Below are 144,179 nucleotides of genomic sequence, written 5' to 3'. Positions count from 1 at the left end.
TGCTCAGTCATGTCAGACTTTTTACAACCCCATGGATTATAGCCTGCCAGGCTCCTGTATTCATAGGATTCTCCAGGTAAGAATACTGGAGTGGGTTGCCATTTCCTTCTCCAGGGGATCTTCCCAACCCAGGGGTCGACCCAGGTCTCCTGCTTGGCAGGCGATTCTTTACCGCTGAGCCACTTGTGCTCAGTGGGATACACAGTAACCACTATGGAAGCAGTATAGACTCCCCAGAAGTTGGCAGTGAAAGAAGGATGGGGAGGAGTCACCAAAAGAGGGATGGAGAGGTAATTAGGGGAAACAAAAGGTAGACACAACTGCCAAAAGGGTGGGCCCTAGAGCCAGTAACTTGGCAATTTCTTCTCATACCCAGCAGGCCAGATCCATCCAATTACTCCCCAGTCTACACAAAGCAAGAATTAGACATCTGAAGCGGGGCTTCAGTGGAGATCTAGGAGACCATGGGTGATTAGTTAATGAACATGGGCAACATTTCTTTCCCCAAAGTGCAACTTGTCAAGCCATCAGGGAGACTCATCAAGGAACTCACTACGGGAGGCAAGCCCTTTATAACTGGTTAGTTGAGGTCATGGTAACTCCTGGAATGAAAAGTATTATCAGTCAAATAGTTGAGATTTGTCTCACCTGTGCAATGAACAACCTCAAAACCAGACTCCTCAGAGGCCTCTAGATAAGGTCCATTCAGACCAGGGGAACATATCCTGGAAAAGACTGGTAGATTGATTTCACTGTCATGCCAAGACATGTCACTGCCATTACCAAGTACCAGAAAATGCCAGATTTCTCTTGGTACTGTGTGCATGTGCTAAGTCGCTTCAGTTGTGTCTGACTCTTTGCGACACCATGGACTGTAGCCCACCAGGCTCTTCTGTCCAAGGGATTCTCCAGGCAAGAATACTGGAGTGGGTTGCCACGCGCTCCTCCAGAGGATCTTCCTGACCCAGGGGTCAAACCTGTGTTTCTTATGTCTCCAGCATTGGTAGGTGGGTTCTTTACCACTAGTGCCATCTGGGGTGCTAGTAGACACATTTTCTGGCTGGATACAAGTATTCTGTGCTAGAACCAAAATGGCAGCTGAAATGGCTAAGGCATTACTAAAAGAAATAATCCCCAGGCTTGGGTTCCCAATATCCCTCCAAAGCAGTAATGGTCTAGCATTTGTGTCTCAAGTGATGAAGGGGATTATGAGTGCCCTGGGCATAAAAATGGACCTTGCCCTCAGTCTGGAGACCCCAATTGTCAGGTAAAGTAAGATTCAATCAGACTTTGACAAGAGCCTCAGCCAGACTAGGTCAGGAGACTCAAGAAAATTGCATTAAGTTGCTTCTGATAGCCCTGTTCTGCATGTGGTTAGCACCAGGGAATAAGTTAAAGTGAAGTCCATGTGAACTCATGTATGGTAGACCCATTTCCCAAGCCTGAAAGAAGGGACACCTTAACCTTCTTATCCCCTTAACCTCCTTAGTTGAAACAGAGCAACTGAAGTGTGCCCTCCAGGTAGGAGAAACCATGAAAGCCCTCATGGTATATGGTAACCAGGTGCTGCCCGCATCTGACCAGGAAACTGGGTTTATCTAAAAACCTGAAAAACCAGCAGCTCACAAGATCAGCTCAGTCCTATGTGGAACAGATCCTGCTTGGTGATCCTAACCACCCATTCTGCCCTGCAGTTGCAGGGATCACTCTGTGGATACATCACACTCAGGTGAGGAGGGCCCGCAAACCCAAACCTCCAGAGACACAACCTGGGGCAATGAACCTCCTTGACTACTCATGGAACTTCTCTCTGACATGCAGAACTTTCCTCTTCTGGAAAACAAGAAAAGTTTTGACTTGGGGAGATTTGGGCCATGGCAGTGAGCTTTGTCATCAGAGCACACTTTTGCCTATGGGTAACAAAGTTAGTGGAGGTGATGGAGTTCCAGTTGAGCTATTCCAAATCCTGAAAGATGATGCTGTGAAAGTGCTGCACTCAATATGCCAGCAAATTTGGAAAACTCAGCAGTGGCCACAGGACTGGAAAAGGTCAGTTTTCATTCCAATCCCAAAGAAAGGCAATGCCAAAGAATGCTCAAACTACTGCACAACTGCACTCATCTCACACGCTAGTAAAGTAATGCTCAAAATTCTCCAAGCCAGGCTTCAGCAATACGTGAACCGTAAACTTCCAGATGTTCAAGCTGGTTTTAGAAAAGGCTCTCAGAGATCAAACTGCCAACATCCGCTGGATCATGGAAAAAGCAAGAGAGTTCCAGAAAAACATCTATTTCTGCTTTATTGACTATGCCAAAGCCTTTGACTGTGTGGATCACAATAAACTGTGGAAAATTCTTCAAGAGATGGGAATACCAGACCACCTGACCTGCCTCTTGAGAAACCTATATGCAGGTCAGGAAGCAACAGTTAGAACTGGACATGGAACAATGGACTGGTTCCAAATAGGAAAAGGAGTACGTGAAGGCTGTATATTGTCACCCTGCTTATTTAACTTCCATGCAGAGTACATCATGAGAAATGTTGGGCTGGAAGAAGCACAAGCTGGAATCAAGATTGCCAGGAGAAATATCAATAACCTCAGATATGCAGATGACACCAGCCTTATGGCAGAGAGTGAAGAGGAGCTAAAAAGCCTCTTGATGAAACTGAAACAGGAGAGTGAAAAAGTTGGCTTACAGTTCAACATTTAGAAAACTAAGATTATGGCATCTGGTCCCATCACTTCATGGGAAATAGATGGGGAAACAGTGGAAACAGTGACAGACTTTATTTTTTGGGCTCCAAAATCACTGCAGATGGTGACCACAGCCATGAAATTAAAAGACGCTTACTCCTTGGAAGAAAAGTTATGAGCAACCTAGATAGCATATTGAAAAGCAGAGACATTACTTTGCCAACAAAGGTCCGTCTAGTCAAGGCTATGGTTTTTCCAGTGGTCATGTATGGATGTGAGAGTTGGACTGTGAAGACGGCTGAGCGCCGAAGAATTGATGCTTTTGATCTGTGGTGTTGGAGAAGACTCTTGAGAGTCCCTTGGACTGCAAGGAGATCCAACCAGTCTATTCTGAAGGAGATCAACCCTGGGATTTCTTTGGAGGGAATGATGCTAAAGTTGAAACTCCAATACTTTGGCCACCTCATGCAAAGAGTTGACTCATTGGAAAAGACTCTGATGCTGGGAGGGATTGGGGGCAAGAGGAGAAGGGGATGACAGAGGATGAGATGGCTGGATGGCATCACTGACTCGATGGACGTGAGTCTGAGTGAACTCCGGGAGTTGGTGATGGACAGGGAGGCCTGGCATGCTGCAATTCATGGGGTCGCAAAGAGTCGGACACAACTGAGCGACTGAACTGAACTGAACTGAAATGAAAAGACCTAGACACCTTCACTTTCAGGAAAAAAACTGACATGTGACCATTATTCTTAATGTGTCTTAAATTGTCTGGTGCCCTTTGTCTCTAAAAGATTAGACAACTGGTGACTGTTCAGCGATATGAACATCAGGACTGAGGTCTGGTGACAGTAAAGTAGCTGGGGAGAAGTTCTGCTCCTCCAGCTGGGTTCATGATGCCCAAAGCAGCAGAAAGTGGTTACAGAAGATGGACCTGCCTCTCAGCACCCCTCGCAAATGAGGAGCAGGACAAACGGCAGAGACGGGACTTGTCACGGCAAAATCCATTAACAATTTTCAGGAAATAAAAATAGAACCTGGGTAATAAAGTCTAACCTTTTGTTTTCTCTTTGTGCTCCGTCTACTTTCACTTGCTTATCGGGTACTGCATGCAGAGTCCCGCCTCAGGCCAGTGTTCCAAGTACAAAATGGCTGTGTCAGACACAGCTCTAAAGGTGTGTGCACGTGACACCTCAATTCAAGATGGCGGTGGCCGCTGCCGGCCGGCTGCCGAGACCCTGGGCCTGGCACTGCGAGGGTCTGGCGTGAGTGCCGTGAGCAACACGCCTGCGCCGGACCAGCAGGAACTCCCACCGGTCCCCCTCTGCCTGGCGCCACCATCACTCCCCCGCTGCGGAAAGCCGTATAAAGCAGCAGTGCCAACGGTCTTTCTGGAAAGCGTATACACTAGACTGAGACCTTGCACCTCTCCAGTCTTTGATAAAAGCTTGGGACTTCACTGGTGGTCCTGGCTAGGACACTAGGCTTCCAACACAGGGGGTGAAGTTTGATCCCTGGTCAGGGAACTAGATTCCACATGCTCCAAGAGTTTGTGTGCCACAACTGAAAAAGATCCCGCACACTGCAACTGAAGTTCCCACTTGCGGCAAGAAAGAAATGGCATGCCATACGTAAGGCATGACACAACCACCATAGCCAAATAAATCAATATTTTTAAAAAGAAGAAGGAGAACAAAGCTTTCCTTTGCTTCCAAACTGAACTGGTCTCCTTCTATTGGTATGAGTGACACAGGGCAGGAAGACCCTTGTTGGGACCTGACTCAAAAGGGTTTGTATCATAAGCAGTTTTTGAGGGTTGTCTATGGGTCAGTTATGCTGGGTGCAATGGATGGAATTAGGCATAATATTAAAAAGAGTGCCTCCCAACTCTTACCTGTGTGTCAGAATTACCTATAATACTTTTAAAAAATACTGAAGTATGGGGCCCACCCAACATCTACTGATTCATCAGGAGCAATACCCTTGTGACAGAATGTATAAACCTCCCAGGTGATCTTAATGAAGAGCCAAGGTTCAAAGCTGTGGTGTTAAAAATCCTACTATCCAAGAATTTTAGTCTACAATAGGTAATATTGATGTAAATACATCTGTTATAGGACAAGTAGTAAGGATACTTATCAGACAAAAGACAATAGCAGTAGATAGCATCAAGTCCAACGTAGAAACAGATGTATAGATGGAAGGATAAATGCAATATTGTCAGAGGTTAGAGAAAGCACAGAGATTTCTCTGGGCAGGTTCTGTTACATCTGGTTGACGGGAGGAATAATACACTGCTGTTGTTACTGCTTTTTGTGTGTGTGAATTTCAAATTAAAGGTTTATAGTCAGAAAAAGTGCTTCTAGTTTAAAAGGCAATGCTTTAAAATCTTCAGACGTATTTGAAGTTGTATTAAAATTACATAAAAGGTATACTGAGACTGTATACAATTTGTATTAAAATTATATTATTTTTATATTTTAAGGTAGAACAGCAAATAACTAATTTCTGCATAAGACTACATATTTTGTCCACAAAAAAGTGGAAGATTAGACCAATATGCTGTGAACATATGTGAACATATATGAACATATATTACATCCATGTTTAAGTGAATTCTAGGCAGTTGTATATCAAGTGAAAAGAAATCAAAGGTTTGCAGTCTGGCTAATGAGAGGTTCTCTGAAGGGCATTCTGTGGAATGCATTTCTCTTGGCAGTTGCTCTAGTGGATCCAATTCAGTTCTAAGCAGATTTCTTTAATCCTTAGCTCTAACTGGGTCAGCATCATCTGATTTTAAGTATTATTAAAGCGGACATATGCACAATGATTATTGAAATAGCTGCAACAACCTTGCCTGGAAAGTTGCTTTTTCTTTGAGAATGCTCAAAAGATCCTATTCACATAAATTGAAAAGTTTCAGGTAGGACCACTATTATTATAGGGGAGGGAACAAAGCCAAGGTAGTCCTCACATGATAAAAATACCAAAAATTCCACTGAGATTTTTTAATAGGCTGCTGAGAAAAAATTGCTTAATTAGCTTATCATAGTCTGTTTTGGTTTAGGAAGATTTCGTTGGATGATTTGAGGACAACTGCTTGAGGATTTTTCAGAAAATCCAAACAAAACAGTCAGTTTTGTGTTTATTCCTCAGTAGGAACCATTATTAACAGCTGTGTCAGTGATACTAGCTCAATATAGATGTTAGGTGTTCTTCATTAAGTTAGGATTTTATTACACTCAACAGTTTTACCAAAGTCTCTTATTATTTCCAGTTTGTCAGTGATTTTCTTTGAGGTTTTAGGTTTACGATAATGTTTCATCTACAGATAGTGATCATTTTATCTTGTCGTTTCCAAGCTTTTTCCTTCTACATTCCTTCTCTTGCTTAATTTTACTAGCCAATATTTCTAGTACAATATTATATAGTAGTTAAATAATAGTAGTGATAGGGATTTTTGCTATGTTTTTCTATATCAGGATGCCTCTGGTATTGTTCATCCACAAAGTATAATGCATGTTGATATTTTAGGCTGCTACCCTACTTCATCCCTAGATAAAGTAATGTTAATAATTTTTAAATTACAGAACCATCCATGCATTCCTGGAGTAAACCCCAGTACTTACAAATATAAGAAGCATTATACCTAATAAAGTCATGGTACCATTTCTCAAGTAAGTGAACTAAGGAAGAAAGAATTTAATTCCATTTGCTTTTGAGATCTCAAAATAGAGAATTCAACACAGGAAACACTCATTATCCATCTCTGTATTCATTGCCCAAATGCACACCATAAGAAACATTTCCAAATGTCTGCCCATCTTTGTAACTGAGTCTTCTAGTCATAAAGCCAGATTAAACTAGAGTTCACCACCTCCTCAGACACTCTCCTTTATGGCATAGCACACTAGCTACCAGGACTCGTGGTAGTCAGTAGGCTTGTAAACACAGCGCTATTATTGTCTTTTTCCATCAGTCAGATATCTCTGCCCATTTGTAATAAATCACTTTCCAAACTAGTGACTTCCACAATAGAAATAGCAACATCTTCTCTTGTTAAATGGCTTCAGAAGCTGGAAAGTGTCTATAAGCTGAGGATTATAAATAGAATGAGATACTTGAGACTCCTGAAGCAGGACTTCCTGACTCACCTCAATGTATGTAGGTTAGTAAGTGTTGGGGAATGGAAAAGGGAGATGAACCAAGAAGGAAGAAATGACAGTAGGAAACGATACTCCCAAGGTTTGCCAGTGAGGGCAAACGAAGATGTCAGTTCACCAGGTAATTCCATTATATTCTCTGACTGGGTTGTTTCAACATGTTAAATGACATGTGAAGGTATTTTGAAGTGCATAAATACTAACACCTATTATTTAATGGTAAGATTAAGAGTCCTGATTTTGTAATCTGACAGTTCAATGTGTGAGTCCTTGCTCTGTTGATTACTGGTTGTGTGGTCCTGGACAAGTGTCTTAATTAAGCCTTCATGCCCTCATATATAAAACAGGCATAATACACGAACATATTTTTTAAGCTTCTGTGGATGAAATGAGGTGATGTGTGTAGAGTACCTAACAGGGCCTGACATGTTGGAGGCTCAATAAGTTGTTACTGTTGTTCAGTCGCTAAATCATGTCCAACTCTTTGTGACCCCATGAACTGCTGCACGCCAGCCTTCCCTGTCCTTCGCTATCTCCCTAAGTTTGCTCAAACTTGTATCCATTGAGTCAGTGATACCATAGTTACCATGATTTCTTTTAGGTTTCCATAAACAATACAATGCTTTTATATTTCAAGCACTAAGGACTAAAAACAAAGCTATTAAGGCAAAGAGAGTGGACTATTTATTTTCCCTCTATTTCTCAATGCCATTCAGTACTATAATACAACTTCCCGTGAAATTTATTTTATCTCATAGCCAAAAGAAGTATGATTCAAAATGTTGAAAACCATGTGAGTGGCTCAGACTTGAATAAAGTCTAAGAGATCACAATTTCAGGGGAGCCATGAGTCCTTGAAATAGGTTACAAATAATGAGTTTACATATATGTGAGATATATACATATATATAAATCAGCTATAACAAGGACATATAAAACATTTGCTATGGGTAGATATAATATGCACGTACTATTATGGACATTTAGGCTATCTTGGCCAGTCTTATATTCTATTTTGGACACATTAGTCAAAACGCAGAAGAGGGAATTCCTGTACGTAAAACACTTATTGTAATAGCAAGTGTAATATTTAGCACACCATCTGACTCATCAAATACAGAGGTCAGCAAATTTTTTTCTATAAAGGGACAGACGGTAAATATTTTTGGTTTTGCAGGCCGTAGGGTCTGTGCTCCAACTACTCAACTCTGAAGGAAAGCAGCCACAGACACTGTGTAAATGAATGGACATGACTGGGTCCCAATAAGATTTTACTAACAAAAATATGTGGCAAGTCAGATGTGGTCTGAACTAAGCCATATATCCTATTCTAAATAGCTTGACTTGCTCAACTAATCGGAAGCAAGCTTAAATTAACCTGATCTCTATACTAGTTAACCATCTGCGTACTGTTCACATATGAAAAAATAAAGTTATACATTGTATATAGCTATATGTATAAATATAAACATAACAAAGTTTTAAATGTCTTATGAAATGGTGAAAAAGCTTAAAACTGTATTTTATTTATTTTTATACCCATATTTCAGTTGTTGACAGTTTTTTTTCATTGAAGTATAGTTAATTTATAATGTGTGAGTTTCAGGTGTATAGCAAAGTGATTCAGTTATATATCTATACTTTCTTTTTCAGATTCTTTTCCACTATAGAGTATTATTAATACAAGATATTGAATATAGTTCCCTGGGCTATACAGTAGGTCCTTGTTGTTTATTTTATACATAATAGTGTGTCTATGTTAGTCATTGACAATTTTATATCGTGTACTTCTACAATGAAAAAATGCAAGTAATCTCGTCTTTGAATTGTGAGGTTCAGCAAATAATAATATTTGTAACATGATTTGATGGCTTTAAAACACTCTTCCCTCTCCCAATATTTCTTCTTTCCTTTATGTACATTCTGTTTTTTAATATGTAACTCAGTCCTGGACTTTTGCACCATTATACAAAATATTTATTGCCACCTTGAATCTAATTGAAAATTTAAAATTTACATATATCAAAGCCCAAGTGCTGAATGGTAAACTATTAACATTTTAAAATCTAAGTAATGGGATATAACTAAACCATGTGATTCAGAAACAGGCCTCTGTGCATCTTTTTTGTACAATCCAGATGCCTGTCACTGGTAGAAACTTCAATCCTGAAATAAAAGTATATAAATATATTTGCTAGCCTTTGACTATTACAGAAAATATTGGAAAGAAGCTGTCTACATTTGGAATACAAAAGCTTATGTTTATTAACAGGACAACTGTTAAGTCTTGTCATCTCTTTTCATAACTTTATAATTTATACCAGTGGAGGTTTTTTATTTTTTTAACCATTGTAGTCAGAAATTCAGTGCTATAAATAAGCGCTTAGTAGCACTCAAGAAAGTGAAACTGCTTCTTACTGAGTGTATCTATCAGCTTGACACCTGTACCTTATTGAAGGTAGATTAATAGTCCATTTTACAGGAGCAAGAAAAAAAAATCAATGAAACTTTACAATTTAAACATCAGTGTGTTCTATTTATATTTCAAAACACAAAATATATTGATGCTGTACTGCTCAGAAGTCACTCAAGAGACTAATAGAACATCATTAGCATATTTGGGCTGCAATGTTCTCAGTGCCCTGAAAGTAGCTCAAGAATTTAAACCTGAGCAAGATCTAGATACTTACTGATGTTTTAAAAATGAGTATCTTGTTTCAAGGCCAAACACCTGATTAAAAAAAAAAAAAGGAATGTCAATTTTTTACAATGCAAATTTGAAGGGCATTTAATTAGTAGCTAAGTTTGACTGAGTTCATAGATGTGTAACCTTATAAATCAATAGAGAACTAGCTAAAGTTTGTTGAGAGATAGATGCAAAATGCTTAGAACAGTACCTGACCTAACAAATTCTCACTACAGTTAGTTATTTTCACGATCAGCGTTTCTTGGAATGAACTCTATATCATGAGGTAACAGAATGACCACAGGCTTGGAAGCCCACCAGCCTAGGTTCCCATATCCAGCAAAACTAAATTGCTTAACTTCTCTTGGATAGTTTCACCATGATGGACAAGATGGTCATATTCCAGATTCTACAGAAGAATACTTGCAAAACTTGTCTTTACATTTCCTATTTCCGCCTTTCTGTCATTAGGAGAACATGCAAGAAGTCTGTGTATAGGCAGAGTTACAAGTATAGTCAGATTTTAAAGGAAATTGATTAGGGATTTTTCATTTTAGAGAGGAATGATGTTTTGAGCACTTCAAGTAGTGTATGATTTCATCTTTTGAAACAAATTTTATTGGAGTATGCTGCTGCTGCTGCTGCTGCTGCTACTAAGTTGCTTCAGTCGTGTCCGACTGTGTGACCCCAAAGACAGCAGCACACCAGGCTCCCCCATCGCTGGGATTCTCCAGGCAAGAACACTGGAGTGGGTTGCCATTTCCTTCTCCATGCATGAAAGTGATGTCGCTTCAGCCATGTCCGACTCTGTGCGACCCCATAGACAGCAGCCTACCAGGTTCCTCCGTCCATGGGATTTGCCAGGCAAGAGTACTGGAGTGGGTTGCCGTTGTCTTTTCCAATAGGACTATCAGTACAGTTCAGTCGCTCAGTCATGTCCGACTCTTTGCAACCCCATGAATTGCAGCACGCCAGGCCTCCCTGTCCATCACCATCTCCTGGAGTTCACTAAGACTCATGTCCATTGAGTCAGTGATGCCATCCAGCCATCTCATCCTCTGTCGTCCCCTTCTCCTCCTGCCCCCAATCCCTCCCAGCATCAGAGTCTTTTCCAATGAGTCAACTTTTCACATGAGGTGGCCAAAGTACTGGAGCTTCAGCTTTAGCATCATTGCTTCCAAAGATATCCCAGGGCTGATCTCCTTCAGAATGGACTGGTTGGATCTCCTTGCAGTCCAAGGGACTCTCAAGAGTCTTCTCCAACACCACAGTTCAAAAGCATCAATTCTTTGGCACTCAGCCTTCTACACAGTCCAACTCTCACATCCATACATGACCACTGGAAAAACCATAGCCTTGACTAGACGGACCTTTGTTGGCAAAGTAATGTCTCTGCTTTTGAATATACTATCTAGGTTGCTCATAACTTTTCTTCCAAGGAGTAAGCGTCTTTTAATTTCATGGCTGCAATCACCATCTGCAGCGATTTTGGAGCCCAGAAAAATAAAATCTGATACTGTTTCCACTGTTTCCCCATCTATTTCCCATGAAGTGATGGGACTGGATGCCATGATCTTTGTTTTCTGAATGTTGAGCTTTAAACCAACTTTTTCACTCTCCCCTTTCACGTTCATCAAGAGGCTTTTTTGTTCCTCTTCACTTTCTGCCATAAGGGTGGTGTCATCTGCATATCTGAGGTTATTGATATTTCTCCCAGCAATCTTGATTCCAGCTTGTGTTTCTTCCAGCCCAGCGTTTCTCATGATGTACTCTGCATAGAAGTTAAATAAGCAGGGTGACAATATACAACCTTGACGTACTCCTTTTCCTGTTTGGAACCAGTCTGTTGTTCCATGTCCAGTTCTAACTGTTGCTTCCTGACCTGCATACAGATTTCAAAAGAGGCAGGTCAGGTGGTCTGGTATTCCCATCTCTTGAAGAATTTTCCACAGTTTATTGTGATCCACACAGTCAAAGGCTTTGGCATAGTCAATAAAGCAGAAATAGATGCTTCTCTGGAACTCTCTTGCTTTTTCCATGATCCAGCGGATGTTGGCAATTTGATCTCTGGTTCCTCTGCCTTTTCTAAAACCAGCTTGAACATCTAGAAGTTTACGGTTCACGTATTGCTGAAGCCTGGCTTGGAGAATTTTGAGTATTACTTTACTAGCATGTGAGATGAGTGCAGTTGTGTGGTAGTTTGAGCATTCTTTGGCATTGCCTTTCTTTGGGATTGGAATGAAAACAGACCTTTTCCAGTCCTGTGGCCACTGCTGAGTCTTCCAAATTTGCTGGCATATTGAGTGCAAAGCACTTTCACAGCATCATCTTTCAGGATTTGAAATAGCTCAACTGGAATTCCATCTCCTCCACTAGCTTTGTTCGTAGTGATGTTTTCTAAGGCCCACTTGACTTCACATTCCAGGATGTCTAGCTCTAGATGAGTGATCACACCATCGTGATTATCCGGGTTGTGAAGATCTTTTTTGTACAGTTCTTCTGTGTATTCTTGTATTGGAGTATAGTTGCTTTATAATATTGTGTTAGTTTCTGTTATGCAGCAAAGTGAATCAGCTATCAGTTCAGTTCAGTCACTCAGTTGTATCCGACTCTTTGTGACCCCATAGACTACAGCATGCCAGGCCTCTCTGTCCATCACCAATGCCTGGAGTTTCCTCAAACTCAAGTCCATTGAGTTGGTTATGCCATCCAATCATCTCATCCTCTGTTGTCCCCTTCTCCTCTCACCTTTGGTCTTTCCCAGTATCAAGGTCTTTTCAAATGAGTCAGTTCTTTGCATCAGGTGGCAAATCTATTGGAGTTTCAACTTCAGCATCAGTCCTTTCAATGAATATTCAGAACTGATCTCCTTTAGGATGGACTGGTTGGATATCCTTGCAGTATGAGGGACTCTCAAGAGTCTTCTCCAGCACCACAGTTTAAAAGCATCAATTCTTCGGTGATCAGTTTTCTTTATAGTCCAACTCTCACATCCATACATGACCACTGGAAAAATCATAGCTTGACTAGATGGACCTTTGTTGAAAAAATAATGTCTCTGCTTTTTAATATGCATCTGCCACTGCTGCTGCTAAATTGCTTCAGTCGTGTCTGACTCTGTGAAACCCCATAGACGGCAGCCCACCAGGCTCCTCCATCCCTGGGACTCTCCAGGCAAGAACACTGGAGCGGGTTGCCATATCCTTCTCCAATGCATGAAAATGAAGTTGCTCAGTCATTTCCAACTCTTCATGACCCCATGGACTGCAGCCCACCAGGCTCCTCCATCCATGAGATTTTCTAGGCAAGAGTACTGGAGTGGGATGCCATGTGACTAGGTTGGTCATAACTTTTCTTCCAAGGAGCAAGCGTCTTTTAATTTCATGGCTGCAGTCACCATTTGCAGTGATTTTGGACCCCCCCAAAATAAAGTCTCTCACTGTTTCCATTGTTTTCCCATCTATTTGCCATGAAGTGATGGGACCAGATGCCATGATCTTAGTTCTTCGAATGTTGAGTTTTAAGCCAGCTTTTTCACTCTCCTTTCACTTTCATCAAGAGGCTGTTTAGTTCTTCTTTGCTTTCTGGCATAAGGGTGGTGTCATCTGCATATCTGAGGTTATTGATATTTCTCCCAGCAATCTTCATTCCATCTTGTGCTTCATCCAGTCCAGGATTTCTCATGATGTACTCTGCATATAAGTTAAATAAGCAGGGTGACAATATACAGCCTTGATGTACTCCTTTCCTGATTTGGCACCAGTCTGTTGTTCCATGTCCTATTCTAACTGTTGCTTCTTGACCTGCATACAGATTTCTCAGGAGGCAGGAAAGGTGGCCTGGTATTCCTATTTCTTGAATAATTTCCCACAGTTTGTTGCAGTTCACACAGTCAAAGGCTTTGGCATAGTCAATAAAGCAGAAGTAGATGTTTTTCTGGAACTCTCTTGCTTTTTTGATGATCCAGCAGATGTTGGCAATTTGATCTCTGGTTCCTCTGCCTTTTCTAAATCCAGCTTGAACATCTGGAAGTTCTCGGTTCACATACTGTTGAATCCTGGCTTGGAGAATTTTGAGCATTACTTTGCTAGCGTGTGAGATGAGTGCAACTGTGCGATCATCTATACTTATACATATGTCCCCTGTTTTTTGGACTTCCTTCTCATTTAGGTTGCCACAGAACACCGAGGGGGGTTCCTTCTGCTATACAATAGGTTCTCATTAGTTATCCACTCCCTACATGAAAGTGAAAGTCACTCATTTGTATTGGACTCTTTCTGACCCCATGGACTACACAGTCCATGGGATTCTAGGAATTCCAATATACAGTCCTGGAACTCCAGGCCAAAATACTGGAGTGGGTAGCCTTTCCCTTTTCCAGGGGACCTTCCCAACCCAGGGACTGAACCTAGGTCTCCCACAATGCAGGTGGATTCTTTACTAGCTCAGCCTCAAGGGAAGCCTATTCTATACCTAGTAGTGTATATATGTCAGTCTCAATCTCCCCATGTATCTCACCCGCTTCCTTCTCTTAGTATCTGTAAGTTTGTTCTCTACCTCTGGGTTTCTATTTCTGCTTTGCAAATAAGTTCATCTGACAAGAAAAAAAAAAAAGAAAGGATCATCACTTTATGTATCAAAATCAAACATGTGATGCTTAATAAAAAAGTGTGGGTTGACAGATGGACTCATTCTCAGAACAATGGAGAGATAATTTATTAAAACAAGTTGTTCTCAGTTTAAAAAGTACATAGGAATTAGTGAATATTTCTTTCTACTTAGCAGACAGAAACTGTTTCCTACTCAATAGGAATACCTATCCCTAAAGATATATTAAAGGATTAAAAGTACACTTTGAGTGAAATTGTAAAATTATGTATGTGCACTGTAATTAAATTAATGTAACAAATAACTACAAAACATGCTTTTAAAAAAAGAAAAAAATACTTTCCTTCTGAGAAGTTCTAATTATAAAAATTTCAGTAAGAATTTCCACAAGACAAATTCACAGAAGTAAATTTGCTGTTCCAAAGAGTTGTCATGATTTCAATAGGCAGATATTGGTAATTAACCTCAGAAAAGTTACACCAATTCACACACCAACCAAATGCATGTGCCCTGAATCCCAAGGCTTTTGTCAACTCATTTAATCCACTTTTCAGATACATCAAATCCATAGCACAGTGAGAGCTATCATAGTAAATGCTTTAGATGCCCTTCTTAATCTGATCAACTAATACATGGACTGTAACATTCATCCTGTCTGATTAAGACTGAATAGCTTTTTTAAATTTATTTTTTAACTGAAGGATAATTGCTTTACAGAATTTTGTTGTTTTCTGTCAAACCTCAACATGAATCAGTGAATAGTTTTATTTTAGGTAAAAATTGCCATTCTCCCCATTTACAGTTTACTCCCAGACTTAACCCACAGTCCATGTTTTTTCAAACTGGTTCCCTGAGCTTCTTCAAACCCTGACTCTTTTTGCTAAGTCTTCCCTGAAAAATTCCCAGCTGGAAAATTCCAGCTCTTTGCTCACAATCCTTTTTATTGCTGAAAAACATCAAACAACTCTGGCTTTGAACTTCAGCTGGCTCTGAGCACAGCATGCAATCCTTGTCACTGTTGCCAGGTCCTTCTTTCACATGTTGGGGGCAGCAATCTGCAGACAGGAGTCCATCCGAATGACTTAACAGTCATCACCTCATCTGATCTTCCTTCTTACCTGAGACTATGGAGCTTCCCTGGGCTTCCAGTACAATGCTCTCTTATTTTGATTTCCCAGGTCCTTTCCCATGAGTATAGAATACCTTAAGGGACGTGATGCATTTCAGTTGACTGTTGTTCATTGCTAAGTTGTGGCCAGCTCTTTGTGATCCCATGTACTGCAGCACACCAGTCTTCCTTGTTCTTCACTATCTCCCAGAGTTTGCTCAAACTCATGTCCATTGTGTCGATGATGCCCTTAGGCACCAAAGTGCTTTCTTTAGTTCTAAGGAAAAAAAACTACAGTGTAATGGATAAGAGGGCTTCCCTGCTGGCTCAGCTGGTAAAGAATCCACCTGCAGTGCAGGAGACCCCAGATTGATTCCTGGGTCGGGAAGATGCCCTGGAGAAGGGAAAGGCTACTCACTCCAGTATTCTTGGGCTTCCCTGGTGGCTCAGCTGGTAAAAAGTCTCCCCATAATGTGGGAGACCTGGATTCGATCCCTGGCTTGGGAAGATCCCCTAGAGTGGGGCATGGCAACCCACTCCAATATTCTTGCCTGGAGAATCCCCATGGACAGAGAAGCCTGGTGGGCTATATAGTCCATGGGGTTGCAAGGAGTGGGACATGACTAAGCAACTAAGCACAGCACAGCACAATGGATAAGAGTGCAGACTCTGAAGCCCAGTGTTTGGGTTTAGCTCAGTTGTGCCCCTTTGCACAGGGCAAGGTGATCTAGCTGTCCCTCAGTGTCTTCATCTGTCAAAAGGAATCATAATTGTATCTATGGCAATGTGTGGCCTAAATGATCTAATCATGAAAAGTGCTTAGAATTATCTAGTATATTGTAAGTACTTAAAATGTGACATTTCTCTTTCCTTCATGTGAGGGTATATTAAGAAAATGGCATTATGGAAACCAGGAAGAAGGTTCTCACCAGACATCAAATCTGCCAACATTTTGATCTTGAACTTACTAGCTTCTACTATCATGAGATAGAAATGTCTGCCTTTTAAACTAAAAAAAAAAAAAAAAAAAAAAAAAGGCATTTACTATTATTCATAATTGGGAACCCTAGGTAATGGAATAGTGAAATAAACACATATAAAAGAATCAGATTGGGTTTCCACATCCTGACTGAACAGTTTAGTAGGGGCATGATATAGGGAACCTTATGAAACTGATCTTGGCCTGCTGGACTATGAGTTTACTGGGGTTAATTCTACCTTTTTAAAAAAAATATTTCAGAGTTGTTATATGAAATAAAATCAATGGAATTAAGCACTTAGCACAATATGCAGAATAGAGCAAGTAGGAAATTGCTGTTTTTTGTCACCATCCTTTTGGACACTGATTATTGATACTATTTTATCATTGATGCTAGCTTTCATTATTGATGCTAGATTGCAGAACAATATAAAATGGAATTTAGTTCTACTACTGTATAAAACTGCAGTTAACAGTGGAGTCTTTTCTATCAGCATGTGTGAACTCTGAAACTAAATAAATTATAAAGAAAAAGTGAATAAAATGGTATATTTAATGAAATAAAAATATTCATATGTATGCATAATGAGCAGAAATCAGACCACAGGCAAATGCATATTAAAAAATAACATCTAGTGATTTCATAAGTCTAGTTTGACCCTTTTTTTGGAGCAGTGAGACCAATATACATAACTATGAAACTGGATAGGTCCTGGATAATTCTCACTTTACACAACACATCCTTTACTTGGTATTGATTCATGGCAAAATTTCCCATCTGTTATAAAACATATTAGATAAATTAGTTTACTGGTATCCTTGTAGTTGAATTTGTAATATTTGATTAACACATTATCAATGTATATTTGTACAAACCATCAAGATATATTTTACATATACAGAATAAAGTAGTATCTGTTTTCCTGATATCATGTATTGCTGCTGATTCAAGTCATTTAGTGGAAACTAAACTACTTTAATGACATTCTCTATTGATAGTATGCTAAAGTCTTTATCATAAATAAATATTAGAGTTATCAAATGCTTCTGTGTTTTTAAACATCTTCAAATCCAGCTTCTAAATATAATGGTTCTTTAGGTCAGTACCAATAGAACTTTCTGCCATAATAGAAATGTACAAAATCTTCATGGTCAAATATGGTAACCACCAGACACATGTGGCTATTAAGCACTTGAAATGTGGCTATTATAACTGAGGAACTAAATTTTTATCTAATTTTAATGAATTTCAATTTAAGTAGCCATATGTGGCTTCTGGTTACTGTATTGACAACTCAGATCTAGATGGACAGCAGATGGGCAGCTCAGTTAGAGCTCATGATTGTTTTCAACAAGTTTCCTAAAATTGTGGACATGTCTCTCCTAATTATTCACTGCAGAATTTTAGGTATGGGTAATAACAGTATTTTAGGAACAAATCATACTCTTTTAGTTTCAATATAAAATATTCTTTCTATTCTCAGACTGTATACAGAGAAATTTCCTATTCATTCCTGAAAAAAGCCATATTTAACAATTCTGGCTTTTCCAAATGTAAAAAAAGAACCAAGAGCCAACTGCTGATAACATTAGGTGGTAAGATCTGCAAGGACAGGAAGTATTTTTTCGTTTCTGTTTTGTTTCTATGATCTGGTTTAGTGGATAGATGATAAATGGTAAATTGTCATTAAATGATAAAGAAATACAATGTACCCTAAAGCTTTTTATAATAAATGTACAAAAATCTACAAATGGAAATACAACAGCACCATCACATTTATGTTGCCAGTAGGACAGGAACCTGGGAACCAGGAGCAATGATCCTGTCCTATGACAGCTCACAGGACATGAGCTGTCAGCCAAGGTCTCTGCCGGTTGTCTCAAAGCATGTTTGGAAGCAGCCCGACCAGGTAATGAGGTTTATTTGCTCCTTGCTGATCCTGCAAATAGGGCTTTGTCTAAGTGGAAGGTTACACTTAACTCAAGTCCTTAACAATCTTCAGTTCAGAGTTAGAAAGTGCTTTACTAATTATTTAAACCACATCCTCTCTCCCAAGAGATTATTCGCTGGTATGCTTCAAAGGTGGTCATCTATGCTTCAAAGGTGGTCATCTAATTTTTGTTTTGGATGTGTCCCCCACATCTTCATTTTAGATCTATTCCAGCTGTATTACTTCTTTGTAATACTTCCTTGTATCACTTGTATTACTTCCTTGTATTACTGAACAGACACCTGTCACCTATAAATCCCAGCCCTGGTCACATGTCTCCCTACAGGAGTAAACAAGCATTCTGATTGTCATCTCTTTCCCCTTCCAGTGTCTGAGCGTGACTGTCATGTTCCCAGCTCTCCTCTTTTCCAGGCTATGCATCCCCCGGTCTTCAACCATTTATCATGTGACCAGTTTCTAGAAGATTCTCTACCTTATTCTTCTCCGGTCTCACCTTTCCCAACTCCACATTCGTTATAGGTCACTAAAATCAGTTATAGTTCCACAAGTCTTCAGTGCTCCCTCTCCACTGCCAACAGGTATGTCGGTGGTTTTACACATTTATACATTGAATTATGACACATTATACTTCAAATGTTATCTGACTGGCAAGGACTTCAGAGTGAGTCCAAGGAAGTCAGACAACAATGAGGAAACCCTGCGAAGCTCTGGTCACATTTCTTTTATGGGGAGCCTTCTGTCAGATAATAGCTTAGCCCAAATAAGATTACCAGCTTAAAAAAAATTCTGTTTGATGAACTTCCCTGGTGGTCCAGCAGTTAAGAATCCATCTGCCAATGCAGGGGACATGGATTTGATTTCTATTTGGGGAAGATTCCACATGCTGCAGGGCAACTGAACCCATGCACCTCCACTACCTGAGCCCACATGCTACACCTACCGAGCCCGCGCACCCAGAGCCTGCGCCCGGCAACAAGAGAAGCCACTGCAGTGAGAAGCCTGCTCTCCACAACTAGCGAGGAGCTCTCCTTGCTACAGCCAGAGAAAGCTGGAGCACAGCAACAAAGACCCAACACAGCCCCAAATGAATAAATCTTAAAAACTTCCTTCTGAAATTAAACTTAGCTTAAGGAGAGAGACAGTAAGGAAACAAAAGCCTTATTCAATGAATAACCAAAAGAAGATGTGATTAACACCACTCACTCAACTCTCACATGCTAGGAAAATTTTTGTCTTTATTATGAAAAATCTTTACAGGATCCCAAATAATTTAAGGCTTGCTCTAGATTGGGTCTTAATTTCTGGGGGTAGCTAGAACTTTGTTTTTACAAAGATAATTACAAACATTCAGTTAACTATTTAGGCTCACATCTCCAGAATGTCCCTGAACAGCAATAATTTTAAAGTAGGACTCAAAGTATTTATTGACAATCTGCCTGTAAACCCCAGTGCTGCATGGAAGTCATTTCTGACTTTAAATTCAAAGACTATCTACAAGGATAAATTTTCTATAACATGTAGAACTCACGTGGTTCAATGGTAAAGAATCCGCCTGCCAGTGCAGGAGATGTGAGACATGGATTCAATTCCTGGGTCAGGAAGATGCCCTGGAGAAGGAAATGGCAACTCACTCCAGTATTCTTGCCTGGAAAATCCCATAGATAGAGGAGCCTGACATACTGTAGCCTGGCTACAGTCAATGAGGTCACAAAGAGTCGGACGTGACTAAGCACACATTCTTTCAGCTTTCCACATTTTTTTCAATACTTGGAACACACACACACACAAAGCCTGGGATTTTGAGGTAGGTTAAATCCTATAGCATGTCTCTGGCAGTGTCAAGATTCTAGGAGGAAGGACCCTAACCAGGAAGAATAGGACTGGAGCAGTCTTTGGTAGAAGAGTAGAGGAGGAAAAAAAATGTCCCAGTAAGACTCCCACGGGTTCATGTGCCACCTCTTCTCTGCTAGCTGTTTATTCCATGGCAAGTTATCCTCTCTGAAGACACTAAGGGCAAGTTCAAAACACCTGCTCTGCTTTTCTGGGGATCATGACACTATCTTAATTGAAGTATCTTAAGGCATATTTGTCAAAAATTAACACAAATAAAGAAGACTGAGTTGGATGTACAGACTAGTTTGGTGAGAACTCCAAATGAACTCCAATCTTCATAATATTGAATTTTCCAATTCACGAAAATGGCATATCCCCGTTTAATTCTTTAAATTGTATCAAATATATTTGTGTATGTATATGTATCAGTTTATGTATATGTATATACCTATACATACAAATGTATATGTATTGATTATTTCAATGTATAATCATCTCTACATATCCCATGGTAGATTTCCTAGCTCATCAATGTTTTAATTTTAAATTCCATTTTCTATTTGGTGTTTATATATGAATATTAATGACTTTTGAGTACTGACCTGATAAGGTTGTTAAATTTACTTTAGTTCAGTTCAGTTCAGTTGCTCAGTCGTGTCCAACTCTTTGCGACCCCATGAATCGCAGCACGCCAGGCCTCCCTGTCCATCACCAACTCCCAGAGCTCACCCAGACTCACATCCATCGAGTCAGTGATGCCATCCAGCCATCTCATCTTCTGTTGTCCCCTTCTCCTCCTGCCTCCAATCGCTCCCAGCATCAGAGTCTTTTCCAATGAGTCAACTCTTCTCATGAGGTGGCCAAAGTACTGTAGTTTCAGCTTTAGCATCATTCCTTCCAAAGAAATCCCAGGGCTGATCTCCTTCCTAATAGTTGGTAAATTCATTTGGATTTTCTGTGTACATAACTAGATATCATCTGCAAACATAGTTATTTTATTTCTTCCTTTTCTATCTTTATGCCCTTCATTTCTCTTTTCCCCCTTTATTGCATGTCTAGAATCTCTAGAACAGTGTTGAATAGAAGTAGTAACGGCGGGTATTCTATCTCAGGGGTAAAACTTTCAGTGTTTTACCACTAAATAGATCTGTATTTCTATCAGTTTAGGGAAGTTTTAGAAGGTAATGGCAACCCACTCCAGTACTCTTGCTTGGAAAATCCCATGGGCAGAGGAGCCTAATAGGCAACAGTCCATGGGGTCGCGAAGAGTCAGACACGACTAAGCGACTTCACTTTCACTCTTCACTTTCATGCATTGGAGAAGGAAATGGCAACCCGCACGTATTCTTGCCTGGAGAATCCCAGGGGCGGCGGAGCCTGGTGGGCTGCCGTCTACGGGGTCGCACAGAGTCGGACACCACTGAAGCGACTCAGCATCAGCAGCATACACAGTTTAGGGCTTCTGCAGGTGGCTCAGTGAAAAGAATCCGCCTGCAGTGCAGGAGACATGGGTTTGATCCCTGAGTCAGAAAGATCCCCTGGGGAAGGAAATGGCTAACACTCAGTATTTTTACCTAGGAAATCCCATGGACAGAGTAGCCTGGTGGGCTACAGTCCATGGAGTCACAAGAGTTGGACATGACTTAGTGACTCAATAATTCATAGTTTGCTATTAATTTTTATCATAAATGTTGAAATTCATCAAATCCTTTTTTCAGTTTGCATCTGAGATAATCATGTTTTTCTCCCTTTAAGAAACCAAGGTGGAAAATTACATTGATGTTTCAAATGTAAATTATATTTGAATACAGGGAGAGTTAAGGCAATGGCAACCCACTCCAGTACTCTTGCCTGGGAAATCCCATGGATGGAGGAGCCTGGTGGGCGGCAGTCCATGGGGTAGCCAAGAATCAGACATGACTGAGTGATTTCACTTTCACTTTCATGCACTGGAGAAGGAAATGGCAACCCACTTCAGTGTTCTTGCCAGGAGAATCCCAGGGACGGGGGAGCCTGGTGGGCTGCCGTCCATGGGGTTGCACAGAGTGGGACACGACTGAAGCAAATTAGCAGTAGCAGCAGCAGCAGTATAGCTACATCTGTTTTTCCATTAGTAGTTGCATGGTTTATCATTTTCCATCCTTGTACCTTCTGTGCATCTTAAGGTTACGTCTCTTGTAAACAGGATGTATTAATACATTGGTTTTATTTTCTTCCATAGTCTGATAACACTAGCTTATTGCTTGGAGTATTTAGTCTATTTTCATTTGACATAACCACTGATTTAAGTGCTTTCATATCTACCATCGATTTGCTTTCCATTTGATGCACTCTTTCATTTACTTTCTTCTGTCTTCTTCTGGATTACTCAATACTAATACTTCACTTCCCTCTCCCTTTATTTTACCATTCTTTTTAACATTACAACACACATCTGGACTGCATTTATTACAAATTAGTACATTTGCCCCTGATAATGCTGGAAATCCATACTTCCATTTTTTTACTTTTCCATTATTGTTGCCATATATTTTAACTCTATATAAATTTTATACTCCACATTACTATCATTTTTATTAAGTCAATATTCATTTATATTCAACCTTTCTAGCAGTCCTCATTCTTTCCTGCATTTCTGTATTTCCATATGGGATCAGCTTCCTTCTGACTAAAGACCTCTCTATAGAATTTTGATTAACACAGGCATGCTGGTGACCAACTCTCCTTTTTGTTTGCCAAAAACATCTATATTTCATCTTTGTATCTGAAAGATATTTTAAACTCTATATAGAACTTTTAGTTAACATTTTTTCCCCTAGCACTTTAAGGATGTCCTGTAGGTCAGTCAGTTCAGTTCAATTGTGTCCGACTCTTTGTGACCCCATGGACTGCAGCACACCAGGCCTCTCTGTCCATCACCAACTCCCGGAGTTTCTTCAAACTCATATGACCATTGAGTTGGTGATGCTATCCAACCATCTCATCCTCTGTCATCCCCTTCTCCTGCCTTCAATCTTTCCCAGCATCAGGGTCTTTTCAAATGAATCATCTCTTCACATCAGGTGGCCAAAGTATTGGGTTTTCAAGTTCAATATCAGTCCTTCCAATGAATACTCAGGACTGATCTCCTTTAGGATGGACTAGTTGGATCTCCTTGCTATCCAAGGTACTCTCAAGCGTTTTCTCCAACATCACAGTTCAAAAGCATCAATTCTTTGGCGCTCAGCTTTCTTTATAGTCCAACTCTCACATCCATACATGACTACTGGAAAAACCATAGCCTTGACTAGACGGACCTTTGTTGGCAAAATGATGTCTCTGCTTTTTAATACGCTGTCTAGGTTGGTCATAGCTTTTCTTCCAAGGACCAAGTGTCTTTTAATTTCATGGCTGCAGTGATTTTGAAGCCCCCCAAAATAAAGTCTGCCACTTTTCCCCTATCTATTTGCCATGAAGTGATGGGGCCAGATGCCATGATCTTAATTTTCTGAATGTTGAGCTTTAAGCCAACTTTTTCACTCTCCTCTTTCACTTTCATCAGGAGGCTCTTTAGTTCTTCTTCACTTTCTGTCCTGTAGGTAATGTTTAAATGCTTGTTTGCTGACATCAAGAACAGTGGCATACTGAAAATATTGAAATCTCTTAATGCAGTGATTTTAGGATTTTCAGCACCAATAAACATCTCCTTCAGTTTAAATTCAAGGTCACAGAATCATGATCAGAGTTTGAAAAGACTACAGATCATCTAGCCCAATTTCCTCCCTAGTAACAATCCTAGTAGGAGGCTATTTTGTTTTTGCCTTGAACACTTTTCCAGTTTGGGCAAGCTCAGCAAATCACAAATTAATGCATTCCATTCAAAATCTGGAGCCTATTATACAGAGTGAAGTAAGACAGAAAGAAAACACACCAATACAGTATACTAACGCATATATATGGAATTTAGAAAGATGGTAATGATAACCCTGCATGCGAGACAGTAAAAGAGACACAGATGTATAGAACAGTCCTTTGGACTCTGTGGGTGGGGGCAAGGGTGGGATGATATGGGAGAATGGCATTGAAACATGTAAATTATCATATGTGAAATAGATTGCCAGTCTAGGTTCGATGCATGATACAGGGTGATTGGGGCTGGTGCACTGGGATGAACCAGAGGGACGGGATGGGGAAGGAGGTGGAGGGGGGGCGGTTCAGGATGGGGAACACATGTACACCCATGGCAGATTCATGTCAGTGTATGGCAAAGCCAATACAATATTGTAAAGTTAAAGAAAAAAATTCTAATGATAAAATGACTTCCTTGGAGTGTACTGAAATGAAATTTGCTTCTGCTTAACACCCAGTGATGGAAATGTATCCTTCTAAAGGAGCAAGTAAGATATTTAACTTAAATTGTTTTCACTTAGGATAATGAAGAGAGGTATTATGTTCTGGCTTCCAGGTTAAGTACGTCTTTCTCCACCCAGCCCAAGTCCATCCTCAACCTTTACCAACTCCACATTCATGATGGGTCCCTAATCCCTGTCAGTTATGTTCCTAAAAATAAGTTGGAATTTAGGTCATCATCCCCATAGCCAGTGGCTTAATTTAGGGCCCATTTCTCACCTGTACTGCTGACTCCTTCCCCCATTACAAGCAGATGGTAAGAGATCTCAGGCAAACCCTATTCTCTCTATGTAAAGAATGCTCAGCAGCTCTCCATTACAGAATTGTTTTCCAAACTACTCTTTTGAGATGGAGTGTGGAGGGGTAGAACTGTTTTTTGTTATCTGCTCTTTTGTTCTCTCATTATCAGCAAAATTTGCCTACAAAACTCACTATAACCCAGGAAAATTTCAGCAATTTTAGACCCGTTTTAACCAAATAAATAAAACACACACATACATATACACTCACAAATGACCTTGATGTTGGGATATGATAACCCGAAACTTCAATATCCTAGCAATTAGAAACAAAAATATAAAAGCCTGAAAACTTTTATACACAATATGTCACAGCTTTTGGCTGAAAAAATGAAGATGAAATAATTAAGAAATGACAGAATTTGTAATCTGAGCCACCAGGTAAGTCCAAGAATACTGGGGTGGGTAGCCTATCCCTTCTCCAGGGGAACCTCCCTACCCAGGAATTGAACTGGGGTCTCCTGCATCACAGGCAGATTCTTTACCAGCTGAGCTACCCGGGAAGCCTGAAATAAAGACACTTGGGCTCAAGTCTCATTACCTTTTCTTATTAGGTTATAACCAGTAATAAGTTTTTTAATCTCTTTGAAGTTTATTTGTTCATCTGAAAAAAGGCAGTTAAGAATACCTGCTATGGTAATGATTAAATGATATAATGACAAAACAGATTTTTTTTAAGTGAAATAAAAAAAAAAGCAAAGACTAAGTTTTCAGTGCAGCATTGTTGATAGCGATGAAAAATCAGAAGCAAATGAAATATCTATTGGTGGTTAGATGAATACTAAATCATATGTATTTTCCACAGGAACACTTCAGTTTAAAAAAAAAAACAGGAAACATGTTTGCAGCTACGAACATCTACATGAATTAATCCCTAAAACAGGTTGAATGTAAGCAAGCCAGCCACAAAAGAATCAATCATGATTCTACTTTCGTAAAAGCTTCAAAAACAGGCAAAATTACATAATACATGGATTATACAGTAATTTTTTTAAAAAGTCAGAGAATGATTAACAATTCAAGATGGCAGTTACACCTGGGAGGGGAGAGGGAGTGACTGTCACATGATCAGGGAGGGGGCTCTGGTGGCTTCTTAACATTCTATAAAGGGGATTGAGGGTTAATGGGAATTCATTCTACAATTATTCTTTATATGTGACATACACCCATATACATACTTATGCATTTACGAGTCAATTAAAACAGAAAATCATTTGAAACTCTGATTCTGAATTATTAAGTATGTATCTAAACTTGTAGATGGAAGATTCACTGCTTTCTCCTGTGTTTAATCACTACATGTTCTGATTTGACTGGCAATTGACTAGTCACAACTCGGAAGAAAATAGTTGGATATAAGAAAAATTTTATTTCCTTGGATCTCAAAAAGCAGATTTCTGATGTGAAATAAGATATAGAAAATTGATTTAGAAGACAGCAACTATTATACTCTAGGCTCTGTGCCTACTATAGTAAATAAGATCTTACCACACTTAGTCTCTTAAATTTTTAAATTTTAGAGCCATATTCACTTATTAATCAGCACTCCTTAGACAATGAAAAGCTCACTGATCTATTCACAGTGCTATTCCATCCCTTCAATTCTTTCAACACTATAAGGAAGACATGATATTGCATAGTGAGTGGGCAGAACAATTATGCCAGGTTTCCATGTGCTGTGTGAATATTATTTATTTGCTGCTTACTTAAAAGCTGACAAAGAATCCAAATAAAACATATAACTCAGAAACATGGACAATTAGTTGCTTTTACTCTATCTTCTGAAAAGTATGCTAATTTAATGTATGCAGAGTAATTAAACTGGTTGATTTTAAGAAACAGCAAAATATGTGATATGGTTTAGTTATACAGGAAATACTAATACTTTAAAATTATTCCCAAGTATTTTGAGACAAAAAGCAAAATCATAATTTAAAACTTTATATGTAGTTCATAAATAAATCCATGTTTAGACATTTCTGGTAAGTATGTATAATAACTCATTTTTAAACTTTTCCTAGTTAATTCAATAAACAAATATTTAATAGCTGTTGTTCAGCTGCTAAGTCGTGTCTGACTTTGAGATCCCATAGACTATAGCATGCCAGGCTCCTCTATTCTCCACTATCTCCCAGTTTGCTCAAATTCCTGTCCATTGAGTTGGCGATGCCATCTAACCATCTCATCCTCTGCCACTCTCTTCTCCTTTCGCCCTCAATCTTTCCTAGCATTAGAGTCCTTTCCAGTGAGTCGGCTCTTTGCATCAGGTGGCCAAAGTACTGGAACTTCACCTTCAGCATCAGTCCTTTCAGTCCTGAATATTCAAGATTGATTCCCTTTAGGAATGACTGATTTGATCTCCTTGTAGTCCAAGTGACTCTCAAGAGTCTTCAGCACAATTCAAAAGCACCAATTCTTCAGTGCTCAGCCTTTTTTGCTGCTGCTGCTGCTAAGTTGCTTCAGTCATGTCCGACTCTGTGCGACCCCACAGACAGCAGTCCACCAGGCTCCGCTGTCCCTGGGATTCTTCAGGCAAGAACACTGGAGTGGGTTGCCATTTCCTTCTCCAATACATGAAAGTGAAAAGTGAAAGTGAAGTCGCTCAGTCGTGTCTGACTCTTAGCGACCCCTCAAACTGCAGCCTACCAGGCTCCTCCATCCATGGGATTTTCCAGGCAAGAGTACTGGAGTGGGGTGCCACTGCCTTTTTTATGGTCCAGCTTTTACATCCATATATGACTACTGGCTCTCTTTGACTATACACATCTTCGTCAGCAGAATGATGTCTCTGCTTTTTAATATGCTGTCTAGGTTTGTCATAGCTTTCCTTCCAAGCAGCAAGTGTCTTAATTTCATGTCCGCAGTCACTGTACACAGCAATTTTGGAGCCCAAGAAAATAAATTCTGGCACTGTTTCCACTTTTTTCCCATCTATTTGCCATGAAGTGATGGGACTGGATGCCATGATCTTAGTTTTTTGAATGCTGAATTTCAAGCCAGCTTTTCACTCTCCTCTTTCACCCTTATCAAGAGGTTCTTTAGTTCCTCTTCACTTTCTGCCATTAGAGTGATATCATCTGCATATCTGAGGTTGTTGGTGTTTCTCCGAGCAATCTTGATTCCAGCTTGATATTTATGCAGCCCAGTATTTTGCATGATATACTCTGCATATAAGTTAAATAAGTAGAGTGATAGTGTACAGCCTTTAATAGCTGCTTTTTATCAAAAGATCATGAATTTGTCCCTTCCTTCCTTTTAGGTTGGGGTCAATTCAGACAGATGACCAAGATCTGGAATTAAAATGTCATGGTTAGGGTTGACATCACTGGAGTCAAGGATTCAGCTGGCCTGGTCTTCCTTGTAGTTGAAGCTAGGGTTCTGAGTGGCATGTTAGGGAGCAGTGTGGTCAGGACCAGTGCAGCAGTGGCTGAGGACTTACTTGACATATCTGGGGCTAGTGAATCAATGCAGCAGGTAGTGCTGGCAGGGGGCTGGAACATGAAGAGTAGGCAAATAATGTATTTAGGATTATGGAGTCAGGTTTTTCACTATGAGAGAAAGAGTTACAAGTATAGAAAGGAAAAGACTAGATTAAACCCTGACATACTGAATTAGAAATGAAGGTATCAATATGAAGTCAAGGGTTTCAATTTATACGACAGAAATACATATACTGTATACATGCATGTATCTTTTTAATCTGTCCATCAATCATGCTTAAAACCAATGACTTGTGAGTAGCAAGAAGTACTTCTCAGCTCTTGGTTTCCATATACTACTCTCCATTTAAAGGAACCAGAGGTCCTTGGAAGTATGACTAAGGCAGGAGGGGAAAAAAATACTTTAAGCTTGGGACACCTTGATGCGCCAAAAATAAAAGCTTCAAGAGTCAAAAGGACAGAGACGTGAGCTTGAATTTCAAGAGACCAAGTTTAGGGAAAGTTCAGTATCAAAATAAATGACTTACTGTATAAAGCAGGAATCTGAGTCCGCTAATAGAGATGGATAAACAAATGAGCAAACATCAGTCAAAACATAAGAAAGAATGAACTCACCATTTGACAGCCACAATAGTAATAACTGATTCAGGCAAGAAGTGTTATTGGACTCTAACTGGTGACAATCTGATGAGAAAAAGGACACTCACACAGTCTCAAAGTATCTTCTCACAAAGTTCTTTTAAAGTTTACAGTGGAGAAACTTGAAAGACACTATCCTAACCAAGTGATCAAAGTTAGTATTATTAGCAATGGGACAACTTTACATGGTACACTACCTAATATGATATAGTGAAAAGAATACAACACCATTTCTGTGGTATTTCTGGGGGGGAAAAAATGTATATATCCTGAGTTTAATCATGAGGAAACATTAGATAAACTCAAACTGAGAGGCATTTATACAAAGTACTTGGCCTATATTTTTCCAAAGTGTCAAAGTCATGAAAGAAAAGACTGAAAAATTGTTTCATATTGAAGAGGAAAAAAGGACAACTAAAATGCACCATGAGATCCTGGACTAGGTGGGATGCTAGAGCAGAGATGAACATTATTGGGGCAACTGGCAAAATCTGAATGTGGTTTGTTGGTTAGAAGTCATGGTGATTTAGTCGCTAAGTCATGTCCATTATTGTGGCCCCACGGACTGTAGTTGCCAGGCTCCTCTGCCCATGGGGTTTTCCAGGCAAGAATACTGGAGCTGTTTGCCGTTTCCATATGTCAATGTTAATCTGATTTTGATGGTCATATTATGGTTATGCACGAGTATTCTTGTTTTAAGAAAGTATCACTCAAGCAGTGTTAATGGGGCATCATTATACAACCTTGAGATGGTTCAAAAATTATATTGGATGGGATCACAATGAATCTATCAATAAGGTAAATGAATATCTTTACAATATTGTGACTTCCAATCCATATATAAGTTATAAAATGTTATAACATTTAAGACCTCCTTCAATGCCTCTTGATATAGTCTAAAATTTTTTCCACAAAGATCTTCTGTGTATTTTGTCAATTCTTCAAATTTTTAAAATCAAGAATGTATGATTCTATTTGCTTTTGAGACCTCTAGGCAACAAGTCCCTTTCAAGGTTCATATCTTCATCTCTGTTGCCAAAAGTAATTTAAAATGTGCACTCAAAGTAATTTTAAATACACATAAATTCTAATTAAGTTCTCAGCATGTTCAGTTCAGTTTAGTCGTCTCTGACTCTTTGTGACCCCATGGACTGCAGCACACGAGGCCTCCCTGTCCATCACCAACTCCCAGAGTTTACTCAAAATCACGTCCATAGAGTCAGTGATGCCATCCAACCATCTCATCCTCTGTCGCCCCCTTCTCCTCCCGCCTTCAATCTTTCCCAGCATCAGGGTCTTTTCAAATGAGTCAGCTCTTCGCATCAGGTGGCCAAAGTATTGGAGTTTCAGCTTCAGCATCAGTCCTTCCAATCAATATTCAGGATTAATTTCCTTTAGGAATGGCTGGTTTGATCTCGTTGCAGTCCAAGGGACTCTCAAGAGTCTTCTCCAACACCACAGTTCAAAAGCATCAATTCTTTGGCACTCAGCTTTCTTTATAGTCCAATTCTCACATCCATACCTGACTACTGGAAAAACCATAGCCTTAACTAGATGGACCTTTGTTGGCAAAGTAATGTCCCTGCTTTTTAATATGCATCTAGGTTGGTGTCTAGAAGAAGCAAGTGTCTTCTAATTTCACGGCTGCAGTCACCACCTGCAGTGATTTTGGAGCCCCCCAAAATAAAGTCTCTCACTGTTTCCATTGTTTCCCCATCTATTTGCCATGAAGTAATGGAACCAGATGCCACGATCTTAGTTCTCTGAATGTTGAGCTTTAAACCAACTTTTTCACTCTCCTCTTTCACTTTCATCAAGAGACTCTTAAGTTCTTTGCTTTCTGCCATAACGGTGGTGTCATCTGCATATCTGAGGTTATTGATATTTCTCCCAGCAATCTTGATTCCTGCTTGTGTTTCTTCCAGTACAGCGTTTCTCATGATGTACTATGCACATAACTTAAATAGGCAGGGTGACAATATACAGCCTTGTTGGACTCCTTTCCCAATTTGGAATCAGTCTGTTGTTCCATGTCCGGTTCTGTTGCTTCTTGATCTGCTTACAGATTTCTCAGAAGGCAGGGAAGGTGGTCTGGTATTCTCATCTCTTAAGAATCTTCCAGTTTGTTGTGATCCACACAGTCAATGGCTTTGGCATAGTCAATAAAGCAGATGTTTTTTACGGAACTCTCTTGCTTCTTCTATGATCCAACAGATGTTGGCAATTTGATCTCTGGTTCCTCTGCCTTTTCTAAATCCAGCTTGAACATCTGGAAGTTCATGGTTCATGTACTGTTGAAGCCTAGCTTGGAGAATTTTGAGCATTGCTTTGCTAGTGTGTGAGATGAGTGCAACTGTGTGGTCATTTGAACATTCTTTGGCATTGCCTTTCTTTGGGATTGGAATGAAAACTGACCTTTTCCAGTCCTATGGCCACTGTTGAGTTTTCCAGATTTGCTGGCATATTGAGTGCAGCACTTTCACAGCATCATCTTTTAGGATTTGAAATAGCTCCACTGGAATTCCATCACCTTCACTACCTTTGTTTGTAGTGATGCTTCCTAAGGCCCACTTGACTTCACATTCCAGGATGTCTGGCTCTATGTGAGTGCTCACACCATCGTAAAACAAGTCTATCTAGGGAAGTTATGATCAACCCTTCACAAATGACTTCTTAGAATCTTGAACAGTATGCTTTCCACAAGCTTTCTGGTGGTCTGGCAGCTCTTAAAGGACTCCCAACTCTTGCCTTTTCCCTAGGCTCACATTCTTTCCATGTGACATAAAACAAGTTCTAATGAATGACTGCCACCACATTACTGGGTAGCAGAGCATAGTGGATGTTGTAGGTACTCTGGAAACAGCAACATCCCAAGAGATACTTGTTAATGTCCTAGGAAACCACAAAACATCTACAGACTGATAGCTTCAGCTGGACAAGATGCCAGAGAGCCCTCAAGACAGACAGGAGCCAAAAGTGGAACTCTAACTTGTGAGGCTTAAAAATTGAGGGGAAACAAGAGAGCCCACTTGTTGATGAAATACTCTTTGGCTTGTCCCAGCAGATTGAAAGAAAGTTAAGAGTTTATGCAGTAATAAGCCTGCCAACGCAGGAGATGCAACAGACCCGGGTTCGATCCCTGGGCCAGGAAGTTCCCCTGGAGGAGGAAATGGCAACCCACTCCAGTATTCTTGCCTGGAAAATTCCAAGGACAGAGGAGCCGGGTGGACTACAGTCCATGGGGTCTCAAAGAGTCGGACACAACTGAGCAAGAGTTTAAAAGTACATTTTCTACTGAGTGAAAGGTCACCAGCTGGTATTCCTTAAACAAATGTGGCAGAAGGTACAGGTCACTCATGACATTCCATTTCGAGTTGCTGTATCCGCTTTGTGCTCCTTAGGAAAAGAGATAAAAGACTTGAAAACCTGGATGTGATTTCCTAGTAGTTTCTAGTAGGATTAGCCTAAGGGATATCCCACCTGAGGACTTTATCCTGTGGTGGTGTTGTTGCCTAGGCACTAAGTCGTGTCTGACTCTTCTGTGACCCCATGGACTGTATCCCACCAGGCTCCTTTGCCAGTGGGATTTCCCAGGCAAGAATATTGGAGCGGGTTGCCATTTCCTTCTCCAGGGCATCCTCCCAAACCACGGATTGAACCTGCATCTCTTACACTGGCAGGCGGATTCTTTACCACTGAGCCACCAGGGAAGCAACCTGCAGTGTACCCTACTCTTCTTTTTACCTGGTCCACAAAGGAAAAATAAAGAAGATAACTTAGTGTTGAGATGTGAATTAGGGGGGGTTATATGCTAAAGGGAAAAATTTTTAAATAAACATAAAACTCTATGAACATCATGAAAAAATTATGAATAAAAAAATCTAAAAATTTAAAAAGCACATTTTCTGAGTCACAAAATGAAATGATGAGAAAAGTTTAGACATGGATAGTGGTCATGGTTGCAGAACAACGTGAGTGTACTTAACGGCACTGAAATGTACATTTAACATTTGGTAAAATGGTAAATTCTATGTTATGCATATTCTACCACAATTAAAAATTTTCAAAGGTGCATTTTCTATTGTTAAACACTACCTGATATTACTTAGTAATTATGTAGTTAAGAGCACCAATGTTACATCAGGATCTGACTGCCCTGTGTTTGAGACCTGACTTCAACTTTTATGTCTGTGGAACCCAGAGTAGATTTAAACATCAGTTTCAAATCTGTAACATGGGAATAATAAAGTACTTACCTACCCATTGTAAGCTGCTGTAAACGTGAAATAATTTACAAGGAACTCAGCAGAGTTCATAGCATGCAGAAAGAACGCAATTAAATATTGGCCCTTATGTTCTTTTTAGGTTTTCATACCAACACAATTCTACATTTTTTAAACAATTAGGACTACAAACAAGGCTCCAATACAAAAGGGTGGGTAATTCTTTTTCCCTAGTCCTTAATGTTATATAAAAATATAAAACAACTTCCCATAAAATGCACTCCATGCTGCAGTCAAAGTACATATGAGTTTCAAGTGTTTACCACTAAGCCAATGGTTAATAAACCTCAAAGTCTTACACCCTAAGTGGCAACAATTTCACAGAAACCACAAGAACTTGAAATAATTTAACAGGTTAATATATATATTTTTATCAAGTATAACATGGTCATACAAAAGCATTTGTTACAAATATAATTCACACATACAAAAAGAGGCTATTTTATTTTTTGTCCCTTTTATATCCTATTTTATGCAAAATGACAAAACCAAGAAACTAGCAGAACTGAGCTAGTTCTAAAAAACTGGGAAATATAAATGAAATATATCCAATCATCTACACTCCCTCTCTAATTCCAAACATTGAGGCTTATTGAACTATACTCTTAGAATCAACTTTAAATCTCTGTATGATTCACCTGAATCATACATGGTCAATAGTTATAAATCCAGGTAGAAAAAGCACATAAAATTATTCATAAGTGAAAACACTTCAAACAAAAGAAGTGTTTTTTTAAAAATCCAGATAATATTAAAAGGAAATACACTGAATTTTAAAACATTGTTTTGGACTATTATATAAAATATCAAAAGTTTCAGAACTGTTGAACAAAAGTTTATGCAAAACAAAGCCAAAAAGTGAAAAATTATTAAATGTGTACTATCTAAAACCAAATAAGACATGACTAAACTATACAACTTAGAAACATGTTTAAATGTATTTTCTTTGTACAGTTAAGCTGGCTACCACATGCAAAATTTGGCAATTAATTAAAATGGAATTAAATACAGATTTGCAAGCCTTTTGGCCATGATGTAAATATGAAAAAGTTAAGTGAATCACCAATTGCAAAATAAAATGTTACACACTTACCACAAAAGCATAAATGGTCAAAGATACAATATAAAATTGTGTGAAAAAAACAATCATACCAAATAAAGATCTTTCCAGCACTTGCACTCAGAAACATTCCTTTTATAAATAAGCATGTAGTTTCAACTTCAAAAAAATAAAGCTGATTTCCCTCAATTGCACCTATTAGTTGAGAGCTATATCATATATTAGGGATGCACTTAAATGGACCATATTATGGGGAATTAACTGAACTTTAAAAAAATTTTAGAGTCTATTTATTCACAACTTCAAAAATACATATAATTCCAGTGAGGCACAGGTGGGCCCTATCAAAACATTCTGCCATTCAACAAAATTGACACAGGATAACACAATACAATGACAAAAAGCTAACTCCACAATTTAGCAATCCTATACAAGAGAGGCCCTGGCAAAAATTTCTTTCAGAAGACAAACACAATACCACAAAACAAAACAACAAAAAGAGAAAAAACTGAATTCTGACAACCCTACACAAACTGTGGGATTTCATCTTCAAGGTCTTCAAACTGCTGCATTCGTTTTAGCCTTGGTCTCTGACACGCCGTGGGTACATCAGGCTGCTCTTGCTCTTCAGCCTTCTCTTCAGGCCTACTAACTGGGTGCACAGGCTCAGCCGATGCATTTTCAGACCCTGGAATTGATTTCAGCACGTGCTCCTGGGGAGCATGCATTGTGCCAGGGGGCACGGCTATGGAGGGTGTCACCGGTTTCTCCTCATCCCCTCTCCCACTAGCAGCAGGAGCAGGTGGTTTATAAAACGTTGTCCAGTGCTGGGGCTGCAGTGTCCTGGGTGCTCTGACAGAAGCAGGAGGGCAGGAGTCAGAGGACCGTCTCTCTGACACCTGTCTTGCTGACCTGACAGGTTCTGTGTATGGCTTACTGGGCTGGGTGATGCTGACTGGGTGGTCCCCACTGCTCCTGATGTTCACTGTCACACCTCTTTCCTGGAATGCACTGGGCACAATCATTCCAGTCTTTGCAGCGAGGTCATTTTGTTCATACTGTTTCTCCCTAGTTTTTTGTAGAGTCTGCTGATCAAAGCCATCAAATTTAGAACAAACAACAGTTGTGGTGTCTTTTCTATTAACTCCTTCAAAGATAGGATTCTTGCAAAGCTTGTCTGAATTTACATTTCCCATATTTCTGCCATTTCTCTCAGTAGGAGAGCTAGCAAGTAGTAGTAGTTTGTCTATTGGCAAACTTACAGGTCTAATCCTGGTCCTTGGAAGATGCCTCTCAACACCATTTATTTCCCTATCGGACTTCAGAGTAGGCAGCCTGGAGGTTTTACAAGCATCTTCTGTCTTTCTTGATGCTGACTCAAGTTCTTGGTCTACAAGTAAACGCCCTTTGTTGTCTGTAAAGGAAGAGATTCATTTTAAAATCAAACTTTATGGTATACAGTTAACAAGAGTATCAAAATGAGTTAGAGATGAACACCCTCTCAAAACAAGAGTCTTCATGTATTTTCTCGGTGTTATTTTTTAGTTTTCTAGGCAGAGGAGTAAAATACTCATAAAATATTAAAGGTACACTTTGATTTAAAATGTTAGAAGTCTATATTTATTTAAATAAATATAATAAATAGCTACAAGATTCATTGCAGGTTGTGGGGAAAAAACACCCTTACTGATGTACAATAGCTTATATGCTATGTATGAACAAGTGAAGTGAAAGTCACTCAGTTGTGTCCAGCTCTTCATGACTCCATGGACTATACAGTCCGTGGAATTCTCCAGGTCAGAATACTGGAGTGGGGAGCCTTTCCCTTCTCCAGGGGATCTTTCCAACCCAGGACTGAACCCAGGTCTTCTGCATTGCAGGTGAATTCTTTACCAGGTGAGCCACAAGGGAAGCCCATGAATAAAGTAAAGTGAAAGTGAAGTCGCTCAGTCGTGTCCAACTCTTTGCGACCCGTGGACTGTAGCCCACCAAGCTCCTCCGTCCATGGGATTCTCCAGGCAAGAATACTGGAGTGGGTTGCCATTTCCTTCTCCATAAGTGCTGACTAAAAGGGCTGTGACGATTTCAACAGGCTGATATTGGCGTGTTACCCTCAGAAAAGTTACACCAATTTATACACCAACCAAATATAACTATACGCTGAATCCCAAGGCTTTTTCCAACTCCATCTGCTTTTCACAGTTATACTCAACCCACAGTAAGAAGGTATTATATTAAACACCTTAGAGGCCCTTATATGATCAATTAATAAATGGACTATAATATTCATCCTGAGCTGAATAGTTTTAAGTGGAAAATGCCATTCTCCCTATTCACTGTTCACTTCCAGATGTTCTTCCCTCTCTCTTCTATCAAGTCTGGACCCATGGTCCATGTTTTCTCAAATTAGAATCCTGAACTTTTTTAAACCCTGTCCTTTTTTTGCAGCATCTCCCCTAACACATCCCAGTTTCTGGTAAATTCCAGCCCTCTGCTCATGCTCCTCTTCTGAGGAGTGGTTTGGAGACAGGAGCCCATCAGACTGACTTAACAATTATCACCTCATCTGACCTTCCTCCATAGCTCCTTACTATGAACCTCTCTTCCCTGGGCTTCCAGGGCAATGCTCTCTTATTTTGATTTCCCAGGTCCTCCCCCCAGGTATATAGAACATCCTAAAGGACGTTTTGCAAACCACTGCAGGCACCAAAGTGCATTCTTAAGTTCTAAGGGAAAAAACTACAGTGTAATGGATAAGAGTGCAGACTCTGAAGCCCAGCATCTGGATTTAGCTCCACTCTACCCCTTTTGCACTGGGCAAGGCAATCTTGCTGACCCTCAGTGTCTTCACCTGTCAAAAGGAATCCTACTTGTATCTTTGATGATATGTGGCCTAAATGATCTAATCATGAAAAGTGTTCATTTATCTATTATATAAATGAAGTGGTACAGGCACTAGAAAAATGAAATTCCTAACTGGGAGCCCTAGATAATGGAATAGTGAAATTATCATCAACATAGGTTCAAATACTGAACAATCAATTAGGGGCATGACCTCTGGCACTATTTAACCTCTCTCAGATTACTAGGTTATGGGTTGAAAGGGGTTAATACTATCTATATTATAGCACAGAACTGTTTCTGAGATCAAATCAGATAAACAGAATCAAACAATAAGAACAGTGCCTAGCACAGAGCAGGCTCCATTGCTTTTCATATCTTGTCAGGCTGTCATCATTAATATTTAATTACAGATGAAATTTAACATATATGACTACATTTAAAAAAACCTGCAAGTTCGCTTTAGTGATGTACAGAATTACAGTAACAAACGAAAGCCTTTCCACAAATGGATGCCACCAATCGCTGCAACTAAAATTATATACAGTGAATGACTACAGACAAGGAAATAAAAAAATACCATGTGTGCTCAATGTGTTAATGACAGGGGATATGAAAAGGCACTTGAAAAAAATTTTTCTGAGTTTTTTGAATCTAAAATTTTTGAATTTGAGGAGTCTAGGTGACTCCTTACAAGTATTAAGATCAATACAATGTTCTATGGTTACAGAAGATGCTAATGAATCATCATACTACTTAAAACATTTCTGCATTCTTGACATACATTAATTGCAAAACTAAAAAAAATTTTCAGAAAGAGCACAAAACACCCCTATGAACTCCAAGATGTCTTTTTATAAGGATTACTGAAAAGAATGGCATTCATATAAATGCAAGGTACACTAAAAGGCATTCTTAACGTCTGGAAAAGATGCACTTACTAAAGAACTTTCTTCCTCTGACTTCTTTCAACTTCACTCACCTTGGCTTTTAATCATGGTTTACTGGGACAGTTTTAAGTCAGTAAGCATGCATTTTACATGGCCACTCACCAATGAGACATGCATCACATTTTTCTAATGCATTTTGCTTTCGCTCTGATTCCTCAAATGATGGAGTGGATTCAAAACTTTTGCATTCACTTTCTGTAGTTTGGCTATCCTGTTGACAGAAGATAGTTTTTAAACTTGAAGAAGCAAAACACACTTCAAAATAAACAGTTCAAAGATTTTCAACTTACAACATTAAACTTTACAAAGTTCCAACATAATTCCATATGCGCAAAACTCACTTCTTTTGAAGAGAAAAACAGTGACTTCATAGAATGCTCTGGATCTCTTTCTTCTGGTGATAACAGAGACTTCGGAAGATAGCCTTGGTCAACCTGAGATGCGATGCCACCTGCACTACATACAGCTGTATCTTGTGGCTGCAGGGACCCATCGAAGATCTTCTGTGAGTAGGTAATGAGGAACTCTACCAACCGTGCTTGATTTGAATAGTCAGCAATGGAGGAGATAGTGACAGGAGCCGCTGTGGGCCTTGGCCTGAGGAGACTTGGTCCGAATATCACACCCAGGTTTCTTGAGTTCATTTTGTTTTCTTCCGAATGATCTACAACTCTGCGACAAAGAACACATAAAGCTGTATTAGATTTCCTTGATGGCAGTTTATTATGGGTTGGGAAAGGTGGAGGAAAAATGGGTTGAAATCTAGGAAAAGGATCTATTTATTTGCTTAAATGCTGACCACACAGCAAGTTGGGTTTCACGGTATTAGGATTAAATATAAATAAGTAGAAGGAATCAGTAAAGTTTTACCAGCGGAAAAAAAAAATACCCCTAACGCTGCTCCTCCCTGGTACCTATGGTGGAAACTCTGCCTCACTGCCCACAGCTAGTCCTCAAGCCTAGCTGATCCCACAGATCTCTCTGCTGCTCCACTGCCATCCCCACTGCTCTGGCCTTACTTCAAGTTCTCGCCACCTTTTATTTCTCTGTCTATTCAAAGAGACCTGAATTGAAGTAATTAAGTACCTCTCCTCCAAGCCATTCTCGATATAGCTGCTAGAAAGACCTAACAGGCAAACCTGACCATGTTAAATTCCTGGCCCCAAATCCTTTAGTGAGTACAGAAAGAAGACAGTCAATTCATCTGCCAGGCATGTATGACTTTACCAGGACTCCACCTAGCTCACTTTGTGCTACTGCTTGCTAGACTGTGGCCGAACTGAACTTCTTTTATGTCCCCCAAAGCAAAGTGATCTCCTGTGTCTCTGCCTGGACTGCCCCTTTGCACATCAGCAAACCATTCTTCAAATTTGGCTCAGGATTACCGTCTCTGACTCATGACTCCCTCCCCCATGTTCCTCTGCATGCTAAGCAAAGTACCCTCAGAATAAGAATGACACTGCACTGCACTTCTGTGCGGGTCTGCCCCTCAAGCTCACAGCAGAACACATGAAAGAAACCTGACATTTGCATCCTTATTTCCCCAGCCAGAGCCTGGCACAGAACAGGCATCTGACGGAAAGATGTTGGCTCCAAGAACATATACGGAAAGATGTTGGCTCCAAGAACATATACAAAGTGTCTCCCTTTCCCTCATACATATTAGAAATGAAATATTCAGTCTAAAAACAATACCACAAGAATGTGAAATGTACTTAATACTACTGAACTGTACACTTAAAAATGGCTAAAAGGGTAAATTTTTGTTATGTGTATTTTACCACAATTAAAAAAATAAACCATAAAAGCAAAACCAAAAAAACTGACCCATTATCCACCCATTAATCAATGCCTGTCTTATTGAAAGTTCTTACCGCTTAAGATGAACTATGAGGTAATGAAGGCTGTTAAAATTTGATGCTGGCAATTGTCTTAGAAGGTCCTTGCTTTTTAGGAGGATTCGGCTTATTTCTATAGATGTACTGGGCCATTTTTTGTCCTCAGGGTTATCCTTTTTCATCTCCTGTTCTTCATTTACATGTTGGATTTCTATTGCAAGGTCCATAAATTCCTTGTACAATCGAAATAAAATAAATGGTTCTGGGAGCTAAAGAAATAACATTACATTAGAAATATCATTCTTTTCATGTTTTTCACTGTTAATAATTTACTGAATAGCTACTGAGTGGTTTAGCACATCCTTTTTAGAGTAACAGGACTTAAGGTCAATCCACAGTTAGAAATGTATGTAATGTCTCATCACAAGGAAAAATATTTTTTTATTTCTTTAACCTTGTATCTACATATGATGGATTTCACTAAACTTATTGTGATAATCGTCTCATGATGTAAGTCAAACTGTTATGCTGGACACCTTAAACTTCTACAGTGCTGTATGTCAGTTATATCTCAATACAACCAGAAGAGAAAAAATTAAACTCTAGAACAAGAAAAAAAGAAATGCATGTATGTTTGCTAGGCGTGATCTACAAGTATATCCACAGATATACAAGCTACAGTCACCATAAGCATATCCACATTAAAAATGAGTTAACTACTAATCAAGTAATACTCTAAACCTAAAGCTACATGATGGGATTTTAAAACTGATACTCTATACCAATTACATTCAAGACTGCACCAAAGTCAGCATGATCTTCAGCTATCTTATTGAAAAAAATCCAGGATAATGTACAATACATATCAAATTAAATAGAAAATACTTATTTTCTGTTTGTATGGGAGACAGAGAGAACAAAATGCTATAAGGTGCTTGTGTTTTACCTGGACCTGACTGAAGATTAGCAAAAGACAATATGACTTCACAAGAAGACACTGCCAAAATTTTGTTATCTAATTTTTAAATACCACTTTAATTGCCATAAGCAGGTCAAAAGATAAAGTTCCTCTCTCAAACTGTCCACAGGCATACCACCTTGATCTGTCTATTGGCATAACTGATTTCAATGACTGCACTATGTGGTGATAAAATATACACCATCTCTCTTGCTAGCTGATGTCTTACATTATCTGTGGTGAGGTTGGCACCTACTTCTCCAGCTTCCCCTGCTGGTCCCAAAGAGGGCATATCAAGATCAATTTCTACCTCTACCATTTGAGGATCTGAAGAAGGTCATTCTTGGAGCTTCAGACTTTCCACATAGTATTGAGTAAAATAAAGGCTATTCTGTTAACACTGTAAGAACTGAGCATGGCTTTCCACACTAAAGCTTTGGTCCCATAGTATTCCTAGCACAGAACAAGAGCTGGTATGTTGTTGTTGTTTAGCTGCCAAGTCATGTCCAACTCTTTACAACCTCCATGGACTGTAGCCCGCCAGGCTCTTCTGTCCACGGGATTTCCCAGGCAAGAATATTGCAGTGGGTTGCCATTTCCTTCTCTAGGGGATCTTTTTGACTCAGGGATTGAACCCATATCTCTGGCATCTTCTGCACTGGCAAGTAGATTCTTTACCACTGAGCCACCTGGGAAGACTGAAAGCTGGTAGTATTTGACCCCATTTATTTCCTCTCCCTGACTGACTTTAAGAAATAAAGGATGATTCATTGTGAGATTAAAAGTTATTTGGAAATACTGTCTCCATTTCTCAATTGAGAATCATATAAAATGTGGTTAAAGAGATATCAAAAGTTTCCTGGGCTAACATGGTACATCCAATTTGTACCTAATTTCTTTCCTTTCTACAATCCCACTGACATACAGTTAAGAGAACAGGGATGGAGACAAAAAACACTTCGCAAGCTGCAGAGGACATAAACGTGCTGACTTAGCACTCCTAAGAAAGCTAAAATTCTAAACAGAGAATCAATATGATTTACCAGATCCTAAGGAGACTCTTGATGAAAGTGAAAGAGGAGAGTGAAAAAGTTGGCTTAAAGCTCAACATTCAGAAAACGAAGATCATGGCATCTGGTCCCATCACTTCATGGCAAATAGATGGGGAAACAGTGGAAACAGTGTCAGACTTTATTTTGGGGGGGCTCCAAAATCACTGCAGATGGTGACTGCAGCCATGAAATTAAAAGACGCTTACTCCTTGGAAGGAAAGTTATGACCAACCTAGATAGCATATTGAAAAGCAGAGACATTACTTTGGCAACAAAGGTCTGTCTAGTCTAGGCTATGGTTTTTCCAGCGGTCATGTACGGATGTGAGAGTTGGATTGTGAAGAAATCTGCTGCTACTGCTGCTGCTAAGTCGCTTCAGTTGTGTCCGACTCTGTGTGACCCCATAGACGGCAGCCCATGAGGCTCCTGCTGAAGAACTGATGCTTTTGAACTGTGGTGTTGGAGAAGACTCTTGAGAGTCCCTTGGACTGCAAGGAGATCCAACCAGTCCATTCTGAAGGAGATCAGCCCTGGGTGTTCTTTGGAAGGAATGATGTTAAAGCTGAAACTCCAGTGCTTTGGCCACCTCATGCGAAGAGTTAACTCATTGGAAAAGACTCTGATGATGGGAGGGATTGGGGGCAGGAGGAAAAGGGGATGACCGAGGATGAGATGGCTGGATGGCATCACCGACTCGATGGACGTAAGTTTGAGTGAACTCCAGGAGTTGGTGATGGACAGGGAGGCCTGGCGTGTTGCGATTCATGGGGTCGCAAAGAGAGACACGACTGAGCGACTGAGCTGAACTGAAGGAGACTCTGCCTCTTGAGAAATCTGTATGCAGGTCAGAAAGCAACAGTTAGAACTGGACATGGAACAACAGACTGGTTCCAAATCAGGAAAGGAATATGCCAAGGCTATATACTGTCACCCTGCTTACTTAACTTATATGCAGAGTACATCATGAGACACACTGGGCTGGATGAAGCACAAGATGGAATCAAGATTGCTGGGAGAAATATCAATAACCTCAGATATGCAGACGACACCACCCTTATGGCAGAAAGCGAAGAAGAACTAAAGAGCCTCTTGATGAAAGTAAAAGAGAAGAGTGAAAAAGTTGGCTTAAAATTCAGAAAACTAAGATCATGGCATCTGATCTCATCACTTCAATGCAAATAGTTGGGAAAACAGTGGAAACAGTGTCAGACTTTATTTTTTTGGGCTCCAAAATCACTGCAGATGGTACTGCAGCCATAAAATTAAAAGACACTTGCTCCTTGGAAGAAAAGCTATGACCAACGTAGACAGTGTATTAAAAAGCAGGGACATTATGGGGAGGGATGTGAGAGGGGGGTTCATGTTTGGGAACACATGTAAGAATTAAAGATTTTAAAATTTAAAAAAAATTTAAAAAAATCTAAAAAAATAAAATAAAATAAAATAAAAATATTAAAAAATAAAAAATTAAAAAAAATAAATAAAATTAAAAAAATAATAAATATAGAGAAGAAAAAATACAAAAGATGCTATTTGATTTTTTAAAGACAGTAATTGTATCAAACATAAACAGCAATTTTAAACATGTATAGGATCTGAAGAACTCTCAGAGCTGTGAAATGAAATAATCTGTGTGTCTCATTTTATATGTATACAACCAAAACATGCTGATATATTAATGATGCTATTTTGAGTCAAAGGTTGAATATGAGGTATTGTACATTTTTGTAGTTAGGTGTTATTTTTATGATTCTTCTTTATATATTTTTCTGTCCTTTTTTATTAATGAAACCTGTTTCTTCTGAAGGGATTATATAGGTCTTCATCTCTTTTTGTTACGATAGACTATTTTTAGATTTCTTTTTTTTCATTTTTTTATTTGTGCTATTTAGCTTCTGAATATTTTATATATGTTACATTTATAAGCATTTCATCCAATATTCATACAAAAGTTAGGGATTAACAAGGGATTATGATAGGTATTTTGATTCTTGAAGAAGGGAATGAATATGCTGTTTATGGTAGATATTGAAATTTAACTTCCCTTGCAATCTAAGAAATTGTCAAGTTATCAAAAATAGCAAACAAAAAATGCAGTAAATGTGTTAATTTAGGCTTAAAAATCGAATTAAAATTTTTATAAATCTGACACTTTAAATACCTTTGGTAGACTTTATAGAAGAGTGTATTAAGTGAGTACTCAAATAAAATGCCTTAATCATGTAAAAAGAAAAAAAAAAAAAAGGCAGGGACATTACTTTGCCAACAAAAGTCTGTCTAGTTGAAGCTATGGTTTTTCCAATAGTCATGTATGGATGTGAGAGTTGGACTATAAAGAAAGCTGAGCGCCGAAGAACTGATGCTTTTGAACAGTGGTGTTGGAGAAGACTCCTGAGAGTCCCTTGAACTGCAAGGAGATCCAACCAGTCCATCCTAAAAGAAATCAGTCCTGACTATTCATTGGAAGGACTGATGCTGAAGCTGAAACTCCAATACTTTGGCCATGATGTGAAGAGCTGACTCATTTGAAAAGACCCTGATGCTGGGAAAGATTGAAGGTGGGAGAAGAAGGGGACAACAGAGGATGAGATGGTTGGATGGCATCACCGACCCAGTGGACATGATTTTCAGTAAACTTTGGGAGTTGGTGATGGACAGGGAGGCCTGGCATGCTGCAGTCTATGGGGTCGCAAAGAGTCAGACACGACTGAGCTGAACTGAAGGAAACTCAGGGATTGTCAGACTAGGTCCTCTAATTTGGGCAAAGAGTGAGCTATCCAAAAAGCATTAGAATTCTAGATCTTTACCTCTAGTTCATGCTCCTGAGCAACCTCAGAAGACTGGAAATTTCTTCTCTGGGCAGTGTAAAACAGACGGTCTCTGGAAGGGTAATGCCAAGCATAAGGAACAGGTGGGTAACTATCTTAAATGAGGATTTAGTGGCTGCATGCCTGCTGAAGCCTTCTTACCTAACTAGGCTCCCAGAGTTCTGGAACCATACCCATAGGCAGGGAGACTCTTATCTGTGCTATTAGATTGGCCCACAAGCAGAGACCTAGACATACGAATGCCAGGTGTTTCCCAAACAGCCCTCTTAGATAACACTACACTCACTACAGTAAAGTTCAAAATCTTCAAAGTCTTCATGCATTCAAGAGTTTCCAGACAGTAGCACAGAGAACCATATTCAATATTCTGTGATAATCCATAATGGAAAGAATATAGAAAGAAAATATACACACACATATATATATATATATGTAAAAACAGAATCACTTTGCAGGAATTAATACAACATTGCAGATCAATGATACTTCAATAAAATCTTTAAAATAGTTTACAATTAAAAAAGCTTCCAGAGAGATTTCAATTCCCAAAGCTTTCATTTTAAGGAGATAACTATAGAAGACAGAAATAAAAATAAATAGGAAAAAACCAACTCAAAGGCCTATACCTCTGCTGTCAATATTGTGGCCGCTAGTCATATATAGCTACTGAGCAGGGGACATATGGCTGTTCCAAACTGACATGAGCTCTAAATGAAAAATACACACCAGATTTCAAAGACCCAGTAAACTCCACAAAAGGTAAATATTTCATTAATTATTTAAAATTACTGATTAGATGCTCAGATACTTTCCATTTGTTAAATGAAATATTAAAATTTAACTTCACTGTTTCTTTTTATGTGGCTACTAAAAAATTAAATATTACATATAAAGCCCATATTATATTTTTATAGGACAGGGCTAGAAGCTGAGAAGAGAAAAAATTCTTTAAAAAAAAAAAACTACGAATATTTCAGGTAGAAGAAATACTGCAGCATTCAATAAAATAAAAAGAATGCTATAAAAGGGACAAAAAACTAGAATTCTTGGAAACTAACACATGATCTCAGAAATGAAATAGTTTACAGTAGGAATGCAAGATAAAGCTGAGGAATTTTTTAGACAGAATTAAAAGAAAACAAAAACAAAAGAAAGAAAGAATAGGGAAAAGGGAAGGAAGCTAGAGAACCAATGCAAGTTGTATCCAAATGCAAGTCCCAGAAAAAAAACACAGAGAAAATAGAGGGGAGAAATAGAGCAAGAAAATTAAAGTTCTACGAACTAAAGGACAACTAAGCAGAATGACAGAAACTGCGGAGTGTCTGAAAGAGTGGATGAAAATACACCCATATCAAGGCATAGGCTGTGAAATTTGAGGATAGTGGATAGCAAAAGATTCTACAAGTTTTCAGAGTGAAAACAATAGGCTACATATAAATAGTCAGGAATGAGAAGGATTTTAGGCTTCAAAGAAAACAATTTTAAAAAATGCCTTCAAATTTTCAAAGAAAAATAATTTCCAGCCTAGAATATTATAACCTTCCTTACTACCCACTCTTCCATTCTTATTCACGGAAGCAAAGTAAAGACATTTACAGATAAAACAGTTTCAAACGTTTAGTCTTAGTCCACTTTGCTCCAGGATGGCCCTGACCAAAAGAGGAGAATAAATTAAAAACAAGAAGACATGACACAGAAGACAGGTGTTCCTCACAGAAGAGAGTGGAGAAGAGAGATCCCAAGATGATAGCTCTTCCCATATTAAAAAGGACCCAGAAGAACAGAGCTCCTGAGTTGGACACGTTGAGGACCAACATTACTATGCTCTCTGCAATTGTCGTCATTTTCACTCAAGGACAGAGCTTTACCCAAGGACAGAATGCAGCTGGCCCTGGCCCAGATCTTTTGAACTTGGCTTATCATGACAAAGTGCTGATTCTTCCTGCAACCCTTCCATGAGCTACTGCCTGAGACACTATGGCCACTTAATCCACCACAGCAGCATTTTTTTCAGACCTACTCCTGCAACAAGCGTGTACAAGAGTGAGCACAAAAAGAAAATATAAAGCACGTCACTGCTGACCACATTCCTGCTGACCCCGCAGTACTAAGCTTATAGGATATCCCTGACTGATGCCCCAACCATAGTGAACTTCATGTTCCCTGAAAGCATTCACACCTCGATCACTAACCTCCCCCAATAGCTATTTTAAAATACCAGTGAAACTAAAGCCAAACCACTACTGAATCCTTCATATAACAGTGTGAATAGTAAACTTTCCTTAAACAGTTAGATTTATGCTTTCTACTCAGTTTTCTAGAACTTGACACATTCTGTTGTACATATATTGTGAGGCTTCCCTTGTGGCTCAGTTGGTAAAGAATCTGCCTTTAATGCAGGAGACCTGGGTTTGATCCCTGGATTGGGAAGATTCCCCTTGGAGAAGGAAATGGCAACCCACTCCAGTATTCTTGCTTGGGAAATCCCACGGGCAGAGCAGCCAGGAGGGCTACAGTCCATGAGGTTGCAAGAGTTGGACACAACTTTGTGGCTAAACCACTATTCCTAAATATATGAACAATATTTAGGAATACACAACAGGTATTAAAACAGTTAAGAAAAGACAGGGAGGTATTAACACGGTTACACACCACCACTGGGTAGAGCTGCAGGCTGCAACTGTGGAGTGGCATATAGGGGCCTTCTACAAAGTACAGGAATATTCTATTTTAAGGAGCTAAGTGATGGAAAATGAGGATTTTTATTATTATGGGTCTTTAAATTGCACATACATTTTATATACTCTTTGATCTGTACTTTAATAATTGGAAAGATATTGATGTGGTTTATATCAATGAAAAATGTGTGCAGCAAACATTATCAGCAAATTGCAAATTGTATTTTTGCTCTATTTAATGGTAAGTTTCAATGGTAAAAACTTTACCTGTCGAAGGTATAATTTTAAGACATCACAGATATCATGTGAGCTAAATTCTGAAATGTCTACCAAGTGCATTCCATTTTCCAAGGCTTGACACAGTTTTTCAGTTTTGATTTTGTTTCCACATACACGATAAATTCCCTTGAGAAAAGAGAAAAAATTTTGCAAAAAATTCTGCTTCAGTACAAATGGTTAAATGCATATAGCTAAATATACTTTGATTCTTACTAATATTTTAGGAAAAAAACTAGGACCAAATAAGGTAATATTTTTCAAATAAATCTGAATAAATTCAGTTACTTAGTAAAAACTGAGAGCATTATTCTCCTTTAGTGTATCCTTATGACTAGAACAAATCACATTTATGCTTTAAAATTATTAACTTTAAAAATTATAGTGTACCTGTAGACTCAAGGCTCTATTTTCAATCTCTGAGGCACACATTTTGAGTACGAAAGGGATGCCATCTGGTTCCTTTTTTGCAACCTGTGTGAACTCTGCTCCAAATAAGTGCATTTTCCCCGTAAGTTTCTGATGACCACAAATGATGACTAAATTTTCCAAACACTTTCGGTGACAAACAAGGAGACACTACAAGAAAATGACAGTTTAAAATGGTTAATTCACCTTAAATCTGTTCACAAAAGGACAAACTACAGGTAGAGTGATAAAATAACAAAAATGAGTTTAAAAGGTATTACTTGGGTTTGAAATACATTTGATAGCAAAATAAAATATAAAAGTATAGAAGGAACACTGTGGTTCAATTTTTTAAAAATACATTTGCAAAAGATCTTAACTGGTAAAATTAATATCAAAAATGTATAAAGCAAAAAGGATAAAAGGGCTAATATAATTTCAGAAAGATCTTACCTCTTCGCATTCAACACCCTGGAATACCACAATGCCTTCACAATCCCTGCACTTGGTGGGGGATCTCAGTTTGCGAAGTTTGTGAGTGAGAGCTGCCTTTGACATCAACGTTTTCTTAAAGGTTCCAAGAGAATTGGGTCCTTCCAACAGAAGCAGGTAGTATACAAGAATGGTTAGCAGGACAGAAAAAATTATACCACATGATACTACACTTTAAAAGATTTTTAAATAAGATTACAAAAAGTTATGACTTTAGTCTGTAACATCAAAATAAGCACCAAATGTACAGATCCCTTATAAGGCACACATTCATCAAACATTTAAGCTATGAGTAAAAATCATCATCAAACCAATAACATACTTCTAAAATACCATGGCACAAGGTTTCCAGAATTAGAAAATTTACAGTTATTAACAAGACCTTCATTTCACAGGCGCCATTACATTCTTAGAGAAGGACCTTATAAAAGTTTGGAAGAAAACTAGCTCTATGAGTTTAGTGTGTCAGGATTGTTTGCATTAATGATAAAGCTATACTTGATTTATTATAAAATTACAGATAATAGTAGTTATCTATAAATATCCTACCAGAGGTCAGGTATCCTGTATTATTTTAGAAAATGATGCCAAAACAAGTATCGGGAGGTCTCAAGTGAAGCCATTAACGTAACTGACTGCTCTTTTATGTCCTTCCATATCCATAGATTTCCCTGCCCTCAAGAAGTACGTGTATTTTATTTACTTTTCCTGCCTAGCTTCTTACACTATTTCTTTTGAAGAGGATTTTCTCATATAGAAATTCTCAGAAACAGAATTTCTTCTGTACACTCTGAACAATTAAGTCGCTATAAAGTTTCTGAAAGATAAAAATATCTAGCCTTTTGGACTTCTCTGGTGGTCCAATGATTAAGAATCTGTGTTCCAATGCAGGGGACGCAGGTTTGATCCCTGGTTGGGGGAACTAAGATCCCACATGCTATGGGGCAACTACCAAGCCCACATACCACAACTAAATACCCAATGCAGCCAAAAATAAATAAATATATATTTAAAAAAATATCTAGCCTATTTGAGCATCACACCAACACATTTTAGCTCTAATAGTTTTCCTGCTTATTCTTATATTTTTATTTGTAACATTTGATTAGTACACTATGAACTCATAAATAATTTGTTGGGATTATCTAAGTCAATATAATGCCTTTTGTTTAATACACAGTAAAGTAATTCTTTAAACCATACTACTTCTTCCTAATATCATGCAGTGCTACTGATTCAGCTAGTTTAGTGGAAATGTGATTCAGGTGAGAGTAATACCAGCTTCTGAAGGGGAGGGTGGCTCTCTTTCATCCAGATCATCTGCAGAAGACATGGTGCCACTGGATGGAGTTCGTGGAAGTTTTCGATGAAAGTCTCCTAAAAGAAAATTCATTGAGAGTTTAAGAAATGGGTAATGACAGCATTTTTTGAATAACACAAGTCATGCTGTTTTATTAGCTACAGTATCAACATTTGCTTCCATTCAGACTGTGGATACACAGGGTCCTAATACTTATTACTGAGAACAAAAGAGAATGAGCCAAATCTGACTTTTCCAAATAAATCTAAAACAAACTGAGGGTCACACATTCCAATGAGACCTCAATTGTCAACTTCTGATAGTGTTAGAGATTATAAACTCTACAAGAATAGAGAGTATTTTCTATTCAAGCCTTATATCTAATATCTGACGGAATAGTAAAGCTGTCATTACTTGTTTATTGAATAAAGTGATAAAGAAATATAGTGTACCCTAAAGCTTTCTATAATAAAATATACAAAAATCTACAAACACAGCAATATAACAGTACCATCACATTTATGTTGCTAATAAGACAGGAGCCTGAGAACCAGGAACAATGATCCTGGCCAGGAGCTAAGAGTTCATGACATAAGTTGTCAGTTGTCTCAAAGCGTGTTCGGAAGCAGCCCAACCAGGTAATGAGGTTTATTTGCTCCGTGCTGACCCTACAAACAGGGCTGTCTCTAAGTGGAAGTTTACATTTAACTCATGGCTTTAAGAGTCTTCAGTTCAGAGTTAGAAAGTACTTCACTAATTATTTAAACCACTTCCTCTCTCTCAAAAGATTCCTTCCCCTCTTCAAACTATGCTTAAAAGGTGGTCATCTAGTTTTTCTTTTGAATGTGTCCCTAAATGACTAAGAGATCATGAAGCCACATGTTCATTTTAAAACTACTATAACTGTAAAACAAGGGCTCCCAAGGTGGCTCAGTGGTAAAGAATCCCCCTGCCAAGCAGGAGATAGAGTTTCGACACCTGTGTTGGGAAGATCCCCTGGAATAGGGAATAGCAACCCACTTCAGTATTCTTGCCTGATAAATCCCATGGACAGAGGAACCCAATGGGAAACACCCAATTCATGGGGTGGCAAAGACTCAGACATGACTTAGCAACTAAGCAGCGGCAGCAGCAGCAATTGTAAAAATGACTTCCTTTCATTACTGAGCAGAAACCTACCACTTATAAATCCCAGCCCCGGTCACATGTCTCCTCACAAAGCACTCTGACTCTCATCCCTTTCCACTTCCAGTGTCTGAGGATGGCTGTCACAAGGCTATGCATCCTTGGGTCTTTACCCATTTATCATGTGACCAGATTCCAAGTTTTCATCTTTATCACATGAAGTCTTACAGGATTCCAAATAATTTAGGGCTTGCTCCAGACTGAGTCTAAATTTATGGGAATAGCTAGAACCTGTTTTCATAAAGCTAATTATAAATATTCAGTTAAATAGTTAGTCCCACATCTCCGAAGTGTTCCTGAACAGCAATACTTTTAAAGTAGGCCTCAAACTAGTTGGTGACAACCTGCCTGTAAACCCCAGTGCTACACAGAAGTCATTTCTAACTTTAAAGTCAAAGATATATTTACATGAATAAAATTTCTGAACTATGTAGAACACCAAAGAAATAGTCATTAGTCTTTTATTTTGAGGAAGGTTAAATCCTATAACGTATCTCCTGGAATGCCAAGATCCTAGGAGAAAGAAACTTAGCCAGGAACAACAGGATTGGAGCAGTCTTTGGTAGAAGACTGAAGGAGAAAGAACATGGAAAGCAATAACCTCAAGGGTTCAAATGGCCCATTCTTCTCTTGCTAGCTGTATTACAAGTCATTCTCTTTGAAGCCATTAAGAGAGAATTCAAAACATCTATTCTGCCTCTCTAAAGAGGACGAGATTATCTTTATCAAAGTACCTTAAAGCACATTTATAAAAAATGAGTAAGTTATCACAGGCACAAGAACTGGTATTCATTTTATGACTCATTACAGTGATTAACTACAAAACAACCCAAAAGATGGAAGATAAATTATGTTCACAGAATGGAAAACTATACAGCATATAGCATAAAATAAAAGACAGTTTCTCACATATCAATAGGAATCTCAGAATTCATAAAAGAGGTCACAAAAGAACAATATGATTCTGTCTGCCTAGTATTCCAAAGAGGGCAAAGCTCAACTACATGAATACTAAAATATTTAAAGTAGCCAGGGAAAGATAAACAAAATTCAGGATGATGGTTCATCTGGTGAGTGACAAGGCAAGGTTATCAAGGAGGTATACACAGGGGCCTTCTAATATACTCATAATGTTTTATTAGGCTAGGTGTTGAATATGTACGGGTTTGTTCTATGATTTTTATTTAAACTGTACATATACATGTACATATTTCTCTCTCTACGACAGTTCATTATAAAAATAAGATAGTTATAAACAACAAGGATTTACTGTACAGCACAATGAACTATATTCAGTATCTTGTAATAAACGATAATGGAAAGGAATCCAAAAAGTATGTAGATATATACCTAAATATATGTATAACCTATTCACTTTGCTGGACATTTAAAACTAACACAATATTGCAAATTAACTATACTTCAATTAAAAAAAAAGAAAAAGGAAAATAAAGTAGCTAAGATATCCCCAAAAAGGAATCTTTTCATCTTTCACTGAATTTTCACTCCAGACTTAATACTGATGTACCTGGACTTATAGATTCAGAATCCAGAGATCTAGACTCACTGCTTCCCCCAGTGCTCTCAGAATCACTCAACATTCCAAATGTCCATGACCTTAGAAAAGACGGGCCTTTAAGAAAAAAACAGGTAAAGTCAAACTTGGCTACAGATGAATTTCATAAGGCAAAATACCGACATTATTTAAAATGAGACAAGTCAAACGTCTCTAACAGCGTGACACGGCTGACAGGCACAGTGCTCACAACTATGAATAAAGCTTCATAAGGTTATAATTCAAGGCCTGATTTTTAAATTCCAGACCTGCAACTCATTTAATGATCACATTTAAACAATTTTAGCTTTCATGAATTAGTTCTCTTTTTAGTGTGAAAAACTACCTGTTATGTCTGCACTGTTAGAGCATCTGTCCTCTTCAGTCTTATTAGAGTTGTCAGGAAGGCGTACAACATCTTCTAAAGAGTCAGAAGGTCCGTATCCAGAAATGGGAGGACTGCTTAATTGTTTATTTACATTCCTAAGAAAACCCAAATAAAATTCTTCATACAGAAAAATGACAAATCATCAGCCCACTTTATTTTCAGAAATATCTGTTAATTTAACGAATAGAGTAATTAAATATTAAGAAACATATTATACAGTTGAACTTCTTAAAAGATGTGAAAAAAATTATTAATCATTTTTATTTATTACAGTTGAAACTTGAAAAAGAGGAGCAAAAATACAGACAATTATTCATAACACGGTTAAACTTTTCAAGTATAACCTGTGTGGATTTCTAAATCTCAAATAGCTCTGTGTCAAAATGGAAAGCTTTACTCTAAGTCAATTACATCTTAAATATTTTAAAAATTCAGAAAGTTTTAAAGTTAATGCTGTCAGTGTTAGAAACGACACCACCTGAGACCAGATAGTAAACTCAGCAATAAAGATTTTATATCGAGAAATAATTTCTTCTATATGTTAATTCTCACCCATCAACTTTCTCCTCTTCAGCTGAATTTGTGGCCCTGACAAACTCACTGTACTCTTGGCCTGGGTCATAGAGTTTGGCACTATCACAGAGAGATTGTAAATTGCTTGAGAGGGAGGCAGCCTGCAGGTGCTGCATCTGGAAGAGGTTAACTGTTACCTATGGTCACAAACAAAACAAAACACAAAGGTAAAAGAGTCATGCTACAGAGAATGCTATGTACATACACATTTATTTCAAGTAATAGTACCAAGAAAAAGGCCACACAGTGAAGAATTCAACAGTGAATATCATCGTGAGCACACTGTGTCACCTGACTTTGTACAAGGACTAAATTGGGGCAGGGGAGCGCGGAAAGTAGTTTTAATCAAGTATCTAGGATCGATCATTTCCAGCAAAGCTGGCTTTAATCTGAAAGGTTTAAAAACACAACCCATGCCCCTACAGGTTCACAATTTTAGGAGATGGATGTGTTTCTGATGATCCCAGCTTTGTACTCTAATGGTCTGACCGTAACTGTTTACACTGAAAAACATGGAGGAAAAATTCCAATCAGAGCACTATTATTTTGAGTTTTACTTCTTCAATCCTATAAAAATAGAAATGCTTTATACTTATAATGTGTCCTACAGCACTCAGTTTTTATAATTAGGTACTATCTTGAATCTATTCAAAATAATTATTCCATTGAATTTCTACAAATGCCTAACATGCCTACTGTCACGACTGCCACTTATAGGAACAACAACAAAAATAAGCAGACAGAGTGTTTATAATATACCAGGTCCATCGTGAGAACTGTACATGAATTAACCACTCTCATGTTCATAAAAATCCAAGTTTTGGGTATATTACAGCAAATAAATTGATGAAATCCCAGTCCTCATATAAGAGTTTGCATTTTCCTGAGGGTGGGAGTTGAAGACAGAGGACAAATTAAGTAAGATAATTTCTGGTACTGAAAACTGCTACAATGATATAAGATTGTCAGGTTATGGAATATGATCAGGTATGTGTTTGCAAAAGGGTACTTTTGATATGACAGTTTGGTGAACAACTCTCTGAGGAGGTAGTGTCTGAACTGGACCTGATATAACAGAGAACCAGTGAGAAGTTCCAGGGAGAAAATCAATACAAACAGAAGAGATAGTGCAAAGACCCTAGGGCAAAAGTGAGTAAGAAAGAACCTGTCATGCGCAAGAAACAGATGAAAGGTCAGTGTGGAGTTTCACTTTGAGATAAAGCCAAACAGGGAAGATGGCATCTAAACCAAGGTAAGGTACAACAGGAAGCCAGTGGAGGCTTCCCTGGTGACTCAGTCGGTAAAGAATCCACCCGCAGTGCGGGAGACCTGGGTTCGATCCCTGGGTTGGGAAGATCCCCTGGAGGAGGGTATGGCAAGCCACTCCAGTACTCTTGCCTGGAAAATCCCCATAGTCAGAGTCTGGAAGGCTGCAGTCCATGGGGCTGCAAAAAGTCAGACGGGACTGAGCGACTAAGTACAACACACAGCACAGCACAGGATTTGTAACATGATCCGACTTCTCTAAATGCCACTCCCACTTCTCTGCGGGAAATGTGAATGAACGCCAAATTTCGATCAGCTTAATGTTATTTCAAAGACTGCCATGTTTCCTCTTCATCTCTTTTGATTACCAGATGATATGTTGAACTTTTGATTAGACTCTAAGTCCTTTCCAAGGTAGATAGGCATTCTCCAAGGATAACTAGGCGTCAGCATAAATAGTATTTGAAAAGTGCACATAATAGAATCACTTGTTCCTCCTTCAAGTAACATGGGAAATTCAGATTGTGGATGGTAAAGTTTAAGTCCAACAATTAGCTGTAATTGGGAATTCTCTGGTTAATGGTAAATTGAACTGAATTCTCTTGATCCTAAAGGTAACTGTATGTCCATTTTTAATACTTTTTAATAAACTTTATGAATCTAGTTAGAAACACTAATAATTAAAAAAAGTCAAATAAATACACAGGCATAATCAATCAACTCATCCACTTAATGTTTGTCTATGCTGCTGCTGCTGCTGCTGCTAAGTCGCTTCAGTCATATCCAACTCTGTGCGACCCCATAGGTGGCAGCCCACCAGGCTCCGCCATCCCTGGGATTCTCCAGGCAAGAACACTGGAGTGGGTTGCCATTTCCTTCTCCAATGCATGAAAGTGAAAAGTGAAAGTGAAGTCGCTCAGTCCTGTCCAACTCTTAGCAACCCCATGAACTGTAGCCTACCAGGCTTCTCCGCCCATGGGATTTTCCAGGCAAGAGTACTGGAATGGGTTGCCATTGCCTTCTCCGATGTTTGTCTATGGGTACTTATAAATAAAGCCTTCTATGTACCGGAAGTCCAATCTTAAAATCTCTTTTCCCTAAATTATTCAGTCTTCTCCCTCACCTAACAGAAATGCTGAAGATTGAAGTCCCCATGGGGTAGATCCTGCAGGACTTGCTGGGAATCTTCACTGGGGTGGCTCATGGGTACTTCAAAAATCATCATGTCTCTAAGATCTTTTTGTCCCCTAATCCCCTCCTGAGTCTGGGACTTTGTCCTTTTCTTGTAGGTCCCCAATGAATAACAGCACAGTGGCCTAAGTGCTTCATAAAGAGTAAATGACCAAATGAATAGTAGTAGAAAGTGTTATCAGTCAAGGTCATACTGAAATCCTGCATGTTTTCTGTTACTGTTCACTCAAGAACAGAGGATTTTCAACTCTATGCCCAGCTTTCATCATCTACATTTAATCTTTAGTTACTCCATGGGCATACAGATTAGCACAAATTTTTCTGAGAGTTGCTGAAATAGAGTATTTCATAATTTCCAATCAATGGGAAAAGTTTCTCTCATATACATTAGCAATAATCTAAAATTTTCTGTTCAATATTTCTGTCCTACATTTTTTAAAGAGATAAAATTTTCATGAATGTTCTTTCAAAGGAAAGGAAAACCTCTTGTGCTAATGTTTCCCATCCTTCAAAGTCCGTTAATTTAATTAGTCCTTTGGTAATTGGTTTGGTCATTTCTCCTTGTTCTCACGGTAATGCAATTTTTTGGGGCCAAGATACATGCATTCCAGGATCTTAGTTCCTAGACCAGGGATTGAACTCACTTCCCTCCTCGGTGAAAGCACAGAGTCCTAGCCACTCAACTGCCTGGAAATGCCCTAAGTAATGTAATTATCCTACATCTCATATCCTTCAACACTTCCTAATTCAATACAGAGTAATTCTTGATGTTTATGATGTAACTTACAATTTTGCTGGGACTGACTTATGTATTTTCCTTAAGATAGTGAGTGAATATAACTGAGTGTCCAGCATCTTTATATTTCAGATGACTTTGTTTTCTTTTCAATGATAGATGTAATAATAATAGATCCTAGAGAACAAAATTCTTTTGAAAACAATTTGAGAGATGGTGATGCAAAATAGTCACCAAAAATTCCCCAATTCTTCTCTGATGGAGAAGAAAACAAAGAAATCTGAGAAAATTATGGCTCTTACCTTGGGGGAAAAGCACCTACATTCAAGAACTGAATGCTGGATTTGGTATCTGCTTAGATTTGCATGTGAATGATGTCATAGAGAAGGAGTAAAACTGATTAAACTGGTTCAAAAGAACTCCAGCTAATAAGAAATTCTGCTCACAAATATACATAGGGAGAAACTTCCCATAAACAGACTATATATTACATGCTGTAGTGATTTTCAGGAGTTTGTGTATTTGTTCAAGTTTGGGGAACTTGTACCTCAAAGTCTACTTCATACACGGATAAGTACTGCTCTGCAATTTTTCAGATGTATTAATTCTCTCTCCCTAGATAAATGCTAAAACTCCATGAGAGCGGGTATCTGTTGTATATTTCTTTTAAATAAATAGTAGGCAATAACAATAGTGGTATCATCATGCATATTATGACTCTAACGGCACAAAGTGAAGAGGAACTAAAGTGCCTCTTGATGAGGGTGAAAGAGGAGTGAAAAAGCTGGCTTGAAAGTCAACATTTAAAAAACTAAGAGCATGACATTTTGTCCTAACACTTCATGGCAAATAGAAGGGAAAAAAGTGGAAACAGTGACAGATTTTACTTTCTTGGGCTCCAAAATCACTGCAGATGGTGACTGCAGGCATGAAATTAAAAGACGCTTGCTCCTTGGAAGAAAAGCTATGAGAAACCTAGACAGCATATAAAAAGCAGAGACATCACTATGCTGACAAAGGTCCATATAGTTAAAGCTATGGTTTTTCCAGTAGTCAAGTATGGATGTTGAGAGTAGGACAAGAAAGAAAGAAGGCTGAGCACCAAAGAACTGATACTTTCAAAGTGTGGTGCTGGAGAAGAGACCCTACTGAGTCCCTTGGACTCCAAGGAGATCAAACCAGTCAATCCTAAAGGAAATCAACCCTTTAGGGGGGTCCCTGAATACTCACTGGAAGGACGGATGCTGAAGCTGAAGCTCCAAAACTCTGGCCACCTAATGCAAAGAGGTGGCTCACTGGAAAAGACCCTGATGCTGAGAAAGATTAAAGGCAAAAGAGAAGGGTGCAGCAGAGGATGAGATGGTTAGATAGTATCACTGACTCAATGGACATGAATTTGAGCAAACTCCAAGAGATACTGGAAGACAGAGGAGGCTGGCACTTACAATCAATGGGGTCACAGAGAGTTGGGCATAACTTAGCAACTGAACAATAGGCATTAACAAATACAAATGTTATATTCAAAATTGTGTGCTTAGTTGCTCACTCATGTCCAACTCTTGCGACCCCATAGACTGCAGTCTGCCAGGCTCCATGGGATTCTCCAGGCAAGAATACTGGAATGGGTTGCCATGTCCTTCTCCAACAAAATTAGGTAACTTCTTATTTATATCACATCAAATTAAAAGAAATCATAATTGTTGGATCACCAAACAGCATCACTTTTTTAAATGGAGGCAGACAAATAAGATTAAGCTCATGAGAGAACTCAAAACTATGTTATATGCAGTAGTCAGATTTGAGGGTATTTAGTCTGAAAAAAAGTCCAGGGACAGATATTTAAAGTGCTATCTTGTGGAAGAGGGATTATATCAATACAGCACAACTTGAAAGGTCTATAAGAAAACGGATTTTTTTTTTAAGCTCAATATACATGTCATACTAATTCTGGAGTTGTTCAAATCAAGGCTGGGTAATCATTCACAGCAAGATAGCATAGTATTTAGAAGCACCAGCTCTGAAGTCATTCTTCAAGTCTGGCTTTCCAACTTATATGGTGGGTGACTTTGATATCAAGTTGTTTATAACTACATTAAACATTTGTTTCCAAAAAAGTTAATGTGCAATAAATCTTGTAGGGGATCCTGTTCAAAATACAGATTCTGATATCAAAAGTCTAGGCCAAAATCCAAAATTCTGCATTCCTCATAGTACTTCCAAAGTTACGAGAATGTGACTGGTACAAGGAATACACTTGGAGAAGAAAGATTTTCTACACTTTAGTTTCCTCATCAGTAAAATGGAGCTTAAAACAATTATAGTTACCCAATATGATTTGTGGTAATTAAATGAGTTAATGAAGACAAACAGCTCAATACACTGGCAAACACATAATCTTAACTATCATTAGCTATTGTTTGAGGTAAAAGGACTTGTGAAAGGTAAAAAGTTGGCTTAAATAACTTACACAGGAATTTTGAATCCTGGGATTTTGTAATTCTTTTAAATATTTTTATTAAAATTGACTGTAAATTAACCACATATTAATTAATCAGAATTTGATAAACAAATGAGATACAATTTTAAACACCCAGAAATATTATAAGGAAGGTTTGTGATTCAAATGGAATAAGCTCACTTCCAAAGTCTCTCACTCAGTTTCCCTAAAAACCCTGGACAGAATGCATGGATTAGCTATCTGAGAGCTCTGAAAAGTAAACGGCAGCAAGTAGATTGTGGAAACAAACTACAAATCAAGTTTTGACCAATCCGTGGTATGCTTCCTGTTATTTTTTTCCTGCTAGTTATTTCCCAGTCAGTACACTACTACTACTCAAATACATGTGACTGAAAGAGCTGGGGAAATTCTCTAGTTTCTTTTGTATGTTTGTCTTCTCTCTTGCCCCAAGCCCTAAGATGAAGTCCCGTGGCAGTGTGAGTGAGGGCAGTAGCAGCAGAACAGACGTCTAAAGCTGACGGAATTCTTCTCTGTAACTGTTTCTGAAGAGTGAGGAGTCTGAAATTCCTGTTGTTTCTTTCTCTTTATCCTTCCCCAACTCAGCTCTCAAAGCAGCAGACTAGGCTGACTTCAGTTTCCCAGCCAGAAGGCCTCAAAGGGAGTCCTTAGTTGAAGAGTGAACCTAGCTGGATCAAAAGCCTGCTAAATTTTTTAAGAATCAACATTCAATACAAGTTATAAAGAAAACCCAGAGTCACATAAGGTAATACTGAAATTGCCTAAGATATCATTAAAAATTACTTGTCATACAAAGAACTGGGACAATCTCAACAACTCATAAGAAAAAAGACAAACAGATACCAACACTGAGATGACTCAGCTATTTGAATTACCATAGACTTTAAAGCAGATATTAGTACATTTCAAGAAATAAGGGCCAACAATATCAAAATGTGGAAAGACTGAAGTCTCAGCAGAGAATTTGAAGACATAAAAAAGAAACAAGAGGAAATTTTACTACTAAAAAAATTTCCAAAACAAAAAAAAAATCAGTGGATTGACTGTATGGAAAAATGGAGATAACAACAAAAAAAGTCACTGAGCTTGAAGAAAGATCAGTAGAACAACATAAACAATCAGGAGAAAAAAAGATTGGGGGAAAAAAGGTCCTACATGTGGGATAATAACAAAAGGTCTGTCATTTGAGTCTTTAGAGTCTTAGAGGAAGACGAGGGACTGTTACCAAAAAAAAAAAAATCTGAAGGAAAAATAGCCAAATACTTCTTACACATTGAAAGAGTTAAATCTGTAGATCTATGAACAGGAGAAACTCAACAAAAGCCACATCCAAATACATTGTAATCAAACTGCTGAAACCCAAAGACAAAGAAAAATTTTTGCAAGCAAACAAAGAAAAACAACATGCTCCATATTAGCGGAACAATGATTCAAGTTTCTATGCATAGAAATTCTGGATGCCAGAGGCAGTGGAATAACATTTTTATAAATAAAGTGTTAAAAGAACTGAATTCTAAATTCAGTGAAAATATCCTTCATGCATGAAGATGAAATAGACATTCTCAGATGAAAGACAACCAAGAGAATTCATCACCAGTAGACCAACTATAAAATAAATGGTAAAAGAAGTTCTTTGGACAAAAGAGAAATTATATGGGAGAGAAGATGGAACCTCAGAGTCAAAGAATAATAACAGAAATGGTAAATATCTGGATAAATTCAAAGACTAGTTTTATTCTCTTAAACTCTCTAAACTTTGAGACTTCTGAAAACCAAAATTGTGAGTTTGTCTGGTAAGGTTTTCAATGTATGCAGATCATACAACAATGTATGTAGATATCAACCACAACAAAAAATGAATAAAATAACTTATATGGTGGTATAGTTCTTACATTCCATTTGAACTTGGTAAAATATTAGTTCAAAGTAAACTGAAAATGCAGCCATTATAATCTTAGTGCAGCCATTTAAAGAAAAAACACTATACAAATGAACAGATATAATCAAAGACCCAATAGATATACTAAAATATATACAATAAATTAAACTTTAGACTATCATTTTAGATAAATTAAAATATAATTCTAATATATAAATAAAACATTAAATTAAGTCTATAATAAATAAATTAAATAGATCAATTAAAATGTAATTCTAAAAAATTGTTGATTCATACAAAAAAGGCATCAAAAGAGAAACAGATGAAGGGAAACATAAGGTACAAAGAGAAAACAAAAAATAGTAGGCCTAAATTTGCACATATATTTAACATTAAATATAAATGGCCTAACCATTCCACTCAAAAGATGGAGATTTTTAAAAAGTCAACACTGAACACTATGCTATAATAACTTTATGTAAAATACATGTTTAAGTTAAAAGTGAAAGAATGGAAAAAGATATACCATGCTAAAAATGCTCAAAAGAAACCTTAACTACTTCTATCAATATTAACTAATGTAGAGTAAAAGGCAAGAAAAATTACCAGGATAAAGACACATATCATAAAGATAAAAGGACCAATTCACCAAGAATATATAATAATCATTAGTGTATATAAGCAATTGAGACATTCAAAATACATAAAGGAAAAACTGAAAGAATTAAAAATATATAGTATGCTAAAAACGTCAAAACTCCTTTCTCAGTAATTGACAGAAACAAAAAGTAAATCGTCAAAGATATGGAAGAAATAAATAATACCATAAACCAAGAGGAACTAATCTACATTTATAGGTTACTCCAGCCAACCACAGCAGAATATACATTCTTTCAAGTGAATACATGAACAGTACCAAGATAAAGTATTTGTTTCACTATAACAGAATTAAACTAGAAATCAATATCAGGAAAATGTCCAGAAAATCCTCGAATAATTAGAAATTAAACAAGCTTCTACAATATCCACAGGTAAAATCAAAGTCTTGAGGAAAATTAGAAAATATTTTGAATTGTATAAAAATGAAAATCCAAATTCAAAATTTGTCGGATGTAGATAAGCAGTGCTTAGAGAGAAATTAAAATCATTAACTATTTATATTAAAAAAGTAGACAGGTCTTGATGAACAATCTAAGTTTCTACCTTTAAGAAACTAAAAGGAAAACTAAAAGCAAAATAAACCTAAAGTAAGCAGAAAGGAACAAAAAAAAGCAGAAAAAAAATTTAAGAAGAAAAGTAGAGAAAAACGAATGAAAGCTAAAGCTGTCTCTCAGAAAAGATCAACAAAATTTATAAACCTATAGGCAGACTAACCAAAGAGACAGAAGTGAGAGAGAAGGCACAAATTACCAACATCAGGGAGGAAAGAGAGGATATCACTACAGCTCAATGAGACACTGAAAGGTTAAGAGTTATAAACAACACTAAATACACACTAAACAACACATAAATACAATAACTTAGATGAAAGGGTGGAACTAATTCCGCAAACTACCAAAGTTCACGTAAAAAAGAACTAATTCAAACAGGCCTATATCAAAAGAAACTGAATACACAGGGAAAGATTTTCCAAAAAAATGAAAACTCCAAGCCAACTACTTCCACCAGGAAATGCCACAATACATTTAAAGAAATAACACCAATTCTATACAATCTCTTCCAGAAAATAAAATAGGAAGCAACACTTCCCAACTTATTTTATGAGGTCAGAATTACCCTGATTCCAAAATCAGATAAAGGCAGTATAAGAAAAAAAAAAGTAAACAAAAACATAATACCAATATCTTTCATAAACAGAGAAGAAAAAACTATTCAACAAAATATCAGCAAACTGAATCCAGCAATTTATAAAAGGAACAATGTGTCACAAACAAAAGTGGCTTATCCCAAGAATGCAAGGATAGATCAAAACTTAAATATCAGTATCAGTATTATGAAGTAACTCATCATATTAACAGACTGAAGAAGAAAAACTCTATTATCACATCAAGTGATGCAAAAAAAAAAAATCATATGACAAAACCCAATATTTTCATGACAAAATTCTCAACAATTAGAAAAAAATTGAAATTCTTTAACATGATAAAAGGTATCTTCAAAAAATAACAAATCTTACAGGGACTTCTCTGGTGGCCCAGTGGCTAAGACTCTGCATTGCCAGTGCAGGGGGCCTGGGTCTGATCCTTGGTCGGGGAACCATTTCCCACCTGCCGCAACTAAGAGTTCACATGCCACAACTAAAGAGACCTCATGATTGAAGGCAAAAGGAGAAGAGGGCGGCAGAAGATGAGATGGGTAGACAGACTCGCCGACTTAATGGACATGAATTTGAGCAAACTGTGGGAGACAGTGAAAGATAGGGAAGCCTGGCGTGTTGCAGTCCATGGGGTCACAGACAGTCAGACATGACTTAGCAACTGAACAACACACCACAACGAAGATTGAGGATCCCTCATGCTGCAACTAGGACCCTGTGCAGCCAAATAGATTAATTAAAAGTAAGTATTTAAAAAAACCCTACAGCTATCATGTTTAATGGTGAGAGACTAAGTGTTTTCTTCCTAAGATTAAGACAAAGATGTCTTATCTCACCACTTCTATTCAACAATGAATTTTAATATCTAGCCAGTGTAATAAGAAAAAAAAAAGGAACAGAGTTTGGAAAGAAAGAAAACTGTCCCTATTTGCAGAAAACATGACTTTTTTATGTAAGAAAACCCTACGATTCTGCAAAAAAAGCTCCTAAAAGTAATAAGTGAGTTTAGCATGGTTGCAAAATCCAAGCTCAAGATACGAAAATAACTCATATTTTTCAACAGTAACAATGAACAACTGAATTTGAAATTAAATAAGCATGTGTGTATGCATAGATATATATACACATGTACACAAATATCATGTACTTATATCAGATTAACAATGAACCCCTCAAATACATACATACATACATACATAGGTTTAAATCTAACAAAACATGGGAAAGAAACATTAAAAACTACAAAGTGCTGATTAAAAATAATATACACCTAAATAAATGGAGACACATACTGTGTTCATGGATTGGAGAACTCTATACATAGTTATGTATGGATGTGGGAGTTGGACTGTGAAGAAGGCTGAGCGCCGAAGAATTGATGCTTTTGAACTGTGGTGTTGGAGAAGACTCTTGAGAGTCCCTTGGACTGCAAGGAGATCCAACCAGTCCATTCTGAAGATCAGCCCTGGGATTTCTTTGGAAGGAATGATGCTAAAGCTGAAACTCCAGTACTTTGGCCACCTCATGCCAAGAGTTGACTCATTGGTAAAGACTCTGATGCTCGAGCGATTGGGGGCAGGAGGAGAAGGGGACGACAGGGGATGAGATGGCTGGATGGCATCATAGACTCGATGGACGTGAGTCTGAGTGAACTCCGGGAGTTGGTGATGGACAGGGAGGCCTGGCATGCTGCAATTCATGGGGTCGCAAAGAGTCGAACACGACTATGAGACTGAACTGCACTGATACAGTTAGGATGATACATATACAGTCAATTCTCCCTAAGCTGAATTTAATGCAATTCCGATTCAAATGTTAGCAAGATTTTTTTTTTGTAGATACAGACACACTGATTCTAACATTTTTACAAAAGAGTTAAATACTCAAAACAATTCTGAAAAGAATAAAACTGGAAGACTTACAGTAACATAGTAACTGATTTTAAGACTTTGCTAGACAATACCAGTAATCAATATAGTAGTGTTCTGACAAAAGGATAGATACATATATATTATATATCCACAGAACAAAATAGAGAATCTAGAAATAGAACTAAAAAATATGGTCAATTGAATGTTGACAAAGGTTCAAAGGCAATTCAATGGTGACGATTCACTGGTGATGATACAATGTCTTCAACAAATGGTAATAGAACAAGCAAACAAGTATTAATCACCTTTTTTATTTTCTATATTTTATGATCATTTAATATCTTTAAAAACTTGCTGACTGGGGACTTCTGTTCCTCTGAATGCTAGCCAATTCTTAGCTGGGGACACACATGTCTTTCACATGTAACTCCAACCATCTCTAACTCTCACACACCAAGCCAGTATTTTCCCCTGCCCTAAATCATTCCAGGTCAGGTATCAATTCCTATTCCCTGTTTCAGGCCATCCTTATTCCCCAAAGCCCACTGGAATAACTCAAACTAGACAATCCTATATTGCTTATCCTGTCCTACCTAGATTTTCCCTCAGAAACCCTAATAAAGGCTTCATATTTGCTTCTCCCCTCCCTCATGCTTCTACTTCACCAATCCTGGTGCCTTCTCTCAGGAAATCTAGGTAATCCCTTTTTCAATGACACTGACCTCTCCATGCCAACATTCAGTCACCACTATAAAATAAAGTTCCATGAGTATAATTTTCACGTGACATCCATATGCAAAAAATGAACTTCAATTTATACTTCACTTTATAAAAAATTAACTCAAAATGGATCATTTCTCAGTATCAAACTATAAAATTTTTATAGAAAACCAAAGAAGTCTTTGAGATCTTGGGTTAGATAAAGCACTCTTAAGTATCATCCAAGAGCATGACTCATAAAGGAGAAACTGTTAAGTAAGATTCCATCAAAATTAAAACTTTTGTTCCCTGACACTGCTAAAAGAATAAAGAGAAGCTTCAAACTGGAAGACAATACATGCAAGCTCAACAATAAGAAAATAACTCAATCCAAAAGAACAGGCAAAACAGAGATTGCACACTTACCCTTTAAAAGATGCTCTATATCATAAGTCATTCTCAAAACAAAATCACTACCACTACATACCTAAGGACAGCTAAAACATAAAACCAACAACTGACAAGTGCTGTGAAGGATGCAGAACAACTGTAGCTCTCACAGATTGCTAGTTACAATGGAAAACTCTAAAAACAGTTTGGCAACTTCTCACAAAATCAAACATTTACCGTACCACCCAGTAATCTCACTCCTCGGTGTTTACCCCAGAAATGTAAAACTTACATTCACACAAAAACTGTAAATGAATATTCATAGTAACTCTATTCTTAATTACCCCAAACTGCAACTGTCCAGTTGGTGAATGGATAAACACTGCGGTATATTCACACAGTGGAATACTACTCAGCAATAAAAAGAAATGAATTATTGATACATGCATAACACTGATGAATCTCAAAAGCATTATGTTGAGTGAAAGAAGCCAGTCTTCAAAAGATACATATTATAATTCAATTTATGGGACACTGTGGAAAAGATCAAACTACAGAGATGGAGTACAGATCAATACTTGCCAGGGATAAGGGATAGGTGGAGAGTGTGGCTACAAATGGGTACCATGAGGAAATTTTATTGGAGTGATAGAATTATTTTGAATCCTAACTGTGATGGTAGTGATTACAGAAATTTATATATGCTTTAAAACTTGTGAAACGTATGCCAAAAACAAGTACCGTCATCCCTCAGTATCTAAGAGAATTGTTTCCAGGACCACTCATGGATACCAAAAACCCATGGATGCATAAGTTCCTTATATAAAATGGCACTGTATTTGCGTGTAAATTAGGCATAACCTTCTACAGACTTTAAATCTTCTCTAGATTATTTATAATACCTAATGCTATGCAAACAGCTATTAAATATAATTAAATGCTATGTAGATAGTTACCAATGCAGACAAATTCAAGTTTTGCTTTTTTGGAAGTTTCTGGAAATCTTTTTTCCCCTGAATACTCTCCATCTACAGTTGGGTGAATTCACTCATGTAGAACCCATGAATATGGAAAGTTGACTGTATTTTGCACATAAATTTTTAATAAAAGCCACTTTAAAGAGATACTTGAATGCCTTGTCTTCAAATAAACCATTGGGTTCAATTTCAATATTTAGTTTACTCAAATTCTGGAGAACAGATCTCACTGTGCTGATAGATGTTTCAGGGATTAAATCCATTTTGTTAGTCAACCCAAGAAAGAGTGGCTTACAGGCAATTTCAAACATTCACCCTTCAATTTTAACCAAACAAATCATCAATCCATGGAGAAGAGAACAGATAAGAGCTCAAACCACATACTAGAATTAAAAACTGAGAGTCAACTTTCAAACTCTAAACTTTCCTATAATCTCAGAAATTAAATCCTGTAAGAATTGCAACTCATCAAGTATTCTAGAGGTTATACAGTCTGTATATCTACAGATGTACAGACTTAATTTTTTTTCTCTTTGAAATACTGAAGAAATTACTTACAGCTTTAAGGGTAAGATCACACTGGAAAACAAGTTTACGGAGTTGTGTTAAAATTTCTCTTTTGGTATTTTCTAGATCATTTCGTCTTTCTTCAACATTTGTCACACACACTTTGTAGAGTTCATTTGCTTCTTCTACCTTTAGGAGTTATCAGAGAAAAAAGTGACGCTGGTTCACTGAATCTATATTTTAAAATAAATATACTTATTCTAGTAAAGCTCAATTTAAATGATTGAAATGGCTTATGCATGAAAGTTCTGAAACATTCTATGTTTTAGATAGAATATTCCTAAAGAGAAATATTCTGTTTTGGTCAGCAATTCAAGGACAACTGACTTCTATGAATAGTTAAGCATAATTTACAATTAGTACACTGTCTATAAAATAAATGTCCATTAATAAACTTTTCTATTTATATTTACCATTTCCTATAATATTCTTACAGAATTTATCAATTATATTTCATGAATATTAATAATACAAAGCTTCTGCCTAGTCTTGCTAGCAGGTACTAGAATAAGTACACATATATAGCCAGTTGCCTAAATGGTGAACCTCCTGAACAGTCAAGCAGAAAACATTAAACGATTGCCCTGAGATACTTTCTTCACAAATAAACCCCAATATTCAAAATATAAGCAAAAATCTCTTAGCACAGTGGTTCTCAAAGTGTGGATCCCCAGCAGCAACAGCAGCAGCAGTCCTGGGCACTTCTCTGAGATCCAAGTTGTCTGGGGCCAACTCCAGACCTACTAAATCAGAAATTCTGAGGACATGGCCCAGCAGTTTGTTTTGACAAGTCTTCCAGGTGGTCCTGATGCAGGTTAAAATTTGAGAACTGAAGCCTTAGCAGATTATTGCTAATTCAATAGTAACAAATAACAAAAAAGATGATTACTTTTTGAAGAGCTTCCTCTTCCAGCCTTCGCTTCTTTTCTAGCTGCCTATTGAGATTTTTTACTAATCCACTACTTGAGCTCAGATGTTCTTCTTCTGCACGAAACATGGAAGATTTTGCTTTTTCATATTCATCTTGACGTTGCATACACAACAATTTTGCCTTTTTAAGAGCAGTCTCTGTTTCAAGCTACACAGAATAAAAAAGAGTATTAAATACAAAATAAGAAAAATCCTAATGTACAAGTCTCTTTAGCATATTCAGCAAGACAGTTATGACTGCATTTTAGATAAACTATAGAATAAGATATGCATCTTCCCAGGGTATATATGCTGACAGATTGCTCATGATTTTTAGATATTCACAAATAGATGAAACTATTATAATACTAACCATTTTATTTTGCTCCTGCTTCCAAAGTTCTTTTATTTCTTTCCTTTGCTTTTCCATTTCATTTTTCCTCCCAAGCAGAGGCTGCCAAGGGTATTTTAAAACAAAAAAAAAAAAAAAAAAGAAGAGAGAGAAAAAAGCTGTTTTCTAAAGGTACACTGCTGTTTAAAAAAATAAAAAGTATAGTGTATATATAAATTTTTACCTGCACAAATTTGTTGGCTTGAAGAGCTGCAATTGTTTGTTGTAAAAGGTGACTACTCTCTATATCATTAAGAAGGGCATTGGTAAATAAAGACTGCAGTGGCATAAACTCCTAGAATTTAAAATTGAAAAGAAAATTTTCCAATAGAAATGTACTAGAGGTCTAGATCCTCCCCCGTTATCTTTCTTCAAAAAAAGAAATTTTTAAGTTTAAATTTTTTTCAGAAAAATGACTATTCATAAGTATGACCATATGAAAAAATACTGAAGAAAATTAATAGTAATTCTTAAACTAGTCAGCAAAATTAGTAGCTAACAAGATAATTAATATTCATATATATATAAAACTGTAAATTTCTTAGCTTCTTCATAATGAGTATCTCTGTAAGTTTAAAAAGATTTTATCTTGTCAATAAAAAGGTTATTTAGCTTTCAAGTTCTTTCCTATATTAAGGACAAAATTTTCTGATTTTACATGGTATTATCAGGAGCTGAGTAACTGCTTGGTATAAAACCCTAGTAGTTCACTGACCACCTACCTGTAGTCCAATGTTAGTTCTAGTTGCCTCTGCCAACTTAACAATATTTCTAGTGGACTCCAATTCTGAAAAGGTCAAAGAAGGCATCAGAAAGTAAGTCCAACTTACTTTTTCTTCTCCATACTCTAAAATTATCTGTAATCCCCCAATTAAAGTGAAAGTGAAGTCACTCAGTCGTGTCCTACTCTTTGCGACCCCATGGACTGTAGCCTACCAGCTTCCTCTGTCCATGGGATTTTCCAGGCAATAGTCCTGGAGTGGATTGCCATTTCCTTCTCCAGGGGATCTTCCCAACCCAGGGATAGAAGCTGGGTCTCCCGCGTTGTAGACAAATGCTTTACCATCTGAGCCACCAGGGAATTTTTTTAAAATTCCCCAATTAAAAAGTGATCACAAATACTACCTTGCATCATGGTATGAAGCTATGATTCTTAATTGAAATTATTCATCAAAATCAACTGGGAAACTTTCAAAATACACTTGCATAGATTTCACCTCTCTAGGGCACTGGGGCCTACGCCTGTTTATTATCTGTTTCTAAGGCTATTTAGGTGAATCTGATGGGCATCCCATATTAAAGGCAAATAATGTAATAAAGCACAGGTTTTGGGTAAATTCTGTGGTTTGCCAGTTACTAAAATGATCTTAGGCAAATCTGCTGACCTTAGGCAAATTCCCTGTCTCATTCACCTCCTCTGTTAAACAGGAATAAGAATTTTGTCTTGCCTACTTCCCAGGGTTTTGTTAAGGATTAAATCAGAAAATGAATGTGAAAGCACTTTGTTAACTGTAAAACACTGGGAAAATATTAGCTATCAAGAAGTTCCTTATGTATGTTTCCACTGCCTTCTGATCTGATAGCTAGATTTTTATCTGATAGTTGTTTTTTATCTCCTTTAACTATATTATCTGATTGCATTTCTTTTTGCTTATTAGAGTATAACTTCTTTAAAGGCAAAGACAGTACACTGTCACTGTGCCCCCAGATCTAATGGTTGGTCCACAGTTCAATGTTCAATAAATATATTTATTTTAAGGAGAGCCTTCCCTATTTCAAGAAGAGAAAATGGACAATGATTTTATTCACTAATGAAAGCACTACTAATTTGGAATCATTATTTACAGTCTGTAGAAAATGAATCACAAAGAATTTAGTTCTTATGTTCCAGAGTTAATCAGATGCCCCAAAGGGCAACTCACCCAAGTTCAGCTTCTTTTCAACCCATGAGACTATGTTCTTGGTATATTTTGACCATGTTTTAGCATATGACAAAGCCAGTTCTATAGAATTAGTGTTTTTTAACAGCATGCTGTCTAATTCTATAGGAGAAAAACTTCCTGAAAATAAAAAAAATGTCAAGGTAAGTATATATTAAATATGAGCTCATAACATGAAACCTTTAAAGAAGCATTAAAATCCTAAGATGTTTTTCAATGAAAACTGGTTGAAAAAAATGTGACAAATTCAGAAACAAAGGATCACGGCTTGAGTTGAAAATAATTTCAAATTACATTTTAAAATCTTAATGCATATTTCTATTATTTATCAAGTTACAAACCCTATATAACTGTTGATCAGTCTCTATCATCACACTATCTACTCTAGTAGGTTTTTTCCCCTTAAGTTTTATGTGTAAAACTTTACATATTATTCATCTTATGTCTAAAATAAATACTTTCGGTTACTAAGCAAGGAGATTAAGTAATCCAAAACATTTATCAAAAGTAACTGTAAAATGTCTGACTAAAGTTTTAAGTACCTCAAGCATTACCTTTTTCATTGGATGAGTCCACTGATTCCACAGAAACACTTTCAAAAGACTTTAAAAAAGGAAGAAAACAAATTTAAGATTACAGCAGAAGATAACAGATCTTTGCTTCAAAATTTTTTCACTCTAACTTGCTACTCTGAGATAATTCCTACTAAAGAATTTCAAGCATTTAGAACTCAAAGAGCCTGAGAAGCCTGTTTAAATGCCAGAACATTTAATAAGAACTATATAGCTTTTTACAACAGCAGTTCTCAAGGTCCAAGAATGAATAAACCTCTTTGTTTACTAACAGCATTAATGAATCCATTCAAAATTTTAAATCCTGAAGATCTCAAAAATATTAGTCAGCAAGTTATGGAAGCAATCTAAATAGACTGCTATCTAAACAGAAGACAAAGACACTCTCTTTCAGCCATCCTTTACCATTTTATTATATGATAAGCATGTCATGCAAAGTCCTTTGGACAGCTTAGTATGGAACTTTCTATGATGATGGAAATGTTCCATAGCTGCACTGTCCAATAAAGTAGCTACCAGCTACCTTTGAAAAGTGGCTAATGTAAATGAGAATTAAAATTTTAATTTAATGCACTGTATGTGACATACAGCTACCGAAATAGACAGTGCAGGAAAATGTTATCTACCAAAATTGTGAGAGCTTATTATTCAATGCAAAAGGAATCATGTAAAACCTACATTTAAAGTCAAGCTCTATCACTTAGTAGCTATGTGACACTGAGCTACGTATTTATACTCACTTAAGTTCTCTGGCCCTTCATAAAATGAGGATAAGAATACCACTTCATAAGTTTATCTTAAAGATTAAGATGATGTAGGTTTGGGGCTTCCTTAGTGGCTCAGTGGTAAATAATCCTCCTCCCAATGCAGAAGACATGGGTTCAATTCCTAATCCAGGAGGATCCCACACACCATGTGGAGCAAATAAGCCTGTGTACCCCAACCACTGTAGCCTGCACGCCCTAGAGCCTGTGCTCCGAAGTAAGAGAAGCCACTGCAATGAGACACTCACGCACAGAAACATGGGCCACAGCAGGAGCACATGAATAGGACATATGATTCACACCTAAAATTTAAATTATTTAGACCCCTGTTACACTGATAGAATGTTTTATTACACTTTCTAAATTAGCAGCAAGCTTGAAACATATAATTGAGGAAAAATAAAAAATAACAGCATAATATTTTAAAGATCTAGAAATACTTCATAATTCTGATATGGTTTCTACACTGTCCTCCTTCAGTCATCAAATGGATGACTTCAGAATGTCACATTTTTTTTCTAAATACTGTAGTACATATAACAAATGGCCTTTAAGTAGTCATTCACATTTTGTATTATTTAAGAAAGGCTGTAGTTCTTATGTTATTTTGACATAACAACAAGTACTTGGCACATTTCCAAATATGTGTTGAAATCCTTTTGGATCTGAATTCCAATACTTTTTGGAAATCCTTAACAGGAAATGATCAACATATGTCCCTAATGCAGTCTGTTTAAATATCTTGCATTTGGTGAAAAAATATTACTCAAATGAAAATATTACTACTACAATTACTATAAATCTTTAAAGCAATATTCTACATACATTCCTAATGCTCTATTATTTTATAGGTATTTTTCTTCAACTAGGAATCAGAACTCTAATTCTCTGACATACTTATAACAATGCTCTTAGGGAGAATTAAGACCTATAGTTTTGTTAATAAGGTGTTTCATGGTAACAAACAAACTGTAGGGCATGTGAAAAGATGAACACCCTCTTCACTTCTTCTATCATTTTTCTAAGTTTCCACCAGTCTTTAAGACCTGCGGCACTATCAAGAAGGAAAAACGGCTAAGAACTACTGATTAAAATTTTGGATCATACGACATACAGATTCATTACATAAGACATTATAAAATTATCAGATATGTTCTTTTAAAATGACATAGTTCCACTTCAAAAGTACAACTAAATTTTTGGCCCCAAAACTGGCCATAAATTATCATACTTCAAATGAACCGAGCTATTTTTCTTGCTACACTAAAAAACTATCAAAGACTAACGCTGAGATTAAGATTAGGATATTATTAAAATAGGAAGTTAAAAATATTAAAGTCTTTGCTTTCATATAAACTTGGCCTACCTTACTTTCCTGAGAAACAGGCAGTCGCAATAATGAATCATTGCCTACATCTCCCATAAGGAAGTTTGTCAAGCTATCCAGGGGAAGTTTAAAAAAAAAAGAAATAGAAATTAAAAACACAAAGACAAAACACAAGTCATTACATTGCTCTGTCACAAGCTGTACATTCAACATGTCATCTAGATTAAAAGAGCCTTAGATATAAACTCCTAAGACTCTATCCACGTAAACTAAGTAGTCACTCACGGATGGATGCTGCTTCTGAATGGCTATAAACACCTCCAAATACAGCAATATAGCAACATAGGACATAGCGTTTCCAAAGCTGTGATAATATTTTATGTTGGTGAATACTTTGCTTTACATACTGAATTATCATGACACATACTCTCACTGAGACACTCAGGCCCTAAATTCTTGAAATGACAGTCCTCTACTTACATATTTCCAAAGGTAAAGGCCAAGGTTTCAATAGAAGAAAACACTTCTCTGAAGAGATCATTTTTGTTTTCTTCATTTACTTCTGTGAAGTTCACAGCTGTAGGGAAAAGGGATTACAATAAATGAGGGGGAAAATAAACTAGATTTATACAAAGTAATTTAATCCCATAAAAATCCACCATTACTTTCTAGAAGCATTAGAAGATTCAGAAACTAAAAAACCTAATAAACAAAATAATATGATGTTCAAGTTCTTCATTAAAGAAATCACACAAAAGAATCACCTTGCATAAAAGTAGCTGGCATTCCAATATGACTCCTCCACACACACCGCATTATTTGGCACATCCAAAAAGTGACTCAATGTGAAATCACTCGATCTTGAGTCATGGAGACTACGTTACATCAGCCCTCTCTCAGTAAGAGAGCTCTGTGCTATTTTCTCTTATTGCTTCACGGCATTTTTAAAGAACAGTTAAATGCACTGTGACCCACTTAAGTCAATATGAAGTACATTCTCCACTACAAATTACCAATATCTAAAGGCATATATACATCTGACATAGCATAAAACCTATACATGAAGCATATCATATTAACAACACCCAATACTTAAAAAATCTTAAATTCCTTATTTCTTCCTTTTTAAAGCCTTATTCTTGTAAGGTCCTTAGGCTCTGAGGTCCATTTAATTGATATATAGCTGTCTTTTGTTTATCATAGTGATATTCTAACATTTTGCATTTTGTTAAAGAAAATTAGGAAACATAACTGGAAAAAGTTTTTTATTATAACTTTGTCTTTACACACCTTTGTTAAAAGCCCAGATACAATTTACAGAGATAAAACGTGAGGGCTGAATGGGTAAACTGTTCGAAGCACCACGTTCTACTCAGACTGAGTTTAAGGGGCAACTGGCTCCTTGTATCCCACCCTCCCTAGGGTCCCTGCCAATCACCCTCCCTAGGGTCCCTGCCAATCACCCTCCCTAGGGTTCCTGCCAATCACCCTCCCTAGGGTCCCTGCCAATCACTAGAAGAAGAGAAACCAAGTGGAGAGGAAGCTATACTTTGTTTTAAAACAGAATTGTTCTTAAGCTCGGTTGTACATCAGACTTACTTTAGGAGCTTTAAAAACAAAATCTGAGGCCCACCATCCAAGATTCAGATTTTAAAAGCCTGGTGAAGCACAGATATTTGTTCAAAATTTCTCCCAGGTGAATCTAATGTGCAACAAGAATTAAAAATAAAGCCAGGATTCCTAAGAAGGGACGAATTAAAACCTCAAACCTGGAAGCCTCAGGAAATTACAACCAAGATTTTATAGACACGAGGGGCTAAGGTCCACACCTTTCATCATATTCCTCTAAATATTCCTGATACAAAGATGAAGAAAAACTTCACCACCACAAATAATTTTTTAAATATCTCAAAGTTTAGGTTGTAGCTTATATAACCTAAACAGCTGAAAGAAATCCATACAAAATATATGAAACAACAGTTTTCAAGACACTAGCTATCAAGCAACAAAGAACAAGAATCCTAACATACAAGAAACAAATGTGCTAAGCTCTGCAACTGCCCTAAACTTACTGTCTCATAACACACACAGATTTCTGAGCAAAGGAAACTAACAGAGATAAAGAAGGCCATTTTATAATGATGGAGTCAGTTCATCAGGAGGATATAATTTTATACATTTATGTACCTAATTAACAGTTTCAAAATGTATGAAACAAACACTAATAGAATTGAAATGAGAAATAGACAAATTCACAACTACAGTCAGAAATTTCAAAAACCCTCTCAATAATTGACAGAACCCGTAGAAAGAAAATCAGTAGAGGATATGGAAGCCTTCAACCATACTATCAGCCACATGGATGAAATGGACATTTAAAGAACCTCTACCCAATGACAGCATATTCTTTCAAGCATACATTGTAAATTTACAAAGATGGACTATATTATGGGCCATAAGACCAGTCTCAGTGGGTTTAAAAGGATTCAAGTCAGGCAAAATATGTTCTGTGACTAGATGGAATTAAACAATAAAAATCTCTGTAAAAATCCTCAAATATTAGGAAACTAACACATTTCTAAATAACCCCATGGATCAAAGAAGAAAAAGGGAAATTACAAAGTATTTTGAACACAATGAAAATACACTGTATCAATGTTGGTGAAGGTGGGGACAAAGAGGTGCAGAAGGGAGGGGCTACCAAGGGGCACGCATCACCTGGACTGCGATGGTTTCACAAGAGAATGAACATCAAAACTGATCAGACTGTACCCTTAACTTAAATATGTGCAGTTTATTATAGGTCAATTATACCTCAATAATGCTGTCTTAAAAACTGCACTGGAAAGTAGACTTCAAACATAATTTAAAATGGAATACCAGAAAAAAATGTAAAGCCTACTTCTATTTCCTAATTTTAACATGTTAGACTTTAAAGGAAAAAAATACTTTATAACACTTGGCAGAATTCTGTAATTATTCATCCTTTCTTATAAACATATTTTTCAAAGCACTAAACAGGACTAGGAGACTTCAAAAAATAACTGTAAGTAGTGAAAAGACAATTATTTGAACCATCTTCAGTCCTTACCTTCATCCCTACTCAAATGAGGTTATAGCCATCTATCGAAAATTCCTCTTACTGCCTTTGCCTCCACTTCAAAACAGCTCTCTCTCTCTAATATCCTTTCACTTCTTTTGCTCCTGCCCTGGGTTTCAAAGAATAATCTTCAGCTCCTTTCCAATAATAAATCTTCCCATTCTCCCCTGCATTCTCCAAAACCCTACACCACCACTGCTTGCGCTTGTGCTTAGTCGTGTCCGACTCTTTGCAACCCCATGGACTGTAGTCTACCAGGCTCCTCTGTCCTCCTCTCTCAAGGCTCCCCTAGTTCCCACTAGCTGACATTTCTTATGATACTAACAACATACCCAAATCTTTCCTATGGGAAAAAATTAAATTTACCATATTTCTCCTTAAAGCTATCACCCTAATTCAGCATTTCTTTACTGCCAAACCTCTATAAATAGATAATGACTGAATTCACTAGGATTTGACTTTTCATCTAGTTTAATGGTTAGCAGGGGTTAGAAAACTTTTTCTGTAAGGGGCTGCTGCTGCTAAGTCACTTCAGTCGTGTCCGACTCTGTGCGACCCCATAGACGGCAGCCCACCAGGCTCCCCCCGTTCCTGGGATTCTCCAGGCAAGAACACTGGAGTGGGTTGCCATTTCCTTCTCCAATGCATGAAAGTGAAAAGTCAAAGTGAAGTCACTTAGTCGTGTCCGACTCCTAGTGACCCCATGGACTGCAGCCTACCAGGCTCCTCCGTCCATGGGATTTTCCAGGCAAGAGTACTGGAGTGGGGTGCCATTGCCTTCTCCTTCTGTAAGGGGCTAGATAGCAAATATTTTAGACTTTTCAGGTCATACAATCTGTTGCAACTATATTCAACTCTGTATAAAGGAGTCAAACATATATAAGAGTAGTTGTTTCTAATAAAACTTTACCTACAAAAACAGGCAGCAGGTCAGATTTGGCCCACTGGTAGTAATAATAGTTTGTGCACCCCTGGTTAAAAGGACAGGTTCCAAAGCCAGTATGACTCAGTTAAATCCTAAATCTATCTCTTATGAGGTTGAATAGCTTAACTGTTCTGTTCCTCAGTTTCCTCATTTATAAAATGGGGATAATAATACGTATTTTGAGAACCACTATGAAGACTGAATGAACATAGAAGAGAGCTTTTTACATAGAAAATACTCAATAAATGTCTCACTCACTACCACTCAACAACACTGTCAGTAATCTGCAACTACATTAGTCAAACTTAGAAGTCTTTTTTCCCTTTTAAGTTTTCATCCTATTTGACCATTCTGCAACTCTCAACAACCCTACCACTTAATACATATGTAACTTTGGACAAATCTCTTTATGTCCCAGCTTTCTTATCTGCAAAACAGGAGCTGATATAATAATTTCCTATAGAGATTAATGGGTAATCCACGTAAAGAGCTTAACAGGAAGTACATCCTCAGTATATTATGTCAGCTATTATTACTACAAGTATTAACCACTTTCATCTGACTTGAAGCATTTCGCTTAGAAGCAATATATTATACTTAACTAGAGGAAGCAAAACTTCAGAGGTTCAAACCTGAGTTTACATCTGACCCATATCACTTCCGGTTTTACTCTAGATACATCACCTAACTTCAATTTCTCATATGTAAAATGAAAGGAACTAAGAAAACAAATGTAAAGCACCTCGGGTGTGGAACTTGGTGTTTAGTAAATCTGAGCACCCTCACGTTCTTCATCTATCTGTAGACAATTTGTGCTTCAAACAGTTGTTTCCACTCAGTCCGAAGTTCTCATCTTGGCCTTCTTCTCTATACATTATCCCCACAGAATCTCACCAACTTTCAGTATCTTTAAGGAAACAATCCTCAAACCACGGGTCTAGGTTTCCCCTCTGAGCTCCACTGGTCTGTTTGATACGTTCCTCCCCCTCCCTTCTAGCCTTCACCCACCAGCACTGCAATCTCAGCACGTACAAAACCAAACTCTCATCTTCTCATATGCTCTGCCCCTCAAGCCTACTCTTTTCCATACATTTCCTAGCTGATTAGTTTTGCTTCCAAAATGTCTCTAAAGTTTTTTCCTTCCATCCCATTCCTATCGACACTGACTTAGTTCAAAGACGACATTTTACGTCTAGTCTGGACTATTAACAACCTGCTAATTAGCCTCTCTGTCTCCACTCTCTCCTCTCTATTAGCTGACCTTCAAAATCGAATTTAAAAAATTTTGTGCAAAGTTTAAATATCTCCCTTGGGTTCCCTATTAAGTCGCAACAAGGAGCACTAAAACACATTAAGTATCTCTTTAAGAAAACACATGAATAGTTTTCATACATATATTCTACTAGAACAGCAACTTTCAAACAATTTTACAATAACCAACCTTTGGTAAGAAATACACATCACATCATGACCAAGTATACCATAAACATATAATAGATAACTATATATACAGTTATATAACATTTTTTAAAGTTTCTGAAACATCCTTAAGTCTTAAACTTCTTTTCAATTCACTTTCATATTTTAAAAATGCTGGCTATAATTCATTAATGTGATGTCATAAATCAGAGGCCATAGTTTGAAAACTGCTGAATTAAAAGATAAAATGGAAGAAAATTTTCACCATTTGCATGGGGAAAATTGCAAAAACACAAACCAAAAGCTACAAGATTTATAAAATGAAAACTTCACATTGCTTCTGAGAAACAAAAAAGACAACGTGAAGAACTTACATGCATCCTATATTCTCAGAAATGCTGAATATACAAATTGCTCCTTAATTTAATTTATAAACTTAATTATAAATTAACTATAATCTATGTTTATAGACTTAACTACAAATTAATTTAAATTTAATTCAAATCACCTTCAAAATACTAGCACGTATTTTTTAGAACTAGGACAAATCAACTGAAAAGTGCTTATGGAAAAATAAAATCCTGAACAAAAAGAGTACTGGAAAGAGGAGCTATCCCTACCAGACATTAAAACACTATAAAGCAATGGAGACAATAAGGTATTGACACATAACTAAACAAATCAAGGGGAGAGAATAAACTCTAGAAATAGATATTAAATATGTGACAGTGTAGAGTATTTATGATAAAGATAGCATCTTAAACCAATGGGGAAAATAGGAACTATAGCCAGAAACATAGATACTCTAGAATGTATCAAAGATTTAAATTTAATAAATAACACCATGAAAACATTAGAAGAAAAAACAATGGCGAATGCTATTATAATCTGCAAGCAGGGAAATCCTTCCCTTATACTCAAAAAATATACAAAAGATTGAGATATAGATGCAAAATAAAATAAGCAACTCAAAAGATAAAAACAAACTAAAGAAAACCTGCAACTTATATCAAAGATTAAGGACTAATTTCACTTATACAGAGTTTCTATAAATCAGTGGTGCTGCTGCTAAGTCGCTTCAGTCATGTCCAACTCTGCGATCCCAGAGACGGCAGCCCACCAGGCTCCCCCCGTTCCTGGGATTCTCCAGGCAAGAACACTGGAGTGGGTTGCCATTGCCTTCTCCAATGCATGAAAGTGAAAAGTGAAAGTGATGTCACTCAGTCGTGTCCAACCTTAGCGACCCCATGGACTGCAGCCCACTAGGCTCCTCCGTCCATGGGATTTGCCCAGCAAGAGCACTGGAGTGGGGTGCCATCGCCTTCTCCGATAAATCAGTACTAAATCAGTACTAAAAAAAGACCATCAAGAAGAAAATCTGAATCAACAGTCAAGTCACATAAAATGATGTGTAAATGGCTCTGAAACATATGAAAAGACACTCAACTATACCGAAAACAAGGGAAATGCAAATCAAATCTATACTGAGATACCAGTTTTTGCTACCAGATTGGATAACAAAGTCTGGTCACCAGCTCTGTTGGCAAAGGTGTATGAAATTAGCTTCTTCAGCATGACTATCAGAAGGACAGAAACTCTATGGAGGATGTTAGCAATATAAAAAACATAGATGCAAAAGTGCTCTGTTCTAGTAACTACCCACCTAGGAATATACACAAGCTATTCATTGAAGTATTGTTTGTAATAAAAAAATTAGAAACAATCCAAACATCTATTAGTAGTGAACTGGTTAAATTATAGTACATCAATATAAGAGAATATCATGCAGCTTTGAAAAAACAAATAACAGCAAAAGAAGACCTTTTATATACAGTTAACTCAGAACAATGAGCAAAGAGCAGAATGTTACCCTTTGCATAAGAAAGAGAACATACTGTTATTTGCTTTTGTATATGTAATATGTCTCCAGAAAGATACATAAAAAACCAGTAATAGTTGTTGCTTATTTAGGGAAAGGAATGGGTAGCTAAGGTCTGAGGTAGAAAGACACTTCACTGAGTGAATACCTTTTTATACTGTTTGCACTATGAATCATGTGAATGAACTGCCTATTAAAAAATTAAGTTTCAAAACAAAGAAAACATGTGAGGCTTCTACAATTTTGGATACATAATTAAAACTTACTTTTCTTGCTTGCCAATTTTTAAATATAGGGCAAAATACAGATCATGAAAAACCTTAAAAATTGTCCTTTTATATTACAAATGAGGTTTACCAAAATGCTTGTAAATGATGAAAACACAACTGCTACATGCAAAATAAATTACTGAGTGCTACCATGTCTTTATCTGCTTCACAAATAAGCTGTATCTCTCTTACCATACTGCAAATATTTTGTCAGACTGAGCTTCCTGCTTGGAAACAAGAAGACACAGGAAATACAAATCACAATTAGAATGAATGAGGAAAAGCTAAGGATTTTTCTTTTATGGTTATTAAAAGGTAAATCCCACATTTAAAATAAAAAATAGGAGAAGTTAAAGGATTTCAATTTTGTTTCAACGCAACTGTTATTACTATGCATAGGAAATGCATAGATTTCATGCATTCACACCCTGAGCAGCACAAACAAAATGATACCTCCCTGATCTAACTGTCTTTAGGGCTTCCCAGGTGGCTCAAACGTCAAGAATCCTTCTGCCAAGCAGGAGGCTGCGGTTCAATCCCTGGGTCGGGAAGATCCCCTGGAGGAGGAAATGGCAACCCACTCCAGTGTTCTTGCCTGGGAAATTCCATGAACAGAGGAGCCTGGCGGGCTACAGTTCACGGGGTCACAAAGAAGTCCAACACCACTGAACAACTAAACAACAACAATGATATTCAAAAATGGTTTCTACCCTTCAAATCCTGGCCTTTCCAGTGTTTGAAAACTAAATTAAGATTAAATGAAAGAATTAAATAAGCTCTAATTTGACATCAATTTTCTAGGTTACTGAATATTTTTCATTTGAGGTATCAATGACATTTTTAGATGGCCTCAGCAATAATATAAGGGGCGGGCATTTAGAAACTTAAAACTTACACCAAAGAAAACACAATTTTTAGTTTTCTAGTGTCATGGAGTCTTACTGAAACAGAGTAAGTGGAGTCCTACTGAAACAATAAATTCCCCAATAACAAAGTAATCTTCAAAATTTCATCCAACACAAAAGTAAGACTGTAACAATCATTCCAAAGGTAAAGACACTCTTAGTGGGAAATAATACTCAAAAAATTGCTTTAAGCAAAGAAAAAAGATCTGTAAAGCAGTGGAGAAGTCACTTTCTTTAAGTCTGTTTCTGGAATGTGGACATCAACCATACAGACACTCTCCTTCCCCAGGACATCGTGACTACACACAATAGCTACTGACAACAATTGAATGAACTGTGGTCCTTATTTTCAAGCATGGAAATTTTACTATCTATAGACACAAATTACTCTAACTTACATTAAATTGCGCTTATAAACAATCTATTTTAAAACAAATTTGGTTACTAAGCATTTTTAAGAATCACAGCAGAAGCTATCCACTTTGAAACCATCTATATTTTTCCAGTGCTTGAAACACAGAAAAAAAGAGAACCACGCAAACAGGATAAATCTACATAAAAAGTAGGGAAGGCAGTTCTTAATTACACGGACTATATTGTATTGACAAGGTTCTTCTCTTCCTGCCTAATCCCTTGACACTTGCCCTTTGCCCTCTCTCTATCAATCACATTATGTTCTTCACATCCAGAGTTCTACAAGCATCCAGAATTGCAGTTCCAATCCCTGCCCTAGCCCAGTTAATGTTCACCTGACCTTTGAGACTCAGGACAGGTAATCCCTCTCCCCAAAACAGCCTCTCAATTCATTACTCAAGCCATGGTGACTCACTTTTAGTGAGTTAAACTATTGTTAAACTAAATTGTTAAACTATTTGAATTCGCATTACCCATCAGGTTAACATTTAACACTGACAATCACTTCTTAGAACCTAACATTTTTAAAATTCCGTAACATCGTTCTCCAGATGGTCTACCTACTTTTGTTTCTCACCTTCTCTCTGTCCCTGGGAGTTCACACTCAGTCCTCTACTCAGTCTGCACACTCTGAGTTGGTGTCATCCTCTTCCATCACCACTCAGGTCAACAACAATCCAAGTTCACTCCACCTTCAACTTCAAACTTCAGCCTCATCCCTAACACTCAACCTGTCCTATGTTCCATCAAATCAACAGCCATCTCCTCTTCTGTAACAGCCACACTCTACTTCTACCACATCCCAGCTTCTGCCTTAGCTCAGATCGTCAACCCTCCTCTAGCCCATTATTTCCAATAATCTCCTAACTGAACTCCTTTGTCTCTAGTCTCATTTTTCTCAATCTTTACATAATGCAGCCTAGAATAATAGATTTTAACAATTTTTGGTCCAAATTATTTCATCAAAGGGTAATGTCCTAATTCTTATTTTAGCACATGTAATATATACATACACATTTATATACACATATATGATAAACTTATTCTACAATTTTAGTTTCATTTATCCACATTTTAAAATAAGGTACCAATTAAGTCTACTTTTTTCCATTTGTTTCCCCCCTTTAAGTGGAGTCACTACAAATGGCCATTTTCCAGCATCAATTGTCCTCAGATAACAAAGACTTTTTGTGCACCAGTAACTTATTTCAAAAGAGCATACATACTTTCAAAAAACTCAAAAATTTTAAATGTCAGTTGTTTAGTTACTTTTACTTAGTATTTTTAGAGTGTTTCCTGCCAAATAAAGTTTAATTTTTAAGACAAAAAGAGTTTTAGGTGTGACTTAGTGTGTTAGTTGCCCAGACATGTCCAACTCTTTGCAACTCCATGGACTGTAGCCCACCAGGCTCCTCTGTCCATGGAATTCTCCAGGCAAGAATACTGGAGTGGATTGCCATTCCCTTCTCCAGGGTGACTTAGGAATATTTAAATATCAATGTGTATCCTACTGATACACATCATACAGGCGCCATGAGAGATGGCTCCACAGACATTATGAACCAAAATGTATCATGTGGATCCTTTTTGCTCATGCCAACCCACGGTTAATAGTGTCTTTCTTACCTTTCACTTTTGCAGTAAGCATTTCTGCAGCATTTTGAAGATCGACAAAATTGAGGTTCTGATGTTTATTCATTACAGACTTTAAAACACGAAGAAGTTCATCCAGACGTATATGAATGACTTCTTTAAAACACTCTTAAAGGAAAAAAAATTTTTTTAATTTGTTTCCCAAACCATGTTACAAGAGTCTAAATAAACCATGAAAAACCATTTGGGAGCACATTTTAAACAGAAGCAGTGGCTCCAAAATTTTTGCCTACAGTATGTTCACTTTTATTTTCACCAGTGTGATTACATGTAACTCATTTAGCCTTCAAAAACTCCATAATCATTTTAATTCACTAAAGATTTCAAAGGCACTCACAGAGTCAGCTTAGGCACTACCTTTTGCAGTTTTCTCTGTCTAAATGTGCTTTCCAGATTTCCCTTGCGGCAACTTTATAAGTTTTTCCTGTCTTACAGTTTTTACTATTAACATACTTTTTAATACATATGGTAACAGTTAAAGCCCTATAAATGTCTGAAATATTAACCCGTATTAAATGGTACTTACATGTTAAGTTACCACGTAAGAATTGACTCTTCATTAAGCTATTATCAGATATCAGAAATGAGCAACTCACAGGCATATATGTAAGTACCACCATTTCACCTATATATTTTAAAAACTGATACAATTTACATACAATAAAATGCATAGATCTTTATATGGTTCAATGAAATTTTATACTTTTAGAAAAACTGAATTAACTGCCAATGATGAAAAGCTGGAGGATCATTACAAGAACTCCAGATTTATGCCTACTCTTGAAAAATCAAAATCTGGTTATACCAGGCCCATATCCTCCTTGGCCTCAAGCAGCTGAAATAGCAGCACTGCACTCTTTTAGGCATGCTTCCTTCCCAGCGCCCACCTGCCTGCTCTGACATTTATAGTAGTCCTGGTCAAAGACATACAGACAACCTTTTATAACCCTTGGAAATAAGGTGACCATATAATTTATCTTTCAAACCAAAATACTCTAGCAAGTGAAAGGGGGGCACTTCCTAGTAAACAGGCATGTTTCTGGATCACCATTCCTGGCAAACCAGAAAGTATAGTCACTCTAACCTTTAAAACCCCTGAAGTAATCCTCAAAACTTTGAAAAGACAACCACCTGAAACACAATACTTTGATGTAATGTTCATTTCTATAACTTATACATATAGCACTAGTGTTTAATAATGGCACATTTATTAAATGCTTCCTTATGTGCTAGGCACTGTTAAAAGCACTTAAAGCCTATCACCTCATTTAGCTTTCATATCAATTCTATTAGGTAGATAATTTTAAAAATTTCCATTGTACATATGAGAGAACTGAGACACATCTAGGTTCACCAAGTCAGAATTTGAACCCAGATTGTATAATTCTAAAAGCTAAGCTCTTAACATTATACTGTCTCCCTACTGAAATATTAAAAGCTTTAAAAAACATTTTTAAAGACATGTTTTATAATTATGCAAATTTCCCAGAAATATTAAAAGACAGCCACTAGAAAGAAAATCTACAGGATGAAAAAACAAAAGAAAATTCTATTATCTATCAAACATTCCATTCATTAACAGCATTATCAAGAGTGAGAAATAAGTAGTATAAAAGGAGCAGGCAAGGTGGGGAGCTGGGTATATTAGGGCAAAAAGTATCTCAGGTAGAGGTCACGAATAGGTAGTGACGGGAGGAGAGAGAATAGAGTGCCTTCAGTAAAAATTCCACTCATTCATCCAAAAATTTTAATAATAGATAAATCCAAGAGATTAGGTGCTGGCTTAAGCAGCTTTGGAAATGAGTGGAGAGTATAACATTAAAGGCAAAGGAAATGCACATACGCACTGGACTCTAGTTGATAAAGTTTTCAATGAGACTTCAAGTTAACAATGCTGATATTGCTCTACATGTACCCTGAAAGTGAACAACTGCATAACTGGATGGTGGATGGTGGGAGCCAGCATGACACTCCCCTGACCCCAGAAAAAAAGAGAGAAAGGAAAGCCAGTCATTTCTGTCCCCTACTATGCTGTTTCAGATTAATTTCTACAGATATTAACATACTTAGGAAACAGTAGGTAAAAATATTGTCTTATTTTGAGGTCTCAGGAAAAAGAGCTTGATCTTTGTGGGTCGTCAGCAAGAATCCTCAATATTCAAAATGAATATTGGATATTAAACAAGAAGGTTTCCCAGGTGATGCTAGTGGCAAAGAACCTGCTGCCAATGCAGGAGATTCGAATTCAGTCCCTAAGTCAGGAAGATCCCCAGAGAAGGAAATGGCAGCCCACTCCAGTATTCTTGCTACGAGAGTCCATGGACAGAGGAGCCGGGTGGGCTACAGTCCATACGGTCACAATGAGTCGGATACAACTGAGGTGACTTAGCACATATGCACAAAATACTAATGGTTTAAATGCCTAAATAAACCAAGGTAATAAATTCTGGCTTTCTCAGAATCAAAGAAATTAACTATGTGGAAATAAATATATTTCAAAATTATTATGTGTTTATTAATATATTTTAAAATTATTAGTGTTTCATATGTTTTAAAAGCATATTTTATATTTTTCAATGTTCTTGGTTTACAGTATATAGTAACAGATACAGCCCACAGAAACAAAAACTCTTCAGGATTCTTTATTTTTAACAGCATAGAGGGGCCTGAGAATGACTGCTATAATTTTTCTTAAAAACCACTGCAGAACATTCCTGTAATTGTCAACATAGATGTTCTACCAATTTGAAATTCCTTTTTTCCTACAAGGAAGCCCTTATAAACAGATATTGAAGTTGTTTTAAAGCAAAATACTGAAAGACAGTAACTGAGTTATTTACTGAGAAATTTCAGAAATATCTCAAATTACTCTATAAATAATTCCTATTTTCTGTGACTGGACACATCTCTAAAGTATAAAAATCAATGGAAATGAACATGATAATTTAAAAAGTCCTACGTACAAAGAGTCATAAACTCCCCTATGTATTTGACTAGATGAGTTTAACATAACTATTAGGACATGAGAATATTCTGATAATATTTCAGCTGGGACGTTATAAAATAGCAAGCCCTTAATTATGCTTTATAATTTTAAAAAATGTTCCAAGGTTCTTTTTCGTTATAGGAGAATAAAGCTATCACAAATTATTTTTATGAAGCAAAAGCTTCTTGAACTTTTATTTTTTCAGAAAGTTTTATGTTTAGGCAGCTCCTTCACCAACACTAAATATCTCCAAACCACCAAAAGCAGCAATAATGAGCTTAGCAAAAAAGACAGTAATTGTTCTTCCCCAGTGGCTTCCCTGGCGGCTCAGAGGGTGGGGAAGATCCCCTGGAGAAGGGAATGGCAACCCACTCCAGTATTCTTGCCTGGAGAATCCCATTGACAGAGGAGCCTGGCAGACTAGAGTCCAGGGGTAGTCCGTGGCAAAGAGCTGGACACAACTGAACTACTTTTACTTTTTTTTCAATACAGAAGAAAGGTATGTGGCTCATTGGTGTGGTAGAAAACAATAGATTTAAATCAAACTTCCATTCCAGTGCTTAATCTGCCACTTCCTTGAAATGACCATATACAAAATTCAGTTTCTCTAACCTCAGATTCACCATTAATTCATAAAGTTACCTTAAGTTTGTTGTGAATATCAAATAAATTGACAGAAACAAAAGTGCTTTATAGTCTTAATATATGCAAACTATTACTATTAAATCTGAAAGCCATTCAAACTAAATACCTTTGAAAACAGATTTATCTCACACAGAATTACACTCAGTAACAAATTACAATATGGTTCCACAATATTTTAATGAAAAAGAGATATTAAAGCTAAATTTCAATTTAATTTTATATGTAAAATCTAAATTAGTAAACCACTTAGAAATAAAACATAATTAAGAATATATTTTATAAAAATATTTCTATACCTACCAAGTAAATTATAGTATTTAATTTAGTCATATAATTACAAGATAATTTTTAAGTTTTATAGTGGCCATATTGTAAAGGTAATAAGATTTAAATTATAGTACAAAGGTATTAAATATGCAAATATTATAAGGTTCAATCAATTTTAATACTAGCTATATAAAAGAGTAAAACTCCTGTATCCCAACATTTGCTTATCTACCATCCCTATATGGTCATCTGAATTTTAATTTACTGTTTCTTTCATTTGTGCCATTTATTTTCTGCTTCACTCAGCTTATCAAGTGAGAACAGATTAGCCAGTTCCACTTTTTGGTTCTCATGCATTAACACAATACCACAGTGTTTATATTGCAAACACTTCATGGAAATACTTAGGTAAATAAATAAGTGAAAAGGCCATGGTGTTTTCCTTGATTTAAAAAAATAAAAACTGACAATAATTTTTTAACTCAGTCTTATTAATTCAGTTTAACTTCTCTGGGAAAGCAATGAAAACAAGGAGGGGAAAAGTTTTCAGAACTTATCACAAGGAAACTCATTTTTGTGTTTTCTGTAATAACTTCTGAATTTACAGGATAAAAGTGAAGCCTTAACAGCAACTTTCATTATCCAATCACTTGGGGATTGTAAAAATAGTTACAGTTGACATTTTAAAAGACTTATTCTATGAGCCTTACATATATGAAGTATGAACTCATTTAATTTTCACAATGACCCAATAATGTAGGTACTACTATCTTATTTTAGGAGATGTGAAACTGAGGAAGAGAATACTGGTAACTTGCCCAGGGTTATATACAAATAGTGGCAGAATGAGAATTCCACCTCAGGGCTCTGGCTCTAGAATTTATGTTCTTAGTCACCATGACAATCAACATGGTTAAAAAAGCTATAGCTTAATGGCAGGTATACTCTGCAATCTGATTTAACAGGCTTCAACTTCCATCTGAATATGCCAGTTACTATTACAAATGAGGTTAAATTATGTAAGCCGTACTAGGTAAGTGAAGAAGAAGAAAGCAATCTCCTAAAGCTGGCACATGTGTAATAAATGAGCTACCTGTATTTCATACTCCATTCTTCAAAGATTTATTTTGTACCTTCTAGACACTAAGCCATAACCTATTAACATCCATATTAGCTTTTCCTAAACGATAACGATTAGAAATCACTTCTAGAGAGGTTTACTTCTGAAAAACACAATAGGAGGACTAGCAACTTATGTTTCCAGTATTTCACAAAATTTCTTGCACATTATAAAGGTTGAAAGTAAAATACTAGCCAACAATGGTAAAATTAATACTCACTGTAATTTGCCTAAATAAATTTACACATTCTCCTGTGTAAAAAATGGGGTAATCCACAAGATTAGATTTCAATTCAGATTTTTAAAGTTTATACAGAACTTCCCTCTCACAACAGAACATAGTATTTAATGACATTAAAATTTTTACTTAATTCCTTCTTTCAGTAGTTTGTTTTAGAATGTTAACATACCATTTCTGACCACAGTTCTGTTAAATTTAGGACTCAGAATTCATCAAAAGCTGTCACTTACGAGATCAGTTACATTTTTACAAATTAAAAGTGATACACTCTTCAACTAGAAATCATTTTTAACAATTAGAGAACTTTATCCGAAACTGATGATGAAGTTTTATCTTCCTTCCTAACCTATTTAAAAAACAAAACAGAAAAACATGGCACCATTGTCACAATAGTAAACTTTTATTAAAATCCATTTTTAAAAGTTACATAATCAAAAAATCTATAAGAAGTATTAGATTTAACTGCCAATTTTTTTCTTCAAATGTATGTTATAATGGCAATGGACACTTCCAAGCACTGAATACTAGACAAAGCAAGCAATGTGCACTATTCTCTCTAGCCCAATTAAAAGCCTTGCACTTTTTCAGATTTCCAAATTTCGAACTTCCACACATGATGTTCACTTGGGAATGGAGAAGGTATATCACAAAGGGAGAGTTTAAGGTTACTGTAAAACTAGCAGAGCATTTATCTTTGGAATTCAGAACACACTATTTCTCAGTGGGGCAACCTAAACCTGAATTGGTACTGCACATACATTAATCTGCAGTGCTATATTTAAACACAGGGGATACACGTATAACAGCGTGCCTTCAGCATTTTAACGTAAGTTGCAAATTTTGCCCTGTAATTATTCATAATGTACCATAATGACACTGGCTGCTGCTGCTGCTGCTAAGTTGCTTCAGTCATGTCCGACTCTGTGCGACCCCATAGACGGCAGCCCACCAGGCTCCCCCGTCCCTGGGATTCTCCAGGCACTAGAAAGAGATCTAAAACTTCAAATTTTACATCTGCTACTTACATAAGACTAAGGGGGCTTCCCTGATGGCTCAGTGGTAAAGAATTTGCCTGCCGATGCAGGAAACATGGGTTCGACCCCTGATCCAGGAAGATCCCACATACATGGAATAACTAAGCCCCTGTGTCACAACCACTGAGCCTGTGCTCTAGAGCCTGGGAGCCACAATTACTGAGGCCACAGGCCACAGCTACTGAAGCCTGAGCACCCTAAAGCCCCACGCTCTGCAACGAGAAGCCACAGCAATGAGAAGCCTGTGCACAACTAGAGAGTAGCCGCCACTCGCATCAACTACATAAAAGCTTGTGCAGCAATAAAGATCCTGCACAGATCTCCCCCCACCAAAAAAAACCTCACAGGGTAACCTCCTCTTGGAAATAAGTAGTGAACAGAGAATCAATAAACTATCACTTACCCTATATCAAAAGCAACTGTGTTCACAGTCCTATGATCTCCCACATTAAGCTCTCTACTTTCGTTTGTAAATAAAAACAGTAGAGACAAACTGCACACACATCTTAACTCTGTTAGGGGGCAGAGAGTCCTTTGGGAGACATTACATGAACTTGGTCAAACTCCAAGAAATGATGAGGGACAGGGAAGCCTAGTGTACTGCAGTCCACGCGGCTATGAAGAGGCAGACACAATCTGGCTACTGAACAACAGCAATTTTCTGTAATCAGTTCATCAACACCTACTGCAATATGAGCATAACATGCTCACTTGGGAAATTTTCATTAACATCACATTTAAGAAAGTTATCATAAAATTCACATTAAAAAACCCTATAAATTGGTGGGAGACAGATGTCCTCTAAAATGTGTTATATAGTTTGAATACAAATACTTAGCTGTCTTCTTCAGCTCTGAACTGTCAATATTCCGAACAATGTAGAATTTCCAACTCCAATTTTTAAATCAGAATTATAATATCAATAGCATCTGGTGTAAACATCTCATTTTTAACAAAGTATTAAATGACTTAAGCCATATTCCAAAACTAGTCAATAGCAGAACTGGGTCTACAACCTAGATTGTGTGATTCTCTTTCCTGCCATCCCTTATTACCAATCTCACCAACTTGTATAAACTGCTTAGAAAGTGATCTGCTGGTTCAAATCAAAGAACTGCATGAAAGCTACACATCCCAAAGGCAATTTAAGGAAGGAGAATTCAAATGATTTCCAAGAATTCTTATTTCTAGGTAAAATTTTGCTCCAGTAACAACTTTTTCTAGGTTTTCTTTTCAGGCTATAAAAATAAAAAATACTTATAGCTCAAAAACTCATCTCAATATTCCAGAGATTGATGAAAACCAAACGTCAATACCATCACTGCCCAATAGAAATCTCTGTAATGATGGTAATTTTTATATCTTCACCATTCAAAATGGTAGCAACTAATCAGAGATGGGTAATAAGCACTTGAAGCAGTTACTGCAACTGAGGAGCTAAATTTTAAATTCTAATTAAATTTAAACAGCCATATCTCTAGAGGCTACCATATTGGGTAAGTCAACATAAATACCACATGAAATAGAATGAAATGAAAACTAAGCAGTGTCTTTATAGTATCATGCTGCTGCTGCTACGTCGCTTCAGTGGTGTCCAACCCTGTGCGACCCCATAGACGGCAGCCCACCAGGCTCCCCTGTCCCTGGGAATCTCCAGGCAAGAACACTGGGGTGGGTTGCCATTTCCTTCTCCAATGCATGAAAGTGAAAAGTCAAAGTGAAGTCACTCAGTCATGTCCAACTCTCAGCAACCCCATGGACTGCAGCCCACCAGGCTCCTCCATCCATGGGATTCTCCAGGCAAGAGTACTGGAGTGGGGTGCCGCTGCCTTCTCCATTATAGTATCATACTGCCATGTAAAGCAGCTAATAAAGCATGAGAAAAGGACACACCATTCTGCATTCATGACCTCTAGGTTACAAATGAAATAGTAGCTATTTATCAGCAATCAGAGGTTGATGAAATCACATAATCTAAATTATACATACAACTCGTCTATGAAACTGGCTAAACTCTGCCTTTGCGGGGACTGTGTGATTAAATACTGTTTGCATGTGAAAGTACTCTGTAAAATGTAAAGCATCATATACAATTATAATAATCTCTATAACTAGTTCAAGGAAAGGGAAATGTGGGTGTAAACCTATCACAAAGCTGTTAATGTACACCGAGCCTTAGCAATGACTGAACACCTGAGGCAGCAGTTACATGATTTTGCACACCACTGCTTCATGACAGGTAAAGTACATAAAGAAAATGGTATGCAGATAACACCAAAGGTGATTTGCATACCCACAGCTACATTCTTAAAAGACAACTTTTTAGCTTTTTCATAGCCAACCAACATGAATTGAAAGGTAATAAACAATATCAAAAATTTGGCATCCCTCCTCTTGAGGAGGCAAAAGACAAACTAGTGGCAAAGCCACCAATCAAATACCGACAATGGTCTCTTCACTCCAAAAGAAAAAAATGAAACAGCTCTTTGTTGTCTGGCCAGTTTACAACTATACAGAACAGCAGAAGTCCAGGGACATTTCTCAGTGCTCAGAGACAAAAGCGTGACCTATGTCCACTAACATATGTTTATTAAACTACCTTAGACAGCTATAGAATTCAAACTTTTTACCTGCTTTCCTAAAGATTATATGTCATGTGATTTTTGCAATAATTCTATTAAATAAATAGCATGACACTCTAACAAGCTGAAAATCATGATCAAAATTAAACACTTTATTACGTGGCATTTGTCATTTATAATGAGGTTGATTTATGCTGTTTATACACACTCCCTTAAGGAAAACAACAAACAGAAAGGTTCTATCAGTTCAAACAGACTAAAGAAAATATTTCCAGATTTTGATAACAATGACGCAAAGACATAGAAAATAAATTCTTGCTAAATCCAAGATTTATTTTGAGATGGCACACATAAATCCTTTTAACTCTGACTAAAGAATCAAGCATTAAAATCAATCCAAAGATAAATTAATGGAAATTCTCTGGCCACTGCTTAATAATGAGAGCTAGTTACCCAAAAGATGGTCTTTTGCATTAATTTACCAACCATAAATGGAAAACTTTTTTACTATTAGCAATACACTCAAATTCTAAATTTTGAAGTACTGGTTTTTTTATTTAAAGAACAACATCCTTACAGATTTTTAACATTACTTTTCTGTAAAAAATATATTTCCATATACATCTTTTTACCTCAAAAGGTAGCTTCCCTTTCCTATCTTATTACCAATTTCCTCTTTTCTTCTTACTTAGGATCAACTTTAAATCCTCTTCTTTCCTAACCTATGAACTGTCTACTTACAAATTAAAACTCATTAAAAAAAATTATGGATATAAGGAGTGGGTCCAACTTGTTTTAAATTACCACCATTTTAAATCTGTGAAACAGGGGATAAATATGTGAGATAAAGATTCCAAATGATGTAGAATTTCCTATGGAAAACAAAAACAGATATTCTAACTAAAAATCTTATTTATATTAGTGAAACCTATTTTACTCGCTACATTAAATAAGATCAGATTTTACCTTAAAGTAAATCATTTGCCAATTAATATAAATTTTGAGTTAAAAGTTAACCCAGTTACATCAAAAAGAAAAAATTTTACTATATGTAAATTTAAAAAAATTAAAACCCAGTTAAGAACAAACCTTTATTACATAGCTATGCTTTTTTAAATAAATGGCCGATATGTCATTTTAATAATGAATCTGTTACTGGCATAATGCTTAATGTTATTTAGAACATCTTTCCACAATAACAAAGTAACTTTATTACCATTTAATTATCCAAAGTTAGACTTCAAAATCAAGTATTAAAATGAACAGAAATGTAGGTAAATTCTTTTCTAAAAACATATATATAGTCTCAAAAGAATGACTTACGTGATTGTCATTTAAGGGTAAATCTAATACTAACATTTTGAGGCTACAATTCAAGTCCAGGTATTTTGGGCATTTCAAATGGAAAGTTACAGGTAGGTTAGAAATAAATTCTTAAAAGCAGTATTTATGACAAACAGAAGGCATGGTTTTTTAGTTTCTATTTTTCAGAATGCATATCAGAAAATGAGTATCTAACTTATATTCACAGAAAATATTTACTGAAATCTTATGTCTATGAAACCCCAAAAGGTCTCATATAAATAACCAGGAAACTTCATTTTCTACATCCAGACATACCTTTATGAATATGGACTGAACTGCTACTTATTACAAAAGAATATCAGTTGTATGATTATTAATCACCACTGCCATCAAAATTAGATATAAAAGAGGCACAGAAAGTTGAAAGACAGGGACTAAGATCAAGTCAGGGAGTACAGATGTATATAGCTCTTTATTTCAGAACAATCAAGCCTCAGGCTCCAGTATCCATTTCTAACTAGACAGAAAATAAATCCTGTGACTCTCTTTTGAGGAAGAGAACAGCAAAACAGAATTAAGTTTGACTTCTGAGGAAAAAATTCACTCAAATCAGTGATTTCAGACTGTTTCAGGAACAATATAGAAAACTGAATCTAGGCAGATGTATTAACAATGTAAATTAAAACTATTAGTGTGCTTATTAAAGACCAATCAGTACATTGCTACCATTAACAAGAAGGTTAAGATTCCAAATATCTAAAAATCTCCCATATCAAATGGGTCTTGTTCCCTCACTTCCCAAGCTTTCTACTATGGACTGCACTGTATCTGATTATAACATAGTTTACACTGTAAACATCAAACATTTGGCAAAACATATATAAAATAGCTAACACAGAATACTCTGCTTTACTACTGTGTACATACTTATATGAAAGTGAGGCTGGCATTTAAGATGTTACAAACCATCCAATAAGAAGGCTAGGGAAAAAGAGCTGACAAACCTGAAAGAATAGCTTCTTTCAAATATAGTAACATATGGGAGAACTTCCTGATATCATTCACCAACTCCTTGATGTAATCAGGATCCAAAATGGCGTTGGAATTTATGGACTTGAGCCCCATCTCAGAAGTTGTAACATCAGTTGAGAGCTGGCCTGTTGACAAAACACGTTTTTTCTTTGTCTTTTTCTGTTTGTAAGCAATCATCCTTTCACATAACAGTCAAAAAAATGGAATTCCTTATGTAGGGGAGACAAAAAGAGAGAAACACAAATATTTCATTAACCAAGGTACATTATAACACCAGGTTTTCATGAACAGCTCAAAGCCCACCTCAATATTCTATTTAAAAAACCAACAACAAACTGTATCACTAATATAGCAACTTCCATTTATTAAGTGCCAATAATCTTGACAAGTCTATGATATGCAGATTCTCAATTCCCAAGTTAGGAAAGTGATTTGAAGGTTAAATGATTTGTCTAAGCTCTCAGCTGATAAATGATGAATTGGTACTTAAAACCACATCTGCCTTGTGACCAGAATCTATGCTCTTAATAAATTTCCTCTTAATTCCTAGGGCACAGAATTTTTTAAGCTATAAAAGTTGTTCTGAAATGTCACTTAGTGGAAGAACATATTCTCCCACTATAACATCACCTTCAAAAATAAAGGTGAAATATGAGGTTTGAAAATAGAAAGGCCTGTTTTCAAAATCTCCCTTCCATCATTACTATGTTTGACCTGACAAACTGTTAATCATCTCTTCTGGGCTTCCCTAGTGGCTCAGATGGTAAAGCATCTGTCTGCAGTGCAGGAGACCCGGGTTCAATTCCTGGGTTGGGAAGATCTCCTGGAGAAGGAAATGGCAGCCTGCTCCACTACTCTTGCCTGGAAAATCCCATGGATGCGGAAGCCTGGTAGGCTACGGTCCATGGGGTCGCAAAGAGTCAGACACAACTGAGCAACTTCACTTTACTTACTTACTTCACTTTGGTGAAGTGTTAGTCGCTCAATCATGTCTGACTCTTTGTGACCCCATAGACTGAACAACAATACACACACATACTCTGGATTATCATTTTCATCAAGAATACTTCTCTGTTGAAATTAAGTTCTAAGCATGTCCACAAATCTGACACACTGTTGTTATTCAGTTGCTCAGTCGTGTCCGCCTCTTTGCTACCCCATGGACTGCAGCACACAAGGCTCCCCTGTCCTTTACCATCTCCCGGAGCTTATTCAAACTCATGTCGTTTGAGTCAACGACGACACACTTGGACTGAACAAATAAATATATGATCACTGGAGCAATATTTTTGGTAATTTCAGGGTGATATAATAAAAACAAAATCTGTGTTATGACAAAGACTGAGATTTGAATCCTAGCTGAATACTTAGTAACCTGTACAATTTGGTTATAGGCTGTGTGAAGATTAAAAGGGAACATAAAATTAAAAGACTTCATTTAAAACACCTAAACCTGGTACACAGTTGGAACTCAAGGAAAACCTTACTGTTTCTGCTTCATCCTTACATTTTATCTTCCTGGAATTAAAAGTCCTAAATTTGTTGATATCTCTTGAAATCAAAAAGGAAATGACTCGAGGAATTAAATTAGCTCAAGAATTATCATTGAAATATTTACCAAACGTTTTGTCTTGGATATTTGGATACTTTCAAAATGGTAGAATGACTAAGGACTTCTGTGAAATTTATAGTAGAAAGTTTTATGTAATATTCATTTCTGGGTTACATGTAAGATATAAAATTGTATCATTTACTCTTTACTATACATTGCCCAACTCCATAGATTACCGCCCCCTCCACCCCCCGCCCATCTACAGTTTTTTACTGTATCTAATTCTCTCTCTACTACCACACTAGGTAAATAACCATGATTTCTTAGCTGAGCTACTGCTACTAATTTCCTAAGGATTTTTCCACATTCATTCTTGTTCATTCCATAGGTAGTGTCTCATTACAAAGGTATTCACTTTCAAAACATGAATCTCATCATGTTATTTCTCTGTTCAAAACTCTTCCAAAGGACAATGAGAAGCTATCGTGCATTACAAGGTTCAACATGAGATCTGCCTCCTACCTATCTCTGCAATGTCATCTGAAGTCAAATTCCTACTCAACACTCTCAGCACTCTGGCCACCCACACACCACTTTCTCATTTTTCCAATAATATTTGTTTACCATGACTTCTAGTGGGAAATAATTTTACATCAGGAGCTAGTATACACATTAAGTATGTTATGTTTGTGTGTGGTGTATGCATGCAGAAATGCATAAACATGAAACAGATACTGGCCAAGGAGCCAGGTGATGTACTCAGATGTTTTCTTTCCTGTTCCATTTCGTCTTTTAAAATGCCAGTTGTAACCCATCAAATTGCTCTCAGACTTACTATGGATTCTGTCCCTACAACCTGAAAAACACCAATTGTTGGACTCAGCAGGGTCTTGTCTATATACAGTTCCATCTGCCTGGACTATTCCTTCCTCTTTGTTTACTCATTCTGATCTCAGTTCACAGAAACCTTCCTGGACCTCCCCTACCTCATAACCACCACCGCCACCAAACTAGAGCAGAATTTCCTGTTGGATGCTTTATAGCATCTTATCCTTTCCATCACTGCACTTATCCAAGTTCCCATAGATGATTCATGTTTCCCTATCCAGACTATAATCTCAAGGAAATCATGACCAATGTTTGCTAACCATGTGTTCTCTGCTTATAGCAGAATGAGGGATGAAAAACTCAAAACTGTCTGAATAACGATTTTGCAGGATGAATAACGAATAATAATGAATAAGCAATTTACAATGAATTTATAAACTTCATAATTTTACAAAATTTTAATTAATTTTTATAGAAATAAAATGGTTAACTCTGGATTGTTGCAGTGTCTTGAATGGAAAATAGAAATTGTTTTTAAAAATTTGTCTCTAAAATAGTATCTTTCAAAAAAGAAGGCATATAAAGTTGAGTAAAGGCAAGAGTATATAAGACTGAAATCAAAGGTATTTCTATTACTGTTCCTCTACTTCTGATTAAGGTGTCCTGATAAGGTGTCCTGACACTTCTTTAATAACATTTAAAAGTCCTTTATTCAATATTGTTATCCTCAAATCATTTCTGGAAATGCAGTTTCTACATTCACTCTAGTTTCAAACCTATCTAACATTAACTCTTAAATGTGTAAATAACTTCTAAAATGAACTTAGGACAGTTTAGGGGCCACTATTATACCTAAGTCTCCCTCCAACAAAAACAAAACAACACTCAAGTGTCTTGTTTGGGCAGCTCTTTTACAAACCATTAATTTAAAGACTATTAGCCTAATTTATCACTTTTGCAGCTTACTTAATAAAGCCACTCTGATTAATTTTGATGGCTTTTAGTTTAGTAAATTAGAAAACTGGTCATTGTCACTGGTAAAAAGATGGTTATAAATTTTAAAGCGTATGTCACCAGCTTCAAATAAAACAAATCACCCACCTCAGTAAAACTAATTTACTTCAACTGTCAAATTAGTAACTCAAAGTTATAGAGTGTCTCAAAAATGCTTGAACATTTTTAGTCAAGGCTATCTGTAAACAAACAAAAATGATGGGGATGTGAGGAGTCAGCATTATGGTGAGTAATGTACTACACTTTACTTTTACTATATACACTTTACTACTTTTCATATTTCAAACTAAAAGTTGAAAAAATGTTAACATAAAGTTAATCCAAACTTTCACAAAATTGAACTATGACAATGAGAAAGTTTGGAGGATATACACTTTCCAAGATCATCCACATTACTTTCTCAAGTCCCAAAATGAACTTCTAGTTGGTGGGAACATAAAATGTAGTTACCAGATACTGTAACTGTAAATTTAATTTCATGAGATAATAATACAGAAAGCACACTTAGCACAACACTTGGTTCATCATGAAGATGCCATAACCATTAGCCATTATCATTAGCAGTGCTTTACTGCAGGAGATTGTAGACATACGTAAGTAGTGAGCAACATGTGACTTCATTACAATATATCTGTAAATTGTGACCATGAAATATAGGACTGGAAACAATTCCAGAAATGTCACTGACTTTGTGGAAGCCTATTAAACGACTTCCAAGTGAAGTTTGAACTGTGCAAACAGATTGTTGAGCAAAATATTTGTGAAACTCTTCTAATTCTCTTGCATCTCTTCCAAGTCATCAATATAAAAAAACACATATTATCCACTTCACAAAGAACTGTGTAGCAAAGGGAAAACTACTGTGCAAAACTACTTTCTCTATATGTTCCAAATTCTAAGTAATATGTGCATCAGAAATGTGAACACTAACTTCTGGTACCCTGGAATGTGTCTTTTCCAAGACATCAGTAGACTGTGTTTATCAAATGTTCTTGCCTCACGTTCCTCCACCCCAAATGTCTCCTTACAAGTATTTTCATTTTAGGCACCGGGCTGCCTAATTGAAAAGTGAAACAACCTCAAATATCTGTATTTAATTCCCAATCTTACTATTTCTACCTCAGGAAAAATTGCTATATATTTTAGAAATCTGCTATTTCAACACAATTTCTGATTGGTAAGAATCTTAGAGTTTTGTTTTTTTTTAAATCAGGAAAATTCACCCTGAAGGTCTTTGATTATGTTTTTTAAATGCACTCCTCACTAAAACAGAAGAGGGGAATGTTGGAAACTTTTTCAGTAATATGCAAATAATTTCTAAAAGAAGGCATGCAATACTCATACACTTCATTCCTGTGCAGTCAGAACTCAGCACGTTTAAAGATGAAGCTGCCCAACCTCCCACGCCTCCAGAATGTCTAGCATTCCTGACCGGCAGGGCTCTCCCTTGACCAGCCAAAACTACCCAAAGCCAAAGACCACGTTCCCCATTCCAGCGTTTAAACAGAGTGGGAAAATGGATAAACCAAAAAGTGTGTCCGGCATTGATAGCGATGGACAAGAGATATCATCTCGGAGACGCCTGGAGAAAAGTGGAAGGTGCATTCAGTTCCCGCCTTTAGCAACTAACAATCCTGCTCTCCGAAAAGTTATAAGCCCAATTCCCTCTTGAGGAAGAGAGTCAAGAAAGATAAACATGGAGACACGAGGTTCGTGAATTACTACAGCTGCAGTATGAAACGTCTCAGGCTTGAAAATTCAGCCGTCAAAAAGGCAAAAAAAAAAAAAAAAAAAGAGTCCAGCCCTTAAAACGTCCACGGCAGAACTGGGAAAGACCACTGAGGCTTACGCGGCCTCGGAAAGAAAAACCCCTCACTCAGCCCAAAAGACAGAGACGAAAACAATGCAACCACGGAAATCCTAAAATACATCGGGAATGAGACCCAGCTGAAGAGAGGACTGCTGTCAAGGCAGGTGGGGTAGAACGGGGTCAGATCAACTCTGTAGCGACAGAGCACAGATTCTAGAGCAAAGCTGCCTGAGTTGAAGTCACACTCTGCCAATTACTAGTCTGTGTGTTCTGACAGGTTTTTCCCATCTGAAAACTTAAATAATCGTGGAACTCTCAGGAGGTTAAAATGTGTAGCGCACTTAGGAAACAGTATGCCGAGCGTGGGACGCACTAGGTGTTTGCTTTTATTATCTTCATCATCCGCTCAGGGCCACCGCTCGTGCCCTCCCGGCTCCCCCTCCGGTGCCGCGCCCCTCGTCCCGTCCGACCCCTCCCGGAGGACCAGGAGTCCTGGGGACACCGACCCGGCCCGCCGCCGCCGGTCATCAGCGCACCCGCAGTTGCCTCCACTTCCCGCCGCCGCCGCCTGGGCCGCCCTGACCGTAGACGTCAACTCGCCGGTGACCCCAGTGTCCTGCCTCAACCGCCGCAGCTGGAGCGAGCGCCGCCATCCGACACTCACCGGGGCGCTCCATCCCGCGTCCCGAGCGCGGACGCCCGCCCGACACTCACGGCCGTCACGGCCGCCGCCGCCGACCCCATCCCCCACGGCTCGCAGACGCCGGCCAAAGCCGCCGCCGCCGCCACCGCCACGGCCCGTGCAGCTACCGCCAAGACCGCCCCGGCCCCGGCCGCCCCGCCCCCGGCCCCGGCCGCTCCGCCCCCCGGGGCCCAGCCCATTGGTCCGCGCACCCGGGGGGCGGGGCCGGACGCGGGCAGCAGGTGGGGGCGGCCTCTGGTTCACGCGCTCGGGGCTCCGTCGGTCAGCTGCACCTTGGCGGGCTGGCGGTCCTGAGTGCTGCAGGACGTGTTAGCAGCCCCGTGTGGCTTGTGGCAGAACGGGCGGAGGAACCTTAGGAATAGGTCACCTGATGACTACATCTGACAAACGGAAATTTCTTGGATAAGCAATCTATATTTTTTTATGAGGTACTTCTTTTGACGACCTCGTTCCTCTCTCTCCAAATCTTAAGAAAACAAAAACACGAACCAAAGCAGGTAAAAGTGTAACACAAGCCTGACTCCTTTCAGAAAAATAAACTTCCTCAAAACCAACTAACTACTCTACTCTCTGTACAGGGTCCTATTTCCCACTTAGACCTATATATTACTTCAACTGCACTCTCAAACTCGCTCGGAATGAGAGAAAATGTCTGAGAAAGATGGAATAACTAAAGAAAGCAGCAGGGGCCGAAAGCACATAGGTTTCCACATCATTCTACTCAGGAAAACAAGCCTTATCAGTTACCTTCATGCTGGAACATTCAGAAAGAACTGAAGAACCGATGGAGAAACAGGGCCCATGGGGAGGGTAGTGTGGCTAAGCGTAGTGTTGGAGGCAGAGAAAAACAATGATCACACGGGGAGAATGCAGAAAAAGACAAGTGAGTGTGAGGAAGAACAGGAGGAGGAAACTGGGGCTGCACTCATAGGGAGAGAGGCAAAAGCAAGGAAGACAGAAACAAGTGAGGGCAGAAAGAAGATAATGAGGGAAAAAAGAGAAAAGAGCGACCACCTACTTCCAGAAACAGAAAAAGGAAGTGAGCATGATAGAGCCAACAAGGGAAGTAGCAAGAAAGGGAGAAAATACTCACTGGCAAAGAGAAGAGGAACATCTCTCATATCTTTGAACTCTTTTACTAAAAACAATGTTGGGGAAATAAAGCAAATTTGGCCCTTCAGGTGCTACTTTATAAAAGATAAATCTGAAAACATTCAGCTCCTTGGTTACTTTAGCTCCACACTGGAATTTTCAGATTCAACTTACACAAATTTACCCCTTCAAACTTCAAAAACAACAGTATCAAGGACATGCCATAGATACTAAGGAAACTCTAAATCCAAACTCTCCTTCTAACCACACTTAAAAAGAACAATGCGCCATGGACTCGCACCATGGAAACTGATGATGCCCTGAACTGAAACAAACTAATGAGAGGTCAGGAATCCCAGGCCAAAAACGGGCTGGAGCATTGCAACCCTAATTAAATCCTAAGAAAAGGTTTGGGGAAGAAATATAAGAAAGTTACTCCATCTCAAACACTCTTTTATATCTATTTTAAAATACCTATATATTAGCGTTGAGAAGGAAGTGGCAACCCACTCCAATATTCTTACCTGGGAAAGGCTAGAGTCTGGAGGGCTACAGTCTATGGGGTCACAAAAAGTCAGACACAACTTAGGGACTAAACAATAGTACATGGTTGCAAAATATGGATCATACTTAATATAATGCTTTTTGACTTAAAAAATAAAATACCTGTATATTAATAATGTTGTACTCTCTTACTCCATTAATCACCACTCCCTTAATAAAGAGGATTGTGTTCCTTATTAAAGTTAAACTGACAATGTTGTGCACAAGGTCCTCATTTGTGAGGTAGAAGCGGTGGTGTGCAAAGACAGAAAGGAGCACATGGGAGGGAGGGAGAGGAAAAACACCATGAAAGATGTGGGAGGGTGAGAAACAATTGTGGAAAGAAGAGAAAAGAAGACCAAGAAAGATTCAGGGACAAGTTAAGGCAGAGAAAATAAGATGGAGACAGAATGGGAAGACGGAAAGAGAAAGAGAAATAGGGGGACTACCCACTAACAAGAAAAGGAAGACAGACACTTCTCACACCCAAACAATTCTGGGCAAGTGATCCTAATTAAGTGCCTAGGTTGTTACTGGAAAAGATAAATATGAGAACCTCAGGCTCCTCAATTACTTGGACTCTACTATCATTTTGCAGATTTAATTTTTGAAAACTTACCCATTAAACTTTAAACATAACTGTGTCAAGATTAAAAGTACTAACAATGCTGGGGACATCTAACAATCAAATGTTCCTTCAAACCCTACTGGAACAGAATGATGTACCACAAACACTCATCATGGAAACCACTGAGGACTAAACTGAAGCACATCAACGGGGAAGAGAGGAAAGCATTCTAAAGCCATGGAAGGTAGAGGCAGGGTAACCTTCAGAGAGCTCAACAGAGCAAAGTCCGCCCCCTGGATCTGCTCTGGGTTAACCTCAAGACCCTTCCCACCAGATCTACCTTTAAACCATATCAAAACAGCCAACTACTGTGCACAGAACCAGCAGAGTGGCTCCTCGATGAATACTGGACGATTAACTTATAAGTACTGTTATCTGAGGGAAATTTTGAGAAGTCTTTCAATCCCAATCCTCCTCTTAAATCTTTTTTAAAAATATATTGTCTGTCATCTTTTTTACTCTTTTTCCTTAGTAAGGAACAGGGTATTTGGAAACATAAGCGAAAATTGTAGTTCACTTTTAAATTAAAGGGGTTATTTTATTAATTCTCCCTAATTTACATTTTGTTTAAAGAAATTTTATGTCACACAAGTGAGTTTCTAGTATGAAAAAGTACACTATTAAAACCTTTCTGCAACTCCAAAATTTTTGGTTTATAATTAAATCATAAACTGTTTAAAAGAAGAAAAAGTAAAACCATCTGTTTATCTATTGTAGAAGTCTAATATCTTAAAATTGTTTTTACCATTTTACATTATTATTGTCTCAAGTATTTTTTCCTTCTAAAACAGAAATTCTTATCCTCCGTGATGTTACTTTTCTGTCACTCTGTGAAACTTCAACTTCCATACTGTTAAAATCTTTCCTATGTGTTCTCTTCAGTGTTAACATTTATAATAAGTATTCCTATTTTTGCTGGGTAGGGATCTTCATATTCCTGAAATTGATTCTGTAGTTTAGTTAGCCTACTTTTCATAATAGAACATTGTTCCAAAAACATTTTACAGTGTCTGTGGACACCTTTGGTTCTCACAACTGGGAAGGAATCGTACTGACATCTAGTGAACAGAGGCCAAGGATGCCGCTACACATCCTGCCTGCACAAGAGAGCACCCCTCAACCCTCCTACCTCCACCTCTAACAAAGAAGGACCCAGTCCCAAATAGTCACAAAGTGTCAAGACTGAGAAACTCTGCTCTAGATCCAATCACCACTTTATAAGCAATATAGAAGACAAGAGAATACGTTAAATTATATCACAGGATTCACTCAGTAAAGTCTAGACTGTGCACCATTTTATAGAGCAAACAACAGTTTCTTAAACAAATAAACTGCCACTAAAATGATGAAAAGAAAGTTTCCAGATTTTAAAAAAGTCTTAAAATTTTGAATACATCAATGCAGGAATAACTGAGATCAGATTTGCCCTTCTACTATATTATTTTCCTCTTTGTGACCCCATGGACAGCAGCCTGCACCAGGCTCCGCCGCCCATGGGATTTTCCAGGCAAGAGTACTGGAGTGAGTTGCCATTTCCTTCTCCAGGGAATCTTCCTGACCCAGGGATCAAACCCAGGTCTCCCGCATTGTAGACAGACGCTTTACCATCTGAGCCACCAGGGAAGTCCTTCTATATTATTTTCATACATCAGACTATAAACAGCACAGGACCATGATCCTGCAGAGATGGAATCACTAACAAATGAGGTGATCCCTACAAGTCACCCCAACTCTCTGCCTGGAGGCACATTCTAGACCACAGAACAGAAGGAGGAAGCGAAACAGAGTGTGGTGCTCTCGTTGAGGAAAGAGCAATCATAGCTCTGGAATCAGTACAGCTGAGTGCCAGAGAGGAAGAAGGTAGGCAGAGAAAGAGCTCCAGAAATTTGCATAGGCAACTCCTTAATTTTCTTGCTGAATTCAAAGCTGTATATGTACAGGGTGAATCCCCACAAGGGTGGACAAAGAATTTCCAAGGAGCTGTAGCTGAACAATTTCCAGGGCTCTCACAAGGCTAGGAGACCTCTGAGTTTTCATCACCCAGAGCAGAGAGACCTGTGAATACTTAAGGAGAGATCCCTGAAGGACATGTGTTAGTAGTACGTGGAGACCAGCCCTAATAAAATAATATTCTAGACTCACCTCAAATGAAGCTTCAACACAAGCCTCATTTTGTAAATTTCTCTTTTTAAAAAAATACTGACATTTAAAACAAAAGTAATAGCAATTCGTGTGGCATTTACAACATATGTAGAATAGCAAAAGGTATCAATAACAAAAACTAAGAGAGGAGGGAAATGCAAGTAAGGTTCTTACACCATATGTGAAATAGCATGTTATTATTTGAAGGCATATTATAATAAATTTAAAATGTATAATAAATCTTCAGAGGTACAGTTAATAAGCCAACAGTAGCTATAACTGCAATTTCAAAAAATTAGTCAATCCAAAAGAAGGCAGAACAAGAGGAAAAGAAACAAAGAACAGATGAGAAAAATTCAAGACAAACAGCAAGATGATAGGCTTAAACCCAATCATATCAATAATTACATTAAATATAAATTCTCTAAACACCCCTATAAAAAGGCAGCGCTGGTCAAATTGGACAACTGGACAATCTCTAAAAAAGTAAGACTCAATTACATACTGACTTTCCAGGTGGCACTAGTGGTAAAGAACCTGCCTGAAAATGCAGGAGACATAACAGACATGGGTTCCATTCCTGGGTGGGGAAGATCCCCTGGAGAAGGGCATGGCAACCCACTCTTGCCTGAAGAATACCAGAGAGGAGTCTGGCAGGCTACAATCCATAGGACTGCAAAGAGCCAGACATGACTGAAGTAACAGCATACACACACAATTACAAACTGCCTGTAAGAAACAGACGTAAAATATAAAAGACACAAGTAAGTTGAAAGTAAAACATCAGAAAAAGATACACCAAGTAAATACTAATCATAAGAAAGCAGAAGTAGTTTTTAATCAGACAAGGATAAAGAGTAACATTTTATAATAGTAAGAGTCAATTCATCTTAAAGACATTATCTTAGAGTGTATGCACCTAAAAATAGAGTATATAGGATAAGACTTGACAGAAATTAAGGAAAAATAGATAAATCCCAATGATAGTTAAGATTTCAATAATCCTCTCTCATTAACGGATAGAGTAAGAGAAAATCTGTAAGGATATAGAAAATTTAAACAATACTATCAATCAACTTGACTTGCCTGACACACATTTATAGAGAATTTTACCCAATGACAGAATACACAGTCTTTTCAAATACACATAAAATATTCACTAAGATATATGTAGGACCATACACAGCAAGTCCCAATAAATTTAAGAGAACTGAAATCATACAGTGTATGTTCTCTGACCCAAACAAAATTAAATACAGAATAAATAACAGGAGGAAAATCACCAAATACTTGGAAACTATATATTTTTAAATAATCCATGGGTCACATTTTCACAAGGCAAATTTGAAAATAGTTTGAACTGAATAAAAATGAAAACACAATATTTCAAAATGGGTAAGTTAGACAGTAAAAGCAGCAGTTAGAGAAATATACTGTTTTAGAAACCTTATTAAAAAGAAAGGAGGGTCCATCTGCAGCAACATGGCTGGATCTAGAGATTGTCATACTGAGTAAAGTCAGACAGAGGAGAATTATCGTATGACATCCTTTATATGCAGAATCTAAAAAGAAATGATACAAATGAACTTATTTACAAAACAGAATCAGACACACAGAGAACAAACTTATGGTGCCAAGGGGGAAGGATTGGAGGAAGAGATGGGGAGCTTGGGATCCACATGTACACACTGCTATATTTAAAATGGATATCAACAAGGTCCTACTGTATAGCACATGGCACTCTGCTCAATCTTATGTGGCAGGCTAGGTGGGAGGAGAGTTTGGGGGAGAATGGATACATGTATTTGTATGGGTAAGTCTCTCTGCTGTCTGCCTGAAACTATCACAACATTGTTAACTGGCTATATGCCAATATAAAATAAAAAGGTTTCTAAAAATAAACAAAATACTTGAACAATGAAAAAGAAAGAAAGGAGGATCTAAAATCAATGATTTAAGCTTTTACTTCAAGCTATAGAGCAAAGAGCAAATTGAACAGAAAGTAAGTAAAACAAAGGAAATAATGGTAGAAATGAGAGTAGAAATCAGTGATTTTATTTTCTTGGGCTCCAAAATCACTGTGGACGGCGACTGCAGCCATGAAATTAAAAGATGCTTGCTCCTTGGTAGAGAAGCAATGACAAGCTTAGACAGCATATTAAAAAGCAGAGACATCACTTTGCCAACAAAGGTCCGAAGAGTCAAAGCTAGGGTCACAAAGAGTCGGACACAACAGAGCAACTGAACAACAAGGAAGAAATCAGTGATATGGAAGACAGGTAACAGAGAGAAATCAATGTAACTAAAAGTCGGTTCTTTGAAAAGATCGATTAAATAGATATGTATCTTGCTGAACTGATCAAAAAATAAACTGAGAAAACACAAATTACTAATATCATGAATGAAATAAGGAACATCAGTACAGACCCTACAGATATTAAAAGGGAAAAGACTATTATAAACAACTTTGCCAAGAAATTCAACTCTGATAAAATGGAAAACTTTATTGAAAGACACAAATAACCAGATCTAACACACAAAATAGAAAATCTGGGGTAACTGTATATGTACTTAAAAAAATGGATTCATACTTTAAAATACCTCACAAAGAAAAACTGCAGACCAAGATGGCCTCACTAATGAAATCTATTGAACTAGATAAAATAGTCCTACAGAAACTCTCAAAAAATAGAAGAGTTGGAAAACCTCTCAACTCATTTTATGAGGTCAGTATTACTATGATACTGAAAGCAGACAAATATATTACAAGAAAACTATGGATCAAATTTCCTAACACAGTATTAGCAAGTAAAAACCCAACAATATTTAAAAGAAATAACACATTAGAACCAAGAAAGGTTTGTCTCAAGAATCAAGCTTAGTTTAACAGTCAATAGACAAAAAAAAACATGTGATGATCTTAATAAATGCAGAAAAAGCATCTGACAAAATTCTGCAAACTTTCATGATTAAAGCAGTCAGCAAAGTAGGAATAGAAAGGAATTTTCTCAACCTTTTAAGAGGCATCTATAAAAAATCTGCAGCTAACATCTTGGTCAATAATTAAAGACTATCTATGTTTTCCACTTTAAAATTAGGATCAATATTGTTACTGGGCTTCCCCAGTGGCTCAGATGGTAAAGAATCTGAGTCTGCAATGCAGGAGACCTGGGTTCAATGTCTGGGTCAGGAAGATCCTCTGGAGATGGGAATGGCTACCCACTCCAGTGTTCTTGCCTGGAGAATTCCGTGGACAAAGGAGCCTAGCAGGCTACAGTCCATGGAGTTGCAAAGGGTTGGACATGACTGAGGGTCTAACACACACTATTGTTACTGAAGGTCTTAGACAGTACAAGAGGATAAGAGAAAAAAAAAACAACATATTCAGATTGAAAAGGAAGAAGTAAAACACTTCATTAAAAATTGACATGTTTGCATACCTCAAAAACTCTAAGAAACCTACAAATGAGTTACTGCAACTAATAAATGAATTTAGCAAGGCCACAGAATATAGGGTCAATATATTACAATTTTATTTCTAAATACTGGCAACAAACAATTGGACAGTGACATTTTAGAAACAAAGACCATTTATAATAGCATCAAAAAATCAGACATTTTTAGGAATAAATTTAACAAAATATGTCTAACATCCTAAATTTAAAACTATAAAACTTTAGTGGCAAGAAATTAAAGAAGTGAATCAATCAGTAAGTATGCCATGCTCACAGACTGGAAGAATGAAAACTGTTGAAGACTTTCGTTTCCCTCAAAGTGATGTGTCGTTTCAAGCAATCCCAAACAAAATCTCTCCTAGGTTTTTGCAGAAATTGATAGGCTGACTCTGAAATGTATATAATATGTAAAAAATCGAAGCAGCCAAAAAATTTTTGAAAAAAGAACAGATTTGGAAGATCCATAATGTCTGATTTTAAGATTTACTATAGAGTTACAGTTACCAGAACAATATGATATTATTACAGAGAGTGAAACAGATCAACAGAATAGTCTAGAAATAGACCTACATATTTTCAAAAGGTGCTAAAGTAATTCAATAGGGGGAAAGGTGTTCTTTTCAATAAATGGTACTGAAATAACTTGACAGCCATACGAGAAAAAAAAAATGATCCTTACTTCAGAGTGTACCCTAAAATTAACTCAACATGTATCATAAACCTAAATACATAATCTAAAACTATCAGTCTTTTAAATGCTGGAGCTGGAAGAGGCAACTGCATGTTTTTATTAAAAAAAATTATGGGGGAACACAGCCATGCCCAACTGTTTATGTACTGTCAATAGCTGCTTTTGCCCTACAACAGCAAAGCTGAGTGGTTGAGGTACTGTAGCCTGTAAGCCTAAAATATTTATGATCTGGTCCTTTAAGAATATGTTTGAGGATCTCTATTCTAAGAAAACTTGGATAGAAAACCTAGAGAACAATTTCATAGACACAAAAAGCAAGAACCATTAAACAAACAAACAAACAAACAACTGGTTAACTAAACTTCATTGAAATGTAAAGCTTCTGCTATTAGAGAGACAACTGCTAAGCCCACAAATTGGGAGAAAATACATGACAAAGGACTTGTATTCAAATTACATCAAGAACTCTTAGCTCAATAATAATACAAACAGCATAAGAAATTAATTAGTAAAAGATCTGAACAGATACTTCAAAAAAGAAGATACACAACTGGGCAATAAGCACATGAAATAGTGCTCATCATTAGTATCAGAGAAACACAAATTTAAGCCACAATGAGATACCACTAAATGTCTACTGGAATTCTCAATTTCAGCTAGAGTGAAATCTGGGAGAGGAAGGATGTACAGCAACTAAACTCCCACACATTGGTGTTATACAAGGTACATACCACTTTGGAAAACAGCCTGGCAGTTCCTTATACACATGAACATACATTTACCATAAAACCCAGCAACTCTACTCCCTTATATATCTCCCCAAAATGAAAAATACATTCATCCAAAAACTATACACAAATGTTTGCAGGAACTTTTTTCATGACAGTCAAAAACTGGAAAATCCGAGTGCCAACAGATAAATGCTAACAGCCTTACAAGGGAATACTACTCAACAATAAAATATCTATAACATAGCAAAAAACCATGGGTGGATCTCAAAAACATCATGCTAAGTGAAAGTCAGGCACAAAGAAAAGAGGAACTTAATTCTTAGTAACAAAAAAGCAGGAATGGCTGCCCGGTGATGGGCTTGTAGTGTGGAAGGTGGGGGGAGTTCTGCATGTGAGAACTTTTAGAAATAATGGAAATGTTCTATATCTTGATTATGGGGATTACATGAGTGTATACAATTGTCAAAAGTCACTCATAGTGTATAAAAATCTCTTATTATTTTAGTACTCAAGCAATATTAGATAAATTAAAAGTAAAATTGTAAGGTTGCTATTCCCTCCTCCGGGGGATCTTCCTCACCCAGGGATGGAACCCACGTCTCTTACATCTCTTGTATTGGCAGGCATTCTTCTCCACTAGCGCCACCTGGGAAGCCCACAAAATTGCAGGAAGTTCTACTGAAATAATCCCTGAATTCAACTTTCTCTCTCCCTTAATATTTTTCAAAATATTTTCCACCCTTCCTTAGAAAGAAAGTCTGTAGTATTTGAATATTTTATCAGGGATAAATACTGGAGCATTTTTTTAAGAAAAAGAAAAAAACTTATCCCAGGGAGGCAGTATCATCAAAGGGCTCCTGCTTATCAGAGTAAAAGATAATGACAAAGCAGAAAGTACAAGCCATCCACAAAAATCCTCATCATATCCAAACGTGTTGCTAACCCTCCTTTTAAACCTCCTTATTTCTTTACACAGGGATGTATCTTTCTGTGTTGTGGCTCATCATTACACTGGAGATGAGGTGGGAAATCAAAAACAAACAAAGTAGCCATCAATGCAAAATCATAGAAGCTGACCGATGACGCCCTTGTATGTGTGCATTAGGATAACCAGCAACTCTGCCAAGAAGGATCTTTTGGCCTTCTGTGCTTATTAAAATCATTCTCTTAATCGACTTCAATCTCACAAAAAACATCACTTCTTCCAAAAAGCCTTTTCATTTCCTCTACCGAAAATAAGTCATTCCTTTACTTTCCCATAGGACATTCAACATACTTTTCTCAGGTAACCCAAGATATTATGCCTTGGGCCCTATTTATTTGAAATTACCTGCTTCTACCCAATAGACTGAAAGTTTTCACAAGACCTTGTCTAACATAAAGTGGTGTCAAACTAAATTTTCTGAGCGAATGCTGAATCAATCACCAATGGTACAGGAATGAAAATCTTTCCAGGGAACCTTTTGGTCATGAGCTTTGTCCAAGCATTACTAACAACTGAGACCAACAGCAGTGGTTGAAGCAGCACACATTCCTAGATCAAGGGCTTTTACCACTGGGAAGAGAAGGTGCTGATAATTTAGTGGATATTCTATTTTAGGGAGGTGGGTAGAGCAGGAATGACCAGCCACCATAGATTCCATGAACAGTGCTTTCTTCATCTCAGCCAGAGTTTTACTTCCTGCCAATTTGGGAACCAAAAAATTTTCAATTCAGACCTATCTTACTTCTCTTCAAATCCACTCTAGGCTTTTTCTCAGAATCAGGAGACTAAGGCTATTTGAACCATAAAGCTAATGAAGCTTAAGTGTCTGGGTTCCTCACTTGCTTAGTTCCTACAATCAGGAAGCATTTCTACGTATGCATTCCTGGCAAACTGCCTGAAGAAATCTCTGAAGAAAGGGATTTAAATCTCCAAGACCCATAATTTGTTGCGATTCCTTTACTCATTCTAAATATTCACTTTCGTACTTAATTATGAATTCTTTTTCTTGAACAGGAAACTAACCCCCACTCCCAACACACACACACACTTCCTCAAACCGAACTAGGGGACGAAGCTAATTCCCAAAAAGAAGAGAAAAGGAAAAGGTAAATGTCAAACAAATAGTTCTTTGGTTATTTTGGCTCCGCTGCCGTGTTGCAGCTTTCACCTCCTAACAGTCCCTAAGAGATCCACCATTAGAGGTGGATAGAGGATGTCAACGACCAAAAACAAAACAAAAAAACAGTCCATGAGCGTAGTTGGTTAGCAAACCTCACCCTCCTCTCTAAAGAACAGTGATGATGAAAAAGCGAGATGGACCCTGGAAATGTCAGAGGGGGCTCAAAGACAAGGAGACTCTCCGGCTACTTCGTTCAGGGCAAAGGAAGGCCTTCCCTAGGGCCAAGGTTTGGACTGTGGGACCTGGGACAGCCCGGGAAACAAACTCACAGGGATACCCTCTCCTGCTCTCCTCTTGGGAGCTGCAATCCTCCGCCTGTCAATTTCTATTCTGCAAAGCACAGGGCTTAGCCGAGGACCAGGCTGGGATAGCGGGTGCGTGTGTGCGCGTGCGAAGAAACAGCTACAGGGGTGTGACAGAAGGGTCGGAGTGGTGGGAGAGGGAGGGTGTGAAGAGCGCCAGACACGCACCGGAGCGGGCACTTGGGTAGAAGCGGAACTGAGTGTTTTTCTACTTTTCATTACCGCTCCCCCCGCCAAATAAATAAATAAACAAACAGCCGGGCCTAGGTGAGGCGAAATGTGATAAGAAAAGGAAGACAGGCAACACGAAATGTCTTGTTATTTTACCTCAGCTTTCGCATTTGTCAGACAAAAATTTGAGAAAAAGGCACTAAACTTCCAAAGAGATCCCAAGTAAGGAACACGAAAGTGAAGACCTCGTTAAGGAAACCAAAAGTGGGGGGTGCCGGGGGGAGAGAGAGTGCGGGGCAGGGAGGGTGAAGAAGCCCCTTCCAGAATTCCGCTTAAAGGCGGATGAGCGAACGTGGTTAGAAAAGGGAGAGGAACTGCAGGACACTCGAGGGGAACCTGGAAAGGGAGCAAAGTCCACCCCGAGACTCTCCTCCCCAGATCCCGGGACGGCGTCGCCTAACTGGGGCACCGGGGTCCGCGGGTCCCTGCGACGCCCTCTGCAGCTCTCCCCGCTCTCCCTCCCCTGCCGCGCCCCTCATCCGCTAGGACCCCTCCCGGAGGACCAGGAGTCCTGTGGGCCCCGGCCCGGCCCGCCGCCGACCCTCAGCGCAGCCCGCGGTCGCTTCCCCTTCTGGCCGCCGCCTGGGCCGCCCGGACCCTGGACGGCAACTCGCCGGTGACCCCAGACCCCTGCCTCAGCCGCCACGGTTGGTGCGAGCGCCGCCACCCGACACTCACCGCGGCGCTCCATCCCGCGTCCCGAACGCGGACGCCCGCCCAACACTCACGGCCGCCGCCGCCGCCGCCGAGGGCTGGAGCTCGCCGCCCCCATCCCCCACCGCCCGCGGACGCCCGGCCAAGCCGCCGCCGTCGCCGCCGCCGCCCCTGCAGCTACCGCCGCGACCGCGCCGTCCCCGGCCGCCCCGCCCCCGGCCCCGCGCCTCCCGCCCCCCGGGGCCCAGCCCATTGGCCTGCGCGCCCAGGGGGCGGGGCCGGACGCGGGCGGCAGGTGGGGGCGGCCTCTGGCTCTAGCGCGCGGGGCTCCGACGGTCAGTTGCGCTTTGGCCTGCTGGCGGTCGTAATAGCTGCAGGGTGTGTTAGCAGCTCCGTGCGGCTTGTGGCAGGACGGACGGAGGAACCTTAGGAATCAGTCACCTTTTACACCCTCCAGTAGGAAGCAGGTCCTTGTTGTTTAAGTGCACATTTCTCAGGTGGACACTGTAAGTTAAGTTATTTACGGTCAGAAATTTGGTGTTCAATTTGTTTGATCCTGCTCCTTCCCACATCCTCCTTATCGATACGTTTAGGAACAAAAATACATTTTATGTTTAAAATTGCCACACTCTTTTCTTTGTTTGACTGTCATTTTCAGAAAATTAATTTACGCAAAACATCAACCATTATGTAGAATACCACCTGATTCGTGGGAGTTGCTCAATGGATGCTAGTTGAATGCATGATTCCCTAAGCATTCTACTTGGCTCTTACCATTAAATGGTCCTTTACTAATGGGACTCATCAACACTTGTAGGGAAAATGAACAACCAGAATTAAACCACTTATCTAGATTTGGATCACACACCATAATGAAAAAATACAGGGTTTCTATTGAATAGTTCACGTACTTAGTAACACTTAACTACCAAGAATACCCTTCCTGTCATCTATGCCAAGACATAGCAGACATTCTGTGAATATTAACTGAATCAGTAAAATTATGGGAACGGAAATTGGAAAAGTTCCTCAAATCTTCTCCTCCCATTAAATCTTTTTCAAAATATATTAAGCATCTGCCATAATCTCCACTGTTCTTCATTAGTTGGGAGTAATATATTCTAAAACATTCTCAGAAAAATGGTAATTCATTTCACAATAAAATAAATACAACTATTAACTGAGAAAGAATGAACATCAAAAATCTGTTATCTGCTGTAAATCAACTGTACTTTCATAAATTTTTTTAAAAAGAAAAAATCTGTTATCTGGGACAAGTAGTTCAAGTGTTTGGTAAAGAAAATAAGAAACAAATACCTCCACCAAACTTGATAACAGTATCCCAGCACTTGCTATTGTAAAGCCAACCGGTTTTTACCTCTAAATGTTTCTTGGTTAAAGCAGCTCAGGGTCACGGCTTTGGATCATAAGGAGTCAGAGACAAACGAACACAAGTCAGAGGCCTAACAGGATGCTGGATCAATAATGTAACATACATGACAGATGATGTAGTACTGCTATTTATAATTATAGTATTTATCAATAACACGTGACTACTCTGCCAACTGAAGTGTTCTTCATTCTTTCTATGATACACAGGATACAACCTTTACTCTGAAGCCTTCCTGTTCTCACTGAAAATCAGTCATCCTATTTAACATAGTATGGTACATGGAACCCTATATTTAGGGCACTTGTGATTCTCATGCCCTCTTTCATTGGATACTAGTATCAATGTTTACTTATACTAATTAGATTATAGAGGTCTATAGTGTTATGTTACCTAAGTCTGTGTCCAGTACACAATGGGTCCGTACTAAGTATTTTCTGGAGGACTGTTGAGGGACTGACCAATGGGCTCAGGAATAAAAATTCTAGGATCCGTTGTTTGTTTGTTTACTGTAAATTCTGTTCAACCTGATGTGACTAGTGAAATTAAGTGTAATGGCCACAAAAACCACATGTCTAAAGCAAAGACAGTCCCAGTTACCCTGTGGCCAGGGGTGAAGGGGCTGACAATGAAAGCAGCTGTTCCAGGTACGTGATAGAGATGGGAGCCCAACCCAAAGGCGAGTCCAGTGCACAGGTGCTTTTCCTGCCAGTCATGCTTCAGTGATAGCCTTTTTAGGGGAGCACAACATCACTCACAGACAATACTTACTGAGTACTTCCATTGTGCCAGGCATTGTTCTAAGCACAGGGATTATTATGTTAGTGAACTTTCAACCCACTTTCAGACTCTCCTCAATCATGGCTAAACGCCCAGGAGAGGGAAGGAGACAGTGGAAGCAGGCAGGGTGGCCCAAAGGCAGGCAGATTCCCAGTCACTGCGGCTGTCTTTGCCCCTCACTGCTGGGAGCCCTCAGAAAGAACCATGGAGAGCCCGCCGGGCCACAGTGAGTACAAAGGCCCCAGATTCCCAAGTGGACAAAACTCACCAAGCAGGTTATTAATCTTGATTCTGTGATGGTTGCGATTGAGAAACAAGGAATCAATTCAGACCCACATGCTGGAGATGAATGTGAAAGACATTGCAAAGATCCAAGAATTCTGTGTTGTTGTGAGGAGAGGGAAGTGAGTAAGACTGACTGAAAAAAAAATAAAAATAAAAAAAACTTAAGTACATGAACATGATACCATACTCGTTTTATGTCTAGATTAAGGTATTAAATTTCAACTCCAATTTGTTTATGTCATTTTAAGCTCTTTGTAAGACATTTGATGACATAAACCTCTGTGCTTGAGTCACCATGTACCATGACCCTACCTAATATCCTAATACATGTAAGGAAACTCTTCAGATAATTAATGGTTGGTGCAAAATTATACTATTGGCCTAAAAAGTTGAATTATTGACATGGTTGTAGATAAGAGATAATGATGATAATAGTAATAAGTAGCTCTCCATGGTTCAGTGGTAGAGAATCTGCCTGCCAGTGTAAGAGACACAGGAGATGTGGGTTTGACCTCTGGGTGGAGAAGATCCCCTGGAGCAGGAACTGGCAACCCATTATAGCACTCTTGCCTGGAGAATCCCATGGACACAGGAGTCTGGTGGGCTACAGCCTATGGGATCACAAAGAGTCAGACACAGCTTAGAAACTGAGCATGCAGGATTTACTCTGTGCTAGACAGTGTCTTAATTATTTTTTATATTTAGTAACTCATTTAGTCCTCACAACAATCCTATGAGGTACTATCATCCCTATTTTTCAAATTAAAAATTGAGGCACAGAACAAAAGAGATTACATAAAGGATTCTTATTGGATTTTATGAAAACTGATCTTAGGATGATGATAACTTTGACCATACTTTTCTTAGAAAAAGATGGTGGGGAATCACTCCTCCTATTCTTCCTCTGATGTTTTTGTTATTCCCCTGATACCCCTTGCCTCTGCGGTTCCCTTTGCCTGGAATGGCTCCCCTGCCCCATATACCTGACTTTGCGTTCTTTCAGTCTCCCCTCAAATGTTCCATGTCATTGACATGTTCCCTGACCATTCCATAGAAAAGAGCATTCCCCTCTTTGACACTCCCTATCTTCCTTACCCTGCTTTATTTACTTATTTATTGATTACTACAATAGTTAACTTTATTTGTTCAGGGACTCATCTTGTAAGCATTAAACCAAGCATGGGCTGTAATTCTGGGAGCCAAGATTCACATGCTTCGGAAGATACAAGCAAACTGCACTCCATGTACATGGATGAAAACTAAAGGTTCATGGTTAATCACACTGTAGTTTTTAAGTTTCTACAGCCTAGCAGCCGGAAGTCACAAGTCCTTCAGGTCCTTCTGGATATTGCACAGGGTGTCTGTAATTTTCTTGAATTGGGCAACCTCATCATTTACCCTGCTTTAAATGCTAGAAAATGCCATAGCACATATCCCTCTACTGACTTGGTAAATTTTATTAGCTTATTTGTATATTTTTTATTTCCTCTCACTAGTGTGGAAATGTCAGCACCATGATGAAAGGGACACTGTTTTGTTCACCATTGTATCCCCTGCCCTTGGAAAAGTACTTGGAATTAATCAATCAATAAGTAGTTTAAAGAACAGTACAGCCCATGGGGTCACAAAAAGTCAGACACGACTGAGTGACTGAACTGAGCTGAACAGGCCAAACACTAGATTTATCTTTCAAAAAGATAAGTTTAACATTTTGAAAGTTTTAATCAGATAAGAAGACCTTATTACTTTGTTTGACAAATATTCTACATTTGCTGCTTATATCCAACATACTAATACATGCCAACTTTAATTACTTAACCTCGTCTTTGTCTGAAAGAACCATAAGTAACTCTAGAATCTTAAATTATTTCCTTCCTTCTTTAAAGTGGAAAGGTGAACATTTTCTGCTGTTGTTTTTCTTTCATCTATTCCCTCAAATGCTCACTAGATGAGAAAACAAATACAGCTACTCCTCATCGACATATTCTACTCAATGGATGATGCTGTGCTTTGGAGTAATCATGTCATCCAATTCTCAACAACCTTTATGAGATGGGAAGATGATATCTGTTTTCCCTGAAAGAATATTGTAATTTTCAGAGCCAGAGGATGTTAGAGCTCTACTCCATTGTCCTTAATTTTGTTTTTTTTAAAAAAAGCTCAGCTCAGTTTTCCCAGAGATCACAGTGTTAGTCATTGGCCTAATTAGACTGGAACTAAGACCAGGACTCTTTCTACACTAATTGACAAATTAAGGTTTTAAAATGTCCATAAGTCTATGAAATTAGATCAGAGCCCCTACCTGAATCATTCTTAGTTTATGTGTAAATATTTAAGCTATACTCACATGTTTAAATATTAAATTTGTTCTGCAAATTTACTCCTATTAATTTAGAGGTCTGACTTATTAAGTTACTAAAAAATTATGTCCCTTGAAAAAGTGGGTGGCTTAGCACGGAGCCAATGAGGAGCTCAGTTTGCTTTTGAAGTAGAAAGTTGTCCTGAGGCATTCTGAAACACATGCACAGATTACTGCCTTTCTCCTGGAGAGAAGGCTGGCTGGCTGGCTTCAGGAAGGAGTAGAGCCCAGTGGAAACATTGCTAATCTCTTTCTTTATCTACACACTGAATAAATATTGCGGAACCCTGAGAAACAATGCAACCACTAGGGACTTTAATGAGTGTTTATCTTTCTAACTGCGTATTTATAGAGGGGTGACTGCCTGTGGCATGCTTGCCAGAGGATTGAGAAGGGACTGCTTGGAAAAGCTGAAAACAGGTTAGTTACACTATCACATTCTATAGCACAGAAGAATTATTCTTATCCAATCATGTAGATATCTGGGTTTAAATTATTTTATTTTGAAACTATCTCAATAGCTGACAATGTAGGACTTAAATTAGAAGAAATAAAATATGAGAAAAATAGTACTATATGACTTACTAACCCTATAATACTTATATCTCGAAATGTCTCTAAACTTTAGTGTCAAAAACCTTGAAAAATAGTGCTTGAGTATCACTGATGGATTGGCATCCTTTGCCACTGATAAATATGTCAAATAATAAGGTTTGACATACTTATTATGCTCAATGACATATTCAGTTTAGGATGTTCATCAGTGTAATTAAATTTTCCTAGGAGCTACATGGTATTAGACTACATGAGCTCATAAGCATAACCAAAAAGCTGATGAAATATCTGTTATGTAACATAACTGAAACCATTAGCTTAGCATACGCAGGGTGGAGAACAGATGGAATGACAAACAAGCATCAAGACAGCCAGTTGCCTTGCTTAAGAGTTAGCCTGAGCTGGGCTGCAAGGTGAAACATGGTTTGTATCTCTCTTATAAATAGATGAAGACAATTCTCTTGGTTAGAATGAACAATATCAAGCTGATGGCTAATATCTTCCATCTGGATAATAACTAAGGATCAGTGTGTGTGTGTGCAGGGGAGTTCCATTCTGGAAAAAAAGTTATTGAAAAGATAAAACAAGTTTACCAAGAGACCGGAATCTAAGGAAGTGAATAGACCAGTAGACAAGAGGTATTGATATAAAACTTGGAGTTACTTGGGGAATTAGAAGCATAGAATGTGGATTCTAAGGAACAGTGGATTCTAGAAGGACTCTTTGAACGTGTTTCACAGAGAACTGGTATTTCAACTTACACAAGCTTTCTTGAGCACCAACAAATCTGTGAAATGGAACTGCCAATGGCAATGGCAGTGTTTGAAGCACAATGAAAACTGAAGGGGCTTTTCATTGTTTTGTAGGTAATAGGTGGCTCTGGTAGTGGGTGAGGCAGGACTATGCCAAGGAGGCAAAAATAAAGGAGATAGAGATATTACTGGGGAAATTTCTTGAGAACAAAGTAGATCACTGATTTATCAGACAAAGTGTTGTAGGCTGAATTTTATCCCCTCAAAATTCATATGTTGGAGTCTTAACCCCTAATACTTCAGAAAGTGACTGTATTGGGAGATAGGGTCTTCAAAGATGTATTTACGTAACAACGAAGCCATTAGTCTAGGCCCTAATCCAATATGACTGCATCCTTATAAGAGATTAGAACACAGACCATGTGAAGACGAAGGGAGACCAGGTCTAGACCATGCAAGAACACGGAGAAGACAGTCATTTACAAGTTGAGAGGCATCTTGAAAGAAACCAATCATACCAACACCTTGATCTCATACTTTAAGTTTCCATAACTGTGAGAAAATACATTTCTGTTAAGCCACTCTGTCTGGGGCACTTGGTTACTGCAGCCATAACAAACATGTAAGACAACACAAAGATCTAGAAATTAAGTAATTAACTAATTTTTCCATTAATGAATTCCAGTTGGACTCAAGACCATTTCTTTCTTTTACTCCATAGAAATATCAAGTCCAAGTCTGGCTGAAAGTTGCCATTATCCAACTCTTTTAGTGGGCCATATCTTCTTTGTAATACGTAAGAGATGCAATGAGTCAATATCACTCCTACTCTGGGGTGTAGACCAGGATGTAGCATCTTATCCACTGTAATATCATCATTAACATCAGAAGGCAGGATGTTTACAAGCCCGGTGTTTTGTGAGTATTTTCAGTGGGAGGAGGCTGATTGGTTTCTGCTCAGAGTGGAAGGGTTGCCCTGGTCTCTTCATTTGTACACAGTAGGGAAAGATTTGAGAGTGACAATTTTAAGGATACTATTTCTGCCACTGTAGGTAGTGTTGGTGGCTAGTTAGTTAATACTAGTAATTTCATCACAGTGCTTGGTTCATAATAAGAGCTTGATCAGTGTTCATTTACTTTTTCTATTGTTTTTGATTCTATAGTATTTCACAGTGTACAAAGCTACATTATCTCAATTTATCTTCAAAACAAGTTGGTGAAATATGAGTTACTGTTGTCATTCTTATTCAGATTTCTTATTTAAAAAAAAGCTGTATCTTAATAAAGTTAAGCTGTTTACCCAAAATTGCACAAACTAAGAGCAGAGACTGAACTCAAAGCAAGGTCATCTGTCTCCTCAAGCAGGACCCTTTCCAATATCCCTACCAGCTCTAAATAGACGTATTCCACACTGCAAGCTTCAAATAATCCACTTTGATTTAAGAAGATGACATATTCAGTATTCATCAAGTATTCTAGGTAATAAAGAGCTTTGATATTTCTTACAGAAATTGTACCTCTCCTACAAACCTACGTGACTAAACCACATGCCACATGTAAGCGGGCATAAGAGGAGACGGTCACTAAAACTTCTATAAGTTACTTCTCACACCATTGGCCTTGATTCAGAATTTCTAAAGAATGAGAACTTTTTAAAAGAACATTTATTTATTTATTTTTTGGCTGTGTTCAGGTCTCACTTGTGGCACATGGGATATCCATTGTGGTGGTGGGTTTAGTTGCCCTATGGCATGTGGGATCTTAATCCCAACCAGGGATTGAACCCATGTCCCCTGCATTAAAAGGTGGATTCTTAACCACTGGACCACCAGGAGGGTCCAAGAATAAGTACTTAAAAAAAAAGAATACTGTAGAAGATACTTTTTCTTAATTACAGAGTTCCAACTACTAATACCCAGGGATGATTAGGGTACAATACACAACTGAGTGACTCAGCACAGCACACAGCATGAATCTTTAGATATTCTATGGTCTATTTATTTTATAATACATATAGTATATTTTATTTGGGGCATGTATATGTGTGTGAGGGCTTCCCAGGCAGTGCTAGTGGTAAAGAACCTTCCTGCCAATGTAGGAGACATGAGACATGGGTTCCATCCCTAGGTCTGGAAGATCCCCTGGAGAAGGAAATGGTAGCCCACTCCAGTACTCTTGCTTGGAGAATCCCAGGGACAGAGGAGCCTGGCGGGCTACAGTCTATAGTGTCACAAAGAGTTGGACACGACTGAAGTGACTTAGCACGCACACATGCATATGTGTGTGAGGTGGGGGGCAACAACATTGTTTCTATAAGATGTGCCTTTTGATTCTTTACGCTAGATGTACAAGCAAACTTTTGGAATGCAATCCATTGCTTAGATGGGCTGCTGCTGCTGCTGCTGCTGCTAAGTCACTTCAGTCGTGTCCGACTCTGTGCGACCCCACAGACGGCAGCCCACCAGGCTCCACCATCCCTGGGATTCTCCAGGCAAGAACACTGGAGTGCCTTAGATGGGAGCTCCTTGAAAATTAAGAATTTCCTTATATGATTCAGAAGACATTTCAAGAATCTCACAATGTCTACAAATGATTATTATGACACACATGCCATACCCCAGTGATAAACGCTCTATAGATGCAGAGAAGGACTGACTAATGAGACTTCTGATGATGATAAGACATAAATGAGATTATATAGATGTTGCTATGCTATTGGAAATTCTTTCAGAATCCATGATAGCACCTGAATGAAGTCCAGTATATACAACGACTGGTGACTCACTCCACACTCTTTCGTTCAAAGAGAAGGAAGATGATAGAAGCCCAGGTCAGAGATATTGGACCAATTATTAGGTGTGATATACAAAGGTTAGTTAAAATAAAACTTTAAAACTCAAAACCCGGAAAGTAGGGGCAAGTGAGAGAGACAGATTCCCTACAGAGGCATTCACTCTTAGTTCCAGATCACTGAGGTCCTGCATGAGTAGGGTAACCAACCATATATTCTGATTTGCCTTGATGGTTTAGTGGCTAACTCATGTCTGACTCTTGCAACCCCATGGGCCGTAGCCCACCAAGCTCCTTTGTCCATGGGGTTTCCCAGGCAAGAATACTCGAATGGGTTGCCATTTTCTTCTCCAGGAGATCTTCCCGACCCAGGGATCAAACCCGGGTCTCCTGCAGGCAGTCTCCTGCATTGCAGGCAGATTCTTTACCAACTGAGCCACCAGGGACACCTCAGGCAGATTCAATTAATATCTGTTATTCAGCTGTAATTATTAAAAGAGCCTCTTCTCACTCTTAGAAATATGCCAACTTGTGCAATACAGTGTACGGGCAGTCTGGTCATAGGAAAATTTAGGTAAAGTTTTGCCTGGTCTTCTGATTTTTCAAGCCAGAAATTTACGTTTTAAAGAACATCTTTGGATTTTTTTTTTTAAGTGGCCAACAAATTCCAAAAGTTTAAACATTTTGTTCAGACCAAAGAAAACTTAGGAGCAGGATCTGGCCTGGGAGCTGCCAGTTTGCAGCCTCTAGATTAAAACCTCGGACTGATACTACAGTGTTCTTTGGTTTGCCTATTTGGAGAACATGTCTCTCTTGTAGCTGGTGACAAAGGGTCTTAGGTTTCTTCCCACAAGAGAGGGCCTTCTTGCCCTAGGAAGGGCCATAGAAATCAGTGTGGGATCAGGAATTATAATATGAACACCTTAAATCTGTTGTTGTAGGCCTTGCAATGATTGTAACTAGCATTTCCCCTGTTGGAAGGAATGATGCTAAAGCTGAAACTCCAGTACTTTGGCCACCTCATGCAAAGAGTTGACTCATTGGAAAAGACTCTGATGCTGGGAGGGATTGGGGGCAAGAGGAGAAGGGGACAACACAGGATGAGATGGCTGGATGGCATCACCGACTCGATGGACGTGAGTTTGAGTGAACTCCAGGAGATGGTGATGGACAGGGAGGCCTGACGTGCTGCAGTTCATGGGGTTGCAGAGTCAGATACAACTGAGCGACTAAATTGAACTGAACAGGCATTACATGCATGCTTAGTTGCTCAGTTGTGTTTGACGCTTTGTGACCCCATGGACTTCAGCCCACCGGGTTCCTTTGTCCATGGGGATTCTCCAGGCCAGAATACTGGAGTAGGTTGCCATGCCTTCCTCCAAGGGATCTTCCCAACCCAGGGATAGAACCCAGGTTCCCCATATTGAAGGTGGCTTCTTTACCATTTGAGCCACCAGGGAAGCCCAAGAATACTGGAGTGGGTAGCCTATCCTTTCTCCAGGGGATCTTCCTGACCCAGCAATCAAACTGGGGTCTCCTGCATTACAGGCAGATTCTTTGCCAACTGAACTACCAAGGAAGCCCCTCATGCATTACTTATTTACTCCTTACTTTAAGTCTGTAGAGAAGACACTGCTATCTCCATTGTTCTAATGAAGAAACTGAGACTTAAGTGACTAATTAGTCTGAACGAGGTCACCCAACTAGTAAGTGGTGAAACCAGGGTCTGAACTTCTAACAAACTTAACACCAAAGCTCCAAAGGCCATGTCTTTTTTCTGTGTCTGCTGCTTTCCCAAGGTGGAAAGATCAACTTTCTCTTTCCCTTGGGACATTTTTCATTTGAATAAACCCTTTTTGACCTCTTGTCTTTATGGAAAATTATACTCTTGACTGGGTCTGTAAGAAGACAATTTCTTGCTTTTATTTAGGGCTTTAGATCAGAGGTCCAGTGGTTCAGCCAAAATCTCTGGGAATGGGGGGCCACAAGGGAGTTTAGAGCCGAAGTCCCACTTAGTCATAAGCACTGTTCATTTACCAGGTGTACCTTCTACTCAGACCCTTTGAGAATCTATAGTGGTGCTAGGCAGCTGGTCAAAGATTTAAGGTTGCATAACCCCAGTCATCTCTGTATTTGGTATCCATTTTAGAGATACAAGTAACAAACAGACCTCATCTAATGGGGACTAAGAAAAGCATAGGATTTTCTTTCCATTATTAATTTGGCCAGAGGTTGGGAAATGTTTAATATGTTATACTGGGTTGAATAACCACCTCCCCCAAATTCGTTTCTGCTTGGAACTTCAGAATGTGACCTTATTTGGAAATAAGGTATTTGCAGATCTAATTAGTTAAAATGAGGTCATACTGGATTAGGGAGAACCCTGATCTGATGACTAGAATCCACATAAGAAGAGAAAGAGACATATAGACCAATACATAGTGAAGGTGGCCATATAAAGATAAGTAGAAGTTAGAGCAGTGCAGCTGTCAGCCATGGAACACCAAGGACTTCAGGCAATCATCCGACCTGGAAAAGGCTAAGAAGAATTATTCTCTAGAGCTTTCAGAGGGAGCATGTTCCCACCAGTGTCTTGATTTTGGGCTTCTGGCCTCCACAGCTGTGAGAGAATACATTTCTATTGTTTTAAACCATCCAAGTTTGTGGTCATTTGTTACAACAGCCACAGGAAACTAATACACAGAAAGAAAACCATTTGAATACTGTAATTCCCTCTCAGGATGCAACAGAGGAATCTGTGTTGAATATTTAAATTCAGAGTTCATAAGTCAAAAGTTCAAGAAATATTTTATGACTCACCATTAGTTAGAGAACAAACTATTCAGGGAGTAAAAGTTCTCTCCCTATATAATGCAAAAGCATCTGTGGAATTTCTACAGAGGACCAGAGGCATCCAGTTTGTTGATTCAATATGGCTCAATTCTGAGCTAATCCTGACCAAGACTAGCTGTAACGGGGAATCCCTCTACCAGTCTAATACCATTAATCATACTGTGCTAGCCTGAAATCTGATATGGCTGAGGTGAGTCACAGGCATTGGCGTGTGCATTCTGTAGCAGTCTCTTCCCATTCTTTGCCACGTGTACCCTATTTATCTGATTGGTGTCTGACTCAGTTTCTCTCCTGGGATTCCGACATCACCAGCTTTCATTTCTCCAAGGGTAAATCCCTGCCTTACTCTAACCTCTGGCTGGGATCTGCCTCAAATTGGATGGACTCTCTGCATTGGGAAGAAATCTCTTATCTGAGTACTGAAATGTCCATTGCTCCCTTCAGAGGAAAGCTAGTCACAGCTCCCACATCCTGATCTCAGCTGATTCAACCAAATTTGGATGTCTCATCCCAGACCAGCCCATCCATAGGCCTACTGGTGTTCTATTAAGCAATGTGGCAAGTGAACTCTACCCAGTGAGGGAAAGGGTAAGCAACGGCAGCAAGAAGACCTATGTTGGATAGTTTCAATAGGAGGTCATTGTAGAGCCCCTGCTGTTGGTAGTACGGACAGAAGTTGAAAAGACACAGAGAAAGCAGAAACCATGAGGTAGCAGATGCCATTAGTGAGCAGAAACCAGGAGATAAAGAAAAGAAAACAGGAAGCTGGATGTGGCAGGAGTAGTAAAAACAGAGACCTGGAGTAGCTGCGTCACTATAAAGCTTGCAGACCATTAGAGTCAGGCTGAGAAGTTTGCAGGCAGCCAGGATGACCCAAGCTGCATTATATTCTAAAGTGGCTTTGAGTTCTTAAATGACAGTCTGGCCCCTGAAGCACAGCTGTGCAGCTGTTAAGAGTGTTCCCTTTCTCACATTCTACATCCCTAGAAGACACCATCTTTGTATCCCCACCCTCAGACTCCCCATTAACTAAAGTAAGTGGGTCCCTGTTCTTGAAACTTACGACTTTCTACTTCTGTTTACTTATTTTGTTTTCGCCTTTTTCCACTTTAAATTTTACAATACACTTATTTTCCCCTGCCATTTTGGATTCGCCAGAAGCATGATGTAGTGTGGCTGCATAATAGTACGTTTTCCAGAAGTCCTTTACTTTTGCCAGATCAGTTCTCTGTCTTTGAATGTTTGCATTTCTTCCAATTTTCCTTGAGTATGAATGACACAATGGTGAACCTCCTTGCATGTAAAGCTGAGCCCACATCAGCTTTTCCTTAGATTAAATCCCTAGAAGTGGAGTTTTGGGTCAAAGGGTGGGCCTATTTTTATGGATCTTTCTACATATCACCAAATGGGCTTCGGAAAGAATATACCTGTTCATAATCTTGGCAGTAGCATATCAGAATTGCCATCTCACCACAGCAGCCCTTGAATTCTTTCTCCCATGTGTTACCATTAGTTGCTTTGAGCCTCAGGAATTCTTGCTGGCTCCTCTCTGACTCTTTCTTTGTTGGATTCTATCATCATCCTCATCTCATCTCCACCATTTGTAATTGGTACCCAGACACCCAAAGCTACCCCTTCCGTCTGGAGACTGAGAAGGCTCCATTTGGGAAGAACATTAATGGCCCTTGCTGGACTAGTCAGTGGAGGTCTGGAATGATCTTTGGCTTACTGGCTGAAATATGAGATGCAGGGGCTTCAGGGGTTTTGGGAAGTGATTCTCCCTAATATCCCTCTGTAGTTCCTTCCACTTGCTTCCCATGGGCTTTTGAGTTCGCTCAAGGGAGTCCCACCCTGTCCCCACCATCAAGCTGGGATCCGCTCCTCCTACATTATGTTTTGCCTGTCCCATTTCCTGAGGCTGGGCCACTCACTCTTTTCTACCTCTACTGGATAGATTTCCCTAGAAGCTTTAGCATTACATCTCACAATCCTCCATCCTTAATCCATTATCCCACCTCCCAGCCCCCCTCCACACACACACATACTCATGATCTCAGCCAGGAGCCTGTGAGGCCATTCTCTTAAGCTGCCCTTCTGTGTTAGTTGGCCCTTTGACTTCGACTTCTGGTAAGTAGGGCAATATTTTCTATACTCTCGGCCTCTTATTGCCATCATCTTCTCTGGATTGCCACCTCTGCCCTACTTTTGCCCCTGACTCTGGCAACTTTCTATCACTTTGGCTCAGGGCTTCTTCTCTGTTTCCAGCAAGCTCTGGCCCTTGCACTGCAAGTCTAGTGAGAAACTGACACTTCAAGGCCTTGCTCCAGGATATTAAGGGAGTGTACTAAATGTACACCGAAGGGCTGTGGCAGTTTGCCAGTTTCATCTTAATAATCCCTATTTCGCTCCTCAGGCTTATCCTCTCCCTGTTCAACTTCCATGTGGTCCTTCCTGCCTCCCATTTGTTAAGGGTCTGTCTCTGGCATCAGCATCTTGGTTAACCTTCCCTCTGGCCCCTGGCCCACCATAGGATATCCTTGTTCCCTCCTTGGCTCTCCCCTCCTGCCTTGGCATTACCAGCATGGTCTGGCTTCCCCATGGGCTGTATTCACAAGGTGCCTGGGCAGGGCTAACCTCGCATTCTTGAGGGCCCTGCCTTCTTCCTGGCTCTGACCCTGCTCTAGAAGTTATGTAGATAGGCTATTTTAACCCCTTCAGTTTCCTCCCTAAAAGTTAAGGGCTAATACTTGACCATGGGCAGCTCAGGCTCAGACCAGCTTTTTATAGAAAACCCTTTCCAGGGACGTGGCTTTGAAAGGAATGTGGAAAACAGTGGCAGCCCCTCAGATCTAAAGAAATTCTAAGAAACAAACCATCAGTCATTGTCTAGAATGCCCTGATCATCCTCCTGTGGGATAGTCTTACCCAAGTCCACATCATCAATTACTGGGAGCTACCACAGCACTTTCAGCATACAGCTGGCATCTCCTCTCCTTGCTGTTGCTGCCTGTTCCCCAAGCCCCAGTGACTTTTTCCTTAAACTTGCAACTGACTGAGTTCCACTGCTTCAGGGGTGGAATGGCTGATGTCCTTAGTAAGTGCAACAAGGCTGGGCTATTTCACCAGAGGTAATGGGGAGCACCTCAACCAAGAGGTTGGGGTGATATCTCTTGGTTTGTGAAACCAAATCCAAATCCACGGGGAGAGTCTGGTTCTCTCCATCCACGCTAGCAGCTGTTACAGACTTGGCACTGAAGCAGGAATGTGGACGTAGGGATTTTAGGGAGAATCACTGTTCTTGTTTCTGGGCTATTTTATGAGCCAGCAGGCTCAAGTCGTTAAAGAATCCACCTGCCATGTGGAAGACCTGGGTTCAATCCCTGGTTGGGAAGATTCCCTGGAGGAAGGCATGGCAAGCCACTCCAGTATTTTTGCCTGGAGAAGCCCCATGGACAAAGGAGCCTGGCGGGCTGCAGTCCGTGGGGTTGCAAAGAGTCGGACACGACTGAGCGACTAAGCGCAGCACAGCACAGGAAAGGCACACGGTGGCATTCTCTCTGATCAAGCTGCTTTTGATGAAGAGAAACCCAAACCTCCTCCGAGTTCAGGCAAATGGAAGAAGAGGACGGGTTGGCCCCTCTAAGGTGAACTAGCAGAGCGGTGGGTTCCACAGGCAGATTGACTGACACATCCAGGGGAGCGAGTCAGCCAGGCTCAAAGGCCAGGCCAAAGGGACACTGGGCATTGTCATTCTCCTCCTTCGCCAGCATGCTTATTCCTGGGCTCCCTCCTCCCCATACAGAGATGAGGACCTTCCGAAGCTCATGCTACTCTAGAAACTGCTCTCCACAGAGTCTGCATTCTTTCTCCTCCAAACTATGGTGAGGAGTAATCAGAGCTTCAAATAGGATTCTGAGGCTCTCTCCCTTTCTGCTAGAGAGGGACTACATTTTCCTGAGTATTGTGCTTACTGTGCCCACCTAAGGGCTAGTGATATCTCCTTGCCTCTCTTCTCTTTCCCCTCCACTTTTCTCTCCTCCACACTTCATGGACGGAACGCCCTTCAGTGCTGCAGACTTTGCTTCTTTTCATCTACATTATGGTGGGGTTCAGGGTATAGAACACGAAGAGGGTCTGGGAGAACCAACTTGTTCTCATAAAATAAATCTGATTCCAAAGAGGATTCTTGGAGTCAATGGAGTATCTGTTAGCCATTTAGTTACTAAGTTCATAATAACTTATTCGTAGTGTTCATAACCTCCCGTGCTGTGGAGTTTCCCATTCTAAGCTTTTTGAATCAAACTTTGTGGTTCCAGAGACACATGTACAAATAAATTATTTGTGACAATCATTAGCTCTTAGAGGAAGTGCACTCATCGGCCTCCTGTAGGCTTTACAGCACTGGGCATCCAATGTATGAGGAAACCAAGTCTCATAAATGTGACGTGACTTGCCCAAGGTTGCATGAGTTAATGGCAGAACTAGGACAAGAACTCAGATCTTCTGTCTTCAGTCCAGGAAATCTTTCCATTGCACTGCCGTGCCTTCCTTAAAACTTTGTTCATCTTTGGCTGACACAACCCTCTCTTGACTTGACATTACTTCCATAGCTTAGAAATAGGTCAGTTGCCTGTTTAGCATTTTCTTTCTGGCTGTCTGCCAGAAGGAAATAAAGCCTGCTAAAGTCTGCGACTGGATCTTAGATCCTGAAAGGTTGTGCTGATAATCCCAAAGCGGGGAAGTGTGTTTCGGTGTGTTCTCACTTATGCTGTGGCTCTACAGCCTTGGTTTCCAGTGGCTGTCATGTCACAGTGCTCGAATGTGGATCACGGTTACCCTGTACCTTGAGTAACCCTTTCTTCAATTCTTGGACGAGGTAAAAGTACGGTATGATTTTCAAATCCTGTGTACATTTCTTCTTCCTGTGAATATTTAACTCACCTACATTTTATCTCCCATCACAGACACAAATATAACAGTAAAATGTAGTAGAGAGGCAGTTCAGCATAAAGCCTGAAATGGTGGATTTTGAAGTCAAACCAATCTGGAATTATATCTTGACTTGGCCACTTGCTAAATGTGTGACCTTGGGCAAATTATGTAATCTCTCCAAGATCTGATTTTCTTCTTCATAAAATAAGTATTATTTGAAATAATTATAAAAATAATCCATGAAAAAGGATTAACCCTGGGTATGGCCAATAGCAAATGTATCCCTTCAAACTACCTCAATTCATGATATAATAAGAGCCTGAATATTCAGGTTATTAGATGAAACCACAGCATTTCTTTGGCATATTGGCAATGTTGATATTTGTCCTGTTACTTTGTCCCTCTTTCGCCAGCTCTTTTAATTATTTTTACACTCTATAAGCTTCAATAAAACATAGGCTTCTTCTGACAAACAGAAAAGAATGATTAGTAAATTTCACAAGTTATAGTTTTGTTTAATACTTTGATTTTTTAGTTAGTTATGTCTGTCAACTCAGATATTCATTTTGAATATAACATTCAAACTCTGTTTAATTAAAAATATTTGTATTAAATGGCAAGACCTATAGGCAACATTTGATATGTTAATTTCAAAAATATCCACTTTACTAATTCCCCTCCCTTCTTTAAATTTTTGGTCAAATCTCAGCTTATTAACGGGGCTTACTCTGATCATCCCATTTAATTCTGCAAGCTTTCACCTTCACTCAATCCTGCCACGCACACGCTCACCCACCTCCCACCAACACACACGCTGGCCACCCTGCACCACTTTATCTTGCACAATTGTTTTTCCATAGCACTTATCATCTAACATACTATTTAATTTTACTATGTTTATTGTATGTTTCAACATGGATAGGGGTTTCCCTCTTTCTCTCTCTCTTCATTAATATATCCCAAGTGCCTATAACAGTGCCTGGGATATAGTAAAAGATCAGCAAATACAGGCAATATCAGTTGAATGTTTGTTGAATACATATATTGGCATATTTAATTAAAGTAGGTCTACTTAAACGACCAAAGGATTATCTTCTATGGTAGAAATATAGACAAATCCCTGAGTCACTAACTTCTGTCTTTTCACGTGCGTGTGTGCTCGGTCGTGCCCAGCTCATCGAGACCCCATGAACTGTACCCCGCCAGGCTCCTCTGTTCATGGGATTTTCCAGGCAAGAATGCTGGAGTGGGTTGCCGTTTCCTACTCCCGGGGATCTTCCCAAGCCAGGGAAGCAGATTCTTTACCACTAGCGCCACCTGGGAAATCCATATATTTATGCATGGGTGATATGCATAAATGCACGCATATCCACATATGTAAGAAGGTAATTTTTGTTGCAGTAACTATTAAGTCTGTCAACAGAGTATATTTGTTTTTTTTCTTTTCTTTTTCTATTTTGAGACAACGTTTATTTCAAAAGACATAGATGTTTCTTCAAATATCCTACAGAGCAATAAATACCCTGGGGTGAAAGTCCAGAAAAAGTTCCTTTTCAAAACTCCCAGAATTGAGTCCAGTTTTGGCCATGATCCAGTCAGACAACTGAATCATTTACCATGCTGGTACTTGAGTATGGAGCATCAGTTTAGAGCAAAGCTCAGAAGGAATATATATTTTACCTAAATAAATCTGCTTCTTGCTGCTTAGTGGACCGACTTGATTCATTTATTCATGAACATTCATTTATTCATGAACATTCATTTAATTAACTTATTCATTCTCGCCTTTTGTCAGGCATTGTGCTAGCTCCTGGTTATATATGATGTAATACACGATAAAAGGAGAAAGTTCATTCCTTCAAGGAATATAATGTAAGCAAAGTAATGGGCAAGTAAAAAGGCAGTTATAATGAAGTATAAGTGCCTCTGTACAGCTGACAGCAGGATGCTAAAGGAACACAAAAGGTTAGGATATATTCACAGTCTCTAATAACCCAGATTGCTGCCCAGTTCACCTTTAGACAATCAAATCTTTGAGATTAGATCAGCCCTTTGTCTGCTCAGAAATGGCAATTGCTTGTGGCCAGAATAGAGGGGGAAAACTATATTATTATCATTATTACTATTACTAGTAATATTACATTTTTAGTGATAATGGTAATTAAGTAGAAAAGGCAGTTTACAGAACAAGAAATAAAATCTTACTATAATAATTAAAGCAATACAAATTAAAATAATAATTCAATAGATTTAGTCAATTATTGAGTACCTGCTGTGTGCCAGGCATGTTAAAGTTGCTGCAGATACCGCAGAGACTAAAGCCTGCAAAGTCACGGCTCTCAAAGAGCTCATATTCTTTGCAGAATAAACAACAAGAGATACAGCAGAGAAATAAACAAAGGAACAAATAATAGGTAGATAACTGTGATTAAAGTCCCAGCTGAAGCCCAGTTTACAGTGGGTCCGTTGGATCCATGGATCTAAGTGGGGTCACTTCTCTTGTTCTCAAGTGTACGATTGATGTTGACAAACACGGAAGCTGCAGATAAAGAAAGTCAAGGGGATGAACAATAATGTTACAATTCTGCTCCAGCGTTTTGTTAACTACCCTGCTTGTCATGATATGGTTTGAAGAAGAGAGCTGGACTTCTCTCAGTACATAGTTACCTTGATAACATCATTTTGATCAGGCAAAAAAAAAAAAAAAAAAAAGCAACAAAGAGAGTTAGTATGCTGGAGATCTTGTTCAGATACATACACACCAGAGGGTGGGCAATAAAACCTGCAAAGATTCAGAAATCTGCCATATTAATAAAGTTTTCAGGGTCCAGTGGTCAAGAGTGTGCTAGAATGTGCCTTCAAAGTAAGAAACATTACTGCATCTTACATTCTCTACTACAAAGAAAGAAGCCTTTGGGGTTCTGGAAGCAACATAGGAATATTGTGGCAAGCCATATACTGGTGTCAGAAAAGATTGCCAGCTTTGAATGTAAAGGGGCTCTGCAGTAGGGCCACTGCAAGCAGCTTGGTCGCTTGGGCCATACGCTCCAGCAAACCCATGCTGGTCAAGTTGTCAGTGGTGAAAAAAGGAATTTATAGTTAAGTCCCAGTGGGAGAATCACAGTGGAGACCCCTGGAGTTCTGGAGATGGCCATGCCACCTGGAGCCACACATTATATATCTTTGAAAAAATAAAAATATAAAATTGAAAAAATAGTTCTTGATATGTTGCTGAGCCCTGGTGGACAGAATGCTTGACCCTGGGACACCAGGTACCATAATTATCTGTGAGTTGGGTTATTTGTCGTTGCTGTTGTTCAGTCACTCAGTTGTGTCCAACTCTTTGTGACCTGATGGACTGAGGCATGCCAGGCTTCCCTGTCCTTCACCACTTCCCAGAGCTTGCTCAAACTCATGTGCATTGAGTCAGTGATGCCATCCAACCAATTCGTCCTCTGTCATTCTCTTTCCTTCTGCCTTGAATCTTTCCCAGCATCAGAGTTTTTTCTGAATCTGTTCTTTGCATCAGGTGGCCAAATTATTTGAGCTTCAGCTTCAGCATTAGTCCTTCCAATGAATATGCAGGACTGATTTCCTTTCGGATTGACTGATTTGATCTTCTTACAGTCCAAGGGACTCTCAAGAGTCTTCTCCAACGCCACAGTTCAAAAGCATCAATTTTTTGACGTTCAGCCTTCCTTATGGTCTAACTCTCACATTCATACATGACTACTGGAAAAACCATAGCTTTGACTATACTGACTTTATGACTTGGGGCCCACCAAGTCACAAAGTCAGATAAAATTGGGGGTAGTCCATTAAAAGAAAGGGCTGGTTCATCCAGGATTAAGGCCAAGCAGCCCCACAAGACAAGTAAGCTCCCTGAGCGGATAGTCCAGAGCCCCAGGTCACCAACCACAGTTACACTAGCATCTCTTCCTCCAGGTTCCCCTACCTATGCCTTAAGAGGGGAGGGGGTCCCTCTATGACTAGCTTAAATAGAGGGGAAATCTTGAGCTTGAGTTATGGATGAATCTGCTTTGCTTATGGAAGCAAGCTGAAAATGGGCACCAACGACGTTACAGCCACCCTCAGGAACAGACTTGAAAGAGAAGGAAGAAAGAAAATCCTCCCCACAGGCAGAGTTGCAAACAACACACCTGAATTGTCTACTTTGTGAAGAAGAAGAAATGGCCCAAGATAAGAAAGTGTATTTGTTATCTATTGCTACATTACGAATTACTTTAAACCTTAGAAACTTAAAACACCTCGCTCTCAGTTTCTGTGGGTTAGAAATGGGATGTGGTTTGGCTGGGTCCTCTGCCTCAGCGTCTCCCGCGTGGTGCCAACCAACATTCCAGCCGAGCTGGAGTCTCTTCAAGCTCGACTGAGGAAGGGCCTACAACCAAGATCACTCACGTGGTTGTTCAGAGAACTGCTTCTCACAGGATGTTGGACAGAGGGCCTTGGGTCCTGGCCACCTGTTGGCCAGAAGATTCCCTCAGTTCCTCGCCACGTGGGCCTCTCTGCAAGATAACTAACAACACGGCAGCTGGCTTCTATAAGGGTGAGCAATTACGAGAAGGCTAGCAACATGGAAACCAGCAGTTTTGAAATTCGTCTTAGGAATGATACCACATTTTTGTTGTGTTCTGTTTGTTAAAAGCAAGTCACTATGTCCTGGTGTTGGTGATTTAGTCGCTAAGTCGTGTCCAACTTTTGCAATCCCATGGACTGTAGCCCACCAGGCTCCACTGTCCATGAGATTTCCCAGGCAAGAATACTGGAGTGGGTTGCCATTTCCTTCTCCGTGGGATCTTCCCGACCCAGGGATAAAACCCAGGTCTTCTGCAGGCAGATTCTTTACTGACTGGGCTACCAGGGAAGCCCCGCTATGTCCTACCCACACTCAAAAGAAGGAGATTATACAAGGGCATGACTACCATAGGTGGAGATCATCAGGAGCCTTCTTAGAAATTGTTTTCCACAATAGATTCCTGGACAACTACCCATTAGAGTATTAGAATGGCTTACAGATGTAGTGGAGTGCCAATCTGGTGTCAATTTGGTGTCCTACAGGTGGGAGTGCCATTCTTCAGGACACAGTAGCTTTTAGAGACCTCTTTATGAGATTATATCCCCTCTACAAAGAATACAAAGAGTAGAAGCAGGCATAGTCTCACTAACCATTACTCCCAAGGACTTATCCTAGTAATTCTAGGCTCTGTAGGGTTAAAAGTACTGGTCCTTAAAGGAAATGCTCTCTTGCCAGGAGACAGAGCAAAGAGTCCCATTGAATTATAAGCTATAGATCCCACCTGGACACTTTGAAACCCTTATAGCCAGAGACCAATAGACCAAGAGTAAAATCAGGAATAATTGACCCTGATCAGCAAGAAGATAGAGCTGCTTTTACACAAAATGGGCAGGGATGAACAGATGTAGAACTAAGATTATGCACTTGGGCACCTCTTGGTTATCTGTTACCTGATTATAACTGCAAACAGTCGCACAGAGGAGCCCTGGCACAGGAAGACTATGAACATCCCTCAGGAAGGGGGATTTGGGTTCAACCAATGCGAGAGTCATCAATACCTGCCAAAGTGAAGGCTGAGGATGAGGGAGATTCAGAATGCATAGTAGAAACGGGAAAGGATGGGAACCAGTTTTGACTCTAAGACTGACTGCAGAGATGGGACTACAGTTTGTCCCACTAGCCCCCTCTTCTAAGCTTTTCCTCAGGAAGAGAGGACTATGGGAACCATGGTGGAGCTATTCTTCGACCTGGTGTGGAAAGTGTGTCTGTGAGGCGTGAGGGTGACTGTGAAGACCACGGAAGTGGGTGGCTCAGACCTTCCTTTGAAAGAACCAGCTACTTGGTGTGTAGTGCAGGCTCCAGCCTTTGGAAGCACGCCAGTGTTCACTCTGAGGCTACAAGCCCCCACGAGTGACTGAGATGACAGGGTACAGGAGCTGGGCTGCTTCTGCCCAGCATGAGACTCCTCTGATAAACAGTCTCAGCTCCTGAGCTCTCCGCTGGCCTGGCTGAGACTTCCTCAGAGTTGTGTTGCAGTTGGAGGTTCCTTCCACCCAATTCTCCTTCTTCTTTTCGCCTTTCACCTACGTTAGATCTACATCCCAGTCTGGAGGCTCTTCCTGCCTATTCCTTCCTTCTTGCCCCTTGTATCCTTCATGGGCTTTGCCCTCAGGAGATCGTGAACATGGCTACTTCCCTCTCAGTGACTGTTTCTTCTACATCCTCACCAGGACTGACACAAAGCAGTGATTTTATCCCTTGATGTGAAAGTCAGTAGCGTCTGACTCTTTGAGACCCCATGGAATTCTCCAGGCCCCAATACTGGAGTGGGTAGCCTTTCCCTTCTCCAGGGGATCTTCCCAACCCAGGGATTGAACCCAGGTCTCCTGCACTGCAGGCGGATTCTTTACCAGCTGAGCCACAAGGAAAACCCTTATCCCTTCGGGTTCTGGGTAAAATTCTAAAAAATAAATTTCTTAATCTAGATAACTTTTAATCCAATGCGTGAGTGTCTCACATACAAGTCCAACTTTCAGAGCTTAGGTTTGTATGTTAACAAAAACTGTAAAATTCCTATTGCTATGGGGATTTAGACACAGTGCCCAAGCAGGTAACTCCTCAGACAGGTAGATGACTATTGACTGGAGTCAAGAGAGGAGTGTCCAGCTGTTGTCAGTTCCTGTAGAGCAGAGTCTTGGTCAATGCCAAGACTTTGGAAATTCTGAATGCTAACTGAAAAACTGAAATTCCATTCAAGCTTCATGATCAGAAAGAGAAACTAATAAATAAGTTGTTGGTTGAGTCAGAGAGCTGTCCTCCTTTGCATGAGCTATAATCCACTCTGCAGGACATCTGTCTGATTAAAGGACTTAAGCAATTTATTTTAACAAGAGTGGTCAGCAGGTTTTCCAGCAGTGATGGTTACAAGTTAAATAAAAGATGCCTTTGGGGATTCTTGGCTTGGTCTTTTATTTATCATTCTTGCAAACATTTCTTGCTGCAAAAAAAAAAAAAAAAAAAAACCTCTCATAATGTTTAGTGCTTACCCCACCTCCACATTTTTTGAAGAAATTTAATAGAAAGGCTGTGAATGTTTGGTTTTAGAAGCAGTGGAAAAATATGTTGGACAGATCCCAAATTAGGGAATAGACAAGACCCATCTCTGTCTATTATGATTGAAAGTTATTCAAAACAAATCTCTCATATCAAAACATGTTTATTGAACAGCCAATGATTTTGCTTTGGATTTTTTTTTTTTATAGAATTAATGAGTATTTTAGTCTTTGTTCTCAGGAGCTGAGTAATTTATCACTAAAAAAGTAGTTGAGCCCAAAGTTCTTTCAAATGGCAATGCCTGTGTTACAGCTAGAGAATGCTCTGGCTTTATTTTTATTAAAAACTTTTAGAGCAGATGAAGAATAGCAGAAAAAGGACAAAAGTGAATATAGGCAAGTTTTTTAAGGTTGTAAAAATAACAGCTAATATTTACTGAATACCTATTATGTGCAGGTTTATAAGGATTGTCCCTTTTATTCCAAACAAGAACCCTATAAGGTAGAATGCCAGGATAAACCCCAGTACCCAGATGAGAGCGAAATTAAGAAAGATTAAGCAATGTGTCCAATCAGGTCTATACAACTCTAGGGCAGGAGTTGGCACACCTTTCTGTAAAGGGCCAGATGGTAAATATTTGGGGCTTTGTGGGCCACACAGTCTCCGTCTCTCTGTTGCAACTACTCAGCTCTGTCGTTGCTTCATGAAAGTGGCTATAAATGACAATGTAAACGAATGGACATGTCTGTGTTTTGGTAGGACTTTACAGAAAAAGCTCATCTGGATTTGACAGGTGGGCCTAATCTCTGTGAATGTTGGTTCTTTTTCTCAGGTGAAACAGTGTTTTAAATTGTGAGGCACAATTGTTTTGTTTTTTTTTTAATCAATGTATTTGGAGTCCTACAGAGAAAATTCTAACCTAGTTAAAGCTATCTAAAATATAAATCCGTTCATTCAGCAAATACCTGCTGAGTGGCTACTGTTGGGATGTTGGTAATACAGTGATATCTTAGATGGAGTGTACAGGGGGAAAAAGACAAGTAAATAGACAACTATTATTTTAATAGACTGTGACAAGTGCTATATGATAGGGGCAGTGATTAGGGTCCCAAGGGAACATAGAACTAACCTGGCCTGGGGAATTGGGGTCTTCTGGCAAAATGGTCCAATAATAGAGCGCCAACTCCATGCTCCCACCACTCAGCTCCATTCTCCAGGAGTGAAGGCTATTTGAATAAAACAGCTGGAGCACAGCTTTAGCTTGCTGTGTTCTCAGGCTCTTCAGAGTATAAATGTCCCATGCATTAGGGATTGACATTATCACCTGAAGGTAAAAGGAATCACCAGGCAATTTTTAAGGATTTTAGTTTTCTCTAATGTTGCCTTGAACCCTGACCCTAAGAAGCCTTTGTGCTCACTCTCAGTTGTTCACTTCCCCAGAGAACAGCACATAAGCCGGATGGGTAGCTGTGGATTGGCCTGCCAGTGGTTCCTGACTGTCTATGAGATGTGTGTGTGTGTGTGTGTGTGAGAGAGAGAGAGAGGGAGGGAGCGAGAGAGCACTCAATCGTGTCTAGTCCACCAGGCTCCTCTGTCTATGGAATTTTCCAGGCAAGAATACTGGATTGGGTTGCCATTTCCTTCTCCAGGTGATCTTCCTGACCCAGGGATTGAACCACATTTCTTGAGTCTCCTGCTTTGGCAGGCAGATTCTTTACCACTGCACCACCTGGGAAGCCCATCTATGAGATGTTAATACTTGAAATAAACTTCAAGGGCCCTAAAGACTGTGACTTAGAAGTTCTTGGTTCAGTGTCTGAGAATCCAGTCTTTGAACAAGCGCCACAAGTGATCCTGATGTGCATGAACTATGTTTGGAAACTGCTGGTCAGGCGGATTTCTAAAGTTTCTCTTAACTTTTCCAGCCAGCTAGTCTGTGTTTATTGCCATGACTACACTTACAAACATCCTACCAAGAAGGAAGGAAAATTCTAACTGGTTTTGGGGATGTTTACCACCGTTTCTACCTTCCCATCACTGCCATATAGGGACAATGGTTTGTGTGATAGGTTGTTGTGTGGGAGTCAATTTTGTTGCCCTAATATGCTGAAGAATGGCTAGGAGTTCCTCTTTGTTAGGTTACAGAGAAAATGTGAATCTTGGATGTATCTGCCTGCATGCTTATTTCAGGCATGCTTTGCATAGTGAATGAGCAGCACCTATGTATTAATCAAACCCAGCAAGGCACAAGAAAGGTTCTTCCTGCCTCCAGGTTCTAGACAGGTCCAGATTGGAGGTCTTCTTGTTAATAGCATCCAAATTGGTTTAATGTTCCACAGGGTCAATGAGTGCCAGTTGGCAAAAGTTAAAAGCAGGGGAACGAAAAGGGTAAAGGAGAAGGAACATACAAGAAAGGGAGTGTTAGAAGGCAGTGAAAAAGAAAAATAATGTTGGAGTGGCAGAAAGTCTTTATTTCCTGATTCTGCTTTAAACATTAGTCCACATATTGAGTTTGGGGTTTTCTGGTACTCCAAAGACTTGGGATTCTGAGCTTCTATTTTAAATTAGAGCATTTGGGTAGAAGCAAAGCCACAAGCCCAGCAGGAGGGTTTTCAACCTAAAAAAATTTCTAGAAGACATCCTGGATATTAAATACTTAACATTGGTCTCTTCAGAGCATATAAGGAAGAGAGCATCTTGTTAGACTGTTTACATAGTGAATATATAATCTCATAGAGACAAGCCTATAATGGCATTAAGCTCTAATTGTTCATGTATAGAGTTAATTTTAGATATTTGTAAACATAAAAGTATTAGAAATTCATGAGTCCGAATTCTACATTGTCATTGTAGTTCCTATTATTGATGTATTGAAAAAAACCTGTATGCTTTTCAGCTTCTTTTTTGTAATATTTGTCAAGCTGCTCCTGGACATTGTAAAAAGCCAACTAACTTTAATGAATAATTGTCTTAAGAGTCTTAGCTATGGCCCCCAAATTGTTGTTACTGAGGCCTTTTTGAATACAAAAAATGAAAACAGGCATGCTTTCATCCGGTTTTGACACAGCAGGAACTTTCCCAAATAGTCAACTCTTAATTTTCCATGCTTTGGAGCAGAGTGCAGTTTTTCATCTCACTCTGGAATGTGTTTTTATTTTAACATTTGAATAGGGATGTTTCTAGAATTCTGGGAACTCACTGGACTTTAAGTAAAGTAAAATAATGTTGTCCTTCTGGGAAGATCCAACTCTGAAGAACCCAGAGAGCAAGCCAACTTCTCATTCTTAAAGATGAGTTAAATACACAAGGGGAGGGAGTAATGTCACAATGAAACTGAAAGGCAGATTTGTCATGGATTTAGGGCATCAACATTTGGCTGTACTGAATGAGACAATTCAAACCTTGTTTTTCCTCAGATCATGCTCCCCTAAATTACTGCTCAAAGGGGAAGAAAATGCTAATTTTGACTACGATTTTAAACAACTAATATAGTTATTTTTTTAAGTACCAATTATTTATGTAGACACTAGGTAGATCAAATTCAGCATTTGATTTTGTCTTGTGGGGGCAGAGGGGCTTCACCGGGGGCTCACCGGTCAAGAATCTGCCTGAAATGCAAGAGCCACAGAAGGCACAGTTCGATCCCTGGGTTCTAAAGATCCCCTGGAAAAAAAAAAAAAAAAGATCCCCCGGAGGAGAGCATGGCAATCCACCCCAGTATTCTTGCCTGGAGAATTTCATGGACAGAGGAGCCTGGTGGGCTACAGTCCATACCATCGCAAAGAGTCAGACATGACTTAGCAACTGAGTACATGTGTGTGAGAGTGTGTGTGTGTGTGCGTTTGTGTGTGTTGCTTCAGAATGGAAGAGAAAAATATAAGGGATTGTACTTTCCAACCTGGGAAGAAGGACAATTCCGTTGTAGCAATGAGACAGTTAATATTTTAATTTTCTTATTCCTTTTTCTCTGAAATTCTCTCCTCCTTCCCTGATTAAGGTAAATATTGCACAGTGTGTGAGCTGCCTGACATAGTGACAGGGAAAAGAAAGGGAAAGGATAGTCTGGTGTTTTGCTCTTAGTATCAGATCCCTACTGGAGGGAGACAAGTTGATTAGAGCTTTTCTTCTCCATCAGTTGCTGTTGGGTCTTCCTCCAGGATATAGCTCCTAGAAGGAAAGCAATTCAAACTCTCAGGAGTGGAAAGATTAAGTAGTTTGGGGGCAATAACTATATCTTCCTAAGTCCAGATTGTCTCCAAATTTTATCTGTACATCAACCAGTTAATAAAATATTTCAAGAAATCTTTCTGCATACTGAAAATATACCCAGTCCTAATTCTACTTGCACAAAGCCATCAGATTATTTGATATTCATTAAAGCATGCATGAGCGTGCGCACACGCACACACACGCACACACAAACACACAGTATGTCTTGTACCATTTAGGAACCTCTGCCTCCCTAAAGGGGAAGTCCTGAGAACAGGCATTCAATTGTTGTCTTAATAAAAGGTAGTTTATTAATTTCCTTGCCTAGTCAAGAACTTTGAATACCTTGTCCTAACCTTTTTCTCTCTATATAAGGAGAAAGCAGCCCAGAGAGGTTCAGTGATACTTTCCAAGGTTGCACAGCTAGTACCTGGTACATCAAAGGCTAAAATCCACCATGCCTGGCACATGTGCCTGCATGTGTTTCTCACCACATCGAGGGGAGAAATGCTCTGAGACATTCTGAAACCCATTAAAAAATTAACCTCAGGGAGGTTGAAATTAAGGGTATCTTAATTAGTCATTAAATTTATTAAACCAAACCCTTTGCTGAGGACCCTGCGGGCACAGTCAAATTAAAATATTTTAAGCCATATAAAAACCTCACTTTAACTGCTAAGTAGACATACCAGCCTGGAAAGATGGGTTTTGAACCAACCTGACTGTTAATAAACAGAAGCAAATGCTTAGCAGCTCCATAGCAGGAAGCTGCCTGCCTGGAAGAACCTCTGTGGCTGCCTGGGTTTGTTACAGGCCTCAGAGGAAGGAAAGTGATGGGGACAATAGTCTTATTGGATAAGTGCACACGTGAGCATTAGGAGAAATACTAACCTCCAACCGGTAGGAGAATAAGATGGTCATGATGTTTGTTAAGGAGTCAAAGAAGACTGATTACAATGTGCATCTATCTGTAGGAAATCAAGGTCATGAATCTAGCTACATGCTTATGAGTGTCAGACAAGAGTGACCCACTTTCTAGCTTCTTTGATTGTTTTGGCCAGGTTTGCTGTTTCTCATGGTTCCCTTTTGTCTGGTAACACTGTTGCTCTCAAAGAGCAGCTGTGAGGGTCCTCCAGATGGCTAATCTCCAGCAGTCTTAGTATTTCTTCAAAGATTAGCGGGCAGCTGCTTATGGTATGAAGCAATGCTTTGCTTGCCATACAGTTTCATGCCCCCTTTTGACTGTGCTGTACCCTCTGCCTGCAGAGCCCTAACCCTCTTGTCTAACTGATAAGCTTCTACATTGTACTTCAAAGACTAGGGTTGAATGTCACCTGTCCAGGAAGTTTTTCTGAACTTGAGGAGTGGCACAGACTTCTTCCACTCTACATCATTTCTTTCAACATATAACCTTTTCATAGCACCTTTCAGAACTTACACAATCACTACCCTTCCTATCTTTAAAAGCTGAACGGAGGCCTTGGAGTCAGTGACCATCTTCTTTTGTGTCCGCAGGGCCCTGTGCCTTTACGTCCATGCTTGTCAAATGCATGCCACTGCTTCATTGTTCATGACTCACTCAATAAATGTGTTCGTGGAGTTTCTTCTCTGGTCTAAATGTCTCTCCTAACTGTTGGGTCCCACCTCCACCTGTTGAAGCTGAAACTCCAATACTTTGGCCACCTGATGCAAAGAGCTGACTCCTTTGAAAAGACCCTGATGCTGGGAAAGATTGAAGGCAGGAGGAGAAGGGGACGACAGAGGATGAGATGGTTGGATGGCATCACTGACTCAATGGAGATGAGTTTGAGTAAACTCTGGGAGTTGGTAATGGACAGGGAGGCCTGGCATGCAGTGGTCCATGGGAAGAGTCGGACACAACTGAGCGACTGAACTGAACTAAACTAAACCTCCACCCTCATTCCTACCCCAGTGTCCTGAGAGCACGCTAAAGGGTAGTGTTGGCTTGAACTTTCACCATACTTATAGTCTTTCCCTTGGGGTCTTTCTTTCCATTTATTCTGATGGACATCCCATGAGAATTGCTCTTTCGGTCAAGATTTCCCTAATATGATTCTAACTTTGTCTCATAGTGTTTTGATACCACCTTCTACCACACATCTTGACCATATCCAGCTATTAAACACCATCCATCAAAGTTCCCTTCCAGTTTCACAGTTTCCAGCCTTGGTTCAGATTTAGACCTCATTCACTTATTCACTCACATTATTCATTTACATAGCTTTGCATCTCATTTATTCATTCAGAAAGAGCACTTACCATATGCTAAGCACTTTTGCTTACTGTATTCAACCAAGACAACCATTCTCCTTTAGGAATTTTGTTCATCCCCTGATTGCCCCTACTTAGACCTAATTCTTCCTTCTTCTCCCTCTTAGCACTTGTTTTTCTGGGGGTCTTTTTCTGTTTGTTTGTTTTTAATTGTATTTTGTTTGATGATTAGTTTTTTGGTTTGACTTTCTTCAGCAAATGAGGTGCTCTTGGAGGACAGGAGATGGTCTACAAAGTTGTATTTCTGACTCAACTTGGCATTGTCTTCTGTAGGTAACTTTCCCACAGTAAAAAAGAAATCTCTTGAATTGAAAAGTGAAGAAACCATTAAGGACTCTGTAGAGGAAG

The 144,179-nt window shown here is 38.5% G+C and overlaps 1 protein-coding gene across 1 annotated transcript; it reads right to left on the bottom strand.

Moving 5' to 3' along the window:
* Positions 1–33,969: 33,969 nt before the first annotated feature.
* Positions 33,970–95,180, bottom strand: ARHGAP29 (Rho GTPase activating protein 29). Its single transcript, XM_052637114.1, has 22 exons — positions 94,976–95,180; positions 83,765–83,899; positions 73,708–73,804; positions 73,267–73,339; positions 71,119–71,167; positions 70,547–70,684; positions 69,347–69,411; positions 68,809–68,919; positions 68,607–68,687; positions 68,214–68,402; positions 67,316–67,453; positions 53,436–53,593; positions 52,842–52,978; positions 52,469–52,573; positions 49,734–49,832; positions 48,417–48,556; positions 47,946–48,134; positions 47,547–47,684; positions 39,800–40,032; positions 38,267–38,597; positions 38,028–38,136; positions 33,970–35,548 (listed from the first exon to the last, which is right to left on the bottom strand). Exons 1-22 carry the CDS (start codon positions 95,178–95,180, stop codon positions 34,659–34,661), a joined length of 3,810 nt encoding a protein of 1,269 aa, XP_052493074.1. The 3' UTR covers positions 33,970–34,658.
* Between the last annotated feature and the right edge of the window lie 48,999 nt (positions 95,181–144,179).

Source organism: Budorcas taxicolor, chromosome 3 (assembly GCF_023091745.1).
Source record: "Budorcas taxicolor isolate Tak-1 chromosome 3, Takin1.1, whole genome shotgun sequence".
NCBI classification, from domain to species: domain Eukaryota; kingdom Metazoa; phylum Chordata; class Mammalia; order Artiodactyla; family Bovidae; genus Budorcas; species Budorcas taxicolor.
Note: the sequence above shows the minus strand (reverse complement) of the source record. Positions and strands in the feature narration are given on the sequence as shown.

What these genes read in the sequence shown, in the direction of transcription:
- ARHGAP29 (XM_052637114.1), bottom strand. Translation starts at nt 95,180, where the DNA reads ATGATTGCTTACAAACAGAAAAAGACAAAGAAAAAACGTGTTTTGTCA. An exon ending in GAAGAGGAGAAAGTTGATGG is followed by an intron (nt 52,979 to 53,435) that starts GTGAGAATTAAC and finishes GGGTTTTCTTAG; the next exon opens with GAATGTAAATAAACAATTAA. An exon ending in CTCATAGTTCATCTTAAGCG is followed by an intron (nt 38,598 to 39,799) that starts GTAAGAACTTTC and finishes TCTTTGTCGCAG; the next exon opens with AGTTGTAGATCATTCGGAAG.